The sequence below is a fragment of the Phyllostomus discolor genome, chromosome 3 (assembly GCF_004126475.2).
Source record: "Phyllostomus discolor isolate MPI-MPIP mPhyDis1 chromosome 3, mPhyDis1.pri.v3, whole genome shotgun sequence".
NCBI lineage: Eukaryota > Metazoa > Chordata > Mammalia > Chiroptera > Phyllostomidae > Phyllostomus > Phyllostomus discolor.
The window spans coordinates 195,542,095-195,655,073 of NC_040905.2; the positions used below are offsets into that span (position 1 = coordinate 195,542,095).

The following is a 112,979-nucleotide window of genomic DNA, read 5'->3' on the forward strand; positions in this document are numbered from 1 at the left end:
GGCTTTTGAGCGGGGAGGCTATCTGAAAAGACGTTAGAAGACCGTAAGGCACAAGGCAGAGAGAGCGGACAGAAGCTGTCTCTGTTGTTCAGAAAAGATGAATGTCTAAAACAGAGGTTGGGATCGTGAGATACTCGTTGGCATCAAAGGAGGGGAAGAAATCAAGGAATATTGAGTCAGTACAATCTGTAGGTATTGGTAATGGGTTGGATGTGGGCGGTGAAGTGAGGGGGGAGGAGTCACGGTTAGGTACATCCAGGGCTCCGGGGTGAATGCAGGAGAGGTGGTGAGATGAATCAGATCCCAAAACCCATACCTCAGGGACTGCAGTGATGGTTGCAAAAGGCATCTGGTATTGTCCTTCTGTCACTGTCTTAAAAGGGATTCTAAAGGGATTTTCTTTCCCTTGTTCCTCCAGCCCTACACTTGCGTTCCTGGTCTAAGTGGATACTCACCAGCTGGCCGTGTCCATCATTACAGCCAAGTCTGAGAATTCCTGATTATACTTAGAGCCTGTGGAGCTGCTGACACAAACAGTCATTAGCAGGCGACCCTTTTGTAACAAACTATGCTTTAAAATGTAAACTGTGGGGCATTTTCCTTGCATTGTCGAGAAGGAACTTTCTCCTGCCTGAGCCTGGATTAATCATGAGAGAGCTCGTCAACATTCCACTGGTACATATTCTTACCTTGGTTGCCTTCAGCGGGACTGAGAAACTTCCAAAAGGTTGGTTTGAGCGATCTTGTCTTCTTGTTGCCCTGTCGCCGTTCTAAAGAGTGTGTGTGCGCGCCCTGATTATGACCGATTCATATTATGGTGGGCTTGGGTTTTGCTTGGCGAAGTAGGGGTTCAATGTGTGGAGAGCTATATAAATAAGCAATTGATTGATGGGCTCCTTTCTAGCGGTCTCGCTCCCTTCCTTAAGTTATGCAATAAAAAATTGAGCCAGACAGTGCACGCAGAGCCCTCACTAGCAGAGGAAACATTAGCTAGCAGGTAGGAACATTAGACTGCAAGTTATCAGGATCTGTTTTATTTACGTGGACGGCAAACTTCAGGGTGGTCTAAATGGATGATGAAAACCTTTAAACGCAGGGATATAATCAGCCCTACTGCCAGACATCCAGAGCGTTTGCTTCTGAACAAAAAATCATTTCCATTTTCACTTTTTAATTTTACAAAACTCTTCATAAATTTTTAGTTCCTCAAAAATCAGAATTAGAGATAGATGCACACGATTTGCCTATTTAAGAAAAGCCTGAAGATAATGGGTTCTCAGTAACTTTGAGGCCGAGTCATGATTTGGCTTGGCAAGAGACTGTGAGAGTTTTTTTTCAGGGCCTTTGGAATGTACCGGAAATAACACCACCTCAGGGGAAAGGAAAGCAACTTAAGAAACTGACAAACACCTGTTGCAGTAGCAAGAATGTCCACAGTGACAGGGTTTCTGGCCAGCGTGTTATGAAGCTGAGACTAGTGTGCTTCAAATCAGGGGGAAAGACTGGAAAATACGTGATTTGCGAAGTGACTGAGGGCTGCGTTGAAATCTTTTTTGAAAAGACGTGAGAAAGTGGAGTGAATGGTATCCATTAAAGTAAACAGTTTTCAAATTAGTGTATCACCGTAGAATAAAAAGATTTCTGTGTTTTAGGACACATTCAAAGAAATTATTTTCCCTTTGTATACTATTTTATCAAAGAACTGAACATGCTTGCATTGTATAGGTAAGCAAAGGTAGTATCTGTATGTAAATGGGAAATACAGCTTTAGATTTTGTGGTTCTTTAAAATTTCTGGAGCCACAGTGTCAAAATGCCCATGCAAATAAGATACAGCTTTCTCGATAGTCTGATTTCATGAACTTAATTTGTTTTGTTGTGTTTTCCATTTTACATAAGCAGGATGATATCTGCACATGCATTTAAACATTTAATTGCCAACTAATGCTTTGAGGTATCTGCAGATAAAAGAGAACCTAGATCTTTTCAAACAGCTAATAATAGCCAGAAAGACTTGACATTGCTTCCAGATTATTTTAATACTTCCCGATCACACAGCGGAAGTCCGGTAGGATAGCACCTGGATGCTGGTACTTATGGATTGTTGTATCTTATTTGTGCTATTTTAAACCACAAAAGTTATATAGTGTGGTATGGTTAAATGCTAAAATTCAGTAAAATGTGGTCTTATAAGGAGCTGGACAATTGATTTTGATGGATCAAATTAGAATTTGGTGCACAAAAAAGGAAAAAATAAACAAGCTTTTTCTATAAGCAACTCCTAATTTATATCCTGGAAAGTAATGATTTTGAGTTTCCAAATTTTACAGATAAAGCCCTTATTTCAAATGCACACTGTATTTTGCAAACTTCAAAATATGGTGGTATAAAGCTAACAAAATCAGATATCTTGGCTTTTAAATAAAATAATCAGATTATTAATCCAACTTTACTTATTTATAATTTATGTGCCACTATCATTAGTGTGTAAAATCAAAAATGAAAACAATAGTTTTGCCTAGTCTACTGTATTTATTGTAAAACCTAAAATAATATGCATTTAACATCAACCTTAGCCAAAGACACCAGGTCTAGCAGAACAAAGATCAATTTACTGCACAATCCAGTTCTGAGAATAAGCATTATCATGAAAGTACAATCTTTAAAATTGTAAATGTTGAAATGCATGGACTATATTGGTACAAACAAAACACAACAATGTGCTATTATTTTAATATTGTTTGAAGTAATAAAAATGTTCTACACAAATTATTTTGCAGTTGTTTTTAAATTCTTGGCCGAAGGCAATTTTTAAAAATGTTTTTTAGTTGGTATACATTTTTTCTAAGTCCTTTATCATGAATAAATCAGGGAATCTACCCAATAACATTTTACAAAATAGACAGATTTAAAATAGTGAAAGGGTATTCAGTGGATTCCTTTCTATCAGTGTGCCATTTTCTCAATAAAATTAATAACCAACTTGGTAGAATTCATAGTTTACTGTTTTAGTTTCAGTTTGAGATTCCTAATATTTAAAGACAAGGGAAAAGTCACTATCTTTCTGAATCATTTCAACTACTGATACTCTCAATGATGGGCTCAAAATCATAACCCACAAGAAGAAATTTATAAACTATCGTGTATGAAAGTAGCCAACCACATACTTTTAAAACATTTAATGCTTTAGCATGAAATATTATGTGTACAGCAGAATTTAAATTGTGGGAGCATAGGAATTCATGTAACCAGCACTGAACCTGTTTAACATGCATGAAGAACTCCTGTCTACACCCCATTTTTAAAATTACCCCATTTACTAGCATTCCTTAAGATTGTGGAGTCCGACTGATTTTTGAGTAACCCCCTCTTCTAAGACATATGTTTACAGGGATAGGATTCACAGGCTCAACATATGACTAATTCAGAGCGGGCACAGCTGTCATTGAAATCCAGGACACCAAGTCCTGGATGAATATTTAATATTGATGTGCATTGAAAGAGAAACCCATGGCATGTTTGGGGAAACATAGGTTACCTTAAATATCGGTGACCTCAAAGAACAGAAAGGATGAGCAGAAATGTCAAGATTTCTATCATGTTTCCAACGGGGAAGTAGGCAATGTGGCAGTGAAATAGAACTTGGCAGTCACTGGGGAAAACTGACAAGTGAGGGCTGAGCAGAGAACCCGAAGGAAGCGGTCCCGGTCCCACTCAGGAAGATGCGAGCAGAGGACCAGAGAATGTAGAAGCACTCGTGGGCCATGCTGAGACCCCAGCTGGGCTGAGGACTGCACTTGGCTGGCAACTCTGATCCGTACCAGAGTTTCACTTTATCCGACAGCAATATACGAACACAGGAGCTGCAAGGACAGCTGTCTGGATTGGTTCAAGACTGGGGCTTTCCAGGGTCAATGCAGCTAAAGGACTACAGAGTAAGAACGTTGAGATTCTATGGCAACAGGATCATGCAGTATAGGCTGAACAATGAAGAACGTGAAATAAGGACACTTGAGGCCTGGGAAAGTGTTTACCAGGGCTCTACATATAATATTTTGGACTGTGCTAAGGACTGTCAGTGATTGGTGAAATGATCACTCCTGGGTCCATGTACATTTTAGAAGGATCTCTAGGAGACCCTGCCTTACCCCAAAGGAATGTCCCCAGGAGATGCAATTTCAGAAACTCTAACAGGCTGAGCTGGAACTCTTAGCTGCCTGTATCTGGTGTCATCCCTGAAGGACCAAGAGTGCGCTCTGAGACGGAGAGTGAATGATGCAGCACCGATAAGTGATTATTGAGATAATCAAGAAACCTTACCAGTTCCAAAGACATCATGGCAAAAAAATAACTTATATGTTATTAAATATATCATCAGTAGTATAAACGAGTCAGTTTCTAAAACATGCCAAATGCTGGGCAATACTGAATATCCTCTTTCTTTGGGGGCTTTGGAGAATTTCCAATACCAAAGTGTTTTCTCCTACTGAGAAAACAGTCCTGTATTTATGATATTAGAAAACATGAATATGTTCCAAGTCTGAGCCCAAATTGATCTAAAACAAAAAGGAGTAGACACACCTGACTTCTTTGTTTACTCAATCACTTGGTCACGTGGATCAGCAGCTATTCAATCTGAAGTTGGTTTGGCAGCGCCCCAGGTGCTAGAGCCCCTCAAAGAGTAACATTGTGTCCTTCTCATCAAGCAGCTAGTAGTCAAGTTAAGTTACTCTTCAGGTCCAGAAGAGTGTTGTGTTCATTTTCATGTGTTTGTTATTCGTGCGGTCCTTGGACTGAGGAAGAAAATAGCGCCCCAGTTTCAACAGGCTCTGGCTGAGATGAAAGCTGGAAGGAGAATGAAAGGAAACACGAGACAGTCGGCTGAGTCAACAAGTGTCATCAAACACAACTATGTGATTGTGTCAGTAACATTCTGAAAGCAGATTTGTTTGGAGAATTTTGGAACATGGGCAAAATGAACTTAGCCAACTATATTCTGCCGAAAGAAATTGCCATTGACTGTGAATCTTACCCTCCTCCGCCCATTCTGTGGGTAACTAGTATTATACTTGAAGACATGCTGTAGCTTAGAGTTAAAAGATGGGGACTTTGAACCCATTTTAACCTTGAAATTCAGCACTCTCACCTTGTACTTTTTTATGTTTAGACGAGTTATCTAACCATTCTTAGCCTCCACTTTACATCTGCAAGTGAGAATAATAATAGTATGTGTTTATGCTTGTTGTGATTCATAGATGAGATAATGACGGGAAGAATGTGATGCATGGCCCATAGCAGGTCCTTAATCAATTTTAGATGCTAAAGTTATTAAAAACAGAGTCAAACCACATACAACTGTCATACCACAGAACACAATGGGAAGGTGTTAACTTAATAAAGTTCTTAATAACACCTCACAGATTTCTCCATGTCTGTTTGTCGAGACGTTCTAACACCTACTTCTTTGATCATGACTGATCTGCACAGAGTTTGTGTTTCCTTGCTGGAAAGATAATATTAATAACGTGTCTGTTACCTCCATCACTTCTGCATCCATGTATTGAGTGAATGAATAAAGATTTTAAATAAAAATAATACATGGCCATTAAGAATGATTTTGAAGCCCTGGCTGGCGTAGCTCAGTGGATTGAGCGCGGGCTGCAAACCAAAGTGTCGCAGGTTCGATTCCCAGTCAGGGTACATGCCTGGGTTGCAGGCCATGACCCCCAGCAACCACACATTGATGTTTCTCTCTCTCTCTCTTTCTCCCTCCCTTCCCTCTCTAAAAATAAATAAATAAAATATTTTTTTAAAGAATGATTTTGAAACACACCATATATAAAAATTGAAAAGAGAAAAAAGTCATCCTTACTTACAGGGATGTTGAATATGTTGGTATATTTTTGCCATTTTTTTCTACATACCCCCAAAAAGATGTATCATAGTAAAATTGTTTATGCAATTCTTCCACCTGCCACTTTAACTAATAGAGAATGAACACATTCTATATTATCTCTGATCTTCGAAGTACCATTGGCAGTCACTGTAAGTAACCTTCTAATTATATAGGAGTTGCTGGGTTGTGTTAAATATCTGCTTCTCTAAGAAAAAACGGAAGGCCCTGATTTATTGCATTTGTTGATTTCTGCAGTGTAAATACTCCAACCACTGCCAATTTCACACTACTGACACTGAATTGAGAAAAGACGTGCAAAAGCACGCCTTTATGTACTGCTTCTGCCATCCAGATATATTAGATGTAAATAACCTCAAGAACAAAGATAATAGTAAACTGTAGTAAAATAATTAGGAAGTGATGAACTGGGAGTGTTATTACTTTGTTTTTAACATAATTCAATTCTATATTTATATAATTTAGGTTTTAATAAGAGCTTTATTTAACAATTTTCTCACGACACTCTAAACATTCATGCTTGGCCCTTGCAAGGTAGTAGAAGCCCATGTGGTGGCTTTATTGTCACCTCCGCCTACAGCTGAAGACACCCAGGCACGCATTAAGAGACTTGGTGGGGCAGCACAGGGAGGGCGTGGGGATGCGAATCCAAGCCCTGCGCTGGAGTGGCTCTCCATGCCTAGTTGCTCAATAGTCCAATAAAAGCATTTAATATTATCAGTTAACCTTTGGCCCCATCATTCCTTGCATCCCACACATTTAATATGATATTTTTTGTTTTTATCTCTTAACAGCTATGTGATTATATAATTGATTGCTTATTTCATTCATTAGTTGTTTAGAGAATATATATTTTATACATAAGAGATGGACTTTCTCAGAGTTTATCAGTTACAAGTTTTCTTGCATTGCATTGGGAAGTGAATATTTCTGTAGTATTCTGATTTGTTATAACATTTTACTACAAAAATAATGTGTTCATTTTTTAACACTCTAAGATACAACAAAACAAAAGTATAAAATTATACTTAATGTGCACACCTAGGGGAAATACTTTCTAACATTTTGGTATTCATTCCTCCATTCTCTCTCTCATATATATGTGTGTGTAATTTCCTTTAAAAATTTAGGAGTGTATAACTTCACTGTAATGTTTAGCCTTAGCTTTAAGTCTTTATTTTGAAATAATGAAGCTTCATGATTGTGTATCTTCCTGATGAATTGCTCCTTTTATTAGTGAGTAGTGTTTCTCTTCATTCTATACATCTTACCACCATATATTTTATTTTTTCTCATATTACTACTGTTTATTGCTTTATCACCTTAAGTACTGTTTACTTTACATATTTTTTCCTTCTCGTTGTTTCCAACATTTGTCTTAATTTATTTAGGTGTGCCTTCTGTGTTTTTTACTCTTCTATAATAGAATCTATTTTTTATAGATCAGTTTATGCCATTGGCATTTACTGTGATTTCTGATATATTCAGGCTTGTTTCTTCCACACTATTTTGTGTCTGCTGTTACCCATATCTTCTCTTAGCTTCGTTATCCTGGTTTTCTTCTTTTCTTTCCTTCTCTCTCTCTCTTTCTTCCCCTCCTCCTCCTTCTTCTCCCTCCTCTTCCTCTTTTTCCACCTCCTCTTCCTCTTCTTCCACCTCCTCTTCACCCTCTTCATCCTCCTTCTTTTGATTGATAGAGTTAAAGTCCCTTTTTTTTCTCCTGCTACTTTGGAAGTTTGCTTTCTAATCTACTTTTAGTGTAATCATTAATACATGTTTGTACTATATCCCTGTGCTGTATTTTATGTTTCTCTGACCATTTTAGTAACCGGCAATCTGTACTTCCTTATTCCTTTTACCATTTTCCCATCCCCCCAACCCCTGTCATTTGGCTTCCATCAGTACCTCCTCTGTATCTAAAAGTGTGTTTCTTCATTTATTTTGTTTTTTTAGATACCATATGATTTCACTTACATGTGAAGTCTAAAAAAAGGAAATAAACAAAACATTAAAAAAAATCTTAACCCATGCATTTAGCCATACATTTTTTTCTCCCCATGTTTGTAGTTGTTAAGTAGTTCTGTCATCGTCCTGTTTGTGGTAAAGAGCTTAGCTTTAACTGTCCACGGAACTTCTTCCCTGAACTTTGATCTTATCCTTGTTTATCTATAATTTTAGTTTCATTCATTTTTAAACACGGAAATTCATGGTTTGTTTTTTAAATATTACACAGTGAGTTAAAATTGCAATCAATTTTTATCACCATTTGTATTTACTATTGCCATCTTTCATTCCTTCCTTTTGGGTATAAATGATTTATTTTTATCTTTATTTTTATTTTTATTGCTGTTCAAGTACAGTTTTCTATCTTTTATTCCCATCCCAGGCCACCCCCCCAGCCATCCCCACCTCCCTACCCCCCTCCCATTTCCACACAGTTTTTGTCCATGTTTCTTTTATATTTGTTCCTGTAAACCCTTCCCCTTTTGCCCTGAAATTCCTTCTCCTCTCCCCTCTGGTCAGCCTGTTCTCTATTTCAGTGTCTTTGGTTATATTTTGCTTGTTTGTTTGTTTGGTTGTTTAGGTTCCTGTTAAAGGTGAGATCATATGGTATTTGTCTTTCACCACCTGGCTTATTTCACTTAGCATAATGCTTTCCAGCTCCATCCAAGCTGTTGCAAAGAGTAGGAGCTCCTTTCTTTCTGCTGCATAGAATTCCATTGTGTAAATGTACCATAGTTTTTTGATCCATTCATTTGCTGATGGGCACCTAGGTTGCTTCCAGCACTTGACTATTGTAAATTGTGCTTCTATGAACATTAGGGTGCATAGGTTCTTTTGAATTGGTGTTTCAGGGTTCTTAGGATATAATCCTAGCAGTGGAATTGCTGGGCCAAAAGGCAGACCCATTTTTAGTTTTTTGAGAAAATTCCATACTGTTTTCCACAGTGGTTGTACCAGTCTGCAATCCCACCAACAGTGCACTAGGGTTCCCTTTTCTCCACAACCTCTCCAACACTTGTTGTTTGTTTATGATGGCCATCATAAACAAAGGGTACAAATGATTTCTTATTGAGGTTACAGACTTCACCAACTGTTTCACAGAAGGTCTGTGAGTGGTAAACAATATCAGGATTGGCCTGTGTCTTTATTTTATCTTCATTTTAAATTATTATCTAAGCTGGCTATAGAATTCCAGGCTAAAAGTTATTTTATCTCATCCCTTTAGAGGTATTAGTCCATTGAATTTTGGCATCAATTGTTGCTGAATAATGTCATGTCAGCCTAATTAGCATTTCTATCAAAGCAATTGATCTTTTCTTTCTAGTAAGGTTTAAGACTTTCTATCTGTAATTTTTATAGATTTAATCCAATGTATTAGGGATAAATTCATTTTTCTTTATCTGACTTGGCACTTGGTATAACTTCCAACCTAAATATTCATGCCCTTTTTTTAATTTTGAAAAATGATCAGCTGTATATCCCCTAGGTTATTTCCTCTGCTTTATTTTTTTTGAAACTTCCATCAGAAGTGCCTGTCAGTCTAGATTTTACATTTCTTAATACCTTTATTTGATACCTTTCATTTCTCTATTTCTTTGTACTGCATTCTGTATATTTCAATGGCTGTATCAGTGGAGAACTAGGAAAAGGTGGCTTTGGTACCTATACATCTCATTTTAGCTAAAAATTCTGCTGTTTCATTTCAGCTGCTCTCTTTCAACCTTTTAGAAACTGTATGCCTTTTGTACAGGCTTCAGAAATGTAGTCTGTACATTTAAATAACACATCAGTACATGTGCTAACCCTCGGGATAGAAACACATCTAGACATGATCCCTGACCAAAAGCTCAAGGTTTTTATGGCTGAGTGTGGGACAAAACATAAACGGGCCATAGTAATAGTGTCTGTGTGACAAGCACTGTAAGAGCAACTACACAGGATGAACAAAGGTTAAGGAAAAGGGCATCTGGCTCTAACAAGTTAGAAGAATTGGGAGGAGATGATGCTTTAAAGAGATGTTAAGAGAAGAATGACATTAACAAGGGGGATAGGAGCTAAGGGAAACACACCCAACTACCATTGTCCACTTTCCCTCACTCTCAGCTGACGAGTTTGCCTTGGAGTGCACTGAACAGAAGAAGGTTATGTAGGTAGTAGGTGCATCTTTTGCGGCCAACGTGCCAGTTGTCGGTGATTCATGAGGCTGCCACCAACTACTCCGCATCTAAAATACTGTCCACCCTGCTTGGCTTTCATGTGCACCTTATGTTTTAACTAAAATGGCCACATAGTTTATCATCCAAACTCAGGTATTTATGGAGCAAAAGGGGCAGTATTAAAAACTGTAAGAGGACGGTAGGTATAACTGATTATTATAGCTCATCATTTTATATATCTATTCTACCTTGTCATCCAGATTGCTGGTCCTTCCAAGGCAAAGGACCCTTTTTGCTTCCAGTCATTACCCCCCCCGCCAACCCCTCCATCTTCCCCCTCCATCCTAGCCAATCACCAATATATTTTCTGTTACCACATTGTTTGCGGGTAGTTTTTATCGCACGCTCTACTACCAGTCAACGTAAAACGTATAAATACGTTTCCCACATACAATGTGTTACTATAGATTTGTCTACTCTGGACCTTTCATACAAATAAAGTTGTACAATATGTTGTCCTTCTGACGGGGTGTTTGCTGTTAGCTTATTGTTTCCAAGGTTTGTCTATGTTGTAATATGTGCCACACCCCATTTATTTTTATTCTCAAATATAATGTCATTGTATAGATAAACTATATTTTGTTTATCTGTTCATTTGTTGGCAGACACTTGGGTTGTTTCCACCTTTTGGTTGTCATGTATAATGCTGTCATTAAAATGGGTGTGCCAAAATCTGCTTGAGTCCCCACTTTCAATTCTTTTAGATATATACCCAGAAGTCAAATTACTGTATCACATAATAATTATATATTTCATGTTTTGAGAAGCCACCATATTTTTTTTCACAGCAGTTGCACCATTTGGCATTCCCACCAGCAACACACTGGTGTGGTAATTCCTCCGTGTCCTCACCAACATTTGTTGTTTCTTTCCCTTTGATCTGAGCCACTCTAGTGGGTGTGAAGTGGTATCTTTCTGTGGTTTGACTTGCATTTCTTTAATGACTAACAATGTTGAGCATCTTCTCATGTTGTTTCCCATTCATACACATTCTTTGAATAAAACGTCTGTTAAGACCCTTTGCCCATTTTCACTTGGGTCATTTATCTTTTCATCATGGTGTCTTTTTCTAATCTACTCATATGCAGATGTGAATTCTCTCTGCATCTGATAAAGCTTAAACTTCAAAGTCTATTATTTGCGGGAGCCCCTCTAAAGACCCTGGAAATGTGTTCATATGAACATGTGCATTTTTTATAAAATGTGGGGGAGACTGTTTCAAAACAATTGTTAAGAATACCATCTCTTTCCACTCTCACTCCCTTCCCTTCCATCACACTTCCCTTGAAGTTCACTGGTGTTGGGTGGCCATGGACATTTTATGTTTCCTAACTTTATATATTTGTCCTTCATATATGTTTGGGCTTTCCAAAAAGTGGGCGTGTCCCTACTCACATACAATACATTCTAAGTCCTACTCTCCTAAGAGCTTTCTTGATTGATTCTCAAATGCCTAGTTTGCAAGTAGAAACAAAATTCTCTACATGAAATTTTTCTTCCTTTTGGCAAATTTGTGCTATGTGGAAATATAATTCTCATTCAGGCCTGTGGAGGCCTCTGAGTGCGCACAGAGGGTCGGTCCACAGCTCTCATCTGCCTTCTCCTCCCCTGTTAGCTCCTGTCATCACCACTCCTCTGGAGACGGTGGATGCCTTAGTCGAAGAAGTGGCTACTTTCATGTGTGCGGTGGAATCCTACCCCCAGCCTGAAATTTCCTGGACTAGAAATAAAATTCTCATTAAGTAAGTATTCTGCCCTTTTCTTGGGGGTTGGGGAGGGGCAAGAATGCCAAGGCTGCCTTGCGATTTATCTTGACATAAAAGCAACCACAGCTCTTGGCAGTACTGAAGTTCACCTTCTATAACATATAAAATGCAAATGTCCTCGTTTTATAAATGTAAGATCTGAACATCAGTGAAGTTAAGGGAACTGCTCAAAGGGAAACAGTGATTTAATTGACATGGGAAGTCAAGGCTGTTGGCTTCCTCACGTATCCCAAGGAACTAGAACTATGCCTGGCACTTGTTAGGGTTTCACTCAGTATTTGTTTAATGAATGAATAAATATGCAGTTAATTGTTAGTTACTTTTATAAACATTTAACCCTTTCTGCTAGTTACATTGAGGTACGTGTGTTCATTACGTCCAGCTGCTATTTCCCAGTAATTGTGGGAAGAGAACTCCGTATCTTGGTAATACTTTCCCAAGTAAACTAAATTTTACATTTGGTCTTATCAACAGACATTCCCTTTTGAAAGCATTTTTAAAGGACTCCATGGTGTTTTGACTAGGGGAGCCTAGCAAAGATTAGAATATAATGTTAGCTGTATATGACTAAATAAGGCTATTCTACTATTCAGAATTCACTCATTTCCTCTCGCCTCTAATCTACTTCCTCACCGATAAGTCATGTGATTGATCAGTTCACCGTAGCCGAAACATCACAGGTGAGGCCCTAACCTGGCATTTTCCCCTGCACCCTGCAGGCTCTTCGACACCCGGTACAGCATTCGCGAGAACGGGCAGCTGCTCACCATCCTGAGCGTGGAAGACAGCGATGATGGCATTTACTGCTGCATAGCCAACAATGGCGTGGGAGGCGCTGCCGAGAGCTGTGGGGCCCTGCAAGTGAAGATGAGTGAGTGAGAAAGACAACCCTCTATTGGTTTTTAAATTGACTTGGTACATTTTGGAGCAGGCAGTAAACAGAGACTCCCACAGACCTGAAGGTTCAGAAGCTAGACAAGGTCAAGTTGAAAATACAACCTTGAGGAAGCTAATTCCACACCTCTTATTCCTGCCATCAGCCACCACCCTAAAGGCAAGTCTGCTAGTTCCTGTCCTCTTCATTTTCTTGCCGGACACAGCTCTTTATTTGCTCCGCCCAGACTTCTCTCACTGAGGAACCTCTCTCGCGGTCTCTGTGCCTTTAGAGCAGTTCCATTACAACCAAATACACCCCACCCTTTCTTTTTTTTATCTCTAGTCGCTTAACAGCATTTCTTCAATGCATTTGCCTTAGTTCAGCTTGATTGTCTTGAGTGACTTTGCAGACTTGAGTGACTTTTCTGCTTAAATGGAGGCTGTTTAGTTTTTCCTCACTTCATGTCCACAAGGCTAGTGAGCTCCTGGCTAATCCCCTAGCCCTTGTTTAAGCTGCCATCTTGTGTATTCCTGTGCAAAATCTTTCCTCTTGTGAGGATCTGTGCCATCTGACCAACTCCACTTGTTAAGTCATCTACTCACTTCTAGGCATTTCATATGTTTATCAAAGACTTTGATTCTTGTATCTTTCTGTCCACCTTGCTGTCTACTCTTGCTGTCATCCTAGGGGCTTTCAACAGTCACAAAGCAGGACCTCCAGCTACTTCATCCTTACAATGCCTTGACCTCCACAAATCCAGTGATGTTTGCCTTAACTCTTTACCAGCCTACCCAGTCGATGACCTGTCAGCCCCAGAAAGTGAACTGTATTTAAAATCCTAAACTCTAGTATGTCATACCCTGAACACGAACATTTCTGACTCCAGTGTTGCTTGATCAGGGAAACGGTTTCCCAGACTCATGGTATGCCTCCAAATAGAAGGCACAAATTCCATCTGTCTCTTTCGCAGCTAAGAACAGAGTCTCCCCCTCTCACTTCCGTACTCCCACTATACACTGTCGCCAACATGGTCACATTCTCCTGCCCTTGACTCCTCTCTGTTCCCCCTTCCACTGACCCCTAAATGGGGCTTCATTCCTCCCATGCTTAGTCCTCTTTCCAACCTGGTGGTGTATCATCAAGCACTCCCTTACCAGAATCCTCAAATCTCACGACCTCCCGTGCTGTTGATTGTGAACTCTTAAGCTTGTAATCATATAATCTTCATTTTCTCCTATCTGACACCATGCTATGGATGCAGGGGGGTGGAGGGAATCACGTAAACATGCATATTGGCACCATAAAATTTAGTGAAATCCAGTTCCGCCAGACACCTTTTTTGTTATTGTTGTTGATTTTTATCATTACTTATTTTATCTTTTTATTCTGTTGTCATGTTTTGCTGGAGAAAATCACTAGCTGCTTCTTTTCAGTGTGAGCATATGAGATATATATTCTGAATCTTTGCATGGCTGAAAGTCTTTACTTTGCCCTCACTCTTAGATAATAATTTAGATACAGAATTTGAGTTTAAAAGGCTTTTTCCATAGTTTTCTATAGATAATTATTCATTTTCATATGATATTCTTGCAGAAGAGAAATCTTTTTCTTATTTATTTTTTAAATAAATTACATTGTCTAACTTTAAAAAAGATTTTATTTATTTATTTTAAGAGAGAGGGGAGGGGAGAGAGAAAGAGAGGGAGAGAAACATCAATGCATGGTTGTCTCTTGTGCTCCCTGTACTGAGGACCTGGCCAGCAACTCAGGCTTATGCCCTAAGAATGCAACCAGCAACCCTTTGGTTTACAGGCCCACACTCAATCCTGCACCAGCCAGGGTCTTTTTATTATTTCTTTATAGGTAAATCTAATATTTATCTTTCTTAAAAATTTTTGAATTTTTCTCTTTATTTCTAGAATTTCTCATATTTACAAGAATCTGTTAGCCCTGGCTAGCTTAGCTCAGTGGATTGAGCGCGGGCTGCAAACCAAAGTGTTGCAGGTTCGATTCCCAGTCAGGGTACATGCCTGGGTTGCAGGCCATGACCCCCAGCAACCACACATCGATGTTTCTCTCTCTCTCTCTCTTTCTCCCTCCCTTCCCTCTCTACAAATAAATAAATAAAATCTTTAAAAAAAAAAAAGAATCTGTTTACTGTTTTCTTATGTTGTTCCTACTTAGCTTTAGGTGGGACCTTTTGATCTAAAGACCAAACGTGATTTTTATTTCAAAATCAGATACAATCTTTTTCATTTCTCTTCCTCTTCATTCTATTTCATTCTTAATTAATAAATATTAAATCTCCTTTTTCAATTTTTCATGATTCCATTTTCTCCCTATATTTTCTGCATATCTATCTTGATATCTTCATATTCTACTTTCTTAAAGATTTATAACCACCACCAAACCCATTCCCAGCGCATACATATAAATATACAATTGAAATAGATGAGGAAAAATGCTTATTTCATGCTCTTCTCTGTCAAAGTAACAAATTGATTATGGCACATGACCTGAAAGAAATAAAATGCATCCATTTCTCAGTCATCTGTTTTGTATCTGTAGCATAAGGTTATAAGGAAATAAATTTAGTTTTCACTATTTTATGAATGTTTCAAGTAATAAAATAACTGGCATCCTTAACTTGTCAATCTTTCTATATATTAGATTAATAACTTCTTCCTCTGCAAGCTTGGAGAATAAAAATGAGCTGACATAAACTATTTCTTTTGAAAAAACTAATTTAAGAGTGGTTCATAAAATGATAAATGACCCAAGTTTGTTTTGCAGAGTATATTAACCATAAATTGTATGACAGAATTTCTCTGATTACTAATATAATAACATCTGGTTTACTTTTTAGAGAATAAATGTACCTAATTTTCTCTTAGTCGTCAAATTTAATGGTCAAATGAAGATGGAAACTAAAGGGAAAGTAGGTCATAACTCAGAACTGTATAAAAATATAAGCTTAAAACATTTTTTCAAAAATTTTCTGTTTCTATAAATTATGTTGAATTGTTATGACGGTGGCTTACTTTAATCAAGTTTTTATTAGCTATCTTTTAAAGGGAAGAATTTATGAAAACCTTAGGTTCCTAATATGTTTCATAAATTTGTGTTTTTCAAGTTATTAATAAACTAGAGATAACCTAAACTTTCATAAATGATTTCTTCGTTATCCACTGAAGACCTGCTCTAGCACTTGGTGAATTTTATAACCTAATATGCCTAAAACTAGTCTTAAAATGGATATTTAGAATTAAATAGAAAGGTAGAAACTCTAAGTTTAATAAGCTGTATTGACTTTATAATTTTGAATTTTTACTTCCCTTTAGAACCCAAAATAACTCGTCCTCCTATAAATGTAAAAATAATAGAAGGATTAAAGGCAGTTCTACCATGTACTACGATGGGCAATCCCAAACCATCAGTGTCATGGATTAAGGGAGACAGCGCTCTCAGGGTAAGTGATGATTATGTTAAAAGGTGTACACAACTTATTTTCAAATACAGCAATCCATTGCAAACTGTCACACCCATGAACTTTGATTATAAGGTTTTTTCCATACACAGTATTCTAACCAAACTTAAATACTTCTGTCCCCCATGTGCAAGTTTTAAGGCATTCCAGTTGGGGCTGGCTAGGGGGAAAAATAAGACAGGAACCAATAGCGTTAGGGATGAAAAAGCAGGCAAAGTAGAAAGCAAAGCGAGGGGCTTGTTGGTGGTTTGGTTGGTTGGGTTGGTTGTCAGGTTGAACATTTAGTTTTCAGCACTGAATCTTAGGGACTTAGGAAATGAAAATGTTGGAACTAAAAATCCAAGCTTTAGACCTGATAAACAGTTTCTGGGAGGAGAGAGAAAGACGAGATTTGGAAGAAAAATGAATGAGAACATTCTGGAGTGAAGTTAGAGCGTGAAGCTTCAAGGCTGGTGAATGAGCAACATCTTGACAAATGTCCCAGTCACCCAGATTAGTCAAAAACAACTATTCCCCTGCTCATTTCATACTGCCTTTGTATCTTATACCTACCTAATAGAGCATTCCATGGGGAATAAATAATGGTATGTGTCACGTAATTGAAACATGGTGCAAAATCAATTAGCTTTGCTTTATTTAAACTAAAACAGATCATGTCAAATATTTTATGATAATCTATATAAGTCTCTGGCTTTCCTTTTGGTATAAGTATTGATGTATTTCCAACAATAAAAGCAAGGGGTGGCTCTATGCATGTTACTAAATTTAGAGTTCCAGAAGAGAAGATAAATGTAGTATTTTAACTTCAAAAGCCAATTTTTATTCTATTTGTAGAACTTGCCATTCTTTCAAAGGACATGTATTTCCCCAAGCATACTCCATAGGGTGCATGGTAAATACAGTAGTTAAAAGCAATGCTTTTTTTTAGATTTTATTTATTTATTTTTAGAGAGGGAAGGGAGGGAGAAAGAGAGAAAGAGAGAGAAACATCAATGTGTGGTTGCTGGGGGTCATGGCCTGCAACCCAGGCATGTACCCTGACTGGGGATCGAACCTGCGACACTTTGGTTCACAGCCCGCACTCAATCCTCTGAGCTACGCCAGCCAGGGCAAAAAGCAATGCTTTTAATCAAACCAACTTGGATGTGACTTTTACGAACTCAAATAAGCCTTGGTGTTCTCATGTGATGAAAGACTATAAAAATAAACTAATCTTATAGGATTAATATCAAAATTAATGTAGGTAGTCTTGTACTATCTTATATAATATCATGTGTTATACATAAGTCCCAAATAAATGTACAAATGATATTTTTGATGGCATCAGTAATGACAATAACTTGATGAAGTGTGGCAAATATGTCCTTGAGAGAGCCATGGACCTTTTAAAATTCATGTCCCTATCCCTGGCAGGAAAATTCCCGCATTGCAGTTCTTGAATCTGGGAGTTTAAGGATTCATAATGTGCAAAAGGAAGACGCAGGACATTATCACTGTGTGGCCAAAAACAGCCTCGGGACGGCCTATTCCAAACTGGTGAAGCTGGAAGTTGAGGGTAAGGAGCTGCATTCCTTCCCCTGCGTGGTATCAGAGGGCCTCACGCGCTACCTGAAGGCTGTGCTGTACCTGGCAAAAGCAGAGATGCAGGTAGTTCAGTTCCCTCAACTGTTCCAGATACTAGACTCTAAGGTGAAGACTATGAAAGGAGTAATGGAAAAGAGAAAGAAAATCGCACTGGGGTAGTAGGTCATATTTCATCTACTGCCTACAATCACTAGTAACTTTGCCCACAGCAGACTAAATTCACTACGATACTAAAACAATAGAACAATAAGACACCCCTTTAGAACGTCTGACTGGCGTGGATAAGTCTGCCTTGTGTATGCATTTGAAAACACTCATTTGATCTCTTACAACAAGTAGACATGGCTTTTAAAATGATATAAAAAAAAGAAAATATTTTTTTTCCAAATTGTATTCTGTCACAAAGGGTTGAGAATGCTAAAATACTGACTCAGAATGTACAACCACAAACAGTTCTACTTCTCCGAGTTACATTGTCAAAATATCTTTTCATCTTTAAAAAAATATTCTTTTATAGTCAACTAATTCACCAACTGCGTGTGAAAGTTCTTCACTGAGAAATCAGAATCCAGATAGGGTTAGCTGTTTTATTCCTTTGGTCGTCGGATCCTTCATGTCCTAAAATTACATCACATTTGGCTTAAAATTAGAAGTTACCAGCACACTTGTGCCAGGTGAGGAAGCTGTACACAAAACTCTTCCCAGCTCTGCCTGTTAGAAGCCAGAGAATTAACCTCCCTGCTTCCCAGTTTTCTCCCCTGGACAGCAGGGTCTGCTGTGGGAGTTCAGTGAGGTGCTGATAGTATTCAGCGAGTCTGCCTTTTACAAACACTCAGTTAAGTGCTGACTGTCAGAATCATCACCTGTTTTCTGCTTTTCTCTTATCTGATCGATAGAGTGATTGGATTATCGCATACTTGGCCTCATTATATTCTAGTTCAATTGGGGAAGGTTTCAATTCTAGGGTTCCCCATAGCTTACTTTTTGATTCCATCCTACTCTTAAGCCAAAATTTATCTTTTTCTACATCTCATCCTTCTCAATCATGTAGGTTGCTATTTATTAGGTCCTTTAAGATTATTTTTATTTCTTGGCTAGATCTTCCACTCACAGCTCTAATGATCTCACTTCCCACATTTACTTTTACTTGAGATAACATTTTATTACATCATTGTGTCAACTGCTCATAAAATTTCCATGAACTCCTCATGAAAATGAACATGGTTGGTGAGAATAGTGGCTGTCAGGCAGTAAAAAAGATGTATTTCAGCCTAGTTGCTATAATTTAACAGCTTCTAAATTATCACTGTGATATCAAGCTCAGTGTGCAACAACCAGCTGGTGTTAATTATTCAGTAAAAAACAAACATACTAACACACTCAGTTGCACACTTAGGCACATTGAATATCTGTCTGGATTCAATGTTTCCTTGAACTATATGTGGAACGATGCAGAATTAATGTTATCCACTTGTATACAATGTGATAAAGATTTTGGTCTTCAATATATGAACTTTTATATTATATAATACTGATTTTTTTAGGTCACTGTCTTCATAAATATCGAAATTATTCTCTTTAGCTTTGGCTTACCAAAAAATTATCAAAAACCTCAATTACTGAAGTCTGATTACATAGTTTGGTCTTGCCTTGCCATTTAATTTGTATCATGCCTAGCAGTAAAACTAAATATTCTCTTCTTTCTTCCTAACATTTAAATGGTCATGCTCATTGCTTTCACAGTTAATGTATGCTGGAGGTTTTAATTAACTTGCTAGTATTGAGAGATGATCATATCATTTATTTTTTTATCCTGACCTGCAGACATGCTTATTGATTTCAGAGAGAGGGGAAGTAAGGGGGAGGGAGAGGGAGAGAAGCATTTATGTGAGAGAGAAACATTGATCAGTTGCCTCTCACACATCCCTGAAGTGGGGACTGAAACCACAACCTAGGATGTGCTCTGACCAGGAATTAAATGCCCAACCCTTCAATCTATGAGACAGTGCTCCAACTAACTGAGCCACACTGGCCAAGGCAAGAACTGACCATATTATTTAAAGTTACCCTAACAGTAGGTAAGATGACTTTATCACACATGTCCATTTTTACTCCATCCTAGTCCTTATCCCAATAGCCAATATACATGAAGATGTGTGACATGTTTAGCACAGTTGCTAGTACATAATGAGCACTTTAAAATGGCATTAACTATAATTATTACTATGAGAACATAAAAATTACAGCAAATCTGTTTTTGGTCTTGGAGCTCCGAAAGGTTGGCTTCCACTTAAAGAAATAGTTGAGGCGTTTCCACCAGATACAACGCAACATGACCTATTTAAAGGAAGGTCCAGTTCAGCCAACAACTCAGAACAGGTGAAAAGGCAACTGAGAAGCAACTGGAAGAATCCCAAAAGTGCCTGCAGATGCCTACGAGGTGGGCATGGGGAGGGCTGACAATGAATCTTGGCCGTGGTCAGTCAGGACAGGAGGAGCATTTGTAATGTATTGCGTCAGTAACTCTGAACATTAGTTCGAGGATATCAGAATGAGAACTCCATAAGCACCATTTGATTCTGGGATAACACTTATTGCAAGCAAATATGACTCTAAGGAGGATAAGCATGCCAGGCCATGGGTTTCGTACAGCATGTTTGCTAGATCTGAGGTGTCACAACAAACATAAAAGAAATACCCTCAGCACAAAAGTAGAGCTCCCTTTCTAGATTGCCATCCTTGGGCTGCTGGATCGCTGGACTGGCAACGCAAAGATATTCTACCCTTTCGTATCACCTTACAAGGCTCAGACGGTGACATGCAAAATTACCAGTAGAACCATTTAACTCAAGTATGGTCAACCACAGATGCTTTTCTAAAAGGATAAGCAATGGAATGTCTAACATTTAAAAATGCAAAATGCCTTACATGGATATTTTATTTCATCAGTACCAACAGTGTGAGGAAGGTTTAGCACTGTGCTGTTTTAGGAAACCAAGTGATAGAGAGAACGAACCTAAGGCTGCACGGATAGAGGTGTCTGAGAACTAAAGTCATGTTGAAGATGGTCTGTTCCATTAAAGAACAAGGTGATTGTGTGTGACATTGTGGAGAATAGTGTCAGAAGGGGGATTGGGAAAGGAGCTAGAATTCTGTAAATGATGGAGAACAGGAAATGAAAGAGACAGTTTGGTATAAATGAATTTGGCAGAGAGAAGGGCAAGGTCAAAAAAGCAAGTGGTGGTGCACATGGCATGTAAGTGGTGGTGTCTTGCAAGGTTTCCCTTGTTAAAAGATAAAACATGTTAAAACATTAATGAGAAGGAGCCCAGAGAAAAGGAAAACTTAAACATAGGAGAAGGAAGGGGCACATTCAAGGGAACGTTGGTGGTGCTCGTGAAGGCAAAGGGGGTGTATTCAGGGGACAAGTGATGCGAGGAACTTTATACAGAGGGTGACCACATGTCCCTGTTTTCCCAGGACGCTCTGGCTTACACCTGTTGCCCTGGAGTAATTATTAATAGAGTCCCTCTTTTACTTGCAAAAGCATCTAGGCTTCAATGATAAATTATATGACCACCATACCAGGGAAGAGGAAACTTCCTTCCTTGTAACAGGAAGAAAGGAGAAAGGGGTGTATTCCAGCATAAATGAGTTAATGCACTTGGCGGATAGAATCTGAGAACACTCCGTTCTGATGGTCTCTATGTCCTCCAGGAAGTAGAAAGTAAGGTTATCTGATGGAAACACTTCTGTCAAGGGGGGGCCGAGGGATGAGGAGGGTAGAGGGTTTTAAAATAGCTGTGGGGAATGGGAGAGATGAGTCACAAGGGAAACCAGGATTCCTGGGCCACAGTAAGTAGGGAATGGGATATGAATATGGGGAGGCACTGTTTTGTTTTGTATTGTTTTGTTTTGTTTTGTCTAGTTGCCCCTCACTCCCAGCTTTCCTCACTAATACAGGTCTAAGTCCAAAGAAAGTAGAGAGCCAAATCCAAAGGCAAGACTCAAGTGTTGTAGTTTTGCCAGAAAGAAAATAGGGCAAAGGATCTGAGAATACTGCAAGAGAATGGTAAAAGCGATGGACCGTGGCATCTTTATGTACCAAGTAACACGAACCTTGGAAGAAATACTTATGGCTCCCAAAATTTGACTGAGAAGATAATAAGAACATCTTCTGACTGTAAATACCCAAAAGTGCTGGGTTGGTTATATAACTCACAGGAATAAAATGTAAATCTCCAGAGGTCAGGAATAAAAAGGAATTTAAATAACAGAGCAATACACTCATGAGCTCGTTCTGCAAGATACTGTTCTATTCAGAAATATTAATTCATTGGAAATATTAACATATTCCTAAGTGAAAAAGTAGTTGAAGAACAATATGTTATATATTATACCTTACAGAATATATACCAAATGATTAATAGTCATCGTCTCCGCATACAGAATTACACAGGGGTTAATTTTTATCTGCTTACTCATATTTTCTATAGCTCTATACTTTTTGAAAAATGTTAAAAGAGACCTTTATCATTAGGAAGAATGAATACCTGTATTTGTGCTTTGGAAAGATTATTTTGGAGTCCAAACATTATACTATTTTGATAAGGCGACATCAACCTTTCAGTTCGTTGGGTTTGCTATATTGCTTTTGCAGTCTGCTGCTCCACTCTGCGCTAGAACAAACTCAGGGATGGGAAAAGCTTTGTCAAAGGCAGTTGATCCCTATGTTGACCAGGTATTCACAACCCTTGGCCATCAGCCGAAGAACCGAGGTTGGGTATGGAATCCTGGTGCACAGAACATGGGACGTGCCACTTCCTTAGGGATGGAATTTACCCACAAGGACAGTGAGCTCGGGGCCTGCACGTGGAAGTCAGGGAGCTGCACGGTGGAGCAGGAAGCAGAAGGGCTCACAGATGCACAGCTGCTGGGGGGTCGAGGGGTGGGGGGGTTCCCTCCCCATTGGACTCTCTTCCTTACTTATGGGCAGACACCTGGAATTTATGATTCTAGAGTGGTTTAGAGGATCCAACACAAATTTAATTTGGGTTCTGATTTCTCAATGAACATTTTCTCTACTTGGTGGGGTGTTACTGACTCATGAAGCAAAATAAAGGGAAGTTCCCACGGGAAAAGGAAGCACTGTAAGGTCTCCCAAATTCCACAGTCACCTGGAATGCAGAAAGAGTTGTCAGTGTCACCACTGCGGAGGCTCGTCCTTTGTCTCAGGCGTCCTGGTGACAGTGGCTTTTAGGAATGGCTTTGTAACAGGACGTGATGAGGGCCAGAGAAATCTCTAGATTTCACAGATTCTAAGATGCTTATTTTTTTCAATATTTTGCCATATCCTGGAAGCATCTCAGAGTCACTGGTTTCTGACAACTCCCATTGGCTAATTATCTGCTTCGTTGTTGTGCATTTTAATATCTCTGAAATTGAGATATTAATTTCAATATCTTATTGGTCTCAAAGGCAGTCACACCTGGTTTGTGGAGTCTTCCTCTAGTTAAGATCCTTCCTTAGCTTTCTGAAAATATGAGGATGCATATACAATGACAACACGAAGATAAATCAATTCTACTGGCTCATAAAGATTTCCTTACATTTTACTAGAAATGCTTCTTTGCTTGAGATCAGTTCTCGTAGCTAGTCCTCACAGCAAAAAAAACATCATGTTCAGTAGCATAATTCCATGTGGCCTCCCCACCCCAACATGGATATTGCTGCATATTCTTTTTGTTAGATTGTAGAGATAAAGTGACTTTTCAGTGCTTTACGGAAGGAATTTTCTTCCAAATGAAGAGACGGTCTCATCTGCCTCCCCGGTCTGCCTCATGTTCTCTGCTCCCTGTGGTGTATGAATCCTAAGAATGATCGATCTATAGCGCTGCTCTCATGTGTCTTTACTGAAACAGTTTTCTCCTGCACACTGTAAAGGCCAGGAGACAGGCACCCTGGGGGCAGAGCGGTCTGCTGGCAGGCGGGTGTGATGTGAGGGGTAGGGCTGGAGTTTGCAAGGACAGGCTTCCATCATGGGGGTTTAGAGGCCCCGGTGCAAGATTATGATTTTACTGTTCTGTTCTTGACCAGAGGGCTCTTCTCCCTTAAACATATATTTAATAAACACTGTCACAGAAATGACATGCTTTTGATATGACAATGTCATTCTTTTTCTGTTTATACCTGGAGACGTCCTTATTATGAGTCTTTTTAAAATTTTTTTATTTTAATCATTTTTCAAGTACAGTTTTCTCCCTTTTACTCCCAATCCAGCCCACCCACCCAACCGTGAGTCTTTTAATCAACAGAAAAGATCCATTTAAAGATTTACAAATATCTACCTTCATCGTATTACCCTTATATTCTTGGACTTACCTGTGATAGGATTATTTATTTATTTCCTGGAGCTGAGCGTGGAGCGTGGATCTTACTCCATGCACACAAATCCTGTTTTGGGTACAGAAACTGGTTGAGGGTAGAATACTTGAGACCCAAATTAAAAGAGATGGTGGTTGCAATGTATCGGGCTCCCCTGATTGAATTTTCAATGATTACCTTGTTTGCCCTTGGAGCTTTAAGCTGTTGAGGAAAAGATTGGGCGAAGGTGAAGCTGGAACCAAGGGAGACTTTACAGTCAGGAATACCAGCGGCAAGTGGGCGCTTACCACCAGTGAGGAGCTGAGGGCCCCAGAAGCAGACCAAGAACAAGGACAGAGTCCTTGTAGGGGGACAGTTATTGCAGGCTTCCCTTAAGGTTGAAACACCTTGGCATTGGCGGGGGACCCCCAAAGCAGAGCCCTGTGCCAACACTTGGGAGAGTTATGGGGAGTGAGGATGGAAGGCCAGCCATCTGGTAAATTTAAGTGGCTTCAAAGGATGAGTGTCCGTCACCTGCCAGGGCCCTTGAACTCTGTTAGTCTATCGCTCAGCAGTCCAGCCTTTACCTGGACTTCACCACATGCTCTCCGGGCTGACCAGCTCTACCAAAGGCAATTTTTTTGAAGAATCTTTGCAGACATATGCAGTACATAAGATAATAAATAGAATCCAAATATGCAAATGTCAATACACACAACTATAAGGGAGCAGGACTGATTTCAAAAATGATTAGACTTCTGGCTGCCTTCCTTCCCAGATGTCAGATTGTCTTACTGCATTTAGGAAAGTGGAAGCAACTGTGTAATGTTTACACATTTGATTTGCTTTTTCCTTTGTTTACGCTGCAGCTCTTAATATGACAAATGCCACAGAGAGAGGTATTTACCACCCCAGTGTGTGCTGTGCTCTCGGTGATTGCAGTTTTAATACAATTTGCAGTGGTCCTGTTCCCGGCATCGATTCCACTTTCTGATGCCACTAACAGGTTTGATTTGCTGTCATGAGTACATTGTGTATTTAAAAGCCACCCCCCCCCCCGAAAAAAAAGCATAAACCTTTGATATCCCTGAGGGTTATCAAGGGAAAAATTAAATCTGCATGTTTAATAGGGTGCATGCTCTAAAAAAAGAGTTTGACCCATGGATTCTGGTGTTAGTGGATATTATGTTGCATCGTCATCTAAAAAGCTCTCCCATGCTTTTAAGAAACAGTATAAAGTGGTCCTTCAGCTGAAGAGTTGTCAATAAAGGCCTCTAAGTGGGGGGAGAATTACATAATTATTCTAGCACTGAATAGATAATAGTTTAAGTTAAGGAAGAAGTAGGCCCTCCTTAATTGCAGGCTTGAAGAAAAATGTGCTTCAGAAGTTTGTCTTAAACTGTTTAAGAGAATTGGAGTGTTTGGTATGATGTTTACACTCCATGATTTGAAATGAGAAGTGATTGTGACCTGAAATATGCCTACTCTAATTAGAGTGAGCTTTTCCTTTGCACTTGTTAGGTGTTAAAGGGAGATACCCAAGAGCAAACACACATGCATACAGCAAGGAGGAAACATTTTTGTCTTTAGTGCATTAACTCGTCCAACAAAGATTCACGGAGTGATCTCCCAGGCACTGTGCCAGACGGAGAAAGCCAGGCCTTCAGTGGGCTTAATTCCAGATGGCAATATGGAATTTGAATAATAGTTCATTCAGTTATGCCTTTAGAAATAAGTTCCAAACTTTAATTAATATATTCATTTCGATGAATTAATACAAGTTTTCATGACATAATTTTTGGAGGGAGCCTAATGTACTGGCTAATAACATGGACTCTAGGCTCTTGAGAAAACTACTTGGGCTCCAGAGTCTAGAGTGAACTGCCTAAGTTCAAATCCTGGCTCCACCAGTTGTCCACCTGTGTAACTTCAGGTAGGTGACTCAGACTCTGTGCCTCAGTTTCCCCACATGCAAAGATGAGGTTAATAGTACTCTCTAGCTCATGAGCTGTAGAATGTTAAACTTAGCTAATATACTTAGAGCTCTTCCTAGAATTCTTGGCAGAGAACAACCACACAAATCATAGTTCTCCACGTTAGTTCTGGGGCCGATACACCTCCTGTGCAGCAAGACACTTGTGAAGACAATTGCAGCTCTTGGTTCCGTGTGTCACCTTCATCTTTGGGGTAGAAGCATTATAAAGTTCAATGGCAAAAGCAAAATTTGTATGTGACATAGAGCTGATTTTTGTTAACATTCTGAAAGGAGCTGGTCCTTTCAGAAGAATAGCCACAGACTTTATATATCAGGAGTGAGCCCTAGAAGTCACACAACTCAATCCCTTACTTCACAGCTAAGGAACCTTAAGATCAGAAATATCATTACTTTGCCCAAGTCAGCAAGGAGGAGCTTGAATGTCTTGACGCCAAGGCCAGGACATCTTGCACGGCCCCGTTCTTGTCTCCCCTTCCTCTGTGTTCATGTCGCGTAGAGCAGTACTCTGGAGCGTTCACCTGCTTTAGCGTCGGATAAACCTGGGCATTAATCCTGTTTCCACCACTTGCTAGGAATGCGAGGGTGGCTGATTCACCCAACCTCTGCAAGTCCATTTCCTCGGGTGTGAAACGGGTGCAATATGTCCTGGAGCTCAGAGTTCTTCAAGTGGACTAAGAGACCACATATCCAGTGCCTGCCTACCTGGCAGCTCTTTGATAAGTATGAGCTGGTGTTGGTATTGTTGCTGTTGTTTGCATTGTTTTAGGGCTGGGTGACTTCCATCCAGAGAATATTGCTGGCCAGGCTTCTCAAATTTCACAAACAGAATGTCAGCCTTACCAACTGCTCCTCTTGTTCCCAAAGAACATAAATCTCCCTTCAAGCAGCAATGCTTTGTCCCTGCGTTCTTGGTGGTTGTTAGAGCTCACAACTTCGCTGTGGCCCCACTGTGGTAAGGGATGCAAGGCAGCTTAGCTAAGAGGCTGTGTGAAGACGTGCCTTTACTGGGATTCTGGAGAGAGGCTGTTCAGAGTCATCCCGTCCAAAATAATAATAATAATAACAACAACAACAACATGAAAGAGAAGGCAACCTTACTGCATATCCTGAACTTACGTCATGTTTGACCCACTGCATAAATAGTTCCTTGGCAAAGATCTTGTTGAAAATATTGATCCTTCCATCACTCACTACTCTGAGGTAGATCTCAAGGGAGAAATTGCTTTAAAAATTCAGTGCCTGGGGAAAAAAATGGTCTCTTCTGAGAAACTGGCATTTTGTTTTACTTCCTGTAATAAGAACTGTTTATTTCTTTTGCCTTATTTTTTTGTTGTTGTTTTCGCCCGAGCTGGCATGTGGCTCAGAATCGAATTTGAACCTCAGTCAGAGTGTGTTACGCTAAACCATCCAGAAGTCTTCTTTCCCCTGATACTAGTGAGTGATTTCATTTCATTTATTATGACACCATTGATTATGCCCACTTCGAAACCTCTGTGGAAAGAGATGGAAGTAACAAAATTGACGGATGAATGGAACTTGGCTTCAAGGTAGTAGTTCTGAGACATCGGTGCAGATCTTCTTAAAAGGCACAGCTCCAGTCTGCATTCCCCAGAGCTGCAGATCTGACTGGTCTGTGTTAAATCCTTTTAACAACTTCCTAAATGGTCCTTATGCAGGTTCTCTATGAACCACATGCTGAGAAACACTGACTTGGGTGTTACCAGACAGGGGCCCATCCCTGAGTGGGTCTGCCCAGGGTCAGCTGTAGTGTGTGGGTTCTTCACTTCGTGTAGGAAAGATTTCGCAGCTTGAGTCCAGGTGACTAGGAGGGCGCGTTTATTAAAGCTGGGGACGGTGAAACAGGGAAGAACTGAGCATAAAAGGAGCAACAGGAGAGCCTGGGCTGGGCTGCCTGAGCTCTCTGGGAGGTCAGAGAAGAGAGGCTCTTGGGGACAGGCTCAAGGGATCAGCCTAGGACCAGATGCCAGATGCCCATTGCCCTAGAAGTGAGGAGACACGTGCCCGTGGGGAAGAAGTGGGGGAAGAAGAAGGGAAAGGGAATGGCTCGGGCTGCTCCCCAGAGGGAGAGCACACCCTGGGCCCTTTGTCTTGAGGCTTTTCTCTCTTCCTTGTGGGCAGGAATCTTAGGGGAGGTCTGGGGGGGCAGGGGGATTTCAGTAGCATAGTCATCAGGTCTCCAGGTGGAAGCATATTCCTTCTTTCAGGGGCACGGTCTCCACTGACTGGTCAGGGACAGGGCAGCGGGTCTTTAGTCATTGCAGTGGGTTCTGGCGCCACCCACCTGGCTTTGCTGCTTTTCTGGGCCTGGAGCTGGAACACAGCTGAGGCCCGGATGTTGGCTCCCAGAGGTTGTATCCAGGGAGGAAAGGCCAGGGGAGGGAAGGTCAGCCTGGGGGTGAGGTCCTTGTTCTCCCAGTTCTGCCCCCTGCCAGGCACTGGGGGCCTCTGCGCTGGTGACCGTCTGCACCTGGCTGTAAAGTGTTCGGCCACTGTGCTCAGCTCCCTGTCTCAGTTTCCCCATTCTACTTGCCAAAAAATTTTCCTAGCTTCTTACTAGCCTCTCTCATTAGAGATTGCTACTTGGAATGCCTTGATTCCAGCTAGAGCTTAAAAATTTAAGGAGAAAACTAGCCATGATTAGTAAGGTAAATGTTAGAATAGCTTCAAATGCGTTCATTTGTTGAGTAACTACTATATTCTGTGTAAGGAGGTAACTCCTAAGAATACAGAGATAAATAAGACGTGGTTGAGTTAGTGAGAAAGATAGACATGCTAGCAATGATTACAATAATTAAAGTTCAACATACTTGCCATGATAGGAGTGTGCATAGGATGTATACACAGGGCAAGGGGGACGGCGAGAGGCCAGGGGAAGCTTCAGAGAGGCGAGGCCCAGAAGGGCTATGATGGATGAACAGCACCCAGCTCGTAGTACAGATTGTATCACAGTGAGGGAGGGAAAGACGCGGGTTTATCCGGCAAACACGGGCTGACACGGACTCCCAACCAGGGAGCAAAGGAAGGACTGGAGGGTTTGGGACAGGGTCTATTCGTGCTGTCCTGGAAACCAGAGGGAGCTGCGATGTGACTCATAGGCTAACACTGAAATTATACGCTATGGTGTTGTTTCCTGGATATCATTTTTAAATGGGTGCATAACTACTGTCTCATTAGCATGGGAACCAGCAGTTTGGAAGCCTAGGGCCCTATCTGGGAATCCAGAATCCCATCTCAGAGCTCACAGAAACGTTCCCAATGCAAGGCACTTCAGAGAGCCAGGGACATAGTGTGGTGCCACTTAAGATTAAGGTTCTGGCTCCTGGTTCTCTTCCCAGATAAAATTTCTGGTTAGCTGAATAAATTAAAAATGAAATAAATAGATAAATACAAAATAACTTCCTGTTTTTAATAAACTTTAGCTCCTATGTGGCCACAGCTCAGGTCTCTTCCTTTTCATGAAAGGAAGTAAAAAAAATGTGTGGTTTTGCCGGGTGTGGGAGGTCTAAGGGGATTAAAGGGCAATGAGAAAATACAATAAAGATTAAATAAAAGGAGAAAAAATAAAAAATGTTATTTGAAAATAAACTACGATTTTGACAAATGCATCATGAGTATATAAGATGTCACTATCACCGGAAGTTGAATGCAGGACACCCGGACACTCTCTACACTAACTTTGCTGCTCTTCGGTGGATCTCAAGCTATTTCTAAATAAACACTCTTTGAAGGGGTAACACATGAAAGTTTTCTGTCCTGGTCATTAAGCAAGTTAGCATCTCCTCCCATTAAAACCAGGAAAAAAATGATTTTTTTAAAAGAATATAAAAAGTGAATCAGAACTGAAGTCCAACCTTTTTATTGGCTTATGGTTAAACCCCTATTGTATTTTCAGAATTTTTTTAACAACAAAAAAATGTAAGTAGTTGGTCTATCTACCTCAGAGACTGAAAGTAAAACACGTTGGCCTCCCGAGGCTCATCTCTGAATCAACACTGCGAGCTCATCGTCATTATCCCTCATCCACACTTACAAGCTAGGGAAATGTTATTATCTCAGCGGCCACAGACATGTTTCCAACCCGAGTCACTCCAGAGGACCCCAACGTCTCAGAGACAGGCAAGCCTCGCTTGGAGAAGAGAGTTGCTGTCTGGGAGGTGCTGTGTATGTTTGCGAAGGGACTTGTGTTCTGACTCCTTGGGAGATGGAGCCACGGTACGTAAACCTCCTCAGCACAGCTCTGCTTCAAAGGGGACAGAAACGTAAACAGTGGCAGCACACGAGGGCCCGGTTTGTTTGCTTTAGCTACCCAGAAGTCAGGAAGGAAAAACCAGGTATTGACTTAGGTTGATCGTTCTGTGTATCGGGTTGTCTTTTAATGACTGGAAAGCAAACAGGAATCCATCCAGGGCCCGTGGACCACAGAGCCTCAATGTGATCACTTTTCAACCACCTCTGGGCCATTTTTTTTAAAGTAAAAAAATAAAAACAATTGAAATGACCCTTTTTGTTCTTTGATGCTTGTGTTCTAACAGGCACCTCCAACTCAGTAATTTCTAAAATAGGATGTTAGATAAGACACATGTAGCCTTTTATGAACAGAGTCAAAGACTCTGGTATTGATTAGCATCCAGGTTTTGACAGCAGGGTCCGAAGAATAGATTTCTCTTTCTGCGGAATGATTCCTTTTTTCTCCAATAATTGAGGGATGGATTTAAGCACATGCTTTTAACACCTACCCAAAGGGCGCTCAACATGATTAATATCTGGAATGTAGCCAGCTAAGGCAGATTGAAATTTAAAAATAAAATAAAAATTAAAAACTCTTCCCTTTAAAGTCAGGTGGAAGAAAAGCTCTCATGAGCCCGGAAGATACTCTAGAGACAGAAATAGCTCCGGAAACAGAGGGAGGGAGGGGAGAGGGAAGACCGGAGACCTGCCTTCAGTCCTTGCTGGTTGTTAGTTGCTGGTTGAATTGCTTTGTACAAATCATTTCATCTCATCTTCTCCATAATTCTATGAGTTGGAAATTGTTATCTACATTTTCTGCATGACAGAAATGAAGTTCAGAGAAATTGAGCAGGGTAGTAACCCAGATTACACAGCTAGTAAGCAGTAGAGTGAGGATGCAAACTCAGGTCAACCTGCCCAGATTGTTTTAAGGACATTGTACATGGCTAAATGTGAGGAAACAACCCTATTAATTCAAATTTCATTTCCCAATTTCTGGGTATGTTTGAGACAAAGCCCTCGAATGGTGTTCTTAGAATACCAGATATTTCTTTAAGACAGTGACTAGGAAGAAAGTTACAAACAACGCCATCCTACAAAGAGCAAAGGATGTGTTATCGCCCCCTTGGTGAGACTTCTGCTCTAGGTAACTAAGTTCCTATGATCTCCTTGACACTCCTCACTCTCACAGGCAGAAGAGTGCAAACCAGCCCACAGTACTGCCTGTTTTCTCTTGCGGTTTCCTTTCTTTCTCCAAGGATCTCCAGGACCAGTATAATTTTCCTAACTGCATTTCTTTCATTTCTTCCAGGGAACCTTGATGGCTTTCCCTCCTCCTGTGTAACAATACATCCCCCAACTAAATTCATTCTCCAATAAAATACTCAGTGAGTTGAGTATTTTATCTTTCTCAGAATCAAATCATATTTCACAAACACACACACACACACACACACACACACACACACAGATTCACATTCAAAATTGGGGAGCCTGGCCTTAATAAGAGCATTTATAAAAATGAGTATTGCATATTCCTGATTTGCAACGACCTAGCTGTATTATCATATGACTGCAGACAAAAACTTACACAAGCTTGTATTCATAGAATTAGAGTGTTTAGAAAGAGCCTTGCATTCTTTGAATTTGTAAGACTACATGCACATTCAGTTCCAGGTAAGTGAAGATCAGGTGATAGGATGACAGGATGGTGAACTGAAGCCAGCAGGCATGGACAAATGAAAATATGTTATAGATATATTTTTGGTTCAGTGGATAGATGTAGTAACTACATCTTCTAGGTGATAATTCATTATAAGGAGACAGGGTTTTCCTTCGATTTAGAACACTTATTTTAACAGAGTTGTTTAAAAGGAGTTGGCATGATAGTACTGAGTTCCCCATAAATCAAAGTATTCAAGAAACTACATATACTATTTAACTTGGATGTTGAATATATCTCAGATTATTCCAATAAGGGAAGTCTCTGATTCTCTATTTTAAATGTCCTACTGAACAGTCCCAGAAAGCAGAGGGGGGGAGAAGCATCACTAATTCAACTCTTTTTTTTCTAAGTATTTTCTTTTTCCTGTAAGAGACTGTGCTGGACGTTGGCAGGGTGGGGGGCAGTGGTGGCGGTGACACAAACCAGAGTAAAGTTTGCTATGCTGCTCCCTCCCCTACTCCCCAGAGGAGATTACACATCAGCTTGGAAGAAAAGACTACAGGTTCATTACACATAAAGCAGTTAAACAAAAATTTAGAAACCAAACAGGAATAAAGACCATGAGGCAGGAAAATTTTTAAACTGGTAAGTGGTAAAAACAGTAAGTTCAGGAGTCTAGAGGGATCACAGTAGTCCAGGCAAGTAGGATACGTGGAAAAACCCTAACTACAGTTTGACCTTGAAATACAAACAATCTTATGCACGGAATGAGTGCACTCAGGCTGCAAGAGATTTTGCAGATTGTGCTTGCATAATTTTCTCTAACGTAACCTCGATTGTGTGTGAATGTGTGTAAGTGTGTGTGCATATTAATACACAAGCAAATGTAAATATGTTTGTATAGAGTTGTGTATTGGCATTTATGCATGAAAAAGATTTTTGAGAGTCTATATATACGGAAATGTAGCTTCTGGTAAAACTTCTGAGCCTCATTCCAGGACCATGGCAACCCTTAGACATTCATTCCTTCCTATCTGTAGTGGAGGAAACGAGTGTGTTCTTTCAAAACTTCGCACTGCTTCTCATCCCAAACAAATCAAGCAAAAGGAACAACAGTCACAATAATAACAACAAAGTGAAAAACAGCAAAGGAAAATCAGCATTGTTCTCAGGGCACGCTTTGAGTGCAGTCCGGCAAAAGATCGCTGGAGCAAAACTGAAGAGTGTCAGAATTTACCTGCATTTGCTCCTGAACCCGAAAAGGACTAGTGTAAGAGCAGAAAGTAATGGCTGGATAAGATGCTGAAAACTGCCCTGGCTGGCGTAGCTCAGTAGATTGAGCATGGGCTGTGAACCAAAGTGCCGCAGGTTCAATTCCCAGTCAGGGCACATGCCTGGGTTGCAGGCCACGGCCCCCAGCAACCCCATATTGATGTTTCTCTCTCTTTCTCCCTCCCTTCCCTCTCTAAAAATAAATAAATAAAATCTTAAAAAAAAGATGCTCAAAACTTACTGAGGCCCATCCATGTCCTGCAGTAAAACTTTGGAGCTACAGTAACTAGGGCCTCAGACACTCCCTGCAGGAGTGCATGCCCATCTCAGCCACTCATAAATACTCGGCTGGAAAAAAAAATCTTTTTTTTCCAAGCCTGAGAATAAGCACAATTGTGCTGAGGACATAAAAAGATACGTCCTGCCCAAAGGCATTCAAATGAACTTTCTGAGGCCTAATCTGGCCCAAGCATGGACCCTCATTGACTTCTGACTAAGGTCTGTCATCAGCAGGGAATCTCTGCAGAGTTCAAGTGTCCAGACGAGCGGCTTTAAGTATGGGGAAACTCTTATGGACCCAATACCTATGCTCCACCCGTTAGGAATGCTGTTTAAAAAATGATTGTTTTGTTTAGCACTACCTTTGACAGACAACCTCTACATTTCCTTTGAATATTAATGTATTCAATTTAGAGGTGTCAACGAAAGAATATGCAAACCTATAGGAAAGTCTTATAAGAGAGTTTTTGAGTCAAATTTTTGAGGACATGTTCCAGAAGCAAGAAGATCTCAATGGATTGAAAAAATGTCCTGGAGAATGGCAGTTTTCCAGTTTCTTTTATACGTTTAGAACCAAAGGAGGAAACATAAGGAAGGTTCAGGGGGTCATGGGTGGTAGATAAGGAGGCTGGAGAAAGCAACGTGGGGAAATCTCTAGGGACGGATCCAGAGCAAAACAGAGAAGCACGTACTTCGCTTGCTTTGGTGGGTACAGGATAGTTAACAAAGAACATTTACAGCACAGGGAGATGGTATGTGGGGAAGAAGACAGCAAGGAGGGCTTCTCTGATCTCCTGCTCAGATGCCTGAGGTTGTGCCTTCCAGGGCTTTAGAAAAGAAAACCACTCTGACGCTGTTTCCAAGGTATGCTGTCCTAGGTGCACAGGAGCTGTGGACAGGGCTCACTTTAGGTAAAGACCGTCCTTTGCTAAGGAAGCCCCAAGCTTCCCAGAAGCCTGGGAGGAGACTCCCCGTGGGGGCCTGCCCAGTTAGGAATTTATAATCAAACCATCCTATGTGGTTGCTCTCGGTCACTGAGCTTGTCAGGGCTGCCCTGTGGACCTCTGAGCATGTCAGTCTTATTACATAGCCCCTTCTTTGTTCACAGAAGTTTTAAGGAGTCTTTGACCTTCATAATTAAAAAATTAAACAGCAGTGTGCCACCGATTGGTTGGTGGTGGTAGGGGAAGTTGAGACATAGAAAAGTCCAAGTGGGAAATTAGAAGTTCGCTTATAATTGAGAGGCTTGGGTGTTAAGTGTAGAAATGAGGCCTTCTCACTGCGGTGCTAGCTGTGATGTTGAAAATGGTTGGCTTTGCACCTGCAGCAAATCTGTGAGTCTCAGATTCCTTGTCCGGAAAAGGGGCTGACTAATATCAACTATGTACAGAGGGATATGGTTAGGGCTAAATGAGATCATGTATAATGTGTGAAAATATCCATAACCCGTGAAGAACTATGCAATGTCTTCTCAGCATTGAAAGTAGTTAACAATAGAAAGGCTTAAGTAGCATTTTGCACTTGTATGTTGCAGTTAGCTTACCACTCATTTGAAGAAAAGTCTAAATCAACATGAGCAAAAAACCTCAGAAAGACAAATAGAGTTCCATGTGGGATTTATATCCGATATGGTTATATTCAACACTTTGGGACAATTCATTGTTTTTCTAGGATTTTTAAAAATTCATAAATTCTCAATCCCGTGTAGTTAATGTAGACATTTTTACATTTTCTTTGTGGCTTGCTTCACTTGTAAGTTTCCTGAAAGACAATGGGTTCATCTCTCGGTGCTCTGAGCAGCCTCTGAGAGTTGAAACAGAGTCCGGTTGGTGGCTCTGTTCCGCAGAAACCCCCTAATCCTCTGTTTACCACAACACCAGTCTATTGCCATAGAAATGATAGCTGAGATCCCAGATTCAGCATCACGGACTTCACTTCACAGCAGGGCCTTGTAAGAGGAGAAGCCAAGCTAACAAGAAGGAGCATAGTTTGTAAGAACAGAGCAGGCTGTCTGTTACCTTGGACGAAAGGGCGATTGTCAACGTTAAAATAAAAATGCGTGAATGAGCTATGTTGTCGGGTATGCTGTAGCTTGCTTCCTGTGTACTACTGCCTGAGACTAAAAATAACCATTTGAAATTTTATATCATTTTATAGTTTGCTTTAAAAATGTCAGCAGTTTCCCTTGGTTGCATTTGTTTCTTATGGCAATAAGAAACAAGCGGAGTCTAATTAATCTCGTTGCACAACGGATATTTCTGCGCTCAAAGATTTCCCTTTTTCATGATGCCTTGTTTTTGTTTGTGTGTCTATTTTGTGTGTGTGTTCTGTCTTGTTTCCATTAACAGAAGAAAGTGAACCCGAGCAAGATAATAAAGGTATTCTTTTTCTTTCTGCGCTGCTTTTTAAATGTATGGTTCTATTCAGTCGTTTATTTCTGCTGACCTTATAAACAACTCTGAGTGTCTTAGGTAGTAGCGAAACAGCAAACGATGTACGGGGAACATTAAGTCAGCATTTAACAGAGCATTACTAGATGGCACTGCTTTCTTATATTGTGCAATATACTTACAATTTTATTAAGAAAAGACTGAGTCGACAGAAATTTTTAAACTTGGAATTCCAAACTCTGAAAATGCAGACAACGTGAAACGACCTAAGACAGCATGAGACTATAAATAGCACCCTGATTGGAAGGAATGAAAAGTAACCCTTTGACTAAAGCCTTTTGGTGGGGGGGCAGCGGCAAGGTGTTACAATCTCTGAAGAAGTGGGGAAGTGTTAAGGTGCCAGCTTAGCTTTGATTGTTATTACGTCCAGAGGACAAGTATTATATAAGTGCACCAAACCAAACCAATCAAATTTAAATTAATTTTTAATTGCACACACACACACACACACACACACACACACGAAAATGTCTAGTGGAAAATGGCTGAAAATTGAGTCTGGGAAAAAAACCCAGTCGTACACCAAGAGCTTTCTTTCTAAGAAAGCACTTTCCATCCTGATTAATATTCAGATTTTGTGCTGTCCTAACCTAAATTTTTATATTTTTGGTTGAAATTTGTAAGTTCTCACATAGTGCGGTTTGGCTCCAGGAATCACCTTGAGCTGGAATTGTTGAAATACCACCTCCTTATCTTGGTAACGCAAATGAGGTATTCAAGATGCATCCCTATGTCTAAATACCAGGCTGCCTAAGACTAAATTTAGATAAAATCATTTCACCTGCTCCTGCGTAATTTCTTTCTCAGTTTAGTTTTGCTGGTGTTAGTTTTCACTTTACTGCTAGCAGCCATTTTTTATTTAAATTAAGTAACCTTAAAAACCTCGTTAAGGAAAACTAGATAACAAGAAAGAAAGAAAAGAACAAGAGAAACTACAATAAAGTCTGCGGGAGCTCAACTGTGTCCTCTGAGATCATCGCTCAAACAGAATTAATAAAGGCCTTAAATCTTCCTGCTGTCTTACTCCCTTACTGAGAAAAGGGAGGTCATTCATCTCAAGCCGAACTGCTCATTCATTTCAGGACTTAATTCGGATGCCCTGCCCTTGGGCTTCTGTTACACTGCCAGTGCGATTCCAGAGTGAGGAATGGCGCTATCTCCTTACGAATTCAGATTACCCCTTGCAGTGATCATCAATAATCAAACTTACATATTTGAAAGAGCTTCAAAAAACGGGGGGTGGGGGGGGGCAGAGAGGAAGAGAGAGAGAGAGAGAAAGCGAGGAGAATGTGGTATGGTTATATTATCAAGGACTTTGGAATCACTGGCTGCTTAAGCCTAGTTTAGAATATAAGATTCTCAACCTGTGGTTAGCACTGTAAACTAACCCAAAGAGATGGAAGGCCCAAACTCATGGCTAGACACCAGGAGATAAAACTCTGGGATAAATAGATTACCTGTGTCTATTTTCCATGTTGCAGATGGACCATAGAAAGGCAAGTGGAAGAGAGCTCATGGTGACTTGGAGAATGACGGATAACACTTACTGAAAAAAGATTGGAAATTTTTTTTCTTTAAAAATCCACAGCAAGCCCTGGCTGGTGTAGCTCAGTGGATTGAGTGCGGTTGCGAACCAAAGTGTCGCAGGTTCAATTCCCAGTCAAGGTACATGCCTGGGTTGCAGGCCATGACCCCCACCAACCACACATTGATGTTTCTCTCTCTCTCTCTTTCTCCCTTCCTTCCCTCTCTAAAAATAAAAAATAATAATAAAATATGTTTTTAAAAATCCATAGCAAAACAGTTGTAGACATTTTCATATTACTAAGTAATGTCAGGCCCCTTCTATTAAACAGCTTACTTATGTGACAAAAGCATTTCTATATTGTTTTTCATGCAAACAAAATACAAGTAGGAATATTCAATGGACATTTTACTTGATACGAAACATATCACATTAATTTTTAAAGTTAATGACCTACAATGTAATTTCAGCTGTGGCTGCCACTGAAATAATGGGAGTTTATTATTGAACTATGACTATGTTTATTATTACAGGTGCATTATTATCCATGGAGGTTAATCTGGCATTTATTTTTAATTGCAACTGGCTTTACTGTTTTCAATGTTTGATAAATGTGGTGGAATTCTTTTCACCACTCCTTTGCCTTTTATGCTTAGAACTGGTAACAAATACAGATCGGTATAAAAAAAATCAGCATCATTGCTGATGAAACTGGACTGAAAAATAAAGCTTTCTATCCCTCCATCGGAGAATTAGACTAACATTGCTTCTGTTCCTCATCCTCCTCAGCCCCTCCCCACTCTCCCGCCTTCCACCCTGAGTTGTAGGATGGAGAAGCCCTGACCTGGGGAACTTGTCTACTGCATAGTAGCCCCATACCCTCACTGATTGCAGGGGAGCTGGGAGACTGATGGTCCAGCGAGGGCTGAGCTGTTCATTACATGGGCGAGTCCCTTTCTCCCATTTCACCAATCAGAGGAGTCACACTCATTCATTCATTTAACAAATATGTGTGAGTGCCAACCATATACCATGGAGGATTCTGGGTTATCTGTCTATCTATCTATCAATCAGCCTGTGTAAATGAACAAAGCAAGCTCTGCCCTTGTGAGGCGTACATTCTATGGGCAGAATGTAAAAAGAGACGGCCAAAAAACAAACACGTCAATAGTCAAGACAGGATGATAAATGCTATGACCAAACATAGGCAAAGGTAAGGCTAGGGGTCCAGAAAGCATTATGATGAGGAGACATTGAAACTGAAACCCAGTAGACATTTGCGACCCTCTTTGTGGGAGGGAAAGAGGCAGGAAGGGTGGAACCTATCTTTCAGGACTGGAAAAAGGGAGAATTTCTAGTTTATCTTTTGGCAAGAATGAGGGAGTACAGGAGTGAGCAGCTTCCCTTTAATTCCTGGTTTTTCCTTCTCCTAACTCACTTGACGTAACAATGGAACTTGGAGCAGGAGGAGACCGGCAGTTTGTCAGCACGTTCACGAAGCTGCATGCAAGGCCGGTGGTGCTCCTTTCTGCACCTCCTGTGCTCCCTGGGGGCCTCTCAGCAGGTTCTGATGTGGGACAGAGCAGGATGTTAATTAAGTTAACTCTAAGCCCTCACTGAACTCCAGCATGGTAATTGACTCTATTTTATTTACCACCTCACATTATGCTTAGCTGTGTTGTGCAATATGGGTCATCAGAGGTTTTGCAATGAACCCAAGTGCTATTCCAAATAATGTCCTACCAGCCGAGAGGGGGAAAAAAGGAACTGAAAATTACAACAAAATAAACCCTCCTTTATTACTAAATTTCCAGGAAGAATTTAAGGTTCCCAAATGAAGACTCTTGCCTTTATAAATTAAACAGAAATCAGTCCAGATTTCATTGTTCCATAATTTCTTATCCTTCTCATCTTTAGCCAGAAGGCTCTCATTCAAGTTCGAGGGTAGTGTCAGTATTGTCTTCAGCAGCTGCTATCTACCCTTTTACAGCACCTTTGGGATTGAAATAATCCCATTCCTAATCACTCAAGGGTCCTGCTTTTTTTTTTTTTTTTCAGATTCTCCGAGGCAATGGGACCTACAAAATAATTATTGTAGTAGTTGCACACTCAGAAAAAATTTAAGACACACATGGATAGCCCCAACACCTATAAGAGTTATTTCACCCAAAAGATGAATATGGTGTCAAGAATGCTGTGCAATCTACGACTCCATTATTGTTATCAAAAACCATTAGGAAAGACAAGATTCCCTGGGTTCACCCTTGCGAGGATGCCAATAAGTCTGTGTTAGTTAGTTGTCAAGGGTTCGCAACCTGTGAACTTGAGCTAAGCTGAGAGAAATCTCCCATCGGGTGCTCAGGTGGGTACCACGTTGGTCACTCTCGGGGAAACGTACCCTGCCTCCTAGCTGGCTTGTCTTCTCGGGAAATTTAGAGTTTCCCCTGGGATCAGCCTCTGTCATCTAATCTTGAGGGACACTTTTTCAGATCCATCCAGCATATTTGCAACTTATTATTTACCATTTCCCTTCTGAGCCTTCTTGTTCTGGAACTTCAGTGGAGGTACAGCCTTCAGTCCCTCTTTTAAGAAAGCATTTTTAGCCCTGATTCTCAGGGCTAGCTCCGTAATTTGTGGATCCGAATGCAAATGACAATTCAGTAACTCCTAGTCCAAAAATCACTACTACCCTCAAGACACGGACAGGAGAAAACTAAACCAAGCCTGGACCGTCTGAGCACGGTGCCCTGTGTGACTACACGGGTCACTTGCTCTTGCAGCTGACCCTCTGACCTCAGTAGGGACTGCCACTCCTTTTGCCATGGGATTTTTCAGGCTGCAAAGATTGCCTGCAAGGGAAAATTTTCACCGAGTCCCACATTTTAGTTCACTTTAGAATCACCGCCCAGAAGTTTTGATCTAAAATTGTTGTGGATGCTTCTGAAGTTCTTTGAACTGATACTTCTGCTAAATGTTTTTCCTCAAAAATGTAGCTTTCTTTAGGTGTGAAGTTTTCTAAAACTTACACTCTGTCCATGGCGGAAGCATGTGTCCCATCACATGTGTCCCAGCTCATTTGGGGGGCTGTGGGTTAGGCTCTGTTACCGTTTTTTAAAATGTGTATTATTATAAAATATTCAATCTTACAAGAAAGCTACATTAGAGTAAATTCCCAAGTTCCCCTTACCCAACAGCAAGAGTGATCAATAGTCTATCATTCTAGTTGCATCTATCCTACTACTATTTTATTGCTGCTGATTTGTTTCAAAGCAAATCGCAGAGGCTAATTCCATCCATCCATATGTACTGTAATGTAAGGACTTTTGTTTCACATAATCACATTGCCATCTTCAGTACCCCACCCATTCCCAGTTAGTACTAGTTTCTTAATGGCCTTTATTGCCAGGACAATGCAATTTTTATCTTACTGTGTCAAAGAATATCTTTTTACATCTGAATTGTTGAAAATAATCCAAACAAGACCTGCTTGTTATATTTGGGGTTATGTCTCTTAAGTCTTGTTCAATCTCTAGTAGTTCCCTCTTTCTATTTTTTTCCCCTAATGTCATTCATTTGTTGAGGGGACTAAATAATTTGCTCTGGTGAACTGTCCATATTCTGGATTTGATCAAATTGTATCCCCTCAGTATTATTTAACATGTTTGTCAACTCTCTATGTTATGTAGGTTGATGATTAGACCCTAGGACTTACTTAAAAGCGGGCTCATTTGGGGGTGGTGGTGGAGGGAAGGTTCAGCTGCATTTTAAACACGTGATCCACTTTTTTAAACTACCTGTTGCCTTGAGGTTGGCACCTTTCTTGCTTTTCCCTTCTGATTTTGGGGCCTAGCCTTTGTATTTCTAGCACGCTGTTCTAGATTTCATCACTTAGAGTCCTCTATATCAAAGGATATGAAGTTAAATTAATCTGACCCTTCAAATCTGAAATTAGAATCTGCAAGAAGCATCCAATTGTCAAACAAACTGTATCTTCACTTATCTCATTGAATGACGTAATTCTTTTTAAGACATATTAAAAAAATTAGACCAACTTCTAACACAGCTCTGAACTTGATCTATCTTTGTCCTATTCATCTCCTGTCTAGTGATACCATCTTCTCTGTACTTTCCCTTAGAAACCAAACTTCACAGATTTCAATTAACAAGAAAAACTAAGCTCTTAACTAAGCATTCATTAGGATTTCATGCAATATTATGTTCTATACTTAAGTCCTTGGAAACAAAAGGCAAGGGCATCACATATTACATTTGGAGTGTTGTAGGCAACTTAAAAGATTTCATGTGGTTGAAAGAACACTGGATTTGAAGTCAAAAGACGAGTTCAGGTTTCTCGGCCATCAGTTTTATTATAGCAGCTTAAATTCATTGGGATTTAGTTTCTATATCCGTTTAATAACAGCAGAAATCCAGTGGATCTCTGAAGCTCTTCCAAGTTTAGTGATTCTGTGATTTCAAGTACCCTCCAGTTTATTGCTCATCCAGAGCCTCATCACCACTCTTTAGTTACCGGTGAAATTTCTTCTCACATCAACAGACCTTCCTTTTAGCGAATCAGTGGGAAATCAGCCTCAGAAAGGAATATAAATTACTCATTTTCCTGCTCTCATTCTGCCTAAGATATTTCTTTTCTTTTCTGGCCCCGTATGCTCATTTCAGACTCTGGAAAGTTTGACAGATTTTGTCTGTCCTCCCAGTATGATACAGTTGAAGGGGCAAAATATTAATTAATTGTTCATTAATTCAATTAAAAAGTATTACTTTGGTCAGGCGCTCTTCCAGGTACTGATTGAAATAGGCAAGGTTTTTGGTTGCTGAGAACTCATCATCTACTAGAGGGGATGACAGAAAAATAAACAAAAATAAATAATTACAGATAGCGGTAGGGTCTGAAAGGACAATAGAATAAATAAGATGATGAAAAAAATAAGTGGGAGGAGGGTTACACTTTATGTCGGTGGTCAAGAAGGGCCTTCCTGAGAAAATGACGTTCAAACAGACTTGGATGGTATGAGGAACCTGCCACAGGAAGACCTGGGGGATGAGTGACCCAGGCCAGAGGTCAGCATCGGCCGTGCTCTGACGCTGGGGGCAAGCTGCGCGCACCCTGCAGTGCTGAACAATTCAGGGTCGTAGCCTAAATGACTTAGAGGGGGTTGCATGTGGTATCATCTTTATGGCACGGGGAACACGGGCGGATCGTACACAGGAGAACATGATCCAATCTGCATTGTCTGAGGAGCAGTCAGCTTGGCCATTCCATACAGGAGCATCACTCATGACTTCTGTTTTCCTAACAGTTTTTGCAAGAATCCTGCGGGCTCCTGAATCCCACAATGTCACTTTTGGCTCCTCGGTGACCCTGCGTTGTACAGCAACGGGCATCCCTGTCCCCACCATCACCTGGATTGAAAATGGAAATGCCGTGAGTGCCATCTATATGGGGACTTGTCTGGGGAAGACTCATGGGCGGCAAATTTCAGGACAGACCACCTATTCGTAGAGTTGCCCTGATCTCTGTCATTGGTCCCAGCTGCACCTCTGTTTTTCAAAGCCTTCCAAGATGTTCATCCTACAAGTCACTGGCATAGGAATTGAAGACCATGGCTTTGTTTCTTTCCTTTTGTCATGGGTAATAGCAGAAAAATCAAATTCTTTCTTTATGCCTTTGCGTAAAAGGGAAGTGTTAGCAGTTCCTATCCACACAAGTACAACTATTTTCACGTAAGTCATGATTTATGCATTGGCTCACTGCTGGAATCTACTTCGATGAAAATACTTCAGAATTAGAACCCTTGTCTGTCAGATCAACATTATTTTCTTCATCTTTTATACTGGTTATAATAAATAAATTATATTGTGATTACTATAAGTCAGGCCCTTTTCTAAGCACTTGACATGTAAGCATCCATCTATTTATTCTACATTTATGTACTGAGCCTCTTCGGGACTTTGGGCACGATTCTAGGTTCTAGGTATTGCGGATACAGGACCAAACAAGACAGGCCAAGTTTTCTGCCCTCGAAAAGCTCACATTTGGATGGGGAAAAAGACAAGCTATAAGAGAAAACAAATAGGAGAATATATATTCTATGTGCATAGTGCCAACTGCCGTGGAGAAAAATAAAGCAGGAAAATGAGACGGAAATTGCAACCTTAGGAGAAAGATTGCATTTTCAATAGAGTGGTCAGGGAAGTCTTGTTCAGATGAAGACATGTGAGTGAAAACCTTAAGGAGCTGAAGGAAGATAACTGGGGAAAGTCTCTGAGAAAGGGGTGCACGTGGTATGCAAGAACAGCAAGCACGTCAGCGTGGCTAGAGGTGAGTGAGCAAAAAGGAAGTAGGTGAAGGGTGTGTTTGGGGCAGCTGTGGAGCATAGAGGCTGGTGTAGGTCGCTGTAACAGCTTTGGCTTTTATTGGAGTTGGAGGTCTGTTTCTGTTGTTTGTTTTCCTGCAGACTTTAGTTCATCATGTTTTGTTTCCTTGTGTGCCTAGGTCTCTTTGACCACCTAGTGTTTATTCTTTTGTTAAAAAAAAATGTCAGGTTTCAGCTACTTAGTTGACATTAGTTTTCCTGTCAGTATAATCCCATCTCTTTGTATCTTTCAGAAATTGCTGAAAATTTCTGGACCTCTGATTATGATACTCCTCCATCTGTCTGTGGATTTATTTTTCATAGTTTCAGATTTTACTTCTCTTTTGGGAGTTCAGGTGGCAAAAGAAGAGTTTAACACGTAGGCTAGGATTATAATTGTAACTCAGGTGTTAAACAAGCATGATCTGCATGTAATACAACCTTCTTGAACACTTTCTCTGCCATTTTAAGTTCATTCAGCGGGGCAAGTGTTTTTTATCCACCACGGAGGCCTGCTTCAAACAGGCTGAGGGATTTTTCTTGTCCCTTTTTGGCCATTTAAATCCACTAACCCAAACCCAATTTAGTCATTTTAAGTGTCCAACCCTCAGTAATACCCAGAGCCTCCAAAGGCATTTGCAGATGAGACTTCTCCCTTCCTCTCTTTCTCATGACTCTCGCAGGCGTGCTGCCTGCTTTCCACACAGGTTTTGCGCTTGGCTTCTGAGCCCACCCTCATTCATTCTTCCCTCACTTCCTGATTGCTATATATACACATGTTTGGGGTGGGAAGAAGGGAGGGGTCGTCGTTGCAGTGGAAAAGTTCCAATTTAACTGACTCTTTCAAGTTTGCTTTACAACCCTGTGCCTGATGAGTATTTAACACTGATTCTTTGGAAACCAGGGAATAGTCACGATGCCACCAGTGACGCATTTTCCTTAGCATAGCTCTCTCTCTCTTTTATCCCCCAATGTGTTAGTTGATTGAAAGTCTCTCTGACGGTCCTTTTGGGAGAACTGAAAATGACTCCAACTCGGATCTTCTGTAAAACCTTTTTCTCTACAAACTTTTGGGTCCAGACCATTGAACAGAGCTACTTCCTCTGCTCCTTCCATCGAAGCTGCTAAATAGTCTGACTCTGCTTCTTAGATTTTACAGGTGGGAATGAAACACGTGTCTGCTGTGGCAAAAAAAAATTGCAGGTGTGTCAGGGCCCCCAGGGTCCCCCTCAAGCTTGCTGATTCACTAGAAACACAGGACTGAGTTTGCTACAATGAAAGCACACAGCTAAAATCAGAAAAGGGCAATCCATTGTCCTCTCCCAGTGGAGCTGCCTGGAGAGAGCTTAATTCCCCAGCAATGACATGAGACATGTACAGATGATGGTACCAAGGATGCTCACTCACGCTTTGGTGTCCAGAGTTTTTACTGAGGCTTAGTTACGCAGGCATGGATGGCTCATGTGACTGAACTTAGCTAATCTCCAGCCCCTCCAAAGGTCAACCAGATACAGCATGGCCTAAGACCCCTGGGGCACAGAAAGAGATACTCAGCAGAATTTACATTGTTAACATGAACGCTCTTGTATGGCCCAAGATCTCAGGTATACAAAGACATGCTTATCAGGCAGGATAGTCCCAGGGATAAGGTTATCTCTCAGGAGTCAGCCAAAGGCCAGTTCTTCCTTTCGAAGGTGCAGTGTTTGAGCATCTCTACCCCACTGATTAACCTTTACGACTCAGCAGGGGGCATGTACCAACTCTCTAGCTGGTCTTGCTGAGGACCTTCTTTCCTGCCTTAAGGAGATGGGGTGCATGTTCAATCTGGCCCTTTGGGTGGGGTGAGGACGGCTCTCAGTGTAGCTGAATAGCTCACACCTTGGTCAGTCGTCTGAGGCAGGGGTGTCAAGCTCATATTCACCAGGGGCCCCATCAGCCTCACGATTGCCTTCAAAGGGCCAAATGTAATTTTAGGATTGTATAAAAGTAACTACTCCTTAGCTAGGGGCAAGGAGCTCAGCCCTGCCACCAGGCAGAAACAAGGTGCCAGGCCGGATAAAACAAGGCGGAGGGCTGGATTCGGCCCGCGGGCCTTGTGTTTGCCACCTTTGGTTCAAGGGGTTCTCAGCTATTTTCATTTTTTGTGTTTTCAGGCATAGTCTCTGTCCAACTTTTTGGTATCTTGGCAGCAGTGTCCATATATTATCATATTATAATATATTAATGATAGCATTTTAGAGTCCAAGGAGTGTTCCAAATGAGAAAAGAAAAAGAGAAAAAGGAGAGGAAAGGAAGGAGAAGAACTAGGACACTAGGCAGGGGGTGGGGGGAAGGAGGGAAGGGGCAGGAAGTGTGAGGACAGCCAAGTGTGTCAGTGTGTGAAACTTGGGTAGATGTTTTAAACCAGGAAAAATAGCCCAAATTCTAAGGCTGCCCCATCTAATGAAGAAAGTCATCTTGCTGTAGCACCCTCTAAATTTTATGACTTATTTATTATTTGTTTTAGCTGTTGCTTCTATTGAACTTCTTTGTTCCTCTTCTGATACTTGGAAAAACACTTTTCTCCTCATTTGTTATTAAAATTGGTTCATCGTATCTAATTGCCTACCATCCATCTTTTCAAAATAAATAAACGAGTGTCATTTTATAAGCTTGTAACTGGAAGTAGGCTAGAATGAGAATTAAGGTGGAGAGTTAGAAGACCTAGGTTGTAAATGCTCCTCTCCAGGTAATGTCATTTCAGGGGAGTCCATTTACCTCCCAGACATTGGTGTTTCCCGTGTCTGTAATGACAGACAAGTGACCGGGAAAGATGACCCCCAATATGACATCAGAGCTAAAGTGCTCTAACTTTCTTAAGTTACAATAAAGTAATTTGTAGTCCTGTTCTTGACTCCCTACTGAAATCTCAAGTGTCATTTAAAACTTGAATTTTATTTGGCAATACGTTTTGTGGCCTTTCCCTGGAAGATGCTGTAGTTGTCTCAAGCCTCTGAAGCAAGGTAGAAACACCGTAAAAAAATGGCGTGGGGCTGACGATGCAACTTTGCTAGTTTGTCTTACTCCATAAAAACAGTCATAAGGAAAAGGGATGTGCTTTAAAACTATTCATTGGTTTTAGAAAGGCTCTATGTGTTTAGAACTGGGCAATGTACAATTTGTTGGAATGGAGGCTAATTGAAAAGATTGGATGGTTTGAGTTAATTTTGGTCTTATTGAGACCCCAACTTAATCGTTCAAGATGTGCTTCACAAAAAAGCAGAAGGCAAAATAGATTCATTGCCTCAGATTCTGAAAGAGGGATAAAACAAACGAATAGTGACTTTCTTCCAGGAGGAAGGCAAAGTACACCTGCAGTTCCTGTGGTCAGAGAGAGTGTGTGGCTCTCGCGGCCAAGCTTTGTTCTCGGTGATGCTCTCCAAGCCCAGGTGGAAATCGGGATGACTTTGCCTGCGCTCATGCAGATCACAGGTCATGGAGACCATTCCAGGCTTCAGTGTGGTACAAGGAACGAACCAGAAAGTCTAACAAGGAGAACAGGGGAGAGGCCACAGCCCTGATACCATTTTGGGTGGCCTGGACATAGATGAATGCAGACCTGGGAGCTGGTTGGCACAGAATAAACAGAACAGAGTTTGAACTGCGGCTCTTCACTAACTGCAAGTCAGTGAACTCACTTCCCCAACACACTGCTAAGTACAACGGGTACTCTAGCAGGTGGGAATGCCCCTCTTATCCCCCGCTGTGGGTACACCGACAGATGAACAGCCTGAACAGTTAGAGCCAAAGAATAAGAGAAAGACAAGCAACGTGCCCCAAAGTGACCAAGAGTCATTTTGCTTGTTTTCCCCTCTATGGAGATGTCACTTACTTCTCATGAAACTATATAATCTTATATGAACTTCAGAGTGAGCGGTAATATTCCTCTTGTTTTACAACATTAGAGATAGCAGTTTAATATGGAGGAGCAGGGCTTACTTTTCTAAAAGAAAATATCCTTGTATGGTGATAACAAGATTTACTTAGAGTTATACCTATACATCTCTATTATTTTACCATTCAACAAAAAAATGCAGTAAAATTGTATGTCATCTTGCTTTGATCCATAAATATAGTCCCTAAAATATTTTAAAAGTTGAATCACTTGAATTTATGAGAAGAATTTTATCAAATAGTCAAATCATCTGTGTTTAATTGTGTTTTTAAATTTTCTTAGCCCTGGCTGGCATAGCTCAGTGGATGGAGCGTGGGCTGGAAACCAAAGTGTCCCAGGTTCGATTCCCAGCCAGGGTACATTCCTGGGTTGCACGCCAGAACCCCCAGCAACCGCACATTGATATGTCTCTCTCTCTCTCTCTCCCCCTCTCTCCCCTCTCTAAAAAAATAAATAAAATCTTTAAAAAAAAAATTTCTTAAAGGGAGGTCACCTGTGTTTTACATATATTTTTAAGGGGCAGTATTTTAGGTTCAAAGTACATGAGGTTTGAAGTCATCTTATCCTACTAGCTGTGTAAATCAAAATAACTACATATATCAATTTTTTGTGGAATAATTTAGCAGCCAGATGGAAACATTATGGAAATTTTTCATAGTCTATTTTTCCTTTTTTAAATGATGCACAGACAGGCGTTATGACAAGTGCTGGAACATGGACCCACTGGGCCACGCCCACCCTAAGAGTTCCAGCAGGTGTGCCCAGCTAGTGGGAACTATGTGCGGGAAAAGGCCATCTACCCGTGCCAAGGTCAAATTATGAAGAAGGTACAAGATTATCCAGCACTGGGGGTAGATTCTCGCAAAACAACAGTATTAACCGTAATAATGTAGTAAATGATATTGTGGAAATATCCCACCAGCCTATACCCTTTTTGCCACCTCTGAAAAGGTTTCACACCCATATTCTCAGGCGTGAGCTATCATTCCTATTGAACAGAGCTTCCTGATTGTCTTCTTTTGAGGTCACTATCACAGAACGGGAACATGATACACAGAGCACAGAGCCATTTTCCAGCTCCTTCAGGTCAGCATGCCTGGGTGACCTGGAGAAAATAGGGTATTTACTATAAGTACCAGATATAGTCACCTCAATTATAGTCTTGGTTCTACCCACCACATACCTTAGTCCAAACTCACAGTAATAATCTGAACTCATCCCTTTGATCTTTCAGACCTGAAGGGCAAAAAGGTTGAAATGGAGGGCCAAGGGCTGTTTTTACTTTGAGGTCATCAAAAATACTAAACTGTTGGTCAGGAAGACCCATAAAGAAAGAAAAACAGGTTCAAACCATGACTAACAAGGCCCGCTGTGCATGAGTCACCAGCTGGAGGAGCCAGCCCTCTGGAGACAGGAGGAACAGCATCGAGCAGCCACATCATAACCAAGCAATGAGCCTCGTAACTCGGTTTATTCGCTGAACCGTTTCAACACCTGGGTGACATCCAGGAGAGGGGAGGTCAGGCAGTTTAAAAATCACTTATTTTTCCTACAAAGAATGTTTTCGATGACCTTGAGGAGGTGTTTGGGGATGACTTTCTTAGGTGTGAACATGAATATAGTTGGAGTTTAGTCAGCACTGGGGGATGACTCGTTTCTGGGTCATTTCCAAAGCATTATACTTCCTGAAAGAGGGGACTAATTTTGCAGAGGGTGGTAACTGTTCTATGGATTTCACTCCTACAAACTAGAAAGGGATTATATTTACAGACAAAACATCCTCATAGCAGACAGCATGCTGATTGAGCATAGAGGTCTTCAGCTTTTTTTCCCTCATTATTGCTTTGTATTAAAATTCAGGGAGAGTCCAAAATTGTGTTTCAAATTGTTCAGTCCTTTTGACCTAACTTGGACAGTTAAATTTATAAGAAGCTGCACTTCCGATAAACACAATGATGAATTTGATTTGAATTCCCAACTAAAGATACGTCTCTTAAGGATAATTTTATCTCTGCCTTGTCAATGTCTCATAGGGTCCAGGCTGCCTATCAGGGGAAAATGCTATAATACTTGACCTGGCCCGGGAAGTTTCCCCAGTTAGGTAAATTGATATTCACAGAAATCCTTTATATCATGAGGACGGACACTAGTGATGCAGGTAGAGGGGAAAAAAGATGAAGAAGCTAACTGGGCAAACTCACACAGTCCGATTGCTACAGAAAGTGCCTGGTTCCGGGGCCAGCCCGCCGCCTGGCTGCGGAAGGAAGAAAGCTGGCCTCCCCCAGTACTTCCCTCCCCCTTGCCAGTCTGGCTAACTGAGAACATCCTCCCTCAGGCAAAACAGGAGAATAACTGGCTCCAAATTTCTCATTCTCAGCCTCACTCCCTTCTAGGGGACAGCGAGATCCCTCCTGAGGCTGGAGGAACCCACCTCTACATTATCTCTAATGTCAAAGCAAACCAAACACTGATTCCCTCCCTCAAACTGGCATTTCCCCTCATATGGGCGGTGGCAATTAAAGGGCAATTATTAAAAAGATGGCATAGTGCTAAAGAAAAGAGTAAATCACCATTTTAAAAAATGCTACCACGTTAATAATGACATTTAAGTCCAACATTTGTTTTGTGCATGGTTGGTTGATTTGTTGAGATTATTGTTGTTACTATTCTTGTTTGCTAATGACTCTTCATTCGTTCCCACTTGTAGGACTGGGGAAGGCACCATGACAGTGATTGAAAGCACAGGATTGGGGGTCAAACACACGAGGGTGCAAATTCTAACTGTGAATGTGCTGGCAGCTGTCTTTACCTCAGAGCTGGCCTGATGATGCTAATAAATCAGCATTTACATATATTAACCCAGCAATTATGTGCTAATATTGCAGTGATATCCTGCCTCTTCCAGGACATTTGATTTCCTGATCTCAGTAGCATGGCGTGGCATATGTCATGTCTCAGAAATAGAATCAGCTCACAGCCACTTTTCTTGGTGACCGTCCCCTTATCTGATGTGCATTTGTGGGGAACCGAACAGGAATTATGAAAATAAGTCCCAAAGTATACAACCTCTCATTCTTAACTATTTTCATCTTCAGAGGATAGAGAATACCTCTTGTGTGGATCCACACAGTGTATCTTTCCTATATGGCATTAGTTATCTATTAGTTATCACCATCACCCCAAAGCTGAGTGGCTTAAAGCAATAACCATTTATTAATGCTTCATGAGTCTATGGGCCAACTGGGTAGTTTCATTGATTTGGACCAAGAGTGCCTGGTCTTGTCTGATCTGCTCCTGTGATTGGCAGGGTAGCTGGGTGCTGGTTGGTCTAGAATGGCTTTATCACATATCAGGTGATTATTGTTGGCTCCAAGCTGGAATGGTGGGAAAACCTGTGCATTGTGGCATGCCTCATCCTCTGGCAGGCTAGCTCTGGCTCATTTACAGGAGGTCACAGGTTCAAAGAGCAGCAAGATAGCAAACCACAGTGTGTAAGAACTGTACAAATCTCTGGGTCTTTTTAAGTCATGTCACAGGCCAATCTAAGTTTAAAGCATGGAGAAAGATGCTATCTCTTGAGGGGAAGAGCTACAAAGTCACACTACAAGGTCATGGGCATAGAGATGGAAAATTTTTTGGCTATTTTTGCAATCGACCATATGCCTTTTGATCATAATCTTAATCCTTTTTCTTTCAAGTCTACAGACTTAGCAAATTAGGAAATCCTTGAACTAATTCTATCCTTTTTTTCCTCCGTACTCCACCAGGTTTCTTCTGGATCCATTCAAGAAAGTGTGAAAGACCGAGTGATTGACTCCAGACTGCAGCTGTTTATCACCAAGCCAGGACTCTACACGTGCATAGCTACCAATAAGCACGGAGAGAAATTCAGCACTGCGAAGGCTGCGGCCACTGTCAGTATAGCAGGTAGGGTGGATCTTCCCAATTGCATTGTTCCAGGAGAGAAGAAGAGTTGGCACTGTTCCACAAATATCTCACACTGGGAAACATTTTGTTTTATATCTTACTTCATCCTCCTTTGGCCTATTGTCCTCTTCCATGTGGACACTCCAGAGGTTGACCTAGACAATTGCTGATCGGCTGATTTACTGCCTCAGAAATGAAATCCTCAAATACTTACCCAAGTGATGAGTAACAGCTTCCAAAAGCTCATTTCTATTCCTCCCTCCCTCCCTTTCTCCCTCCCTCCCTTCCTTCCTCCCTTGTTTCCTCCTTTTCTTTTTCCTTTTCATTCTTTTTTTTCTTTCCTTTTCTGTCTTCTCTCTCTCTCTCTCTCTCCTTCCTCCTCCCTCTTTCTTTCTTTCTCTGGGTTAATCAAACTTTCCAAGGCTCTCAAAGAGTAAGTTGGCAGGTATTTAATATGGTTGTGCCAATCTCTTCATGCCTATTTCTGGAAGACATTGTTTCTTAGGAGTATGTGATCTGCCTCATAATCTTTCCCTTTCCTGTTCCATGCAAATTGTAGCAGAATTTATAGGTGTTTCAAGGAAAAGCGCTGACACGTGGAATCCTAGGATATTTGTGTTGGGTTTTAAAGGTTTATTTTTAAATTTTAAATATCCCAAAGGCTTCTGAGAACATTTGTGGAATTCCTGGAGATGAAACTAATCCCTGTATCAGGAAATGCCCAGCATGTTATGTTCACTTCATGCGTACTGCCCAAGGGTCAGCAGAGACATGCTTGTTCTCACATGTAAGCCAGGCATTGGGAGAAATGCGCCCAGTGCCAGCTTTCCAGAGCCTGACATCTCTTACCACAGTGTCACTTCTTTGATCTGCCATGATGGGGAAATTTCCAGTAATGTTTGTGATTTTTATATGAGGGGAATGGAGACCACAGAAAAAAATATGTAGGGAGCATTGAGCAAGGCTAGACCTCTGAGTATGCCTGTGAAAGAAAGAGAACATTCCAGAATGAAGGCTCCTTCTGCCTTTCCCAGGATTATATCTGCCTAGATTGTCTTAAGACACCATATCAGTGATTCTCAAACTTCCATGGATGGGAAATCATTCCTGCCAGAGAAAATGGGTAAGAATTCTAAAAGTACATACAACTCAATGAAACATATCATATAATGACTACTAGTTACATAGCACTTTATTGTTTAGAAAGTACTTTTACATGCATCTGTTACATACACCGGATTCGGGCCATTGTGTTAGGTAAGGGGTGCAAACTTAATTAACAAATGGGATCATTAACAATGGCGTCCCTGCCTTCCAAGGACTTTCAATCTAGAAAGGAAGTCAATCGGCCATACACAGGGTCTGGCAGAAGTCACACCTGCTTGAGTGTGGTTGGTAGGGTAACAATATGGGTGTAATAATTAATAGTTTTAAGTTGAACATTTCACTTAGAATGTTATATGGTGTGCTTGAGTATGATATTGTTATGTTACAGAATTTCAAGCAATGATTTTGTAACAGAAAGGGGGTGTTATTCATGCTGGACCCTGTATTTTATGGCATAGACTGAGTTCTGTGTCAGAATCATAAACAAAGTACAACTGCAGAAAAAGAAAAACTGTGCTTAAAGGAATAAATCAGGAGACATGAGTATGAGATGAAAAAGTGGAAGGGTATTCAGAAAACAGCAAGTCTAGAGCATTATGGGAACTGGGGTTGATGGGAAGAGTGTGGAAAAAAGGTTTGAAATGCGGGCTCCAGCCAGGTTATGAAGACCCTACGTAGGTTGAGTCTAGTCTTCAATCAGTGGGAAGTTGTGTCATTATTTTAGAGGAGACAAGCGTTGTGGTCAGATATATCCTTTATCAAACTAATAGGTGCTGAGTGTCAAAAGTTTGGGAGGCAAGGCAGGAAGTTAGGAGGCTGCTCCAGGAGTCTAGGAAAGTCCTGAGGCCTGAACAATAGCAGCAATGTCACAGAGAGAAGAGGAAAGAACCGTGGGACCTATCAGGATAGAATTGATAAGTTTGGAAATGTTTGAATGTGGCGATATGGTAGAAAAATGAGTTAAGATATGTTTGAGATTTTTGAGGAAGGTGTCCAGGAAAAACAATAAAGGTAAAAACAAAACAAAACAAAACAAAACATAAGAACATGAGAAAGTTCAGGAGATAAAATAATTAGAATTTTGATGCCTTTTACCTGCTTGATATTATTCTAGTCTCATTATCTTATGTTTTATCTGATATTATTCTAGTCTTATCATCTTATGTTTTATTTGATCAAGATCCAATGTTAAAAAATATATATATTTATATTTCTCTATGTGAGTGTGTGGAGAGAAAGAGAGAGAAAATAAACCGATCTAATTAGTTTAATTTACACCTCCTCTGGGCAGAAGAGAAGAAATAATATTGTTAATCTTAAGCGAGTCCCATTTCAGGTAATTAATAAGGCATTCAAAGATCAATTTCCTGCCAGGGCTCTTTCCACCTTTTTTCTTCCACCTTTTCCCTAGATGGCAGGGGATTTGAACTCACATAATAGTACCCTCTGGAACTGCCTCATCTCCTGCCCCAGTCTGTGGTGGTCTACAGCTGAAATACTTATGACCTGTTTTCCGGGCTTGGTTAGAACCCAGAGGACCCCCCTGGCTGGCTTAGCCCCTTTGAGGTTCCTCCCGAGGCAGCACGGCCCTCTGCCTCTCAGTCAGATCCTTCCTAAAGCCCCTCTCTAGAGGCTGTGCAGCTGGGCCACCCTACCTCCCCCTACTGGGGAGGCCTGTGGAATGCCGGCTCCGCCCTTCTTATCCCTCATGGGGCCAGGAGCCACTTCTGAACTGCTTCCAAGTAACACAAAACCCAAGAGCGATTCATACCTAACAACTCAGTCCTGCCGTCTACCCAACCATGTCATGCAACCATTTTTACATGACTGGAGCCCTCCTGGGTCAGGGGAAGGGGCCCCTATAATATTTTTTTGCTTCTAAGGTCCCAAATAAAAAGTAGGAAAAATTCCCTATGCTTTTGGCTTTTTTCTTAATTTATCAATATATCTTTGTTCTAGGATTTTGGGCCAGAGAAGGGAATCTAGAAAATATGTACCTGAATTCTTCATTTTTCTACTTTTCTCCTTTTCACAACGTACCAACCTGGGGGGACTGGTCAGACTCCCCCTCTAGTGCAGCAACCTTCAGAGCCTACATATCACAGGTACAAAGAAGGCAGTGGTAGGGCTGATAAGGAGGAAAACCTAATAAAATGAGCATATTTGCCCCACAAAGGCAAATTCATCACATGGGCATGGTTTCCTGATGCTCAAAGGACTACAGGGCCTGATTGTCACTATATCATCTACAGCAACATTGTCCCTTCCTCCCTGTCCTAGCCAAAATGAGAACCTGATCCAAGCCCATTCATAAATGGCATATATTCACAGAGGAAGATGCAATCTCCTCCCAAAGAGTAGGTATTTTCTGATGGCAGAAAGAACCCTAGTTGCAGACACACAGCATAGAAAGGCAACGTCTCAGAGTGCAGGGCAGAGTGGTCGATGTTGAGAATAGACTGGAGTGGGGAGCAATCAGTAATTGAAGGCTAGGAAAAATAGCAATAGAGTATATGGAGGGGAAGGGATGGTGGGAGCAAATGCATGGTTTGGCATGTAACCATGCAGCAAAGAGGGCTTGAAATCTGCTGCAGCCACCAAGTTGAATTCAGATGAGGAGCAGTGACCTCATTAGAGGCAATGGAACCAGCAATGACTTGACTTTAGTCAACAAGCCTAAAAATGCATGTTGAGCAGGTGTTAGGTACTGTCCTTGAGCCAATAAATCTGAGTCCTTCTGCACATGGTAAGAAAATAGTAAGATGAGTAAAGAGGAACTACTTCAACTTGCTAACTCATAAAAAGACACAAGACCCCTCTGTTCAGCCTCTGATGTGTCTTTCTGTTGTGTCTCCCTGACTATGAGGAGATAGGAAATTCCCCTAATTTTCCTAAAATTCCCCAGGAAGATCCAATGAGGTGTCTCAATGATACAGTGAAATAAGACCTCTGAATCCCATGAGACATCTGCCATATTCTCTTCATCACTTGGACTTGCTCTTTTCAGTTCCATCTGCTAGATGTCTCAGGAAGGTCCCTCTGCCATCATTAAAGAAACTGCCTTCCAACTCTGGGGTGCTCCCTCGACCAATGTCCTTGAGAAGTGAAGCCACGCTGGTGAAAAATGAATCTGCTGGTTCACTCTAACTCAGGCTCATTTCAAAGAGGCACAGTCTTATGCTCCCCAGATCTTCCAGAGCTTGGGTGTGGCATCTGCTTTCTCTGTTTCCGCTTTCAGCCCCTCCCTCCTTTGGCCTCTGATGGGGCTGGCCAGCGAGTCCAGAGCTCTGAGTCAGCTATGATGCCTCTCCTTGACACTCTGGCAACGCTTTTTTTTAATCCCAAACTCTTCTTTCTCTCATTTCAGTCAACCCCTGTCCTCCCCTAGTGTCCTGTAGTCAACAGCCCCCTTTGTCACATTCTTTGTGTCTCACTTTGAAGCTTTTACTCCCTCTGTTTATTTACTCATCCCAGCGGGGAAAACTGGAAATGGAAAAATCTGGTCTAGTGCTTAGGGTTCGGTGTAATGATACTTCTAGTGTTTAAGGACAAGAAACAAAAAAATACAGATCAGCCTTCATTTTCCCAAAACTCTTCCATGTGTTTGCCCCAATCCGTGTGCAGTGTTTGAGAAATGTGATATACTTCTTTCTGACTCATTTGCATTCTCTGCGAGTCATCAAAAGGAGTCAGAAAAACTTTTGGAACCTCTCCCTACAAACCAGGAAGTGGCATTTCCCCTCCAGTCACAACTCTAAAAGGTTCAAATTGCAATTTAAACTCGCCAGGACACAGGATAGCTGGCAACATGCCCTCTCTTTGTCATCAGAATTCTCAGCTCCGTGGCAGAGACCAGCAAGACAGCAGAGACAACCCATTAGCCCTCTAATGAGCACAGTCCTGGAAGAGCCGGAGGCCATCAAAGTAGACACAGGTATCAGTATTCTGCCGAACATTTGAAAAAAGAACTAATGCCAATATTCTCAAACTCTCCCAGAAACCTGAACAAGAGGGAACACTCCCAAATTCCTTTTACTAGGTCAGCATTATCCTGATACCAAAGCCAGAATAAGGACACTACAAGAAAAGAAAACTTCAGACCACTATCCCTGATGAAATATAGATGCAAAAATTCTGAACTATTAGTAAATTAAATTCGATAGCACATCAAGAGGAACATACACTGTGATCGAGGGAGATTTGTCCCAGGGATGCAAGAATGCTTCAACAGATGCAAATTAATCAATGTGATATACCATGTTAATAGGATGAAAAATAAAAAATTGTATGATCATCTCAATAAGTGCAAAAAACACATTCAACAAAGAATATATATTTCCTCATAAAAAGGCTCAACAAATTGGGTATAGAAGAAACATAATTCAATACAATATAAGCCATATATGACAAAGCCACCACCAGCATCATACTCAACAGTGAAAGCTTGAATGCTTTTCCACTAAGACCCGGATCAAGACATTGTTACCCACTCTCACCACTTCTGTTCGGCATACTACTGGAAGTTCTAGCCCGCGTGATGAGGCAATGAAAAGAAAGGCATCCAAATAGAAAAGGAAAAAGTGAAATTTTCTTTGTTTGCAGATGATATGATTTTATGTATAGACAATCCTAAAGACTCCACTGAGTAACTATTAGACCTAATAAATAAATTTGGTAAAGTTTCAGCATGCACAATCAACATACAGAAATCCGTTGTGTTTCTATACATTAACAACAAGATATTTGAAAAAGACACGGAAAACCATAACCTTTACAATAATATCAAAAACATTAAAATACTTAGGAGTAAATGTATGTTTTGCCTTGTTCTAACACATTATTTTAAGCTTAGATTTTCCTTTAGCAATAAGAGGAATATAATAATGTGAAGAAATAAGAATCCTATATTTTAGTAAACATATTTTCCAGATAAGCAGAAATAATGTATGAGTTCTGATTCCACAGTGAATTACTATTGCACGTCCTCTTTTATTTTTTTAAACTGTTGTTCAGTTACAGTCATCCTGCCTTTTCCCCCATTCTCCCTACCCATGAGTCCTCTATTCATGTTCCTTGGTCCGCCCCTTCCCTTTCTAAACCCCGTTACCCACCTTCCCCCTCCACTTAGGAATGAATTTAACCAAGGATGTGAAAGCTGTATGCGTAGAAAATTCTAAGACTTTGATTAAAGAAATTGAAGAAGACACAAATAAACAGAAAGATATTCTGTATTCAGGGGTCAGAGGAATTAGGATGTTTAAAATGCCCATAGTACTTAAAGAAATCTACAGATTCAAGGCAGTCTCAATCAAAATTCCAAACACATTTTTTCACGGAAATAGAACAAACAATCCTAAAATTTGTGTGGAACCACAAAAGATCCCGAGTAGCCAAAATAATTTTGAGAAAGAAAAACAACTCTGGACATATCATATTTCCTGATTTCAAGTTATATGACAAGACTATAGTAATCAAAGCAATATAGGAACTGGCGTAAAAATGGGCACATAGACCAAGTGGAACTGAATCAAGAGCCCCAGATAAACACACTCACATTTGGTCAATTAATTTATGACAAAGCAAAATAAACAAGTGGAACTATTTCAAACTAAAGAGCTTTTGTACAGCAAAAGAAACCATCAACAAAATGAAAAGGCAGCCTATGGAATGGGAGAGAATATTTGCAAGTCATGTATCTGATAAGGAGTTAATACCCAAAATATATATATATTTAGGGGGAAAAACTTTTACAACTTATAAAAGCAAAAACACAAACAATGCAATTAAGAAATGGGCAGAGAATTTGAATAGATTTTTTTTTCAAAGAAGACCTACAAATGGCCAAAAGGTTTGTGAGAAGGTTCTTTACATCACCAGTCATCAGGGAAATGCAAATCAAAACCATGATGAAATGCCACCTCGTGCCCATTAGAGTGACTATCATCAAAAAGATAAGAGTTAACAAGTGCTGGCGAGGCTGTGGGAAAAGGAATTTCTTGAGCACTGTTGGTGGAAACACAAACTGTCTCAGCCACTATGTAAAATAGTATAGACATTCCTCAAGAAATTAAAAATAAAGTACTGCATAATCCAGCAACCCCACTCTGGGTTTAAACCCAAAGGAAATGAAAACAGGATATTGAGGAGATATTTGCACTCTCACATCCATTGCAGCAGTATTCACAATAGCCAAGATATGAAAACAACCGAAGTGTCAACAAAGAAGTGGATAAAGAAGATATAGTATATATACCCAATGGGACATTATTCAGCCATAAAAATAATGAAACCTTGACATTTGTGACAACATGTGGATGAAACTTGAGGTCGTTATGCCAAGTAAAATAAGTCGGATAGAGAACGATAAATACAGTCTCATTTATATATGGAATCTAAAAAAGCCTAACTTATAGAAACATAGAGTACAGAAGGGGTTACCAGGGGCTATGGAGTGGAGGAAATAGGGGGCTGTTGATCAACGGTCACAAAATTCCAGTTATAAGATAAGTTCTGGGAATCTAATGCACAACATGGTGATTATAGTTAATAATACTGAATGACATACTTGAAAGGAGCTGAGAGTAGATCTTAAATGTTCTCACACACACACACACACACACACACACACTAATGTGCTGTGATGGGGGTGTTAGCTAAGCTATGGTGGTAATCATTTTGCAGTATTTAAGAGTATGAAATCAACATGTTGTATACCTTAAATTTATATATTGTTATGTCAATTATATCTCAATAAAGCTGAGAGAAAAATAGACACAGGGATTCTGGGAGGAAAATACATATTTGTACAATATTTCCCATTCACAATGGCATTCATAGGTCCTTTGTGGGAGAATGCTGTCCAAAGTTCCCCCTATGCCTCTACAGTCTCAGAATACGGGAATGAGCCTGTGGTCACATCCCTTATCCAATACGAGCTATTCCCCAGTCTACCGACACTTCCACCTTCTGCAATGCCCCTTCTTTGGACTGACCTCAGGGTCTGGAGCTTCCGGTAAATTTAAAACTCAAATGAGTATATGTAACATAAGCAAAAATGGGCAGTAGGGAGAACTACGATGTGGTCGTATTGGAGTCCTCCACTCCCCAAGTGGGCCACATACAGTAGTTCCCCTTATCCATAAGGCATAGGCCCCAAGACCCCCAGGGCATTCCTGAAACCACAGATAGTACTGAGGCCTATATATACTATGTTTTTGTATACATACATGCTTCATACTTATGATAGTTTACATAATTATGAAAGTTTAATTTATAAATTAGGTGCAGTTAAGAGATTACAGATAACTAATAATAAAATAGAACAATGATAACAAATACTATAACAAAAGTTATGAGGATGTGGTCTCTCTCTCAGAATAACTTATTGTACTATACTCACCCTTCTTGTAGCCATGTGAGAAAATAAAATGCCCAGGCTGAGAACTTTCACTTCTTTACACAAAGGAAGCACCTTACCACTCCTCTCTCGCATATCCAAACTGCCAGCCTCAGTATTCTGGTGCCTTGGGGCCATTATTCAGTAAAATAAGGACGACTTGGACACCAGCCCTGCGACAGGCAACAGTCATTCTGATAAGTGAGAGGGCTACTATACTACGTAACTGACAGGTGCTCAGCGCCGAGCGGTCTACAGCGGGGAGTTGAATAAAGGGATGATCGTGTCCTGGCCCGGAGCAAAATGTCACGAGATTTTTATCACTACTTAGAATGACACACAATTAAAAATGTATGATTTCTGCAATTTTGCATTTCGTTTTCAGACCGTGGTTGAGTGCAGGTAACAGAGACTGCAGGGAGTGGAACTGTGGGCAAAGGGATCGACCGTAGCTTTATTTTCTCCACTTTCAAGGAGTTGCTATTTCACACTGTTAGAGGAAATAAATAGCACTTTGAATTATATTTCATAATCAGGAGAGCTGATTGAATGTTCTACCATGTTTCATGCTCTTTCACGTCCGGAAGCTGCGAGTCCCTCTCCCAGCGTGTCCCTAATCTTCTTGTCAATTACGAGACGTGTGTGAATGCGGCGGGAACACGCTGCCCAGCCACCACAAGCAGAGAGTGCTCTCACCAACACGGAAGTCTGTTTCCTGGCATCTCATGGTAGCTTTATAGCGTTTCATTTTTTAAATTGTATTTTTTCAATTACAGTTTATATTCAATATTGTTTTGTATTAATTTTGGGTGTATGGCAGAGGAGTTAGACAATCACATCCTTTACAAAGCATCCTTCAGTATTCCCAGTACTACCCTGCATATCTGGTTTCATATTGACTAAAGGTGTGTTGTTTTTGTCTTTTTTGTTTGTTTGTTTTTGTCTTTTCATAGATGGGAAAGTCTACTCATTTTCATAAATGAGTAACAGCCAATAGTCACACTAAATTGCTACCAGCTGTTCGGCAGTTAGGCATAACAGCTAAGCATTCTTTTTATAATTGGGCAGCCTTCTTTTTTTAATATTTTTTATTTTAATTGTTGTTGCAGTACAATTTTCTATCTTTTCCTCCCATCCCAACCCACCCACCCAGCCCTCCTCACCTCCCTCCCATTTCCACCCGCAGCCTTCTTTATTAGAGTCACTGTGCCTTTTAGAAGAGAGTCAAACTTTTACTGACTTCCAGATAATTTAAAAAATACTACAAATCTTGATGACTGTTGGAAATTTTTGGAATTTTAAAATATCTTGTTTTGAGATAAAAGCACTTGTTTATGATTGCAAGGTTCCTGGACCTTTTCCCTGTTCCCCAACCTCCCCCAAAGAAAATGTGACCGGACAAGCTTCTGTAAGACACACACGGAGGCCCGGTATGTGTGGGCATCCTCTGATTCTCCTAGTAGTCTTGAGACAACCAAGCACCCTTAGTTAATTTCATTTTTCTTTCCTTACTTGTCCTTGAAACAGAAGCATATATAAGCTTATCATCGCCTCCCAAATCTACGCCTGGATTCTCTTGTCATTGGCACACATCCATGGTATGGAATCCTCCTTTTGCATCTGAAATTAAGGACTCTTTCATATTCACATCCTTGGCCTCCTCGTGTTTCAACAGGTTTTCCTGCTCAGCTGCTCTTAGAATCTGCCTTTACCTCTCTAAATCACATGCCATTTTCTCTGGAAGGATTTCCTGATGGCTCCTTCCACCTGTTCTGTCTGGACAGTGGCAGAATTGTCGTGAGGTTTGGGTCATGGTGGTGCCTCATAGAAGTTGGTTTCTGAGTCTCAGCATCAGGCTCGCTTAATAAAAAGCCCAGAAAGACAAAAGACTCACACACACAAGCTCACGAAAACCTGCTAGTCACCAACCCTCACAAACGCCCAAGGGATGATTAGAAAGACAAACCTCTGAGTTTACAAGGTTTTTCAAGAATATAGACTTCTCAGAGGATTCATAGGATTCTCTGAATCTCAGAGGATTCATTTTAGAATCTTTAAAAAAAAATAGCCAAAGAAAAACACCCAAGTGGACCTGAAACCTTAAAAAGGAGTTAGACCTCAACATTAGGAGAAATTCTAAATAGTAAGGCAAATTGCATTTAGCCAAAGCATATGTTTTACTTCTTACTTTTACAATGGGAGTTGGGGGACAGAAGAATGTAGATCACAGAGTGCTTGGTAAAGGGTGTGAAGTTTTAGATTTCCTGTACAAAAAGAGCTGGAATTCAGAAATGCTGGTCAATCACAACCCCCAAAGGTCTTCCCGCCTTGGGAGAGTCTAGGTTTGGGGCCATTTCTGCTGGGAGCCCCATAACTCAACAGAGGAAAGGGGCAGTTCGCTCAGTGCCTTGAGCTTTCACTCTGTGGGCATAATTTATGAAAACCAGTACAAAAATGAAAATGCAGATATCCTTTGTTAACAAATTAAGTGTTTCAAGATGGCAACAGAAGAGCATTAGACTAAGCACGTGTTCCTTCTGAACACAGGACCGTGTGTGGCTGCACAGGCCACAAGGCTATGAAGCTGGTGGGTTTGTGGAAATAACAGCTCTCTCACCTCTCCTCCACCCCTCCCTCCCCTCTTGCCTCTTCCTACTTAACCTCCACACCTTGCTTCCCTGAAGCACAGTCCCTGGGTGCCTAATGGAGGGATATGAGGAGCTATGACAGTGCCTGGGCTGGTGGCATCCATCATTGCTTCAAATTGAAAAGAATTCAGTTCCTGGAGACACTCAGTATTTTCTTAATCTCCTTCTCCAGCTCTGCCTGTTACTGTGGTATCTGGCCTCCTTGCTGAAGCAAACTTTTCAGAAATTCAGAGATTAAAGGTACCAGGGCTATCTCTTGCAAACCACAAGATGAAAATATACTAACTTTTGCTTCTTTTTCCCTTTAATCTGGTCTCCTGTGGGAACTTTCTCTCCTGTTAAAAGAATGGAGGTAAGATACTATTATTATGTCAATGTTTTGTTTTAATTTTTGTTTGGCATGCCATCTATTGTCTATTTGCTGAGCACTGTAATCTTGCAGAACCTTTCTAATTTTGAATCATTTTAATACTCTTACAAGATGATGAGGAAAACGAAGACAGGTGACATCTATTGCATACTTACGATGTATCAAGCACTGTTTTCAGGGCTTTACATGCATTATTTAAACTTATCCCCAGGAAATCCCTGAAATAGGTACTATTATTATCCCTATTATGCAGAAAAGAAACTGAGACTTTCTTTGAACTGGAGAGTTCCAGTGATTTAAGCAGCTGGTAAATTATAGGCTTGGAAATGGAACCCAGAATTCTCCCTCATTGCTTTATCATGTGGATAAGAAAGTATTACCTTGTAATACAACATTCGGCAATTTACAGTGTTTTATTTGCAGTAAGACTGACTTTCATAAAAACTCTATGAGATGTAATAACTATTTTTATCTAATTTTACAAAGGATGAACCTGAGATTAAAATTAATTAATAGTCATGATCATGATAATAGCAGCTAATTTTTATGGTACATTTTGATTACCATTTTTCCCGTATCAACATTTCAGCAACTTTATGGGGCAAGAACTATTATTATAAGAACAAATATTAGTTTTTAAAAAAACTTTTATTCTTGTTTAAGTACAGTTTTCTGCCTCCTCCCCAGCCCTCCCCAAGAACACATAATATTTACGTGCAGAACCTGGTGCACCAAGAATTGCCAGGACCACATAGCAAACTACAAAGCCTCAATCTGGTCTCAGGTAGACAGACAAGAACTTAGATTGGTAACTCCTATACTAACCACAGTTTAGCACACCTGTCCTCTCTATGTACTTTTCAACCACTCCCTCTATCCCTGGCACTGTAAAGGAAAGTAGAGAAATAAATAAATATCTGTGCCCTCAAGGAATTTACATTTTACCAAGGGAAATGCACACACATACACAGATTAATTGCAAGACAACATAACAATGGAAGCATGCATTACAAATTCGAGGACCCAACAGAAATAGATCATTCACATGCACAAAAAGGCAAAAGAAAAATTTTAAACTCATTAGTAGTCAAATAAATGCTAATTAAAGAAAATTCCATACTATGTTCTACTTGTGATAACACAAGCACTCAAAAACTCTGCTGGTAGAAAGAAAATTACAATACTTTTTCTGAGCGCATTTGACAATTTTTACTAAAAAACTTCAAATGGTTGTGCCTATTAATTGGATAAGTCCACTTTTAGTCATTTATGTTAAGAAAATAAGTGTATGAGGCAAGGTAATTCAAAATAACCCCTTATTTTTTTAGTGAAATATATGAGCAGTTTCAATATCTACCAATAAGATAAGCTGATGTGACTGTAGGACCATGTTTTTGAAAACCGTAATAGCATAGACCAATGTTTGTATCGTGGTAAGTAAAAATGCAGGATACAAAAATGTATTCATAAAATAATTCTAACTAAATTATATACTGTCTATGTATTCAATATACAGCATATGTAATACTGTATGTGTTATACTTATGTATATATGGATTATAACTGAGATATGTACAAATATATAAAATATATAAAGGATATATATGTGGCCAATATAGTAAATTTTCCAAATTTTTTAAATTTAAAATGTTGTCTTTATATCACTCTGCTTTACATAACAAATAGGTGGTCATTTTAGTCAGAAGAAACACAAGAGGTGGTTTTCAGAGGAGGCCATGTCCTTCTACTTGAGGACACTGGGTTTAGCATTTCAGAAAAGTGACATTTGATCTATGTCTTAGAGCAGGGCTTGGCCAACTTTTCCTGTAAAGGGCTGGATATTAAGTATATTTGCCTCTGTGGCCACACTGCTCCGCTCTGCTGTTGCAGGGCAAAGGCCACATAGATCATTCATAGATGACGGAACATGGCTTTGCTCCAATAAAACTACTCATAGACACTGACACTGGAATTTTTTATTAATTTCCCCTTCTTTTGACTTTTTCAACCATTTAAAATGCCACCACTATTCTTCGCTCACAGGCAGTATAAAAACAGGCAGCAGGCTGAATTTGACCTGTGGGTTGTATGCGGATCCTGCCTTAGGTAACGAGTCATATACAAAGACGCTAGGCATGAAAGAATAACAAATTTCAGTTTGCCTTGGAGATTACAAGTAGCATAGAACCCTGGTCATAACACTTGTTGGGAAAGTACAATGGGAGACCAGACAGTTGGTATTTAAAAAAAGATTTGTCCACATCAGAGCAGAGGTACAGGTGTGCCACCCCTAGGGAGGGCGGGAGAAGGTGTAGTGGGGTTGCCTTATCTCAAACAAACCATAGCTGGCTGTCGGCATGGACAAAGCAGTATGTGTTCACAGGGACTGGAGGTCTCCTTCATAGACACTTTTAAAAAGGTGACTCATCATGTTAAGGCAGACAGAATAAGAGTAAAATGTGTAGTAAGAATCCTTAAATAGTCCATTTGACCAAGGAGAGTTGTCTGTTATAAAAATTAAAGTCTGACGCGCAGGTAAAGGCCCAGAGGTTCCTGGGCCAGCACCGCCTCCCTCCCTAATGGGCTTTAATGGTCCCATGGAATAACCAGGGCCTCCGCCTTGCAGCTCCTCCCACGGAGGACACCAGGCTTTTCTTCTGAGCCTGAAATTTCAGCTGGCAGGACCACGGTGACAGATATCATCGGGTGAGGATTTAAAAGTAAAGAGAACCGGAATTCCAGTCAAGATGGAGGCCTAGGTAAACATGCTTTGCCTCCTTGCACAGCTACAGAAAAAACTACAACTAGACTACAAGAGAAACATCACCCAGAACCATCAGAAAGTCGAGCTGTATGGAAGTCTGACAACCAGGGACTTAAAGAAGCCACATTCATCCAGACAAGTAGGAGGGGTTGAGATGCAGAGACAGATGGAGGGGTGCAGAGAGGGGAAGAGGGTTGGAGAGGTATGGAGACCACAGAGTGGTGTTGAAAGGCAGTGGAATGGGCCATCCCACATCCACATGTGGTGGATAAAGATCAGGAGGGATACCTCCGGAGCAAGGGAGCTCAGCCCCAAACCAGACCTCCCAGCCTAGGAATCCAGCACCTGGAAGATAAATGCCCATAACTTTTGGCCATAAAAACCAGTGGGGTTTGGAGCAATGGAAGAAACTGTCAGATTCTCCTCTTAAAAGGCCCACACAGACTTAGGACCTGCAGACCCACCACCTCTGGGATTCCATGCAACAGCTGGAAGGGCACAAGTGACATATAAGGAGCAAGTGAAGTGACTGGAAACAGGGCAAGTGCTGGGAGACAGCTTCCTCCCAGGCAAACCTCCAAAAGCCAGGCAGTGGCATGTCCCCTCTCTGACCCTCCCCTACACAGAGGCACAAAGTGGTAACATGGGTTCCCCACCCTGGTAATTACCTAAGGCTCCACCCCACACAATTTACAGGTATGCTTTTCTACAATAGGCCACACTACTAAGACAGAGAGTCAAAGCAGCTCTACCTAATTAACAGAAACACAAACACAGGGAGGCTGCAAAACTGAGGAAATAAAGAAATATGGCCCAAATGAAAGAACAGAATAAAACTCCAGAAAAAGAACTAAACAAAATGGAGATAACCAACCCATCAGAGGCAGAGTTTTCAACACACTGGTGATCAAGATGCTCAGAGAACTCACTGAGTATGGCAACAGCATAAAAAAGACCCAAATAGAAATGAAGGCTATATTAAGGAAATAAAGAAAAATCTACAGGGAACCAACAGTGGAGGGGGTAGAGCCAAGAATCAAATAAACACTTTGGAACATAAGGAAGAAAAAAGCATTCAATCAGAACAGCAAGAAGAAAAAAAGAATAAAAAAAATGAGGATAGACTAAGGAGCCTCTGGAGTATCTCCAAATGTACCAGTATCTGAATCATAGGGGTCCTGGAAGGAAAAGAACGACAGCAAGAAATTGAAAAATTTGAAAAAATAATGAAAACTTCCCTAATTTGGTGAAGGAAATAGACATACAAGTCCAGGAAGCACAGAGAGTCCCAAAGAAGTTAGACCCAAAGAGGACTACCCTAATGTACATCATAACTAAAATACCAAAGGTTAAAGAGACAGAGAAAAATCTTAAAAGCAGCAAGAGAAAAGAAGAGCATTACCTATGAACGAGTTCCCATAAGACTGTTAGCTGATTTCTCTAAAGAAACTTTGCAGGCAAGAAGGAACTGGCAAGAAGCACTCAAAGTGATGAAAAGCAAGGACCTACAACCTAGATGACTCTATCCAGCAAAGATATCATTTACAATGGAAAGGCAGATAAAGTCCTTCCCAGACAAGATAAAAGCTAAAGGAGTTTATCATTACCAAGCCATTATTATATGAAATGTTAAAGGGGCTTATTTAAGAAAAAGATCAAAGCTATGAACATTTAAAAGGCACCAAATTCACAACTATCAACAACTAAATCTAAAAACAAACAAACAAACAAACAAAAAACCAACCTAAGCAAACAACCAGAACAGGAACAGAATCATAGATATGGAGATTATTTGAAGGGTTATCAGCTGGGATGGGGAAGGAGGAGAATGGGGGGAAAGGTACAGGGATTAAGAAGCATAAATTGGTAGGGACAAAAAAGACAGGGGGAGGTTAAGGACAGTATAGGAAATGGAGAATCCAAAAAACTTGTAACACAATCCATGGACATGAACTAAGGTGGGGATTGGTGGAGGAAACAGGGGTACCAGATTGAGAGGGGCAAAGGGGGGAAATTGGGATGAATGTAATAGCACAATCAGTAAAATATATTTAAAAATAAAAAAGGAAGTGAAAAGGGGGGCTTGGGATCAAATATCCATTGTTGCCTCTAAAAAGAGAAGCTTGACAGAAAGGAGGACCAGCCAGGTTTAGCTTGTCAGGAGGCGAGAGAGGCACTGGCTCCATGTGCAACATTAACTGGCGGTTTTGGAGAGAGTCCAGCAGATCATTCCAAAATAACTAGCATTCTGAGAACAGATCCCTGTGACCTCTGCCCCACTGTTCAAATGAACAACAGAACCAGCTGCTCCTGGTGTTGCTCCATCACAGTCCCGAGAACTGCTTGCAGAGAAACATGCTCAGTCGGACAGGGAGGAGTCTCCTCACTGGCAAAAGTCAACAAGAGACACCATTGGAAATTCTTCACATTCATCTTGTCCCTCGATTTTTGCTCGAGGTTGAAGAACAAATTGGCTCAATTCACCTTCATGTTTTACCTCTAATTTGATTAACTGCATAAAATTAGACGTTTATAAGTCCATGAAAGAGAAGAGAAAAAGGAAAAGGAAGTTGTTAAACTCTCAAACTATGATGAGGCAGCCTCTGTCTCTCTCCGTTTATAATAAATGTATAAAACATGGATATATTTGGCACTGTATATTATTTCTTACCTTGTGGAGCTAATCCTAGGATAGATATACTGCCAAAGCTAAGTCTTCAATGCCCCCAGATATATTACAGAGATGCAGACAATTAACAAGAACCATTTACTTTGTTACTGTGGTTTTTTCCCAGCATGCAGAGGGTTTTCACAGGCTTATTATCTCGAAGCTCATAGAAAGGAAAACCAAAACTGCAACCAAGATCTCATTTCTATTCCAAACTTACTGTTTTTTCTTTTATTTTTATACATTTTTTGTATTATGTAGCTAATACTCAAAAATAAATGAGGACTCAATACTGTTATACCAACTGAAGTTGTTAAAAAAAAATTTAGGGCTTTTTAGGAGAAGCAGCAGAAATCCAGAGTGAGAGATCATTTAATAATTGATTATTAATAATCCTTTTGTCTGACGCTATTTTTATTTCTTTCTCTTTTCTTTCTTATTCTTAGTTTCCAGTGTTTTCTGAAAAGTGTGTTTTTGTTTGTGTGGTTAAGGAAAAACTATGAATGCTTGTAATTTTTAAAAATGCAGAAAAAAACAAAAACAAAGCCATTCATAGTTAACACGTGACAGTAACCCTGCATGAATCATTCTCAGCTCAGAGACAGTGGGGGAGATATTTCACTTTTACATGATATGGCATTTTTTGATTAAGTGAAGAGTCCCACCTGTGCTTATCCATCCTCCTTTTTTTCACCAAGATATTATACTCATATGTGAGACCATTTTGTAAGCAGTTTGAACTATTTCTGGTTACTAAGTAGTATTATTCAGTTTCTTAAAGCACAGAATTCATGCTTCTCTCAAAGTTTCTTGATATCTTAGATCCAGTTCCTTCCTTAAGAAGTGGGGTCATAGCTATTTCTCTGGGTGTTTTCTCAACCTTACCTGGCCCAAGTTTTCATGGAAGTTTTGCGTTTTCTTATTAAAGGCCTTTGTTTTCAAAACCCCCCAATGAACTACATGTACTGAAATTCATGTTGGCTAAATAGGGAAAGGCAAGTATGAATTAGAGAAAAATTCTATGTTGCAATACATTATTTTAAAGTATACTGTTTCTTGGAAGTTTATCGTTTTACCTGAATAAGTCATATCTCACTTAATAGATTTGCTTTAAAAACTAGCCACTAGTGGTTTGTAATTTAAGTATCAATTTTTCAAATTCAAAGGGGTCTTCTTCTTAACAATTTAAAATTTGCCACAAATTCCAATTTGTTTAATTTCTTATCTCAAAATCCTTTATATAGAGATAATAAGAAAATGCTAACCTCCAACAGTTACACAGATTAAATGAGGATACAACTTGAGCTGTGCATCATTATTAATGATAGAGTTCTGATGAAAGGCACAAAACATAGAGAGATCATCACAGTGCCTACATATCGGTGTTCAACAAATACTTGTCAAGCGTGTATAGGAATTAGGATTATAAATCCTAGCAGTCTGTTGAGGGGGCAATGAATATAGGAAATGAGTACCAGCAGTGTTTTCTATCCTCCTGGCTGTTCTCTTCAATTGCAGATAAGCTTTTAATCTTATTTTTGTGCTCACTAGAATTTAGTTTTTCTACACATGCCTTACCCAGTAACACACAATAATCTGAGTTCAGAATAATCACTTACATCACTTACAGATTAGGACTCTGGGGCTCTGAGTCACCATATGATTTTCTCCCCCAAGACACATGTTGAGAAAGTAAAGTAGCAAAGCTGAAGCTGCTACTCAACTCCTCTGAGAGCCATATCCCCGCTCTTCCCACTTATGTGGTTTTCTTTGTATTTCTTAATGGAATGCTGGGAAGACGTGCGGGTGAGAGAATCTGAGTGTGGAAGGCGTCACAAAGATGTAGGCATGCGACAAAATCCAGGTACTTCACTACCTGAACACATAAATAAACTGTTTGTAAAGCTTTGGATCAGAGTATTTACTAAGCTCGATCATCTGTTGATCACCATGGTGAATATGTTTTCGATGTATTTGTTTCCCTATGTCAGCTTATTTGTAAGAAGCATGTCAGGCTGCTTAACTAAGAGCAATCAGATTCTATTTATAGTGACAATAATAACAATACCCATAGTTTCCAAAGCTTTCCAAATTCATTATCGTATTTGATCCTCATAACAGCTCCCTGGAGTAGCTAGCGGTGATGTAACTGCAGGTGGAAATGAAGACAATATGCAGATAGAGCATTTTGACCAATTTGCTCGTGCAATGTTCTCCTATCTCTGTGATGCAGATGTGGAAGCTGAAAAAAAAGAAAAGGCAGACCGAGTGCTAAGAAATAGCATGTGATTGGGAACATTGTTCATTGCTTCTTTCAGCCAACCCCAGAAAGATAACAAAGGCTACTGCGCCCGGTACAGAGGGGAGGTGTGCAGTGCGGTCCTGGCAAGGGATGCTCCTGTTTTCTTCAACAACTCCTACGTGGACCCCGAGGAGGCCCAAGAACTCCTCGTCCACGCCGCCTGGAGTGAGCTGAAAGCCCTGAGCCCGCTCTGCAAGCCGGCTGCTGAGGCTTTGCTGTGTCACCACATCTTCCAAGAGTGCAGCCCTGGCGTGGTACCTACTCCTATACCTATTTGCAGGTAAAATTTAAAAATAAATAAGTGGGAAAATGTACTTATCAAGTTGTCATGTGCATTAGTAACGGCAAAAACTGGCTTTTGTCCAAACTAGAAGGCAATTAACTGAACAAAATTCCTACCTTGTAAACCACTGATGATACTTTATAATACAAGGGCTCTGAGCTTCTAGAAAATATCAAAAAAGTGTAATATTCTATTGCCCTTGTTATTGTTCACAGTATCATTTTAATAAATATCGCTGCTTTCTATAAAATAAAAACAAAAATCCTAAACTAACATGGACCTCATTAGTAAGCCAAAATAGAGAAGGGCAAATAAAACTACGTTTCAAGTGTTTCAGGATTATTTGTCAATAAATATGAGATCATGAAGAGCATTTCAGAATATTATTTTATGGTATATGCATTTATTTTAAAATACATTCCACCCAATATTCCAATTACAGTATTGACGCTCTTGTCTCATATGGGGACGTGAGGGGAGGAAGTAGGCAAGCACACACAGCAATGGGGCGGGACTCAGCTTCTCCAAAGCCAGGGCTCAGTGAGACCTCGGTGCCCCCCCATAACCTGCCAGGAAGGCGGTGCCGTTCCGCTCTGGAAGATGAGCACGCAGAGGTGAGGACTGTGTTTCTCAGGCCGCGCCCACTGACCTCAAGATTATAGGAAATCCTTCCCGGCTGGAAACTGATTGACAACGATCCATGGCTTTTAGTATATGTGTTTTGAAAATTCCAGGAACCTTGTTTGTGTACCTTTATAGTTATATTAATATAAAGTCGAGAGAATACAGATTATGGGTTCCTAATCTACTACCTTTTGATTTTAAAAGTTCTTATTTTTCCCAAGGAAAACAATACTTTACATGTAATCTTATTTTCAAAAGTAGCACTGTTTTAAACACAAAACAAGATACCATTTCATCTCACAGGATAATATACTTCATAAAGTCTTGCATTATTTACAGTAAAACTGCCCTTTCAAAACCGTTTTTGCAAGAACAATGTACTAGGATGATGTTTTGAAAATAAAGAATTTAGGTGCCGCCATGAAGTTGGTTTTAACATGCCATGACTCATCAAGTGTTGTTCTTCACGAAATGTTTCAGAGAATACTGCCTGGCGGTCAAGGAGCTCTTCTGCACACAGGAATGGCTGGCGCTGGAAGAAAAGCCCCGCAGAGGGCTCTACAGATCCGGGATGCACCCGCTTTCTGTGCCCGAATGCAGCAAGCTCCCCAGCATGCACTGGGGCCCGCAGGCGTGCATCCAACTGCCATACTTAGGTAACCGAGTTCTCTCAAGGCTTTGGAGGTTAAGAGAAATGTACTGGGAAACTAAGGTGTGCACTAAAATCTCCTAATGTTTCTAGGCATTTCATTTTTGTTGTTGTTGTTCTGCCTCCCTCGGATATCTAATAACAAAACCCTACCGCTATCCTAATTGCACGGGTTAGGATAAGGATCTACTTCATTTGTTTTAAAAGAAATTAAAGAGTACTTTTGACTGCTGCTTGAGATCTTACCCTATTTCATAAGGGGATCTTAGGAGAGCTTGTTATATTTTCTGGAATGTACAGAGAAATGGCTAAGCAATTTCTCACACCGCCAGAGGAATGGAATAAAGGGCTAAAGTCCTCTTTCTTCGCCAATGAAGCAGATTTTTTAAGCATGCAAAAATAAGCCACATGTTTGTAAATGCTGACCTCCCAAAACAAAGCCGAATCCCTGCATGTTGCTTTGATGAACTTTTGTGGAACTCTAACAGCTGGTTTAATTTCAAAGACGCCATCCTTTCACAACTGAATGCAAAGAATGTTTTCCAGTTGCATATGAAAGGGCTGACCCAGAACTCCCTGTCCTTAGCACTCTCTTACAGAACACATGAAATATCTGGATGCTCACTTAAAACAAATTTTTATCCTTTCCCCCTCAGATTTTGTAAAAGAAAACCTAACAAGTAAGTAATTTCGTTTGTGCCCTCAAAACCTTATGTGTATGTAAGTGGGTTCATGCATGTGTATTTTCACTCATACTTCATACTGTCCAGAACAGAATGTACAGCTTGTCTTAAAGGCTTGCCACTGTAATCACTCGGCATAAAACATGAAGGAAAATCGTGGGAGATCTCAACTTACAGCTTCTCACTGGGCTATGGAGAGCACCACATTTAGTGAATGATGCAAATGACATCTACTTCAAGGTTGTTAGCTTACTCGATCCCTTGTATGGCTCTAAAACAAGCCAAATTGCAAATGTCACCTTTTGACTTTGCATTCATGATTTTTGTGTTAGCTAAATAATTGGAGTGAAAACAGATATCTTTTTCTTCATGGAGCTAATTCACAATCTTTATTTGTGACAACAGATCCTTCTTTTAGAAGACAGTTTTTTTTTTTTTTTGACAGCTAATTTCCAATAAAAAGCATATAGGGACAAATCAAATGATTTTAAAATGATTGTCCCAAAATCCCTGGGAAAGAATTCAAGAAGTTTGCTAGCATAGAGACATCCTTTAGGAACTAACTTCTATCAGATAGTGGTTTGACCTACAAGACTGCAGAAATCTTCGGAATGTTACTAGAAAAGTTTTTTTATGTCAATAAACTCACTCTGATTTGAGTGTTCTAAGGCTTAAGTCATATTCACTTCCTGTGATACATTTCAAAGCTAATCACCTCTGCACTTGGCTAAGTGCCAGGACTTAATTTTTTCAGCTTACTTAAAGGACCAGGACAAAGTATTAAAAAAAGAATGCTACTGGTTACAACTGAATGTCTCAGACATTGTAAACAAGAGCAGTAGGGAAAATAAACAAAAAAAAGTTTATTATTCTGAAAGCCTGTCAAACTGTTATTCCCGAATTGAAAATGTTTCTATTTATTGTCATATAAGCAACCAAAGTTTACTCAGATTGGACTTTTAGTGTTGATGGTGGTCTTTGTTATCCTTCAATTGTTTGCTCCCTCATCCACGCCAGCAGTTCATGGGGGTTTGCTGTGTGGGAGGTGCCGTCCTCAAATCCTAGGTTACATGGGAATGGCATGCACAAAAATCATCCACACTTCTGCCTCTTACACAGATTATAAAGATATAAGTACAAATTAGTTACAATAAACTCATTTTCTATTCTTAAAAAAACAGTTTTACAAATGAACAAACAGGACAGACAAAAATTCATATGCTCAGACAACAGTGTGGTGGTTACCAGAAGAAAACGGGGTGCGGGGAGGTCACAAAGGGTAAAGGGGGTCAAAGATATGGTGACGGAAGGAGATTTGCCTTTGGGTGGTAAATACACAATGAAATATACAGGTCATATAGTACAGAATTTTACACTTGAAACCTATATAATTTTATTAGTCAGTGTCACCCCAATAAATTTAATAAATTGAAATATATATCTATACAATATTAAGGTAAAATTTAATATTATTCCCCCCAAAAAGTTCAATGAAATCTCTTATACATGTGAGAAAATGAACTCCAAATGATCATTTCATCTGCATATGCGATGGGAAATATCTAAAGGTGTGCTCCCTGAGTTACACACAATTATTATTCAAGAAACTGGCTCCAGCTCATCAGGTAGGTCAACAGTTAAACAAAGCAGGCACCCATATTAGGTAGTGTCTCGTATTATACGGGAATGTGTAAAGCCCTCAACTATTGCTTGAAGAGTTTCTTGATTCCCGAGTAAAAGGGATATCACCAGTTCACTTTGAAGGGCTTTGGAAGATCTTTGTAAAAATTATTAGTTTATCTTTTGCTTTATTTTCTACTTACTTGAACACACAGACTAGAATTTAGAACTTTCAATTTTATCACTTCTTTTGCTGAAGAGCAATATCTTTTTAAGTATTTAATACCTGTGTACTCTTTTTACTGTTTGTCTGTTTAGCAAGCATTTCACTCATCTTGAATTCCTGAGTGCTCTGGAAATGTACATCCTTCATGTATTCCTCAGACAGGTTTGGGTGACAATTTCTGAATACTCACATATGTTCAAAGTAGTTTTCTTTTACCTGGATAGTTGAAAGCTATATTAGCTACAGAATTAGAATTCACGTGAGTGACATTTCTTTTCTCTCAGTAGTCTAGAAATGTGATTTCACTCTGTTCTAGCTTCCAGTTTTGGAAATGAGCTGTCTGCATCTTGTTCCTTTTCCTATAAGTAATCTGCTCTTTCTGTGTACAGAAACAAAGTAAATTTCCTCTTTACCCTTGTTATCTATCTGGATGATAGAAATCCTATATAATCACGTGTTACTGAACATCTCTTTCTGACTCCACATTCTGGGCTTCATATTGGTAGCTTGAAGTCAGCCATGATGGGAGTATTAATCCCAAGGAAGTTAGGCTGCACCTGAGATCTTTCAAAGCAGTGAGCTGATCATGTGGCTCCACTATTTAAAACCTTGTGATGATTCCCTCCACTATGGGGCCAACTCCAAATTACTTAACTTGGTGCACAAGGCCTTTTACGACCTAGCCCTGACTCCCCAACTCAACAACACAACTTTCAGATGTACCTTTGGAAAGGCACCACAGCTGCTTAGCTCAGACCCTGATACACATTATTCTTTCTTCATAGAATACTCTCTCCCCACCTACACACACACACACACACACACGCACGCACGCACGCACGCACGCACAAACGCGCCTTCAACCAGGATTGCCTACTAAGCCTTTGTATTTAGCTTCATTACTTACCTAGAAACCTGGCTCAGACCTGGAGTCCAACTACCCCGGATGTTCATAAGCACCCGGTTCTTACTGTTCTTGTAATGCTTTGTATGTTTTATTGCAATTACCTGTTTACTAATTATTTCCCAGTTAAATACTTTACACGAAGACGGGTCACGTTCACCATAGTATTCTTGGTACCTACCAATATCCATTTAGTGAATACATTAGTGTATGGATGAATGACTGAATAAGACTCCCCTGATGTTCAGAGGCAAAGGGTAAAGGATCAAATCATGCTGAGGAGAGAAAGTTGAAAAGGAAAGAGACTGCAGACCCAAACTCATCATGGCAATCCAAAGATAGAATTAATGCCACTCCAAGGAAAATCAGCACAAATAGATCAGAAACAATAGTCAAGAAAAAATAAATAAAAGTATCCTGAAAGGAAGAAGTAATTAAACCCATAAAGCAAAAAATTATTGTTCCAACTATGCAAATTCCTGTATTTTCTAAATAAACCCTATTAAATTATCAAGGATTATTCTTTTAAGATGCCACTGAATTCTATTTTCTGATATTTTTGAGAAAAATTATGCTTATATTTACTATGAATCCCACAATGTAGTACAATGGGATTACACTACAAACTTTATGAATTACCTTCCTCACATGTAGATTATGGTATGGATTTCTCTGAAAAGCCCAGATAACAAAAACTGTCACTTCTCCCTGACTCTTAACGATTGCTCCTTCTTGGTTATTAGCAGCAGGTTTCACTCTCCAGTGGGCCCCCCTGGCAGCCCCTCTTGGAGGGATTAAAAGGAAAACCTTTGAGTGACTCAGTCCGCAGAAAATCAGAGTAGCTTTCCTATGAGTTAGAGCAGAGCCCGGGAAGTCTGTTAAGTGCACCACTGCTGAGATGCTGGATGAGAAGTGCTGTCATTGGTCCTGCGCAGAGGTTTTACTGCTGTGTCATGTTTATCAGGCCCAGGTGCCCACTGGCATCACCATGGTGACCAAACTTGGTCTCCACAGGCTTCAGAACCACTTGCTTCACTCTGGGTGCTCAAGGCACAATCACTGCGTCCACTCCTAGGCCAAGAAGTCATATGCATGCAGGCACCCCTTGTAATCTCTGCTTTCACACATCCTATTTCAAGTGGCTTTAGGTACCTACTGCAAGAACATTTCTTGACCTTTTTTGTAATGTTCTATATGAATATGTTTCCTTATAGTAAATCATTGTTCTTGTACCATATTGCAGTCAAATGTTAATATTTCATTTTGGATCTTTTAAATCTACATTTAATAATTTATGAATGTGCTTTTCTTTTGTGCTAACATTGTTAGGTTGTGATATCAGTGTTATAGTAACTTCCTAAAATAATTTGAAACATTCTTCTCTTCCTGGAACATATTAGAAAATATAAAAACATTATCTCTTCCAAGATTGAAGTAATGCATCCATAATTTGATAATGACTTTAAAATTTCCTAGTGATAGTTATATTCAGATTTTCCAATTCTTCAAACTTAATCATTAATATCATTTTGCTTAAGATTTTAAAAATGTAATTGCATAATTATATTATTTTACTTTCATTGACCTTTGAATCTACTGTCATAATTCTTTTATCATTCTTAATTTGTATGTTTGTGCCTTTCCTATTTTTTAACTTTAAAATTCCACTGATTAGGATACTTAATAGTATTTATAAGGCCAACTATTGGCTTATTTTTAATTCTATCATTTGTGGTATGTGTATTCTAACTTACTAACTTCTGCTTATACATGGCTGTTATTTTATCATCTATTTTCCTTTGTTTTCTGTAGTTTTTTTTTCTTTCCGGACTCTTAAGTTAAATATTTAGTTCTTTCATTTTTTTTATCTAATGGAAAGAGATAATGCTATGAGTTTATTATTCAACACACTTTTGGCCAAATGCCATACACACTATTAGGAAGTTATTTTCTAATCTGTAACTATGGCCACTTTTTACTCCTTTGCTGAAAAGATACTGAATTTTTTTTTTAGATGTCCTATTGGATTTTATTTCATCTATTTTCATTGCATTTTGGCCAAATACTACATATGCATAATTTCTGCTTTTGACTTTTATTGAGCTCACCTTGGTGGCCTGACAAAAGACCCTGTCTGTCACTGCTCCACAAACACTTTAAGACGAGGTTGATTCTCTCCTTTTAGGGTACAAAGTTTATTCTTAACTATTAAAACAATCTTATTGATTATATTATTAAAATACTCTGTATCCATGTTTTTGTCTTCACTCAATCCATTAAAAGGATTTAAAACATAATTAATATGGTTGTTTTAGAGATACACAAGGGACTTTGCACCCCACAGAGTGATGTGAACATGGACCCTTTGGTTCCCAGCAGTAATGCAGATTTTACTGGGTCTCTACGTTGCATGGACCTTTCTCATAGGAGTCTGATGGGAGTCAACTTTTAGATGAACTAACTTCTGCTCATTCATGTTCCAATGCCTCCATTTTCATCTTCTTCCATTCATTTTATCGTTTGTAAATCAACAGTATAAAAGCTCAGCTTCAGACAATCCTGACTTTAAGTATAATTTCATTAGAAAATTTTATTTAATAAGAATTTCCATGATTGTTGTCAGGTCATAAAATAGTATGATGCAGTGTAAAGAGCCCTAGTCCGGGATCTGCATTTGTTGTGGCAAAAAAAAAAAAATTTTCTCTAAGTCTCATCTTTAAAATTCTATGATGCTATAAGCTGGATTTGCTTACAACTAGACCTCACTGGATTCTTTTTCTTTTTCAGATTTTATTTATCTATCCTTAGAGAGAGGGAAAGGGAGGGAGAAAGACAGGGAGAGAAACATTGATGTGAGAGAGAAATATCGATTGGTTGTCTCTCACACACACCCTTCTTGGGAACTGAACCCACAACCAGGCATGCACCCTGACTTAGAATAGATGACCCTTTGCTTCCTGGGACAGCACCCAAGTAACTGAGCCACACTGGCCAGGACTAGACCTCATTGAATTCTTACAACTGCATTTTATAGATGTATAACCAGGGAGAACCTGATATATAAAAACACATTCTTAAAATTTAATTTAGTTCACTGATGGCTTGACTACAAACATTGCATCTTAAAAGTTTAAGGTTCATGAATTATTGTTTACTTTCAGCATTCCCACCAATGACGTCCTCCAAGCCAAGTGTGGACATTCCAAATCTGCCTTCCTCTTCCTCCTCCTCCTTCTCTGTCTCACCTACATACTCCATGACTGTAATAATCTCCATCATGTCCAGCTTTGCAGTATTTGCACTGCTTACCATAACTACTCTTTATTGCTGCCGAAGACGAAAACAATGGAAAAATAAGAAAAGGTGAGATTCAAGTTTAAGCGAACTTCATGTAGTAATGTTTCAAAACCTTCATATATAATATCAGAATGGGGAATGGGAGGCAGAATACGTACAACTGCCAGTCTCTTTATGACATCCATTGCATCACTTTAAAATTAAGCATCCCCACCAGAATCTTTAAATATATCAATAACTTTCTGCATAGAATCACATGTCCTCAGGTTAAGTTTTCATAGCAGATAGAAGCTAAACAATAATTTGGGAGAATATGGTTTTTCCTGCTGCCCACCTTCCCCCTCATCTCCCTCGCCACTGCTAGATTGGACAGTGACAAGATTCCTGAGAAAATGTGACTTTTGGCTGCAGATCAAATAAAATACTTCATTGCTCTAAAATGAAATGACCTTGGGCTGACTTAGTCTGAGTTATTTGTTGCTAAGTGTTGCATCTCTTTAGAACCCAAGTCTAAGGACAATGACCTCACCTGACCCTGAGCTCACAACTGTTCTTTCCTGTCTCAACCTGCAGAGAATCAGCAGCCGTGACCCTGACTACCCTTCCTTCTGAGCTCCTGCTAGACAGACTCCATCCCAACCCCATGTACCAGAGGATGCCGCTCCTTCTGAATCCCAAATTGCTCAGTCTGGAGTATCCGAGGAATAACATTGAATATGTGAGGGATATCGGAGAAGGAGCATTTGGAAGGGTCTTTCAAGCAAGGTAAAGTGACCCACGGAAAAAAAATCTCTCAGCCCTGGCTGGCATAGCTCAGTGGATTGAGTGCGGGCTGTGAACCAAAGTGTCACAGGTTCGATTCCTAGCCAGGGTACATGCCTGGGTTGCAGGCCATAACCCCCAGCAACCGCACATTGATGTTTCTCTCTCTCTCTCTTTCTCCCTCCCTTCCATCTCTAAAAATAAATAAATAAAATCTTAAAAAAAAAGAAATAACTTAAAAAAAATCTCTCCACTGAATTACATGGTGTCTGAAAAGTTATCAGACCATTCTCTTGATGCCTATACAGTGTGTATAATAGTTATTATCAAATTAGTTTAGTTCTTCATGTCATTAACCTTATTTGTATTGAGTACCATAGTTTGAATCTAAGTAATTTCCCTCTCTGTTGGAAAAGAGGCTTGCATATATGGGGAGAATCTTCCTTTGTACAGTCTTCAAGTTACAAGCAATCAGCAAAGGTTAATCGTCTTTCCTTTAAAAAAAAAAGAATTTTGACATACATTTTAAATCATAATTTCTTGCATCATTCTTAGTAAACAATCTCAAATTTACTTGTCTTCTGTTTTCTATTGCTGTATTCTCCACTTCGGTTAAAGTTTACTCTGAACTAGGGTTTCAGTTTGGAAACGCAGGACCTGATGTGTGTAGATACTAAACCGATGTTCATAGAATGGCAAAACAGAAAAGGAAAAAATCATGTAAGGATGTCAGAAAACAAGGAGGCATTAGGCCCAATGCCAGCCCTTCGAGTGAGCCTGGAGTAGAACACCCGCTCTGCGTGGGTCAGAGGGTGTGAACACCTGTGAGGACCACCCTGTCCTGGTGCTCTTGGGCAGGACACGACTTTACATCCCCTCGAAGCAGTCCTGGTGTGATGTTTACACGATTAAGGAAAAATCTCACACAAATAGTTATTAAAGACCAAAAATATGCAGGTACCATTTTAGGTGCTTTGGGGATAGAAAGATGAGTGAGTCATGCTCCCTGCTTTCGAGTATTTTAGATTCTGGCCAGAGATTGAGGAGTGAGGATGGTAATGATAATCCCACTGGGTCTATGCCCTTTTAAATTCCTACAATTGATAAATAATGCATCTTTTCAAATGTAACCTATGTTGAAAATTGCCCCAGTGACTTTTATTAATGGAAATCAAGGAATTTTAAGTACGTTGTACTCTGGGTACCTCTCTTGGATTCTGTGGCTCTGGGACAGGCTGCCTAAATGGGGGGTGTATGTGAATATGGGTGGATACGATGTGACTGTGGACAGTGCTCCTGATCTTTGATACCTTTTGGAATGAATGCATCTCCAGGGCTCCGGGCTTACTCCCCTACGAACCTTTCACCATGGTGGCAGTGAAGATGCTCAAAGAAGAGGCTTCGGCAGACATGCAGGCTGACTTCCAGAGGGAGGCTGCTCTCATGGCGGAATTTGACAACCCTAACATAGTGAAACTCTTAGGTATGAAAGTACAAGGGGAGCAATTCATTGTCTCAGAAAATAGAGGCTTTGCAAGTTTTTCCCCCTTCCTACTCCACTTATGCTTTTTTTCCTTCTTCACTACTTGAGCAGGAAAATGTCTCTGTTCTTTCCATGTAATGTGAGGGGCGGGTGCCCCCAAATCCAGAATTGCCTTCTGGAGGGTGGGACCTCGTAGTAGGCTTCCCCCCGGTGAGTGTTCTAGGAACTCGTCTGTATCAGCATACCAGCCGGCGTTGTTGTGAGAGGTTGCACTGAGCTTCAGTGCATTTTTTTTTTGAAGACTTTTCCAAGGCATTAGCCCATTTCAGGATGGGTATAGGAGCGCACCCACCCACACCATGCTGAGTGTTCAGCAGTTTTTGACCCAAAACGGCATGACCTCTGTGTCCCACCCTCTCTAGTCACCCAATCTGGCCCTGAGCGACTTCATTTTTGTTTCCCTGGATTAAAAAAAAAAGTCCTCAAAGGAAAATGTTTTGCCAATGTGGAACAGGTGAAACTAAAAACAGCAGAATCACTAAAAGGCATCAAAATTGATGAGCTCAAAACTGCGTTGAGCAGTGGGGAAAAGTCTTGATAGGTTATTGCATCCAATGGAGAGCACTTTGAAGGTGACTGATGTTTTAACATGTAAGAATAAATACACAATTTTTATAAATAAATTCCATTTTGGGGGGATCCCTCTTCATATATTCTGTATCAAGGAGTGGACCATTTCATTAAATCACTTCAGTTCAAAAAACTGGGTTTTAAAATTTTCTTTAATTTTCTCTCTAGTGCAAACAAATACGCTTACTGTTTGCTAAAGTCTAAGTGAAAAACTAACCCTAAAATGAATAAGCCCAGATAAAAGTATTATTTCTCTTCCTTTTGGAACAGAGACTTCTAATTTTTGCCCCCACAATAGATCTTATCATGTTTTGATGGTGATGTAAAACTGTCCAAATGATCTAACATTCCAAGTTGCCCAGTGTCCCTGTCAAATGCAGCCAGATGTTAAGATGTACAAATGTCCTGCTGCCACAAAATCTGAGACTCTTTATATTGACATTTTTCCTTTCTGGAATGAATATCATAAAATGTAAATTTCAGAGTGTTTTACTGCATCAACCTGAAACCTTCATCTAAGACAATTGCCTTACATTACATACTCAAGGCCAACATCCACTCATACATTCATTCCCGGAACACTGAGTACTTGCTCTGCCAGACATGTGGTCAGTTTGCAGAATGTAAAGAACACGGTCTCTATTTTTCAATGCTAAAATGTTGGGGTTGGGGAGACTTCAGATAAATGGATGAGTGTGGCATAGGATAGTACATACCGTGTTAAAGGATGATGGGGGGAAATCTGACACTGGCAGGGTCGGGAGCTAAGGCAGCCTATGATTCATGACAGACACCCTGCATCTTAAAAGGTACATAGATGTTTACACGAAGAGATAGGGTCAGTGTTTGGCAATGAAGCTGTCATCAAAAAAAGCCGGGGCTCCAGGTTTCCTCATCTGGTCCTTTGCTTTTAGAGTGGGTCTTGCAGTGTGCCGCTTTCAAAAACCCCACCTGACCACGGATGTCATTTGGTTCCAGGCGTGTGTGCTGTGGGGAAGCCCATGTGCCTGCTCTTCGAATACATGGCCTATGGCGACCTCAACGAGTTCCTCCGCAGCATGTCTCCTCACAGCGCGTGCAGCCTCAGCCACAGCGACCTGTCCGTGAGGGCTCAGGTCTGCAGCCCTGGGCCCCCGCCCCTCTCCTGTGCTGAGCAGCTCTGCATAGCCAGGCAGGTGGCAGCTGGCATGGCTTACCTCTCGGAGCGCAAGTTTGTCCACCGGGATTTAGCCACCAGGAACTGCCTGGTGGGCGAGAACATGGTGGTGAAAATTGCCGACTTTGGCCTCTCGAGGAACATCTATTCGGCGGACTACTACAAAGCGAATGAGAATGATGCCATCCCCATCCGCTGGATGCCGCCCGAGTCCATTTTCTACAACCGCTACACCACGGAGTCCGATGTGTGGGCCTACGGTGTGGTCCTGTGGGAGATCTTCTCCTACGGCCTGCAGCCCTACTATGGGATGGCCCACGAAGAGGTCATTTACTATGTGCGAGACGGCAACATCCTCACCTGCCCTGAGAACTGTCCCCTGGAGCTGTACAATCTAATGCGCCTGTGTTGGAGCAGGCTGCCTGCAGACAGACCCAGTTTTGCCAGTATACACCGGATTCTGGAACGCATGTGTGAGAGGGCAGATGGAACTGTGAGCGTCTAAGGTCGAAGAGGTGCAGATAAAACACTGCTGTTTCGTCTCAGACTCTGTGAGCCAGAGGACTCCAGTGCCAGAGGCCCAACAAGACCTAGAAAGGGCCCTAGCTAGTGTGGCTCAGTGGTTGAGTGGGCCTGCGAACCAAAGGGTCCCAAGTTGGATTCCCAGTCAGGGCACATGCCTGGGTTGCCGGCCAGGTCCCCAGTAGGGGGCGCACGAGAGGCAACCACACAGGCAACCACACGTTGATGCTTCTCTCCCTCTACACATTAATGTTTCTCTTCCTCTCTTTCTTCCTCCCTTCCCCTCTCTAAAAAGTAAATAAATAAAATCTTGTAAAAAAAGACATAGATAGGAAAGAATAATAGCAGATAGGAGTAGTATGTTGTTTGTTTCCAGGGCAAAACAAAGACAGTGCAGAGTGAACCAACCTATGGAAAGTTAATGAGTAGAAACCTCAGGCTAGGAGCATGTCAGATAACCAGAGATAACTCCTCTTCCTTATGAGGCAAGTTTGTATTCCATATTGTGCAGGAGAGGATGTCATCTGTTCAGTTCCTGCATTAGCTGGCAGCAGAGTAAGACTCTGCTGTATTAAGTTTATATGAAATGTGATACACAGCTTCATTTTAATAGAGTTAATTCCTGTCCAATATGACAGTAATGTAGCTTCATGTAAGACATTTAAGTAAAACATAGAAAACTAAAAAGAGAAACCATTCATTGTCTCCCCACCCAAAGATGGATGTGGGGGGGGGTTTTCATTGAATTTCTTCCTTGCGTTTAAAGGATACTTTTATATTTGTCTCTAATCTGCAGAGTTGTGGTTTACTAAGAAATAAAATGGTAAGTCAGCAAGGCTTTATTCTTACTGTGATTTTTAGTTCCCTTTTCTGTCTTTGTGCTTCTGTTTTCCTTTGTATGCACCAGCAATGAATTTAATCTGCTTATTTTAGTCCTAAAGTCTTTCTGGAAAAAAAAAAGTTTTTGTATCTTATGAATTTATCTTTTTCTTTGAAATTTTTATTGGTACCTTTTTCTTTGCCTTACACTTTGTTTTCCTTTCCCAGGCTGTCTGTCCTTTTTCAGTTCTTTAGCTATTTTTTCCTTTTATTTCACATGTGAAAATAAGCACTCTGGCCAAAATAACTTCTGAAATATCATTGTGAACTGATATTATATACCTTTTGTAAGGTATCACCACTTCTTCTGGGTCTGCTTTTGAAACCAAGCGTTTTAAATTTGCCATTCATTAATTTTATTGTTGTAGTCTGCTAAGTCTCATAAACCATTGTTTATAATGTGGGATTTCACAAGGTGCTCTCATGGCTGCAAGTTATTTCAAACATGATGTTTTTTGTGCCTTCTGACTTTTTTCCTTTTAGAAACCAATTTAATAGGCAATACAATCAATATAGTGTTGCTTACCAACTTTCTGCATGACAACCCATCATTTCCCACTTTATGATTCTTTTAAAAAAAGCTCTGGAACTCAGATTCCGGGTGCACTAGATTTCTCGGTGGAGCTCCACACAGCGCATCCCTATCCAAGGCCAACATGAATGATGTGAGTGAGAACGCAAATTACCCTGCAGAGCGAATAAACAGGGAAGAGAAAATAGCAGCCTACACTATGCCTGCTTACTCTAAGTCACACTAATTGGCGGTTAGGCACTGGAGAAATGGGCTGAGTTCTGGAAAGCAGACTTTCAACGATCTGCCAGAAGCGCTCCACCTGAAATCTCCAAATCCACCTTCATGCAACAACTTGTTGTCTTTGCTGCAAAACCTCCCATTTCCTATTCATAGTCAGTCCAGGCAACCAAGAGAAAAACATAGAAATTACCCAGGCTTTGTCCTCTCCTTCACCCCGATATTCTATCAGTATTACTTTCTAAAATCCTCCTGCTCACATTCCCTCCCCTCCGACTTGATTGCTTGGTACACAGTCTCTGTCACTGCCTCACTGTCTATTATCTCATTTCCCTCCCTTCCTAGTCCAGAGCTGAATTCCATGGGCTATGGCAATGGAAGGTCGTGTATATTCATAGTTCTGATTTATAAAAAGGGAAATTGGAAGTTAGGATTGAGACATAACTAAAGAGGTGCTTTCCACAAAGGTCCTGATTGCAAGTTCAAATCAAGACAATCTCTCAAAGGACTAGATGAATAAGGTTGCAGCATGAGTCCGAAACAGAAAGCCAAGAGGCCAAGACAATGGGGAAACTAGAGCAGGCCACCCTCAAGTCTAGAACTTTCATGTGCATATCCATGGCATATTATAAATGGTCGCACATGCTCTGCACACTTCAAAGACATCTTCAGGTTTTGTCAGCCGAGGTAATTTTATTATACAGGAAAGACAACATGGAAATCGGGCCAATGGGAAAAGCTCACCCACAGCAGAACAGGTCTGGACAGTCACTCAGAGAACCTACCCCATGGCTTGTGCTGCAGGGGGCGCTGCGGCCCTCAGGACTCGGCTTCCACAGCCTGTGTGAGCCAGCCAGCCTCCCTCCCCACTGCAGAATGGGAGCCCAGGCTTTCCTGTCTTTTTCTCAGGGCTTCTACAGCCTCACTGGTTCTTGGTCTGTGTGTGTGCTTTTAGGATATTCAAGAAAGCAACACACACAAAAAAAATCATAGAAATATAGGAAAATACAGTGAGTGAGTGAGCAAGCAAGTAAATATTATGTGACCCTTCAAGTTTTTAAAATATTTATAGCAATTGACATCTAAAATAACAAGTGCAGCTCCCACTATAGTAATAGTTACTAAAAATAATACTACCGGATAGCATTTATTGAATGCTTACCATGTACACTCTAAGGACTCTAAATATGTTCATTTAAATTGCACAGCATCTCTGTGTTGTCGGTGAGCACAGAGAGACTGTGTAACTGGCCTGAGCACACAGAGCAACAAAGCCGAGTTTATGACCAAAGGAGCCGGCGCTCTCACCCACTGTGCTGTGGTGCTTCCGTTCATAGAGAGGGAACAGCCGAACCTCCGGGACTGTGTGGAGGTGATTTGTAACTGCACGTGGTTTGGGAGCACACACTATACCCCCCCACATTATTAGTTTCATATCCAAGTGTTTTTATCAAATAGCAAAATAATATAGTGGAGCATTATCCATTTACTCAGAGAGTCAAGCAGAAGGCATTTTTATCTTTTTGTTACCTCTAAATGCATTTTCAAGTTATGTTAACATCGCTCTCATTTCCTTAGCGCTCCTCCCCAGGCTCTGTATTTGAGGCACGTGGACCCATTATTTACAAGTATTGTTTTCTTTTCAAGTAAAGATTTTTCCCATTTTAATATCATTGTATACATTCAAAACGAGAGACGAGAGAGACACACACAGTGCCAGGTTGATAACAAGGGTCAGAACAGGCATCAGGGAGACACCACGTCACCTTAAGTGGTCCAAGGTCAAGCGTGGCAAGAGTACCAGCGTGTATCACAGGGCACAAAACAAACAAACAAAAGAATTTCTGGTATTGTGATGGAGCAGAGAAGGAACCTTCCTTTCACTGTGCAGTGTGTTATGAACCTATTCCATGTCATGAACTAGTCTTTGAAAAGCCCAATTCAATTTTTGAATGATATCCAATTTTACATCTAGAACATAATTTAGTCCATCTCTTCTTGTTTAACATTTGAGGTTTTCTAATTTTCACTATTATAAACAATATTATAATGATCATCTTTATTTGAACATGTCCACAATGATCTCTTTATGGAAATTCTGAGAAAAAGAATATCGGGGCCGAAGGTGTGTACAGTATTGAGGTTTGTTATGCGGTGCCATACACTCTAGAAGCAGGGTCTCGTCTCTGCATGGTACAAGGGATCTCATAGTCCTAATCACTTGCCGTCATAGGACATTAATGTTTAAGAGGACTTTAGTATACCTGGTTATGGAAAAATATCTCATTTTAATTTTTTTTAATTTACTAGTGAGGTTGAATTTTCTTGTTCCCAGGTCACTTATAGTTTTATTTTGAGAATCAACTACAGTCTATTTTTCTGTTGTGTTTTTCACTTTCTAATTGATTTATAAGACTCATTTTATAAACTCTTGTTATACGCTACAGAGGGAGAAAATACATACATACTTTTACCTTAAGTAATATGTACAGGTGACCTGTGAGCAACACAGGACTGAACTTCACAGATCAACTTATACACGGATTTGTTTCAGTAAATACCTCTACCATTTTCCATCAGCAGCTGGGAGTCTGCAGATGCAGGGGGCCAATGGGATGCATTGATCTACACCATTTCTTACAGGGTGTCTGAGCATCTGCAGAGTTTGGTACCCGCAGTGGGGGTCCAGACCTAATCCCCTCATGGGTTCTGAGAAACAACTTAAGTTCTGGGGAAGTCAAAAGGTGTGCGTGGATTTTCAACTGTGCGTGCATGCGTGTGGGGGTTCAGGAGGGGGCAGTGCCCCTAGCCCCACATTGTTCAGGGGTCAACTGCACATTTTTTATTACAAAAGAAATACTTGTTTATTTTTAGAAAATAATCAACACTATACAATGATAACATATATAATGTATAATAACAAAGAAAATTAAAAAATACCAATCAGTGGTAACTCACACTGACATCAAGACAAATATTCTTTCAGCCTTTTTCAGATAGGTAAGTAGATAGATTGGTAGGTAGATGATTGATGGACAATTTTAAACAAAAACAGGATCATGTTGTTACATTGTTTCAAACTGTTTTTATCACTGAATATATCATGATATCAATATATCAAATGTCTTCCATATCAAGAAGTATTTGATAGCTGAAAAGTATTCTATTATATGGACTTATCAATTAGTGTAACTATTATTTTATTATTGGACATTTGGTTTATTTCTATCATTCATTATAAACTGTTTTAGTAATTAATCCTGTTGCTAAATTTTGTGAGCATCTATCTTGAATGTTACTTTCCTTAGATGTAACTGCTAGATATGGAATTTCTAGATCAAAAGGTATATACACTTTTAATGCTTCTTAACATATTGAGAAATTACCTTCATTATTTTACCAGTGTGTACATCTTTCAGCCAAATGAGTCCATTCTTTCAACCTTGCCAATACTGAACATTTTAATCATTGCCAATATAATAGTTTAAATTTTTTATTTTGTGGTATATGCTTACATTTCTTTAAATAAAATAAGGTCAAACATTTTTTCAGTGTTCTGGGGACAACTTATTTTCTCTATGATTTGCCTCCTACTGATATTTTTCTATTGAATTTTTTTTCTTGTTGCGTTGTAGAAGCACTTTATATATTAAGGAGTGAAGTTTTATCATACCTGTTTCACCTACTTTTATCATGTTAAAAATATATTACTTCTATTTGTCTTTTAGTATAAGATTTTATTAATCAGGAAAGAATGCTGAGTTTTTAGTCTGTTGAGATAATTGTGGCTTTTTCCTTGATTAATTTGTTAACATGTAGAAATGTATGAATTGATTTCCTAACATTGAAGTATCTTTATGTTTCTGGAATAATCTTTGGTTGTGTCACAGCAATATTTTAACACCAAATCTGATTTATTAACATACATCTACACCAATATCTATACATTTATAAATTTTAAAGTTTATCATTTTTTTCTGTTAGAGTGTGGTGTAAGCATTATGATAGCTGCAAAAACTTAAAAGTTTCTGATCTTGATCAGTTTATTTAAAATAATTGTTATTTTCTTTATAAAAGCAATACACAGACATGTTTTTTAAAGAAAACTTCTAAGAATGGAACAAATAAAAAAAATAAAAGTTCTCTAAATACAAAGCACCTTACCCATTTCTGGTTTCAGTCCTTTCGGTGGTTCCCTCTGCACTCCTGCCAAATCTGCTTTGATCTCCTTCTGAATTGATCAATTTAAAAAGATATGTAATATCTCCCTTCCTAAAAGTGGGGCATTTTAGAACACTTTTACTCAAACCCCCTCTCTCTTTCCTGAGATATGTTAAATTTCTTATGGTCAGTTATATTGTTTCTCATTGTAACTTTAAAAAATACACTTAGATGAAGGTCACCATTGATTCTGACCAGGTAAGATGCAATCAGAGTTTCCACACTTCCACCACTCCTTCCCGCTCCCCACACGCTACCTCAATTTGTCTACAAATATTTGGTTGATCCAAATTACGAGAAAAAGAGGCAAAATTCTATAATCAGGTGATTATGTAAATATTCATGCATTGCCAAGTAAATAACAATATTCAATTATTTTACTTTGATCATTTATTTGAATCTCCATTAATTTTTTTTATTTTCCCTATTTTATGGATGAAATATCATTTGAAATATCACAGAATTGTTCTGCTTTTTATATCATTTTATTTTCTCTTTTTTTCTGCCTCTCCTCTTTTGTGCTTTTGTTTCCATGAACATCCCGTGATCTTTCATTTACCGTGTGATCACAAGTGAGAGCTGTTTGGATGCACATCAGCAGTGGGAGTGGGGATCCTTGCCAGTGTCATTGCAACGTTTGTGTGGCAGGGCCTTTCCCTCGCCAGTGCGATGGCTTCCCGGGAGGTTTGCCTGTGTGGCTTGTAGGAAGGGTGTAGGCAGACTGACTTAGAACTCCCCAATTTGCCAAAGTGATGAAAGGCTTTAAGAATACAGTACTTCAGATAGTTCACTCTTGGAGAGAGCTGTTATTCCTTGGTCCTTTCCAGCCCCTATAAGAGCCTATTATTCTCCCCATACTCTGCCACCCTACTAAGTCCAGCACTCACACTAAGGTCCCTTCCCAGGCAAATCTTCCAATCTATTCAGAGCAGAGAGCAGTGGGGCACCACAGCTGGTGGCGAAGCCTTTTGGTCCATGTGTTCAATATACAAGCATCCCATTGGCCACCATGAGGGACAACCCACAGCCCACCCCTGCTCTCTGCTCACTCAGAGCCTGGAGTCTGTATTCATGTGAAATTGCTTCCCACCTTCCCTGGCAACCGGCTCTCATTTGCTGCAGGTAGCAATTTACATCTCCCCTGTCCTGCGTTATTTATAAATAAGAACATTAACATACTTTCTGCTTTCCAAATATTTGTCCAAGGTGTGGCATATACACTGGTTCCAGCATGTACATAGATTTGTTCTTATTCAAATGCATTTACTGTTACATTGGTGAAACTGTAGAGGAAAGGACAGGGTTCGGTCCACCACTTGGATCAAGAATAGTTGCAATAGCTTAGGAATTACCTGCTCATTCATCCTTGATGTTCTTTGTTGGTTCTTTGTTCCTCCCTTCTCCTCCCAGCCCTTTAATGTTGGAACAGGCCATCCACAGCTCGGTCCTTGGGCAGCACCTCTCCCTTATGTACACATTTCCTAGTCATCTCATCCAGTTGTAGGGCGATAAATGCCACCTAGGTGCTGAAAGTTTTATCTTTAGCTCCAACCTTTCGTCCCAGCTTCATACTCATATTTCTAACTGCCTGCTATAGATGGAGCAAATCCTCCTCCCCAGAGCCAGGCTGTCTGCTCTATTTCCATGCTTGATGTGGCAGCAACGCTGAAAAGTAACTCACAGCAGCTCCGTGTTGCCTTTCATGTCAGGTGGGAGCCTCAGAGCTTGCCCCCCCCCCCCAGTACAAGTGCCCATGTTGTGTCCTGGTGCTGTTTGGTGGCTTAGATGCGGACTCTCAAGACTGCACACTGTTCATTTTCACAGCTTTCAATGCCATCTCCTATACCCATTGCAGCTGGCAAACATTCACCAGTTTGTCACATGTACCTGTCATCCACCCCTGATCTGCTGCACTTGTCTGGATGCTTCCTTTTCACACGGTCTTTGTGTCACTCTGTGAAATCCCTTCCCACCTCCCCTAATAGCTGGAAGGGGAGCAGGTGGGTGGGGTCAGCATCTGGGAGGGGAGAAGTTGATGCTGGGCTCATTGCTCATTGCAGGGCGGAGGTGGCCCCGTCCTGGTGGCTTCAAATCTCTACAACAAAGCCCTTTCAGGCCACCACACTTTTACTTGTTTCTGGTCAATGGAAGTAGCACAGTCGCCAAGATTCATGCACTTCTAAGTCTTTACTTTGGTACAGGTCATGGCAACAACAATGGCACCTCTCACTCAGTGGCTCTCAGTGCTGTGAGTCATTCCATGTACCGAAGGGCCAGCAACTACATCAGTAGAGAAGACTCATAGGCACGGGGAGGGGGGGGGATGGGTCTGATTAAAAAATGAGAGTCTTCGCCACTGCAGTTTTTGTAATTATAAACAAAGCCACACATGTCTAGATCTTTGCTTGGCCTCCTAAAAAGATCATGTCATCTGTGTATAAAGCAAAATAAAGGTGAAGGAAAATAATTACACGACTTATAACATTTTATGTGTCTTTTTTACCGGGTCCCTCTTAATTAAAACTTTCAGGAGATTCAAAAGGGATGTTTATTTTTTTTCTCTTAGAAGCTTTGTCATCATACGTAATTACGTAAGGAGCCATCGCGACTCTCCTCTCAAACCACAGCCTCCGGAAAGTATGCCCCGTATTTAGCGTCGTGCCCATAAGAGGAGAAACCACCTGCGCTAAGGTTATGTCAGAGAGACGGCGACCGCAAACACACACCAGGCTCCGAGAGACACTATCATTTTCTGGGTGTGCTCTTCACTATTTAGAGCTGTGATTAAAATTAGAAGTGTTGGCCTGACACTGCTTTCTGACTTGCGTCTTGAGCAGCGTGAGCACCGCGGTGGTTAGGATAATGCTCCTTGTTATTTCCATTGACGTTTCGCTCCAGCAGGGACTAAACATACAATTTAATGGCAACCCCACTTTTGCTATCTGGTTTTTTTTAATTATTGGGATGCGTTATGTTGAAGGATTTAAGGAAAGTCCGTGGAGTGTCGTGTATTTATTTGTTTTAACTTTGCTCATTTAAACCGCCTTCCCACTCAGAGATCACCTTCTCAGGAGGCTCTCAAGATCCCTTTGCCCCACATCCCTCTGCTCAGGTCACTTTGTTTTCGGCGACCTGAAGAGCCACTCTGATGTCAGCCCAGGCACTCTCAGAAGGAGCAGGCAAAGCGAAACATAATGAAGAAGACAGACCTACAGAACGGTATTATTGAGAGAGAAAAAAATCAGTTAATTTCACTTCGAAAAAGGCAGCAAAGAAGACCAGGAAATGCCTGAGAAGTCATAATTTTTAACATAATTTTAAATAATAAGCCTCATACTTTTGGGCGGGGGACACTTATCTGTTTCTACAGTGGAAAAACCCAGTTTCACATTACAAGATCGATTTTGCAAGGCTTTAATGAGAACAGTTTTTAATTTTTAAACACTTAAGATTTTTTGGAGGAAATATGTATCTACTCATCCAATTTTAGGGAAATTTGGGGGACATTCCATTTTTTCTATGAAAGACTTATTTCCTTATTGCAGTAAATGTGAATTTATCTGGCACTTACCCAGAATTTACCATCACTGGGTAAATCATTATGTCTGCAGCACTTTCAACAAGATAATCCCAAGACACCGTAACTTGAAAGGGAAAAACCATGAATCTTTTGACATGAATCTTTTATGCCTAGATTCTACACTTTAAAAATCTACACTTGGATTTTTTCCTCCAAGATTGCCTTCTATTACTTAATAATCTGCCAGCTTTCTATGCACAATAAATTTGGAAGGCATTTTTATATTTTAAATATGAACATTTACAACATAGTTGAATGGTTATGTACTAAACCACCGTCTATTGCATAAGTGCTATCGAGACATGCAGCAGATAGATGACGAGCATGGACTCCAGCACTGACTCAGATCCCAGCAATTGACTTACTGCCTCTGTGTCTCAACTTTCCTCGTTTATAAACTGATAATTATAACCCCTAGTTCATAGGTTGTGGGAAGGATTATATGGGTTCATATGTTGGCGATGTTTAGGAAAGTACCTGATACATGGTAACTACTACCAAGGGCCTTGGCGATACAATTGCATCTAATGTTTGCTTTTGTATACCAAGCCGTCACCTCTGTTACTATATCCGTAGGAAACAGTAAAAAGATACGTGCAAGAATATAGTAATAGAACTGAAACCATGGGGTTAGACTCAGGAAACATTTTCAGGACTTTTAATGTACGTTGCAAAATTACCTTCCAGGAATCTGGTAACACCTCACATGACTGATAGCAATTTATGAAAGTACCTGTTTGTCCTACTTCAGTTACCTTAGGATGCAAGGGGGACCCTGCATCTCCTTGCTCTAATTTGGTTTATTTTTATTCCTGGAGACATGGTGAATTTCTTCACATTGGGACTTCTTTTTTTGTTGTTTTTTTTGTGTGTGAATTGTCGAGTGTGTTCTGTTTTTTTCCTACCTGACTGTTCTTTATCTGTTCAGTACTAGTTTTTCAGAGCTAGACTGCCTTCCACGTCCATCATCTTTACTCTCATTGTGTTCACTTCATACCGTTTTGTTCTGAGATTGGGTAAATGTCTTAATCTGATGTTCTAGTTCCTTACATCTTTTATCTAAAGGCTCCAACCTGCTTTTTACTGTTTCAATCACAATTTTTTAAATTTTTCAATTATTTTTCATAGGTAATCTATTCACTTGGGTTACCATTCAAAAGCTATATAAGTCTATACGACAAACTTCTGTTTCCATGAAGATGGAGAAGTGCTTTTCCCTCTTTCTCCCACTAAATGTTGGGTTGGCCAGAAAGTCCATTTCGTTTTTTCCATAAAATATAAGACACATTTCTCATTTTCACCAATAACTTCATTGATTTGGGTATTTTGAGTATGTTGGTTATCTCCTACTATTGGCGTCTAGTGGGTAGAGGCCAGCGGTGCTGCTAAACATCTTCCAATGCATAAGACAGCCCGACAGCAGAAAATTATTTGGCCAAAATGTCAACAGTATCAAGAATCTTCACAGAGCACTTTTGACACATTTGATCAGTCACAGCACCTTTTCCATACAGTGCACAAATCTTTTATTTTTGCATTTCAGTTGTGTTTCTACCTTTTTTGAAATAATATGCCAAAAATGTACATTTTCTTCCATCTTCAATATTAAAATGGCTACATAAAAGTTCACCAATTGTGATCATCTTTTAAAAATGCACTTTGATATGACAGCAGTCACATTACAATCTAACAAATTGGTTCTAATGACGTTTAAGACCACTGAGCACTGCCAGAACCATCATACAGAAAAAAACTAAATGAAATTTTTGGCCAACCCAATACAACCCAAACCCCTGAACATCACATATAAATCCAGCACAAGGAGACCATGAAGGGTGGAAAGAAGAGGTCAGCTCAGCTGGAAAGAGGACAGATCTGAGGAATGACACGGTGGTGAGTTCCCTAGATTTTCCTCTTGCCTCACATATCTCGGGCTTGGAGCTGAAGGAGCTGGCAACTCAGAAACACCAACGGACATAGACCTCCAAAAGGTCTGCCCAAAGCCTGCGCTCTTCGGCCGAAAGACCAGGAAAAGGACAGCTCAACAAGACAAAAAAAAACCTTTAGGCAATAATTGTTCTTTTCCAGCCAAACACAACCGAAAAAAACCCGACCTTCGCCTCACCCAGGCCAGCAAAGACCCAATGGGGGCTTAGATTTCTTCCCTTACCCCTTCATAACAGGTGTTCAAACTCCTTCAGGAGTGGTTGCAGAAAAGTTCAAGTTGAGTCAGGACCTAACACATCACTCCCACCGGGCTCTAAATATGTGTAGAGGAAGAATTTAAGGCAATTATCTTCAAAGTTTCTGCAGTTCATCGGAATTCATAGAATGTTGACACCAAGAGACCATGAATTACATGTATATATAAAGTAATGCCTACAGGAATCATAACAAAACTATATTGTACAAAGGGATATACTTAGAAACACTACTGATAAAATAGAATTCCAAAACATTTTTGAAGGAATTCGCAGGAAGTCAGGAGACAGAAAATAGGGAAACCCAAACCAGAGACAACAAACAGAAGCAACAAATGAAATGGCAGACTTAAGCCCTAGCAAATTAATAATTACATTAAGTTAGCCATTGTGGGATTGTAATGTCTGGGTGGGTTTCCAGTTCCAGGTGGGGAAGGAAGCATCTGTGTTTGATCACCTGGGGTCCCAGTGGGCCGCAGATTGTGATACATTTGTGGGAGATACAAAGCGGAAGGAGTCCCGCTGACAAAAGACAGAACACAGGAAACAAAAGAATGATTCCAGAGAGATAGGAACCATTCTTCTTGGCTAAACCCTTGAGAGGCTGAACAGAGATTAGTTTTACAAATGAAACTGTTACCACCTGGGAAAGGGGGGAACTGAGGCCCATGGGTGGGGATCTTCCTGTTGTTGGTGTCTGGGCCACATTAGTAACTATTTTGATTATCATGCCTAATAACAAATTTTTTCAGTCATGCCATCCTTCAACTCATCCGTTAATTTTGTATTCATTCATCTGACCAACAGTTACTGAATAGCTCCTAAATGCTCATCACTGGTGTAGGGGCTGGGGAAACAGGAGTGAACGAGACGGACAAGGTCTTGGATGAGGTGGTTTCCATTCTAGTGAAGAACAAACAATAACCACGAAAACAAAGACATAAACAAGACAATTACACCCCATCTCTCACTCACCACCAATGGCCTGCCTGGCCAATCACACACTTTGCCACTGCCCCACAGAAATGTTCCGATTGCACAAATTCCTTACACAGATCAGGCCAGTGTCCAAGGCACTGGCTCCGCATATGACTCAGGCTTATGCCAAAGATGTAAGATGTGTGCAGATGCCCGAACCTTAATGCTTCAAGGTATAGACCTTTTAGCCAATGCTGTAGCTGTTGCTATGGGGCCAAAGGGCAGAACAGGGATTATTGAACAGACCTGGTGAAATCCCAAAGTAACAAAAGATGGTGTGACCGTTGCAAAGTCCATAGACTTAATAGATAAATGTAAAAATATTGGCACTAAACTTGTTCAAGATGTTGCCAACAATACAAATGAAGGGGCTGGTGATGGCCCCACCACTGCTCCTGCGCTGGCCCGCGCTGTTGCCAAGGGAGGCTTAGAGATTAGCCAAGGTGCTGATCCAGTGGAAATCGGGGAAGGTGTGCTGTCAGCTGCTGATGCTGTAATTTCCGAATTTAAGAAGCAATCTCAACCTGTGGCAACCCCTGAAGAAATAGCCCAGGTTGCCGAAATTTCTGCAAATAGAGACAAAGAAATTGGCAACATAATTTCCAGTGCAACAAAAAAGGTTGGAAGAAAGGGTGCCGTCCCATTAAGGGGTGGAAAAACACTGAATGATGAATTAGAAATTATTGAAAGCATGAAGTTTGGTCAAGGTTATATTTCTCCGTGCTTTATTAATATAACAAAAGGTCAGAAATGTGAATTCCAAAATGCCTATGTTCTATTGAGTGAAAAGAAAATTTCTAGTGTTCAGTCCCTTGTACCTGCTCTTGAAACTGCCAGTTCTCACTGTAAGCCCTTGGTCATAAGTGCTGAAGATGTTGATGGAGAAGCTCTAAGTCCGCTTGTTTTGAATAGGCTGAAAGCTGGTCTTCGGGCTGTAGCGGTCCAAGCTCCAGGTGTGGGTGGCAATAGAAGGAACCAGCTTAAAGACATGGCTGTTGCTAGTGGTGGCGCAGTGGTTGGAGAAGAAGGACTGACTCTAAAGCAGGGGTGTCACACTCATTTTCACTGGGGGCCACATCAGCCTCGCAGTTGCCTTCAAAGGGCTGAATGTAATTTTAGGGCTGTATAACTGTAACTACTCCTTAACAGTTAAGTGAGAGTTTGGTGCTACTGCCGGGTAGAAACAAGGTGCAGGGCCGAATAAAACAAGGTGGAGGGCTGGATTCGGCCTGAGGGCCTTGTGTTTGCCACCTGTGCTATACATCTTGAAGATGTTCATCCTTGTGACTTAGGAAAAGCTGGAGAGGTCATTGTGACCAAAGATGATGCCATGCTGTTGAAAGGAAAAGGAGACAAGACTCAAATTGAAAAACATATTCAAGAAATCATCAAGCAGTTGGAGAACATAACTAGTGCATATGAAAAGGAAAAACTAAATGAACGTCTAACAAAACTCTCAGATGGAGCAGCTGTGCAGAGGGTTGGTGGGACGAGTGAGTGAGAAGAAGGAGTAACAGACGCCCTCGATGCTACATGAGCTGCTGCGGAGGAGGGCATGGCTCTGGGAGGGAGCTGTTCCCTGCTCCGGTGCATTCCAGCCTTGGACTCGTGAACTCCAGCTAATTAAGATAAAAAAAAACTGGTATAGAAATTATGTAAAAAGCACCAGAATTCCTCCATGACCATTGCCAAGAATGCAGGTGTGGAGGGATCGTTGATAATTGAAAAAAATCACACAGAGCTCCTCAGAAGTTGGTTATGACGCCATACTTGGAGATTTTGTGAACATAGTGGAAAAAGGAATCATTGATGCAATGAAGGTTGTATGAACTGCTTCATTGGATGCTGCCAGAGTGACCTCTCTGTTAACAACGGCAGAAGTTGTAGTCACAGAAATTCCTAAAGAAGAGCAAGACCCCGGGGTGGGAGGATGGGTGGAGTGGGAGGCGGGATGGGAGGTGGCACGCTCTAACCCTGGAACAGGATGGACCATTGTTGATGAGAGCTGGGGGAGGAAGCTCAAGGCCATGCTCCTCACCTGGACCTTCGGAGACCTCAGCTGAAGGAAATGCGGAAGAAAAGGCTGGCTGGTGTTTAAGGAAACCACTGTAACCATTGGTTACTGGTTTCAGCTGACAATATACAAGGGTTTACTGCTGTCCCTGTACCTGCCTACAGATAACTTACTTTGTTTCCTTGAATAAAATACATTTGTAAATTCCTGAGAACTAAATGCAAGAGCCATGGACCAAGGCACTGCTTTCAACTGATATCACTTAGGTGTTTTTACTACTGTTCTCTGAAAATCAGGATTTTAGTGTTTGCCACCACCTGACGAGCAGTTAAGCAGCTGTTCTGTGGAGAGTAAGATAATTGTACAAAGTAGAGAAATATCCAATTATGTGAGCTTTGTGTCATAAAAATTAGTTCAAAGTAAAAAAAAAAAGCCCGAGATAATTACAAATACAGTGAGCACTATGGAGGCAGAGACATCACACAAACTAGTGTATTTCCTCCCACGTGCTCACCACAGATCAATTTATCAGCAATGACACTGCTACGGCATGTCCAGGGCTGTCAATACTCCACCGACCCTGAGTGACAGGGCCCTGTTGCCCTCAGAATCCCATCCTAAGATTAGAGCATGCTTCGTGGGACCACTCCTAAGTCACTGTTTTAAGCCTGGTTTCCTAGAAGTCAAGTCTAAAATGACAATTCCTATGCCAAGGAATGTTCTCAGAAGAAACCCTTACAGAGGGAGAAGAGCCAAATTGGGCAGCAAAAATGATATGCAGAAGGGTGATTCCAGCTGAAGTGTGGCTCATCCCGACCTCACAGGGGCTCTGGAGCCTGAATCGTACCACAGAGGTTGTCCTACCCAGAGGTAAAGGAGACTCAACTGTTACGCCTGCACTTTGGTCAGCCTGGTGCTGGGAACTGTCCTTGGGCTGTGTGTGTGTGTGTGTGTGTGTGTGTGTGTGTGTGGAGGGGAAGGGGATGGCAGGTAACCAACCACCCAGGCACTGCCCCGTGAGACAGCTTCTGTCATGGGAGGGCAATTCTCTAGAGAAGCGTGTTGGTGTAGCAACTGGGGGATGGGCCTCCAATCCTAGGACAGGGGATCTGGGCAGGCGTTAGAGCATCTGCCACAGCCTCCATGTCTGCAGCACTGCCGTTCTCAGTGAAGGGGCGCAGAAAATTCTACTGGATGAAGGTCTTTCCCATGCATTTCCTAGACAGGCTTCCTTCATGGATTGTCAGTCCATATTCACCTACTCGCAAAAAAAAATTCCTGCGGTTTCTGACTTACAGATGACACCTTTCCCTAGCATTCTTTGCTAATATGCTGGTCTATCTCTTGGATTTTTTTTTGATTGGCTCAATTGAAATTTGGAATGAGGAAGGCATTAAAAAGCTTAATGGTGTGCTGAAATCACTATGTGAAATCCTATGTCTGTTTCTCTTGACTTCCTGTACTGTGATTTGGAATTATTCCTTAGTACCAGGTTTATTTTTATGCATGCAATTACCTTGTTAAAGAATCATGACACATTCACCTTTTATGTCGAATGCCTCCCTTAATAGTCCTAGCAAATATGGCATAAATCAGAGGAACAAAATCAGTCTTTTAGGTCGGTCCAGGATCCTGCTTCTGTTCTCATTGCAGCAGCAGCTGAACTTCAGTGGGGAAGAGCTCTCCCAATCCCATCTTAGCTGGCTGTGAACGGAATCCAGTACAAACAGCCTCTTCCGCTGCTTCCCTACCCAGCACTAACAGCACACATTCAGCCCATGGGTTATGTCTTCTCCTCTACAAGAAAGCTACTACTGATGACCAGGCACGGGAAATGTGCATTCTCGCGGGCTTCTGGGGTCCTCAAAGGGCCACGAATGCCGAGAAGAGACAAGGAAAGAGGAAGCAAAAGCAGCAGAGAAACAACTTCTGCCCTCTTAACTATTTACAAACTCCAGTGCATTCCTACTTCTGTCCTGGAGGCGATCTGGATTCTCAGCATCTGAGAAGACATCGGGGTTTTTCTGTTGCCGTGGCAACGAATATTCCTGGAGGTCTCTGCCTCTACGTGCTGGAAATGCAAAAGGGGAAGTGTCCCAGCTAAAGTTTGGTAAACCATAACTCTTCTTGTTGTCAGGGACTTCACATCCTTGCTCCCCCTTGGGAAAGTTCTCAAAGCAGATTTGACAATAGTCCACAAACACCACAAAAGGACATGCTCAGCGAGGAAAATGCCAAGTTTGGCACTAAACAAGATAGTCTATCCCCCCAGCACCAGTGAGTCTCACTGGGGGTGAATGAGCCACGACACAGTTCAGTGCCAACCTTAGATCTAGGGAAGAGGGGCCCTGAGTTCAATCCTACAACTTAGGGGGCCTCACTCTGGTCCTCCTCCTCCTGTGACCCTCTTCACAGGGTTGAAGGAGCCAAGGAGACATGCCTACCTGAAGCCTGTATCTGCACCTTTAAGCCACGTTCCAGGTAACAGGCCCCTTCCTGAGTCCCTCCACCCTAGAGTGCATAGGTCTCCTGGTGTGCACACCTCCACGAAGCGGGGCTTGCCACGGGCAGTTGCTAGGAGAAGAACGAGCACAACTGTGTGCACAAGATCCTTCATCTGCCCTATTGGGAAGATCCAGGAGTAGGCAAAGGCCAATGGTCCAGAGCCCAGCCCTTCCCACACCACCACACTCTCACTGAGGGCTCTGAGACTGTGTACAATATTATAGCATTTCATTCAGACAGTAGTACAGACAATATGTGGCAGGCACTGTCATGAGTCATATATAGAGAGAGAGACAGATAGATACACATACATGGACACAGACACAGACACATAGACATACAGGGTTCAGCACAAATAGCACCCTTTTTATTGCAAATCTTTTATTCCAAAATCATAAGCATGTAACTCTGTAACATAACATCATCACATTCAAGCACACCATGACATTTTAGGTGAAATGTTCAAATTAAAACTATAGGTGATTACACCCATATATTACCCTACCACCACACTCAAGCGGGCATCACTTCTGCCAGGCCCTGTGTGTGCATATGAGTGTGTGTGTGTGTGTATTCACTTAACCCTCACGATAGCCCTGTGGGATACATGCCTACAGGGAGAGGGAAACTGGGTAACCTTCCACAGGTCACACAGTAAGTGGAAGGCCCAAGATTCGATGCCATACAGCCTGGTTCCAAAATCTATACTCCTAATTATTTCCCCATTCCAATACAGTTTTTTTTTATCCCTCTGTGAGTTTCCAGCTTGCATAAGTTTGACATGCATCAGAATCGTCTGTGGAGCTTTTTGAAATCGGGACTTTATTGACAATAACAACTTGCTTAGTGATAGGTAACAACAAGGGGTAGCAGGTGCTATAGAGCAGTTCCTGCAGGGGAACCTGACCCAGGCCTTCGGGTCAGGGAGGGTTTCCTGAGGAAGGCAATTTCTGAAACAAGTCAAGGACAGGTGCAAGGTGGGCAAGCAAACAAGATGAGAGCAGGGCAGTCTCTTCTAGCCACCCAGAGAAAAATAAGCAAAAACAGAGACTAAGTCTGTTTACCTAGAAGCAACTCACCACAAGGTACAAGAAATCTCTCTCCCTCTCTCGGTCTCTCTCTCTCTCTCTCACCAATAAAAAAGACAGTCTCAAGGGGGGAGGGGAAGATTGCCAAGTCACTTGGCTCATCCCAAAGAGATATTTAGGGTATGCGAGAGCCCACAATGGTGTAACCATGTTGCAACTGCAATGTGCGTATAAAGGTCTAATTGGTTTAATATAAGTTCTTTTCTTCCTTATTCCAAAACAAGCCAAGACATTTTCTGTTTAAGATCTAGGGATTATAATCACACGCCTTTCATGATTCAATGGTCACAGAAAATTTCAACCCAAGATAAGTTTTCCAGTGTTCTGAAAAAAGGCCAGGCTGTTATGAATGTGTTTAGAACCACTTACAATGACACTGTGTGTATATATATAGTCAAGATTTTCTTTTCATTCCTCCAAGCCAGGCCAAAGGGAGAAGCCTCCCACCAAAGCTTCAAGGCAAAGGAATGAAAGAATTGCTCACCCACCCACCCCACCCGCCGCCACCGAATGTTAAACCTCAAAGACAGGGGCAACTGAGCCAGGGCTTCGCACTATTGGACAAGCCCTGGCGGCCGACCAGCAGTGCCGGGCGGGCGATCTGCCCAAAGCACTTGTGAGGCTGGAATCTCTCGGGCAGAGTCACTGGCCTGAGAACAGTTTATCTCCAGGAAATGTCTCTGCTGGGGTCAGGCTGGGGGCTGGGTGGGCAGAAGAGTCGACTTTCCTTGAGATTTTTTTTCAGCAGAGACATTTCAAAACAATCCTTATTCATGTCTAAATGTGTCTTTCCAGATTAAAGACGCTCCTAAGACCCTGTGACAATAGTCTTAAAGGGTTCGAGTTAGGCTGAACCTGCAATTGCTGTGGGCAATTTGCTCCTGGGATAACCAGCACCAGAAGGCAACCGGGAGTGGACTTGAGGGGTGTGTGCCTTTGGAGAGGAAAACTCTAAAATCGACATCCTTTCTGTTACAAAGGAAAAAATTGAATGAAAAATGTTCTGTGCAGTAAAATGGACAATGTTAATATAAATGACTTTACGTATAGCCCTTGACTTGAGGATTTAAGGGTTGGCCATCTTCATTGGGGAGGGGTTTATGGTGGGGTTTTAAAGGTTCGGAGGAGCTTCCGGTTCAAGATGGAAGAGGAAACACATGGGACGGGCTCACCCTCTGGGGCCTCCACAGACTGCAGATGAGATAAACGTCTGGAAGCTGGAAGGCAGATGAGGTCATGCTGACAGATAGCAGCACGGGAAACAAGAGAACAACAATCCAGTGAAGGCAGAAGCCAGGCTTTTCTGCTGACCCTTGGAGAAGCTTCCGGCTAGGCAGAGGCAGGTATACAGAGTGCAAAGGGAAGGGAAAATAGAAATTCCTTCCTGCCAGTTGGACAGCCGCTCCTCTCGGCCATTCACTCTTCTCCCAGGGCCTTGAAAATGCAGAGTGATGGGCGGCCCGGCATTGATTCCCCAAGAAAAACTAGAAGCTATTCTCCAAAGTACCCATATCTGAATATGGACGGAGTCAAGGTTGCCCACGTGCGTACCGGCACCTCAGAGTCACAGGATCCTCATTTTGGTTATTCACCTACTTGCTCATCACTGCCACTCTTCAAACTAAAGCCGCGCAGGTATGTCACATTCGCCGTCAGCCCCGCCGCTCAGGAAAGACTTGGGGGAAAACCCACAGAAAAACTCACAGTGTCTGTTGCTGTTCCTGATGTGAACCCACTCATCCTTCCAAAGAGGGGACACAGGCCCAGCACCAGCCAACACCTGAGCCAAACCATAGCACCAATGTCAAGGACCAAGACAAGCCATTTACAAAACGTTATAATGACCCCTGCTGAAAAAGCAATTTCTCGCAGAACTGCAAAGCTCTAAGAAAAACATATTCTTATTAGTATTCTCGGAGAACTTTGAGAAATACTGAGATACTGCATCCAAAGCTATAAGAACAGTTGCTATAGAGACGAGAAAAACAATAGGGCTTTAATTTTTTTAATATTTTAGCTAAAAGAGTAAAGTCAACTTGATTTCGTGAATAATCCATTTCTTCACCCCTCACTTTATCTGCACCCCTCACCTTCTAACATTGTGTTACCTTTCCTATTTGTTGCTGGGTCCATCCAGGTGACTTCCTTCAGACAATGGTGCCAGCACATGTGACAAAGGAAGAATCTAGAAAAACACGTTCCTTCTTTTCCATTCCTGCCCTTGTCCTACTGATGCTGCTGCTGCTTTTTTTTTCCCTAAGTGAGTAATTCAACCTCAGCATCCAGGATTTTATTTCTTTTTTTCACACTTTAAAAAAAGATTTTATGTATTTACTTTTAGAGAGAGGGGGAGAGAGAGGAAGAAAGGGAGAGGAACAGCAGTGTGTGAAAGATCCGTGATTGGCTGCCTGTCACACACTCCCACCTGGGGGCCTGACCTGCCATCCAGGCATGTGCCCTGACTGGAAATCGAACCAGCAACCTTTCCATTTGCAGGCCGGTGCTCAATCCACTGAGCCGCACCAGGCAGGGTGCAAGGCTTCTGACATACGTGAGAGACGTGGAGTAGCACCCAGCGGGCAGCAGCGGAGCCAACAGAAACCAGAAGCACTGCCCATTCAAGGCTCAGCTAATGCTGCCCCTCGGGGAGCCTTTCCACGACCCCTCCCCCTCACCCCAAGCGCTTCCTTGGCAATGATCTCACTGGCTTTATACCACCTCCTACCACAATCACTGCGGAAAGGACCTTCTTGCATCTTTGTATTCACGTGTGTTGTTTGTTCTCTGTGCTCGAATAAAAATGCCACAGAATCAGGGAACTTGTCCATCTTGCTCGCTAGCATTTTCTCTGGCACCTACAGCACCACCTTGCCTGTAGCAGGTCATCGGTAACTATTTGCTGAATAAGCGAATAAAGAACCAGCAAATGGGTTGGTGGAGGGAATAACTGAAAAGAAGATTGGTTACTGGGAGAGACCGTCAAACTATTTACCAACTGGTAGGACCTAGACACGGAAACATTAGAAAGACCACCGTCCCTAGGAGGCCCAGAGGCCCCTCCTGACAGGTGAAGAAGACTTTTTTCAAAGGACCTGGGGAAGATCCAGAGGATCCATGAAGCATTTCAAAATTTTAACTACCGGGTACACGCCAGGTAAACACCAGCCTGCTGGTTATGTGATGTGTGCAAGTCGTAAAGCCCCACACCCTGAACAAACACATCAAGTGACTCATTTTTGAGTTCTCAGTGGTGTCATCTGAGCACCCCCAAGTCACATATTGCTGTTGTTGGATCCTTTATCAGTATGTGCATGAACTGGAACATGAAGCTCTCAGGGCCCTCGTCTCGCTTTACGGGTTTGAAATCATTTAAGAAAAAGAATGAGATCACTCACACTTCTTACCAAACGTGGGACACTCTGAGCTCCCCACTTCTCCCACTCACATTTCCCTTCAGCCGCTGGAGCTCCACTTCTGCTTGGCAACGGCCGTCCTCTCTTCTTTCCCAGTGCCCGTCTGCTTTGCCAAGACAATCTTTCCCAGACAGGGGCATTCAGGAGGAGTAGGAGTCTCCAGGAAAGGGAGGGAGGGGGGAATCCCACAGAAAAGGCCCTGGCAGTGCTTTGTGAAATGAATTCCCCGCTTGGAGAGGACCCAGCAGCTGACACACATATGAGAAGACCGGGACCGAGTGTGTACTGAACAGTTCACCCGAACCCAAAAACAAGAAATAAATATTTTCAGGCCAGGAAGACTAAGGCTGGTTGAAAGAACAAAGCAATTAATGGCCCATGCTAAATATCTGGTAACTGCAAACTGCAAGTTAACTACTGACCAAAATGATCAACCTTATAAAACTTCACTTGTTTGGTTAAAAGAAGAAGAAAGTCTGGTAATTAGAGCCAGTTTTTAAAGAGAGGGATGGTTTATTTCTCTGAAAGCCCTTTTAGTGCACAGCTAAGGTTAACTACTAACAGGCCTTTGGAAAACCTATCCAGAATAAATGGGAAACATTTTTAATGACTTCAAATTGTTGTATCACTTGCTCCTTCATGCATAAAATGCATTGTTATCACTGTATTAAGTATCCTGTCTTGCTTCTTAGAAGTATATTGCCCCATACATGTTAACATTGAACACATCAGCCCATGTCATGATACAATGAGTAAAACCACAAATAGGCTGAACATTAATGAATGGATATCTTCCATTTTTAGAAAAACAGCAGCATTATCTCAGAAAGGCTGCAAATACACAGCTCTTAAACCTTCCATCCTGTTGCCAGGGGGCTGTTAAATATTTGTAAATAGAAATCAACCATAGAGTAAAGGCTTTCTGATTAATGGAGACAAGCCTTCCAGGAAACATCCAATTTGAAAGATAAAGCCAGAAAAGTTTTTAAACCCTTTCCCACCATAGCTTCTGGAAATTTTAAATGGTACTTTTTTTTTGCCCCAGAACCATTAACATTATACAACAGACAGAATTTCAGCATTCTTACATTTCATAGATAGCAAAAAGAAGCCAAAAACAGCCAAAGTAATGGAACAAAAAATAGAAGAAACCACATAGTCACAACAGAAACTACCTTAAAGACTAAATTTTGGTCTGTTAGTCTGTTACAAACTTTGGTCTGTGAAATCTTATTTTTGTCATCTAAAATCAAAAGGTAACTAACATGGTACCTCCACATGACATGGTCCCCAGGGGAGACCAGCCTCATCGTAATCACTCTGGGCTCAGAGTTTAACCCACAGTCTAATAATAAGAATTAGTAGAGCCCTGGCTGGCGTAGCTCAGTTGATTGAGCGTGGGCTGCGAACCAGGCATCACAGGTTCGATTCCCAGTCAGGGCACATGCCTAGGTTGCAGGCCATGGCTCCCAGCAACTGCACATTGATGTTTCTCTCTCTCTCTCTCTTTCTCTCTCCCTTCCCTCTCTAAAAATAATAAATAGATAAAATCTTTAAGAAAAAGAATTAGTAGCTAGTGATGGAGACACATCACAGGTATGCACAGAGAGAGAGAAAGGAGGATGGAAGGAGGCTGTGATGACTCAGGTTGTTAAACAAGAGTGCTATACTTTATTCCGTAGTTTGGGATGACTCATTGTTTTATAAAATCCCAAGCTGAGTCATTTCATTATTATAAGTCAAGAAAGATGAAATGAGAGACCTCGCTGGCTTGTGTCCTTACTATCCCGGGGCACAGGCTCACAGCCCCAAACCAAAATGATGCCCAAACAGGTCCTATTTCCCTTTCAAGTAGACCCCACATCAAAACCGGCATAAAATCTCTTTTCTGACACTGACCCTAATTACAGAGAGGGCCAGGAGTTTATTTTGAGAAACAATGTGTAATGGGAAAGTTATAAAACACACTTATCTCTATGTTGAAGTAGTAGTTTTAGCTACTTTAGTGATAAAGTGCCAGATACAGCTTATTGCTAAGCCAGTTGGAATGATGCTTAAAATCAAGGTCAGACAACTGCAAAATATAAATATTGAGCAAAAGCTGAGGACAGACTGAAGTCAAACATTAAGAGCTCAGAACACCAAGTGGCCACGTGGGAAGCCTAAATACCATGGTCAAAGAGGCACATTCAAGGTCAAGGACACAGACCTTGGAGGAGTGTCCATCGGAAACCATGCACAGTACCTCTGAGAACCAAAGTCCACAGCAAGAACAAACACGAATAACACACGAGTACAGATAAAAGAAACAGATGCACAGATCGGAGAGACAGGAGGCACAAGAACTGGGTTCTTAACACCTCTCATATCACTGTCCTAACACTTGTTTTTGCTCAACTGCAACTCTTCCCTTGAATTGCCTGTGATACTTCTGCATTTTGATAATAAACTCTTGACCCCTTTTCTTTAAATCAATGCAAGTTGCTTCCTGTTACTTGCAACCACAGCATTTTAATTAACACAGCATGTACGCATTATAAAGATCTTGAAGCATAATGCCAAGTTACCCTCCAGAAAGTTCATAGGGATTCATTTACCCAACAACAGGATCCTGTTTCTTTCCACTCTTATTAACTCTGGATATTTCCATTCTTTCAAATCTTTACAAGTTCTCTTTTATATTCTAATGGCTGGCATACTCAGAAATAGCTTTTGCACACGATGGCTTTGCCACAGAAACACAGAAGTAGTGGATATCAGGAAGAGATTCTGGATGCAGAGAACAAACACTCATTGACAAAAATTGGTGTTATCTTCTATTGAGAAAATGATGAGATCATTTGTGGCTAAAAATGGAATAGTAACATCATGCTAAGTGAGGGAATCTCAGAATGAACGAACACAGGGTGGGTAAGTGTGTGATGCATCATAGTCTAGGAGGGTTGGGACACAGGAGACACTGCTTGAGTCTCAAGGAAACTATCCACCCACAAGGATTTATTTTTCTCAGGATACCGCTGATGTCCAAAGCTGATCCATCAGATTGATACCTAATTCGCCATACTACATTAATTATAACTTTACACAATAAGACAAGAGGAGGTGTCATTATTAGAAAGGAGATACTTTAGAACTTGACAATATATTCATCTGGATAAAAGCCCATGAGGTTTGTAAAATGTTGAACTAATAGGGGTTACTTATCCAAACACATATTTAAGATTATCATAAAGCAGTAATCAGAAAAGTATGGTATTAGCAGTAGAATAAACAACAAAAATATTCTATTAAATATTGGGTTGGCCAAAAAGTTCACTTGTTTTTTTCTGTAAGATGATTCTAGAGCACTTCGTTGTTTTTAACTTCATTCAAAATTATTTTATTAGATTGTACTGTGACAGCTGTCATATCAGTGTGCATTTTAAAAAAGCATCAAAATTGATGAATTTTTGTGTCCCATTTTAATGTTGAAGATGGTAGAAAATATGAAACATTTTCAGCATATTATGCTTTATTATTTCCAAGAAAGATAAAAATGCAAGTGAAATGCAAAAAAAAGATTTGGGCACTGTATGGAGATGGTGTTGTGACTGATCAAATGTGTCAAAAGTGGTTTGTGAAGGTTTGTGCTACAGATTTCTGCTGGATGAGGCTCCACAGTCGGCTGGACCAGCTGAAGTTGATAGCGATCAAACCGAGACCTTAAATGAGAACAATCCACATGACACCACACAGGATATAGCCGACATGCTGAGAAGATCCAAGTCAATAAAGTTATTGTTGAAAATGAAAAAAAAAATGTGTCTTTGATTGAATGGAAAAAACCATACAGACTTTTTGGCCCCCCGGTAACAAGAACAATGGAAGGCAGACATGTGACTCCCCCCAGCCCTTGGTCTCCGAGAAGCCTGTGATAGCCGGAGACCGATAAAGAAGAGTAACTGGGAGCAGGCCAGACTAAAATACATGTACGTATTTGACATATGGTAAAGATTACATTTCAAACCAGTGGGAAGAGAATGGATTAGTTAATACATTATATTTGAAAAAAAATAAAGTCAGAACCATTCTTACACATCTATCACATTCAGTTGCAAAAACCCAGTACCTTCTCTAGCTAGTTTAAGCAAAAAGAGATCTATTACATGGTACTAAGCGGCTCACAGAATCAATAAGAGGAATGAAAAACAAAAACGCTAAACGGACTATATAGGTTATACTCCCAGGAATGACTCCCAAAGCCACACGGCAGGACTGGGTAAGAGCTTTGGTGCCAAATCGTGAAGTTACCTCTGCAGCTGAGGGATCTGAAACCATACTGCCTTTGCCAGTTTCTGGATCACTGAAATAGGTGGCCTATATACTCTCTTTTTCCCCATTCAACTCACTGGAAAAGTCAAGTCTCATACCAGTTTCATTCACAAAGCCTAAATCACTTCAGAAACAGTATTTGACCAGGTGCATGAGAACCGCAGGGTTTAGCTGTTCAGTGTGTGCAATGCAAAGAGGTGCTTTAGACCAATTCACACACCGAATAACCCTCATGTGATTCACATATGAGGAACCAAGTTACAGCATAGAACAAAAAGGAACGATATTAATCTTCAGTGTTTAAACTAATTTTAATAGTCTAAGTAGCAATATGCTAGATGTTACATTGTGTTATACAATAATATAAATTGGAAACATCCTAAAATTATCAGTATGAAATTGCTTAAGTTAATTGTGGTACATCACATGGACTGTCAGGCACCTATGAAAAGCATGAGGGGATACTTAATACTATGAAAAGATGTTCATAACGAATCATTGAATTTTAAGATTAGGTAATAAAACAGTATAAAGAGTGTAACTCCATTTGTGAGCTACCCCTAAAAGTTGTGTGATTTGCATTAGATACATTACAAGTAATAGATGTGTTGAATTTATAATACAGAACAAATCATACATGCGCACATATTTATCTGGACAGAGAGCACGCAAGAGTGAGAAGGCTGCACGCCAAATGATCACAATGATCACAATGACTTTCTTAGGACGATAAGCTTATGGGTTGATTCTCTTTCTTTCTTCTTGCTTATCATTTAAGTGGATATGTAATAATATAACATCTCCTTTATTACAAGAGAAGGTGGTTCTTTAAAAAGTAAAAACAGGAGAATAATGAACCAATAAAATTTAGAATAAAGATCTTTAAATCCTAAGTAAAATACTAGCTAACAATTCCTTTGAAAAATAGATAACACTCACTGGGAACTTACTGTTTGAGACACTGTTCTTAGTGCTTTAAGTGTATTAACATATTTATTGTTTATAACAACCCAAGAGGTACATGCTATAATTATTTTCATTTTACACACTGAGTGAATCTAACACACACAAAAGGTTAAGGGGCTTGTCTGCAGTGACAGAACCAGGAAATGGCTGAGCCGGGCCAGGTAACCCTATCACAGAACCCAGCCTCTGAACTGCAACATGAAATATGTTATCAGCACTGATATTGTTAGTGGGCATTTCCTGGGCATCACCATACAACGCAATTCAGCCATTTGAAGTGTACAATTCAATGGTTTTTGGTACATTCACAGATGTGTGCATCCATTATAATTAATTTTGGAAAATGTTCATCACCCCAAAAAGAAAACCCACACCCTTTAGCTATCACCCCACAACTAAGCAGCCTAGGTCTCATACCAATACTCGACTGGTGTAATCTATTGTGTCCTTGCACACATCCTATTAGCTCCTGCCATTAGCTCCTTGCACATGGCAGGAGCTAATACCCGCCCCCACCCTACGGATGAGGACCTGAGGCTCAGGGAGTTAAGGAACTTGCCCAAGTTTACACAACTAGCCAGCAGTGGAATCGTGACTTAAATTTACGCAGTCTGCCTTCACAGCACTTCTTTCAACTACTATTATGTTACATTACATTACAAAATGTGAAACTTATGTTAAACTTTGTAATATTATATTACAACACTATACTATGAAAATTGAAACTCGTGAACAAATAGGAATTCTTTCAGGAATATGAGAATGGTTTGATTTGAATAAAACTAGTAATTAGATGTATCAATAAATGCAGTAAAAAGCACATGGCAAAAAGCATTTGATAACACTCAATAACTACTTCTAGGAAAAGAAAGCAAAACAAAAAAAGATGCAAAAACATGCTAAGAAGAGTTGACATAGGCTTATACACTTATCTCAAGTAGCTGTAATACGTAATAGTGACACAATGAAGCCAGACTTAATAAAGAATAAAATATCTTCATTGTCATTACCTTAACTTCACTTTACTCTAGAAGTCTCAACCAATGCAATAAGTCAGTAAAAGGAAAAACATGAAACCTCTTGAAAAAAAATGCAAAATAATTATTTCCATAAAATAGATTATATAAATAGCAAAACACTAGAAAATTAACTTCAAAATCATGGCCAAGAATACGACCTTCCAGTAATCTTGGAAAGTGAACGGAAGACCGTGAAAAATGACACAACAAGATAAATGTGCGTGGGAGAGGCCGGGGGAGTGGGGACTGGAGTTCAAGCCTGTCTTGCAGGCAGCACAGCCCTCAGGAACTGCAAATCACTGAGTCCTGCTTCACCTCCCAAACATGCACGCCAGTTAAGATTCTTTACATTCTTTCCCCCTGCCTATTTTGCCTGGAAGAATACTTGAAACCACAATGTTGGATGCAGAGTTTATTTTTTTTGTGTCAGTATTTTAACTGGAAGCGGAGAGGAGTTTTCCTGGATCTTTAGGTTATTGTAAGCTGACATTTTATTATTTCCAGGATTTATTGCCCACATGGAAAAAGAAAGAACTTTTGCAGAGGGAGAGTGGAGAAGGTCAGCACCTACATTTGTATTCCCTCCTTCCCGACCTACTCGTCAGAACCTCTAGTTACATGGAGTTAAAAGAAAGGACCTCTGAGTCCTTTGATGTCCATGTGGCTGTGAGGAAATCAGAGTGACAATGTCGTGGAGTGCCTTGCGGACCCCTGGAGTCACGGGAGATCTGGGCTGGAGGGAAGCCTTGGGTTTGCATTTCCAGAAGCCCAAATGTGTCTGCTCAATTAGGGACAATAAGTATATCCAGAGTTTAACCTAACGAACTTATCAGATACTTCTTGATGAAGCATTCCTTTATGCATCTTTACTCTCCTCCCTCCCACAAAACCTCTGGTGGCTAAGAAGTCAATATATTAATTTATCTTTAGAAATAGATCAGTAGCTGGGATGTACCAAATGAAAACTGACCTGGAGTTAGAACTCTGGTCTCAATCCCAGATTATCCATTTGAATCTTTTGTGTGATCTTGGCTGAGCCACTTAACCCATTGTTCACCTAAAATTAGCCTCATCAAGG

General features: G+C 40.7%; 1 protein-coding gene and 1 pseudogene across 1 annotated transcript; both read left to right on the plus strand.

Annotated features, from left to right (window-relative positions):
* The first annotated feature begins 341 nt into the window (after positions 1-341).
* Positions 342-84,094, plus strand: MUSK (muscle associated receptor tyrosine kinase). Its single transcript, XM_028522233.2, has 15 exons — positions 342-727; positions 11,749-11,875; positions 12,619-12,770; positions 16,118-16,245; positions 17,677-17,818; positions 42,965-43,089; positions 51,722-51,881; positions 63,378-63,384; positions 71,153-71,416; positions 72,524-72,699; positions 73,349-73,372; positions 79,287-79,488; positions 79,996-80,187; positions 81,519-81,667; positions 83,276-84,094. Exons 1-15 carry the CDS (start codon positions 649-651, stop codon positions 83,956-83,958), a joined length of 2,610 nt encoding a protein of 869 aa, XP_028378034.1. The 5' UTR covers positions 342-648; the 3' UTR covers positions 83,959-84,094.
* Positions 84,095-96,632: 12,538 nt separating this feature from the next.
* On the plus strand, positions 96,633-98,557 carry LOC114488238 (annotated as a pseudogene).
* The last annotated feature ends 14,422 nt before the right edge of the window (positions 98,558-112,979 follow it).

Coding starts and splice junctions, on each gene's coding strand:
- MUSK (XM_028522233.2), top strand. CDS start 649: ATGAGAGAGCTCGTCAACATTCCACTGGTACATATTCTTACCTTGGTT. Junction 72,700..73,348: donor CATCCAACTGCCATACTTAG/GTAACCGAGTTC, acceptor TTTCCCCCTCAG/ATTTTGTAAAAGAAAACCTA. Junction 79,489..79,995: donor CAATGGAAAAATAAGAAAAG/GTGAGATTCAAG, acceptor CTCAACCTGCAG/AGAATCAGCAGCCGTGACCC.